Source organism: Mesoplodon bidens, assembly GCF_964165515.1.
Source record: "Mesoplodon bidens genome assembly, chromosome: 19".
NCBI lineage: Eukaryota > Metazoa > Chordata > Mammalia > Artiodactyla > Ziphiidae > Mesoplodon > Mesoplodon bidens.
The window spans coordinates 49,489,415-49,631,182 of NC_138179.1; the positions used below are offsets into that span (position 1 = coordinate 49,489,415).

At 48.4% G+C, this 141,768-nt stretch overlaps 5 protein-coding genes across 7 annotated transcripts; 1 reads left to right on the plus strand and 4 right to left on the minus strand.

Annotated features, from left to right (window-relative positions):
* Window positions 1-1,963: 1,963 nt before the first annotated feature.
* Window positions 1,964-21,653, minus strand: ADAM11 (ADAM metallopeptidase domain 11; the record flags this gene model as incomplete). The annotated part of the gene is given in 33 exon segments (XM_081218349.1): window positions 1,964-3,725; window positions 3,727-3,888; window positions 3,891-3,976; window positions 3,979-4,023; window positions 4,026-4,097; window positions 4,622-4,675; window positions 4,678-4,761; window position 5,289; window positions 5,291-5,379; window positions 5,467-5,581; window positions 5,671-5,839; window positions 5,931-6,050; window positions 6,249-6,348; window positions 6,575-6,638; window positions 6,737-6,787; window positions 7,332-7,412; window positions 7,785-7,877; window positions 7,987-8,058; window positions 8,141-8,240; window positions 8,747-8,798; window positions 8,915-9,005; window positions 9,129-9,213; window positions 9,730-9,896; window positions 10,097-10,168; window positions 10,247-10,321; window positions 10,665-10,732; window positions 10,801-10,867; window positions 11,254-11,329; window positions 11,411-11,496; window positions 12,496-12,562; window positions 12,732-12,808; window positions 20,956-21,131; window positions 21,587-21,653. Coding segments are annotated over 33 exon segments (2,841 nt in total). The 3' UTR covers window positions 1,964-3,668.
* Window positions 21,654-27,712: 6,059 nt separating this feature from the next.
* DBF4B (DBF4B-CDC7 kinase regulatory subunit) lies at window positions 27,713-53,154 on the minus strand. Of its 2 annotated transcripts, none has more exons than XM_081218048.1 (14): window positions 52,858-53,154; window positions 52,094-52,281; window positions 51,541-51,603; window positions 47,151-47,305; window positions 43,558-43,743; window positions 42,664-42,714; window positions 41,790-41,877; window positions 40,559-40,632; window positions 38,528-38,561; window positions 36,996-37,041; window positions 34,187-34,303; window positions 30,865-30,973; window positions 30,602-30,726; window positions 27,713-29,746 (listed from the first exon to the last, which is right to left on the minus strand). In XM_081218048.1, exons 3-14 carry the CDS (start codon window positions 51,572-51,574, stop codon window positions 28,807-28,809), a joined length of 1,959 nt encoding a protein of 652 aa, XP_081074174.1. In that variant the 5' UTR covers window positions 51,575-51,603; window positions 52,094-52,281; window positions 52,858-53,154; the 3' UTR covers window positions 27,713-28,806. The 2 variants fall into 2 exon arrangements, with proteins under 2 accessions (XP_081074174.1, XP_081074173.1); XM_081218047.1 differs by having other exon boundaries at window positions 36,996-37,098.
* Window positions 53,155-55,537: 2,383 nt separating this feature from the next.
* Window positions 55,538-56,203, minus strand: LOC308607538 (protein tyrosine phosphatase type IVA 1-like). The gene has a single exon (XM_081219551.1). It carries the CDS (start codon window positions 56,084-56,086, stop codon window positions 55,574-55,576), a length of 513 nt encoding a protein of 170 aa, XP_081075677.1. The 5' UTR covers window positions 56,087-56,203; the 3' UTR covers window positions 55,538-55,573.
* Window positions 56,204-68,464: 12,261 nt separating this feature from the next.
* On the plus strand, window positions 68,465-77,691 carry CCDC43 (coiled-coil domain containing 43). The gene is made up of 5 exons (XM_081218051.1): window positions 68,465-68,748; window positions 73,033-73,120; window positions 74,658-74,793; window positions 76,124-76,182; window positions 77,334-77,691. The coding sequence occupies exons 1-5, from the start codon at window positions 68,467-68,469 to the stop codon at window positions 77,519-77,521; spliced, it is 753 nt and encodes a 250-aa protein (XP_081074177.1). The 5' UTR covers window positions 68,465-68,466; the 3' UTR covers window positions 77,522-77,691.
* Window positions 77,692-81,202: 3,511 nt separating this feature from the next.
* On the minus strand, window positions 81,203-97,128 carry MEIOC (meiosis specific with coiled-coil domain; the record flags this gene model as incomplete). Of its 2 annotated transcripts, none has more annotated exons than XM_081218050.1 (8): window positions 81,203-82,662; window positions 83,098-83,278; window positions 86,254-86,388; window positions 86,891-88,757; window positions 90,925-91,029; window positions 93,053-93,210; window positions 96,314-96,427; window positions 97,038-97,128. In XM_081218050.1, the coding sequence occupies 8 exons, from the start codon at window positions 97,041-97,043 to the stop codon at window positions 82,433-82,435; spliced, it is 2,796 nt and encodes a 931-aa protein (XP_081074176.1). In that variant the 3' UTR covers window positions 81,203-82,432. The 2 variants fall into 2 exon arrangements, with proteins under 2 accessions (XP_081074176.1, XP_081074175.1); XM_081218049.1 differs by having other exon boundaries at window positions 96,978-97,043.
* Between the last annotated feature and the right edge of the window lie 44,640 nt (window positions 97,129-141,768).

Genomic DNA, 141,768 nt, shown 5'->3' on the forward strand with positions numbered 1-141,768 from the left:
CTTGGGGTGCTCGAGGCCTCTGTAAGGGCTGTTACAAACAAGCTGAACGCTATTTTCGCCTTTCATCTTTTTTTTTTTTTTTTAATTTATTTTTGGCTGCGTTGGGTCTTCGTTGCTGCGCGCGGGCTTTCTCTAGTTGCGGCCATTGGGGGCTACTCTTCCTTGAGGTGCGCGGGCTTCTCATTATGGTGGCTTCTCTTGCAGCAGAGCACGGGCTCCAGAGCGCGCGGGCTTCAGTAGTTGTGGTGCGCGGGCTCAGTAGTTGTGGCTCGTGGGCTCTAGAGCGCAGGCTCAGTAGTTGTGGTGCATGGGCTTAGTTGCTCCGTGGCATGTGGGATCTTCCCAGACCAGGGATCAAACCTGTGTCCCCTGCACTGGCAGGCAGACTGCTATCCACTGTGCCACCAGGGAAGCCCTTTCATCTTTTTTAATAGAAGTAAAAATCTTTTTGGAATTTCTTTCAGTTAAGAAAACAGGTACTAATGTAGGTCTCTTGTAAAAGCAAAGGGGCATAAAGTGAACTTTCAGAAAACAGGGGGTGTCTGTACTTTTCAGATTATCTGTTTGGACCAGATCTAATTGTTCCATTCCAGCCTACAGAGCCTGGCACCCGGGCAGATGGGAAGTACACTGGCATCAGAGGCGCTACCTCCCCGGCATTCCCGCTGCCCACCCCCCTCCCCTGCGCCTGCTCCGTGGCCTCCTGCACCTCTGTGCACCCACGCAGGTAACATGTGGGGCTCCGGGTTGGGCCTGAGGCTGAGCGCTGACCTACAGGAGCCGAGTGCTGAGCCTCCCAAGTCGTCCGCCAGTGCCTGTCGGCAGCCACACTTTTCACTACCTGAAGCATCAGCTGTATCTACACATCAGACCGAGTTGGAAGGTCACCACGGACCCAGAACTGAGAAGCGGTATGCACGGGGATTGGCAGAGTTGAGACGCAGAGCCATGAAGTTAAAAGCAGGGTTTCCAGCCCAGAACAGAGAAGAGAGGGCAAACCTAGACTTCCGGTCATGACAGGTTTGAGAGCGATTGTTGCTGGGCTGCCTCACCCGTGAACCCAAGGGGAAAAAGCTGACCTTCTGCAGTGGGGGAGTCTGGGGGTAGAGGTTCCAGATGTGCTAGGGGACTGAGATGCCGGAACAGGGTGGGGACCAGGAATTTAGGCCAGCACTGCCCCGAGTCCTACTCTCTCTGCACGTGGAGGTGGTCCTAGGAATCCTGCCCTTCCGGCGGCGGCTTCTAGCTGTGCGCTCTCCCCAGGCCCTTGCCCACTGCAGCTATTTCTTGCTCCCCTTATCTCTTGTCTACCCTTCCCTTCCTTCATCCCTGCCCCAACCTCTCTCATCTTATCTTTCCCCTGAACAGGCAGGACTTTCAGAGCAAGGTATCTGCAGGCCCACAATGCTCTGGAGGGGAGGATGGGAGGAAGAGGTTCTTGGCTCACATTGGGCCCCCAGTGGGGGAGGGGCTCTCAGCCTTGGCCTTGCTGAGCCCCTTCCTGCCCCAGGCACAGTGAGGAAAGAGAAAATTCTCTGCGGGCTCAAGAGCACAGTTCCCTTGGGACCAGATAGCGGGTTTTATCCAGCTTTCTGGACTCTCTTGGGAGGTGGGGACGGGCTGCTCTGGCTTCAACCATAAAAGGGAAGTTGGGTCTTCTGCCTGTTGGTAAGATGCTTTCCTAACTCAACTCCCATCTGCTTTGCTGAAGCCAGAGAGGGCAGTTATCTTTGTCAGGAGAGCAAGGAAGCGGAAGCGCCAGGCCCTCCACCCAGTCGATGCCTATTTCCTGTCTGGGACTGGAAAACTACGCCCATTCCTCCCAGCCTCCCAGAGCCCAGTCCTGGGTGCTCCCTTCCCACCTTCAGTGCCCAGTCATCACACTCCCTCCTGGGCCAGAGAGGACAGGGAAGGGTCCTGGGCCACCGTGCGGTCATTTACAGAAAGGAGAGACACAAGTCGGTGTGAGCTCCGTGGAAGCCCCCGGACATGATCTTTAATTGATGTTCCTGTCCCTGCCTCCCCACCCCGAGCCCCAGATGACATATTTACAGGATGCTGTACGGGGCCAGTTCCAGGCCCAGGTCAGTGCAGCCTCCACTCCTCCCTGGGCGCTGCCAGGGTGGGCGCTGCCAGGGTGGGGCAGGAGGATGCAGCCAGGTGGACTGGTCACAGGAAGTCTTGTGTTCTCCACATGCCCACCCCCACCCCCATGTGCACGCACACACAGGCATGCCTGTGCGTGCAGAGGTATTCAGACTTGTGCGGAGATGTGGATCCAAATGCTTGTGCCAGATGCGTCACCAGCTGTGCACGTGTGTACCACCAGAGGATGCCTTAAGGTACCGCAGCGATAGTGCAAAGCCCGGCCCTTAGCCTCCTGCCCCTGCCTCAGTTTGTATGGCTGGTGGGGCAGTACTGGCCAGAGGGGTACCCCATCCACCCCCCTCACTTGGGCAGTACCAGCTGGAGCTCAGTATCAAGGACCCCACTGCAGCTGCGTCCGGCCACCTTAAAGGGTGTCAGTGGGCCTCAGTCCCCCGTTTGCCCTGAGGGGTGGTGCAAATAAACAGGGAGCCATTTCTTCCATGATTCCTCCTCAAAGATGCCCCAGGGGGAGGCAGCTCAAAGGCCCTGGGGTGTTCAGAAACCCCTGCTGGTCTGGGTGGGGGTATCCCTGGGAAGAGGGGCTCTGTTCCTTTGTGGCCTTCATCCAGAAGGGAGCTTGACCCCCGGCTTGCCCCTGCCGGCTGGTTTTCAGCAGTTAAGGAGCCAGCCCCTGTCCCGAGCGAGGGTCATGAGGAAAGGCCCTGGGCAGGACTGTGTTTGTGGGGGGACTGAGGAATTCTGCCAGCCTCGGTCTCGGGCTCAGCTGCAGCGGGGATCAGAGGACTAATGGGGAAAACGACTGTAAACTTACTACTCTGCCCTGGAGTGGGGTTAAGGAGCAGAATGGGTTTGACAGGGACTTGAGGACTTTTCTAGAAGCTGAGGATCAAACATGAGACTTGCCTCTTCCTACTTCCTCTTGCACACCACAGGCAGAGCCCCTAACCCTCCAGGCACTGGGCCACCCCTGGCCTTCCCTCCTTGGGAGAGTGCTCCCTGGGAAGATGGCCCAGCCTGGAACCTCCAGGCCACGCCAGGGGGCACCTAAACCCTGAGTCAGAATCACCCTTCTTGAAAGGGGGAAGGTGCCATGTTATTTTAGGGACTGTATTTTCTAGGACCGTCCCCCCAATACGTGTGTCCTGGCAGGGACAGCAGGACGGTTGTTTTGGAATTGAAGACAACCTGGGACATGTGGTTGCCGTACCCATAACCTAGGCCTTGGGCACGGAACAGGCAGCTTTGGTTTGAATCAGCACTCATACTTCTCTCCAGGCGCAGCAGGGCTGGGCGGAGGGGGCAAGCAGGGATGCCAGGCCCCTGCCTGGCTTGGGGACGTCTGTGTTCAGTGAGAAGATTCCAGGTGTGACCATCCCGGGGGAGGGACGGGGGGGATGGTCAGACCTCAGCTCCTCCAGTCCTTCCTGCAAACGTCAAAACATCCCCACAGCTGCCCTGGCCCCAGCACCCCCGAAGTTACATTCATCAGTTGAGATTCAGTTAAAAAAAAAAAAGAAAAAATGTAGATGTCAGCCCTCTCCCCCTAGGTCCCAGAGAGCTTAAACCCTGCCTGGTCCCAGCTGCCTGGTTTTGAGGAGGGGCCATCCCAGGCCATGCCCACTGGTGGCTGCCTGCCCCACTGGGGCACCCCTCTAGCCCTCCCCCCGCCCAACTTGAGCTGTGGCAGTCTGTGATGATGGAAGGTACATTCACACAGGGAGAGTTGGTGTGCAAGGCCAAAGCTGCATGAGGTGGGGTGGGGGACCATGGGGGAAATGCCCTCCAGGCCTGGTCCACCCTGGTGGTGTGAGGGTAGGGCCACAACCCGGCCCCAAGCCCCTGTAGGGCCAGGGGTTGACGGGCTGAGCCCGGAAGACATTTGCATGATGCCTCCCTCCGTGGCTGGGCGGGGCAGACTCCTGGTTCAGGGCCGAGATGGTGGACGCCAGGCTCGGAGGGAGGAGGAGGGCACTTAGGCTCCTCCAGACCTGGAATGGAGAGGGGGCATCAGGAGAGGATATAAGGCAGGGCCCAGAAGGAGAGCCCTCGAGCCGGGCCCCGGGAGGTCAGTGCTGGGCCCTGGAGATGGCAAGTCACAGGCTGGCCAGGGAGGGGATCTGGCGGGAGGTCAGACAGTGGTGACATGAAAGACAAAACAGATGGGACGCAGAGGTAGGCTCCCTTCCCAGGGGTTGGGGCCTGTGTGGGCGGGGGCACAGCTCCAGGGTCCACGGGGCCAGAGGTGGTCTGGCCATAGGAGGGGCAGGAGTTAAACGACCAAGGCCTGAGGGGGTGGGTGGACTGGAGGAAGGGGCAAGGGGCAGGTTGAGGACTCTTCCTGGAGTGGGCTTCTCCCACCCCTGTAGTGAGAGCAGTGACAGCAAGGGTGGAGGAACCAGCCCCAGCTCCCCATCCACAGAATGCGAGGTGACGAATGAGATGGAGGAGACAGGGACAGCGGGAGGGATGGCGTGGCCAGCGTCACACTGCCCCCTGCTGGGTCGGGTCATACCTTCCTCGGCGGATGTTTCTTCAGGATCCAAGGAGAGGACAGGCAGAGAAAGGAAAAGGAGCCATCTGTGACCTTCTTTTCCCAGGGAGGGGCCTTCTGGCTCCCGGGAGACCCTTTGCCCCAGAGATGGGCCAGGGGTCCTGGGACCTAGATGCTAATGACAGGCCCAGGGAGAGCTACCAGGAATACCTACTGAACTTGGGTCCTGGGTTTGAGTCCTGACTGCAACTAACTCACCGCATGACCCTGGGCCTCAGGTCCTCCTCTGTACACTCAGGGGTTAGACCAGCTCGAGGGCCTCAGACACGGTGCCCCACAGAGCACCGTAGGCTGGGTGGGGCCTGGGGCCTGAGGCCTCGGGCAGCCCCCTGCTTAGCTCCACTCTGTGGCCAGGCTGGGATGCACTGAAGCACAGGGTGCCCCCATCTTCTCACGTTTCAAGAGAAGCTGGAAATCAGGATTCTTAATGTAAAATCTCCTGGTTTTTTAAATGTGAGCAACCAATTTTTAAAAATGTTAAGACAAGACGCTGTGGGCTGGCTTGGATTGTGATAGGCGAGCTCCGGTTTGGCTAACCTCTCAGGGAGGCCCCCTCAACTCCAACAGCCTGGGGTTCTGACAACCCCAGAGGATGCCAGGGGGTGCAGGGGCCGTGTGTGTGTCTTACTTAAATCCCCAGCCCGTGCCGCCCAGGACGATGGCTGCAACCAGGACAGCCCCGGCGATGGAGCCGATGATGATGTTGGTGCCGCTGGGACCTAGGGAGGAGGGCAGGGCTCAGTTGGCAGGGACAGTCATGGAGGCCAGGACAGATGGAGCCCCACCCTGGCCAGCTCCAGCCTCACCCTTGTATCTCTCCGTCTCCCCTGTGGGCAGAGACGTGGGCAGGGGGTTGTGGATACTGCAGTCCTTGCCCGTCCAGTCTGGCTGACAGATGCATTTCCCTTCATTGCTGCAGACCTAGAGGTGGGGTGGGGCCAGTAGAGGTGAGCAGGGCCCTGTCCCCACTTGTAAGCCCTTCCCCTGACCCCTGACCTCCAGGCACCCACCCCGTGGTGGGAGCAGATCCGGTGCTCCCCGCTGCCAGGGCAGGTGCTGAAGTTGAAGGCAGAGGCTGGCAGGCAGCGATGGTCCAGGCACAGCATGTTGGGCCCGCAGGCTGTGCCGTCCTCTACGTAGCTCAGGTCTGAACCATCGGACAGCTGCACATGGCCACCCCTGGGGAAACAGCACAGCCGACCTCTGCCCTTGCCCCCGACCCCATCACGGCTGCAACCTCCCCTTCCCCAGCCATGGTCCCAGCCCACACCTGCAGTCCAGCTCCTTGCCCTGGTGGTAGAAAGTGACGCTGCTGATGTCTCCCCCTAAGTCCCCCAGCCGAGGAGCTCCAGAAATGTTGACACAGAGGAGGAAGCCACAGAGCACGTCCCTGTTGGGGTAGTGTGGAGACAGTGGACCCCAAGTCTGACCTCAGACCCAACAACTGACTTCGTATCTGCCCTCTCCCCATCCCCTGATTTTTCACATCGTCTCCCACTGGGACTCATAGCCCGCCCCATCTCTGAAAAAACCCCAGAGCCCCAGCCCCAAAACTGGGGAAGCCCAACCAGGAGCTCTGACTACTCACTGTTTATTGCACTGTACCCAGCCTGACCCCTTGCGCCCACAGTTCCCACGTTCTGTTCCCTCCACGTTCAGCTTCTCGTAACAGAAGCGATCAGCAGCCACTGTAGGGAGATGATGCCAGGCATCACCCCACCCACTCCAGAGCCCACCTGGGACCTCAGGCCTGCAACTCCAACACTGGCCTGACCTCAAGTCCAGCTGGGTCCCTGAGATCCTGGGGAGCCACACATCTGGTGCAAGGCATTTCAGCCAGAGCCTGCCCCCGCTCCAGCCTCTCAATTCCAGGTATTCCACAGTCCCCTCTCCCATCTCCAGCCAAAGACTCACCATGGCCCCAAAGGGCCTGGCACTGCCGGTCCCGGGTTTTGCAGCGACCTCCGTAGCAGCGGCCCTGAGGGACAGACAGGAGACAAGGGACACAGACACTGAGGACAAGAGACTGCACTGAGCCAGAGACCCAGAGTGGGTGGAACCTCCACCCCATCATACCTGTTCGTGATCACAGTAGTAACCATCCAGCTTGTGCAGGTTGGGGGGACACTGCGGAGAAAGGGGCTGGACTGAGTAGAGCTGACCCAGGACTGGGAGCTGAGGTCAGCCCCAGGGAAGAATAAAGGGGTGCCAAAGGCCCACCAGGTGGGGGCTCAGGTCACAGGGCTCCTCCAGGTCAAGGACAAGAGGAGGGAACTCAGACCACATGGACTGGCAGGTCCCATAGCTTCTCCAGTCTCCCTCAGTTTCCTGCACCTCCTTCACAGGGCTGGGAGGACTGAATGCCTGGTATGTAATAAGGACTTAGAGGTTAAATAATATTATTATCCACTGTGATCCCTAGTAGACACTAGGTACTGCGCCAGGCCCTGGGAACACCAGCTAGACTATAAATACTGGTTTAACGATTGGAGGAGCAAAGCCAGAAGGCATGAAGAACTCCTTTCTCAGATGAGAAACTGAGGCTGATCAGTGGCGTCGACTACAGCAGCGGAGAGGAGGGGCGCGCAGAACAGTCACCCAGCAGAGCCAAACGGATAGGGATAGTGGTTGCCTCTCTCGGGACTCCGCAGGGCGGCCGGGACGGACGGACCTGGCTCGAGTCCCCGGTGCAGGTCTCCGCGATGTCGCATTCGTTCACGGCCTCTCGACAGGACACACCCCGCGGCTCGTACTAGGGAAGGGATGCATTGAGGGGCTCAAACAAGAACCACCGACCCCTCGTCTTCCCTCCTCCTCGGCCCGGCCCCTGCCCGCTCCCTGCCCACTAAGCACCGCCCCCAGGTCCGTTCACGGCTCCGCCCACCCCGCTACTTCTCAGCAGGTGCTTCGCCCCACTCCCCGTAGCTCCGCCTTCAACAGAACGGAGAGGGCAGCACGCCCAGCTCCTCCCTCTCCATTGGCGCTTTCTTCGCGTCAAGCCCCGCCCCTACAGGTTTGCCTCCAGCGGCTCCTCCTCCTTAAGTCCCGCCCCCTATCTGGACGTCCGCAGCCCAGTCCCTCCCGGTCCCCGCTCCTTCCCGTCCCAGTGGCGGGTCCCCCTCACCTTGCAGCGGCGACAGCACAGCCCGTCGCTGCACATGGCGTCGTGAGTCAGGGTGCATTTCTTGCAACAGTTCCCGCCCGCGCGGCTGCACTCCTGAGGGACGCAGGGAGAGGGCGAGCCCTGACCCTCCCCACCCGGACCCTCCCTCGCACTCACCCCTGCGTTCCCCGCCCTCCACCTGGCACCAGCACCAGTCTCGCACCTGCACCGAGCCGCAGTCGCACTCCTCCCCGGCCTCCACGAAGCCGTTCCCGCACTCAGGCGGGTCCAGGAGCTGGACGGGGAAGGGGTGTCGGGAGTCTGGCCGGGACCCTGCCCAAGCCCCGCTCCCACGTTCCCAGCCCTGGGGCTGGTACCTTGAGGGGCTTGTTGAAGAGGCAGCTCCCGCCGCCCTCCTGCAGAAACTGGTTATACTCGTCGATGCTGCAGCGCGAGAACTTGCGGGGTAGGTAGAACCTAGGTAGGGATGAGGGGACCGTGCCGCTAAGTCCCCGCCAGCCCACTGTCTCGCCCCTTCTCAAGACAGGTATGGGGTGCACCGGCGGACTCGGTCACCATCTCGAGAAGGATGAAGATCTATGTGCCTGGACACTGCATGAGAATCCTCCCGCCTGCCCATCAAGGGGGAGTGGGCAGGGGACGCCGCTCCGGGCTTCTCCCCGAAACCTCAGGACTCCGGGAGTCGGAGGTTTGTGCGCCAAGGAGGGAAGGTGCCTCCAAATGAGGCTTTGGCGGCGCCCAGTGGCAACAGTGCGCACTACAAGCCTGAACAATTTGGGCGTCCGGCTGGGGAATGTGCGTCTCCCTATAGTGTCCACAGACAGCTGCGCTTCCTGGAATTCTGAGTGGTCCCGAGAGAGAGCTGGGTCTCTTGAAGCCACCGGGTCCAGAATGTCACCCAGTGCTCGCTCTAGGACTCCCTTTGCCCAAGATCCTCCCCCGTTTTGTCCCCAAGAACTCACCCAGTGTCCTCCATGATGCAACCCAGCCAGTTGTCCGGACATTTGCAGTCCCCTGAGAGGTGAGCCAGGTGAATATAAGGGAGGGTGAAGAACCGCCCCCCTCCCGTGGACACCCTCTTCATCTCTCGAGTATGGGTCTGGGCGGGGTGCGAGGGTCTTCACTGATACCTGCCGAGCTCCGATGTTTATTCCACATCATGCCCAGGTTCTGCCCCAGCGTCTGGGCCAAGGTCACCGCCATGGCCCCCATGTTGTCATACTTGGGGTGAGGAAGATGGAGCACAAAGACGTCTTCATCCCTCCCAAAGGCACGGGGCTCATGCCCTTCGCAGCCCCTCTCCTTCCCACCCCGCACCCCAGCCATGCCCCCCACAGTGCTCACCTCGTTCACACCCCCACCCCTGGACAGCGAGCAGATGCCTCCCACGTAGGCAGCGCCACTGCTGGTGCTCTGGAAAGTTCTGCCCCTGGAAGGGAGAGGCTTGTCAGGAGAACCCACTGCCTTCCCCGTGGTGGCTCCCCTGGGCTCCGATGGGGAGACAGGTGAGCCCCCCCCTCCATGTCAGTCTGTGTGACCTGAGGCAATCCCCTAACCTTCTTTGGATTCATCTGCCCTTAAGCCAAATGAGGGATTCCTAATAGATCATCTCTAACTGCAAGGACGTTTTATCAGACTTTTTTTTCCCTACCAGGGCACTGGAAGGGATGCCCTGAGGAAGGGATGCTGGGACCATTAGAAAGGGGAAGAGGGGACGAAGGGGAGGTTATGGGCAGAGGAAGACCACCGGTGGTGGGGAAAGGGGGCCTGAGCCTAAGATGCAGGGGAAGACGCCCAGCCACTGCTGCAAACGGCTGGGAGTAGGTACAAGGGGAGCCCAGTCCTCACACCCTGCAAGCGTGCCTGGCCCAGAGCCCTGTTCAGTAACCCTGTGCACCGCAGCCCCCAGCAGAGGCTGGCAGGGTTCATGGGGTGGGGGACTCACGAGAAAAGGTGGGTGGCATCACTGGGCTCAGGCAGGCCCTCCCGCCGGTAGACCATGAGCCGGGCCAGGGTCTCCAGGAGGTCATCCTGCACCTGGATCTTGTCCCCATCTGCCCACGTTTCCATGGCAACCAGCACGATGCGGGTATTGAGCTGTTCCTTGTACATCTGGGCCAGGAGGGGGGAAGATGAGGAGGGGGCTGGAGGGTGGGAGTGGGTGTGGGGGAACAGGGCTGGAGGAAGGTCTCAATGCGTCCCTCCAGGAAGTGGGGGTCAGAGGCTGACGGTGCCCTTGAGAGCCCACCCTGAGGATGCGTGCGGTGGCGTGGGGGGTGGGAGGAGAGGGACGGGACGGGGGGGCTGCTCACCGCGTCTGCCAGGTTCACCACGGACTTGGCGAAGTTGCTGGTGAGCACCACCGACTGTCGCATCTGCGCAAACTGGGAGAGACGACAGTGGGCGGAGCCAGTCTGCCTCCAGCCCCTCCTCCCAACGTCGCTCCCAGCCTGGGACTGTACCAGCTGCTGGTCGTTGATCACAATCAGCTCCACATACTTGGTCTCACGGTGCACTGTAGGGTGGCCCCGGCGGACCTGGCGAGGAGGTGGGCACTTGGAATCAGTCCCCTCCATGCCTGGCATCGTAGCCAAGCCACGGACAGACTCAAGGGGGGGGCTGGACTCCAGCCAGAGACAGTGGCAGCTCCCCACTGGTGTGGGTCCCATCCAGCCTTGGTACCAGGGCAGGCAGCCTCGGTTTGCCTACAGACACTAGGGGTAGGGCCTAGGGTGGGCGCTTCCTGCCAGAGGTGGTTCCCTGGCTTCCAGCCACATCAGTCTGAGCCCTCCTTTGCCCCGGCTATGGATGGGGGCGTCCTCCTGCTCCGGGCCACAGCCCGAGGTCTCTGCAGCAGGAGGTCTGGGCGGGCCCCCGTACCTGCCTTTTCTTTCTCAGCCTTGGTCGGTTCGGAGAAGCAGAATGGGCAGGAGCAGCAAACAGGCAGCCTGGGGGGAGGGTGCCGGTGAGGGGGGCACAGTCGGCCCCCTCCCCAGCCCCATTGTCCCTCCCTTACCTGGTTCCCCGCATCCGAGGGGGGCTGGGAGGAGGGGGGTCCGGTAAATGAGGTGGGGAAGGGGTCCCTGCAATGAGGGGAAATTCGTTCTTGGGGAGGCCGACCAGATCTGCGCTGAGCCAGATTGCGGGGGAACATCTCCAGCCCTTCCCCCCACCCCACCCCAGGGTGACCCAGAACTGGCCAGAGCTCCCATGTCGGATCTGATCTCCCAGATGCTCAGATTCCGGGGTCAAGACCTGGGGGCACCCTGAGAGACAGGGGCAAAGGACACTGGAGCCCGATGGGAGGTTACTTGGGGGACAGAGGGGACATTGGAGCTGGGGGCACAGGGGAGGGCAGTGAGGCTGAGGTTACCAAGGCAGGAGGAGGAAGAGGCAGCAACAGCCACTGCAGTGACAGCCATTGGGACAAGCGTGGCAGGGCTGTCAGAGGGGCCAGGGAGGGCCTCACCTGGAGAGTTTCCCGAGGCCTGGCCACCTCGTGGGGCTCCATGATGTAGGTGAAGTTCCCGTCAGAGAAGACCCCGCTGCAGCGAGAGAGACGCAGCTCCCCACCGTCCCCAGGGCTGGAGGCTCATCCCGGCCGCCCAGCCCCTCCCCATACTCACTGCAGCCCCTGGCAGGTGGAGAGGGCAGCAAAGGAGTGCGGGTTCCCTCGGAGCCTCCCCTGGTAGTAGCAGTGGTCTCCAGCCCCCTGGGGGAGCAGAGAGCGTGAGTGGACATGCTCCCTTCCCCGCATGAAGGCAGGAGGACGGGTGAGGGCCCCTGAAGCTGCCCCGTGTGCAGGGCTGCGGTCCCTGGATACACCTGGGGATCTGGAGCCGGGCTCTGCTCTGGCTATGCTCCTAATTTGCTGTTTCACCTTGGTCAAGTTCCTAGCCCTCTCTGGGCCTGCTTTACCTCACCTACAACGTGAGGACTTTGGGGCACATCAGTGGCTCTTAACCATGAGTTGGGGCTGGTACAGGGATCACAGACTCATTTGAGAAGAATAGCTGATGTTCATATAGCACCTACTGGGTGCCAGGCACCATTCTAAGCACTTACCATGGATCAGCTCACTTAATCAGATGAAAGCTATGGACTCACCCCCAACACACACACACCATTTCACACAACGTGTGTTCACAGACGCCACAGCCTCTGTGGACCACCCCTGGACGCATGGTCTGTGGCGGAGGAAATGTGAGCAGCGTGTGTCCTCCTGGCCAGGCTCACAGGTCAGAGGGGACAAGCACCCCCTCCCCTCGGCTTCCTGCAGAATTACTTGTGCTCCAGTTACTGAACAGTCTGGAGGGGGAGGGCCGAGGCTATTTACAGACACCCATTCATCTTTGCTTGCACCCCTGGGCCTTCAGGGCTGGGACCCTGGGGTCCCAGGCAGCCCGGAATTCCCAGGGCCTTGGTGCTGAGCAAGAGGGGCATTCCCCCAACCGCCCCCTGCCAGAAGATTCTGGGCATGGAGCAGTGGGGGTCCTGGAACGTCTCCATGCTGGCAGACAGGCTGGCTGGGGGTCAGCCCTCTGGAGCTGGGCGAGGGGAGCTGAGGGCTCCATGCCATTCGACAGGCCACCCCGACTCCAATCCTGGAGGGGCCAGGCCCAACCCGAGCGTAGAATATACCCCAGACCCCATCTCCACCGGCCACCTGTGCCCTCATCCCGCCTCCCCATCCCCTTCCAAAGGCACTCACGGTGCTGTGCTGGGTCGGCCCCTCCCGGCTGAAGTGGCGCTCCACATATTGCGAAGAGAGAAGGTGACTGGAACAGACAGAGTGGGCAGGAGGAAGGAGCGGGTCACAGTGGGGCTGGGTCCTGTTTGGGCCCCACCACAGCTCAGATCCAGGTGCCCTGCCCCAGCCAGCCAAGCCCAGGCCATGCCTTGCCCGCCCGCCTGCGGCCCTGCCCCCAGACTCAAGGCCACACTCACTGGTTCAGCTCCAGGTCCAGAGTGAAGTTTGAGTTGAAGGCTGGGATGACGAAACTCACCTGGGCCAGGTGGACAGGCTGGGAGAAAGGGGGGGAAGGCAGAAGGGGAGTCAACCTGGGGAGGCCTGAAGGTGGGAACTGGGGGGACGGGCGAAACCCCAGTAAGGGGAGTAGCCCTGGGGAGGGGAGGGCCCAGGCCCAGCAGCTGTGGGTACCATTGATCTAGGGGGAAGATGCTTTCCTCCAAGCTCATCTTCCTCCAAGACCCTGTTCCTTTCCTGGGGGGAGGGGCAGGAGCACGCATCCCGGGGCACAGGCCTCCCGGCTCTCTGGGTGCCAGCCCACCCTCTCTGGTACTGTAGGTGCCTCCCTGGGGCCAGGCTACGGTAGGGATGGGTAGGGGCAGCTCAGCCTGCCCACTGCCTCACGCCAGGCCCTCCCTGCTGCTGGCAGGGCCACGCTCACCCACAGGCGAACTAAAGGGAGGCCCCGAGAAGTATTACGGCAAAGAGGCAAACAGGAGATGGGGTGCAGTGTGACCCCAGGGCCCTGCTGAAGCAGGCCCCTCCCTTCCTGTCCCCCTACCTTGGCCCTAGCCTCAACTTATGGAGGAGGCCTCGTACGCTGCAGACAGGGGTGGAATGGGTTAGAACTGATCGCAGGGCCCCTGGAAGCTGGGATGATGGGCAAATGCCATCCTGTCGGGGGGAGAGCACGTGGCTCCTCCACCCGCAAGTCCACTGCCCTCTGCCTCGCCCAAAGCAGCTCATCTTTGATATTTCAATCCCATGGTTAATTTTTAAACACGGAAGTTTTCCTGATAAATTTTTCAGAGGGGCCTTTGCAGTGGGGCTGGGAGGCTCCAGGTTGTCATGGCAACGTACCAGGCCTGAGCAAGATGGCTGCCCTCCCAGGCCTGGGTGCCCAGCTACTGTAGCGGGTGCGGATTCCAGACCTGGTGCTAGTGTGCCTGGAGGGAAAGCGACCCCAAGAGAAGAAGGGGCAGGAGAGTCTGGGCTGAGGAGACGTCAGCCTTCTCGGCTCCCACGTCCCCAGCCCAAGCCTCAGGTCTTACAAAAGATCTCAAAGCACAGGAAGGGCCCGAGAGGGGCTGGAGCCCTCTGCTCACCCCCGTCCGTTTAAGAAGACTGAACTCCAGATCCCCAGATGAGGGGCTCACCACTGGGCTGTACAGATGTGAGGAAGTTTGTTGGCTGCCGTTCTTTCGGTGGGGGGCAGGTTACAAGACGGAGGGGAGCCCCGATGTCACAAAATTCCATAGCCTGGTGCTAGTCGGCTTCCTGATCAGCCACCTAGATTTCTAATCTTCATGAGCGCTTGTATGTGCCAGGCACTGTTCTAAATACTTTACAAGTATCGTCGTATTTGATCTTCACTACAGCCCAATGGGATAGATACTAATGTTACCCTCATCTAACATATGGGGAAACTGAGGCACAGAGAGGCTAACTAACATGCCCATGGTCGTAAGACTAAGAAGTGGGAGAGCAGGGATTCAAGCCTAGGGAATCAGCTTCTAGGGCCTTCTCCCCTCAAAGGTGAGGTAAGATGGAAACGGCCCAGTGTCCATGAGAGGCCCTGGGAGTCAGGGTGAGGTAGGCAGCCCTCTGAGCCCCAAGGACACTGACTCACCCCACCCCAGGCTGACCGAGGCTCCAAGCTCCATCCTGAGCCCCTAGAGCGTCGACCAGATTTGAAATAGAAAGTCAAGGACAAGGAGTCACTGCTTCCCTCTCCCCACCTTGGTCTGGACCATCCCTGCCCTCCCCCTGCCCCTGGGCCTCGACCAGCTCTGTCCCCAGTACCCCAACTCCTTGGTCTGGACCATCCCTGCCCTCCCTCTCCCCTCCTGGACTTGGACTATCTCTGCCTTCCCCACCCATCCCTGTCTGGACCACCTCTGCCCTCTCTTGCCCTCAGGTCTGTTCCTGCTTGTTCTTTCTGGCCCCCACTGACAAGCCTCTATCCCGGCCCCTATGCTGGCCACCCAGGAGAGCAGCCTGTCCAGGCCCCTTGCCTTGATTCCACTCTCTAAAGTTGGTAGCCTCAGGGATAATCCAGCAACTTCTCTGAGCCTCAGATTTTCCCACTGAAAATGGTAAGATGAGCCCAGATGCAAGGCTGCAAGGTTGCCTCGTGTGGTAGAGGTTGCCCTGGGCCTGGAGGATTCTGGAAGAGCCGACCCTGGTGCTTGCAGAATCTCCCCCACTCAGAAGGTCAGCGAGCTAACCCATCTGGCCTCCCCATTCTCTGCAGACCAAGCTGACCCCAACTCAGGGTAAAGCCCGGGCCGATGCGGGAGCAGACACCAGGTGGCTTTTGTCCCCACCACTTCCTGCAGCCTGCCGAGGCCTCATCCCTCTCCTTACCTGGCAAGGCCTAACTGTGGGGCTGGGAGGCCCTCTTCCCCAGCAGGACACAGGGTTCAGGCCAGGTAGGATCCTGGGGCAGTGCAAGGGCAGCTGCTGGGACTGGGAGGCAAGCCCAGGAGGGGTTGGGGGAGCCACCAAAGGCTATGGGAAGAGGAGGAGGGAAAGTAGATAATGGGGCACCTTTGCCTAACCTGGCCCGATGCAGGGGGGCTGGGGGGGACACCCCCTGTCTGCAGGAAGAGAAAGATCAGGCAAAGCCACCTCAGTCCCCAGGACCTCTGTACCCCAGGCGCCTGGGTAGGGGGTTCCTGCTGGCACCAGAGTCTTAACCTCCCCCCACTAACCCACACACTCCCAGCCAAGCTTTCAGCCCATGTTCTATCAAAGCCAAACTGCTCCTGGCCTGCTTCCTGCCGGACCTGTCCCTGACCTCTCTCGTTATCCCTCGGCCCCTCCCTCGGGAGCCCCTTCTGTCCCCGACTGCTGCCCTCCTTTGCGCCCAGCTCAGCGCTGCTGGGGACCGGCCGACCGGGCCTCCACCCTGAGCCCCGTGCTCGCCTCTTGCTCCCCGGCCACTGGCTCTCAGGTGCTCAGGCTCATTCGATCTCAACCTGCCCGGGCAGGCTGGTGCTCATTTTATAAATGCCAGGGAGGGACACTTGGAGGTGACTGGCCCAGGGCCACGCTGGGGAGGAGCTGGGTCAAGGCTCACCCTCAGGCCGGAGTTCCTGTCTCTCATGGCCGCTGTGACCACCTGGCTGCAGTGACCTCACCCTCCCCTGTCGCCAGCTGGTCCACTCTCCAGGCACCTGCTTGCCCCCCACCAGATACGAGTGAAGTCCCAGAATCACAAATACAGATGCCAGGCCTCCACCTCAGACCTACAGAATCCCGGTCTCGGGAAGGGGAAGCCTAAAGATCTTCCGGTTTCCCAAACACCCCAGAAAGTTCGAACATGCAGGCGCTACCCCTCAAACAGTTACCCTGAATCCCTCCTCCCAAGCCTCCATCTCCTCACCCTCGTCTGCGACCACAGGGCATGCACCCACCCACCCCACCTGATAGGGCTTTGGTCCCTCTCTATCCCTGGGACCTCGGGCACATCGATTTCTTTGGTCACTGATTCAATTTTTCACAGGGGTGGCCTTTAGTCCCCTGGGGTTCGGGCTACCCCCACCTTTTTCCTTGCCCAGGGGCTCAACACTTCTGTTGAAGGAAAGGCATCAGAAGGCACGAGTGAGCTGCTTACCCTCTCTGAGCCTCAGTTTCCCCACTGATAAAACGATGTTGTCATGAGGACTAAATGAAAGCCCTTTTTAATGTGTTATTCTCACAAGGATTAGTAATAATAATAATATATGAAAAAGGAAGTGTAAATGTTCCAGCTGAACAGGGCTCTGAGGCACTGGAGAAACCGCCTGGGCTGGTGGTGGCAGAGGGGGAGGAGCCAGAGAGGCAGGAGCCCCACCTGGGAGAAATCCTCGCCTTCCCAGCCCTGGTCCCCCAAGGTGCGCCGAGCCTCCACTTTCGAGCCTCCACTTTTCGGCAGGACAGCGGGAGTCCCAGATAGTGAGAACAGTTGGACCAGCTTCCGATGATGGGATTTGACCTAAATGCTTGAGGACAGAGTGACTCCTTACAGGGTCATTAGTCTCTCTGGGGACAGACTCTGGGCAGCTGGGTCCCTCCAGGCAGCCAGGAGGGGTGCTTGGGTGAGGCCAAGCCCACAGGCTGGAGTCTGGCTGGGGAGGACTCAAGACTCCCCAGGACTCAAGACTCCTGCCGCGTTGCCCCTCCCCCAACCCTGCACAGAGTCTGACAGGTAACCCCAAATGCCCTGGCTCCTGTTCCTGACACCCAGCCCTCATGCCACACCCGGCCCGGGACACTCAGGAGGCTGGATGCTGAACATCTGTTCTTGCTGGATCCCAGGCAGGACACCTGACACCCATCATCTCTAATCCTCGCAGCAGCCTGGGCAAAGTAGAGACTACTGTTACCCCCATCTCACGGATGGGGAAGGTGGGGTTCAGAAGGCTTGCCCAGGTCACTCAGTCAGAAGCAGGGGAGCCAGGACCCACGGAGGCTGTCCCACGCCAAAGCCACAGGTACAGCCTTTCAAATGGAAGCTGAGCTTCCTGCATGAACTCTCCCTCTGCCCAACCTCATGGCAGGGCTGGTTCAGGGCCCACCCTGGAGCAAGCTGGGCCCAGCACAAATCCTTCCAGCCACCGGCCCCCTCCCAGGAACCCCCTCCTGCCTCTGATCCCAGGGCAGAGCTGTGACCTTGGCCCAGGTCGGGTACTAGGGCTCCAGGCACAGACCCTGTGGCTTCCTGCCCGTGACTGCCATCTTGCAAGGGGCTGGGGACTGAGCCTTGCCTAACTGCCCCCCACTCCTCCTCAGCAAGAAAACGCAAACACCACAGCACACGCCCTCGGTTAAGGGCTTTCAGGTGGCACATGCTGGTCTGGGCAGCTCTCACGGGAGCTCAACCCAGTGACTGAGGCCCCCTCTGCCAGCTGACTCCTGGGCCTGGGACCCTCCACGCCCCCGTTCACTAACTCACATCCTGCCCTCTCCTTGGTTCCGAAGGAGGCTGGGTTTTTCAGGGGGAGGCACAACCTGCACAGCCGCTTTGTGTGGATTAGAAAAAGGGTCCCTTCAGAACACATGCAGCCTGAGTCCTCCGATTCATTCAGCCCACTGGCCCGGGCACCCTTGTGCAGTGAACAACCAGCCCAACTGTACACTGTGGGCCTGCTTGTTCCCCCGCCTCACACCCAGCTGCAGGCTCCCTGTGATCCCGGGTTTCTACACTTCCAGAAGCTCCCCGACCTCTCGGCCTCAGGCCTAGCCTGTTTCCAAACTGGACAGAAGTGAGATGTTGAGAGCCATGGCAAAGAGGGCAGAGTCCCCTGAGCCTCTCTTTGCTGTACCCTTGAGCGAGGGGCCGGCATGCACTGGCTAAGAGGGCTGCCCTGAAAATCAATCTTGACCATGCTGCTTAAGTGCTGAGTGACCTGGGGTAGCTACTTCACCTCTCTGTGCCTGTTTCCCCATCTGTGAAATGGGAATAATAATAGCCCCACCTCCTGGAATTGTGATGTGGACGAAATAAATTAATAACAGAGAGGTAGAACAGTGCCTGTCCCATTGAGGGCCCAGCAAATTGTAATTTCTCTAACTTCGAACTCCTTCCTGGACAGCTTCGCTCTCCCTGGTTCCCCCTCACAAAAGCCAGGAGGAGTCTTTCCCCATCACTACCTCCTGGCAGTGGGTGGGTCTGAGATCAATGTTCTCATCATCCTGATTTGAGGGATCCGGGCTCAGAAAGGTGCCAGCCCAAGGCCAGAGCAGGTGAGCACCCTGGTTCCCACCATCCCAGCCCTGCCGGCCAGCATGTGCCCCCAAACTTGTCACATGACCCACAGCAGATGGAGATCTTGCTGCTGACCCAAGACCTTGTTTGGCTTGAGATCCCAAACGCGTGCAAGAACTTCAGACAAAACCACACAGCGGCAGGGTGGGACACTTCCTGTTGGGACACTGGGCTCAACGCCACACGGGCTCCACCATCGGCCCCTGAGGTTCTGAGGCCAGAAGTGCTCCAGGGAGAAGTGCCAAGTGGGAGCTAGAGGGACCTCCTTCCGGTCAGGTGGGAATATTCTGGACATGTCTTTCTGTCTCCCTTGGTCTTCCTCCACCTTGTGCTGGGGTGGGGGAGGGGGGTTGGGAAATGCCCCCCCTCACCCCGTGCCAAAACATAGAGAGTGCCTGGAGGCAGAACGGCACTGTGGGAAGAGCCCTGCTCTTGCAGAAAATCACCCCACTGATTAAGATCTCATTGACTTTGGGCAAGTTACTTAACCTCTCTGAGCCGCAGTTTGCTCATCTGCAAAATGGGCAGACAAAAGTTACCTGCCTTACGGAGTTGTAAGAATTCCACCCCAGGGGAAACTGGGGTACAGACAAGTCAGGACAATGAGTGAGCCTCACTGGGAGGCTGCAGGGAGGTCCCAAGGAAGGCTCAGTCCCAGAGAGGTCCCCACTGGGAGCGACCGTGACCACTGCCCCACGGCTCCACAGGAGCTCCACTCCCACCCTCCAGACACCCGGTTGGGCTTATTCAGACTTGGTCAGTCACACATGTAACACATGCACACATGCCACCCACTCACCCAGCAGAGCGACACCCAGAGAGACTCCCCCATCCTCTGCATACTCAACCCATCCAGTCCAAGCGCACCCATCCCCATCTCCCCACCGTCACAGGCACCACCATACCTCAGACTCCTGCCCCCACTCTCTCTCTACAGGAAGGACTAAGCTGAAGGAGCACCCACTCTTCATCCTTCCCTGGGCCCCCGGCTTTCCCTCATCCCTGTCCTCTGACCCCACTGTGGCACCACCCCATCCTCCAATCTGCACATCCCCTAAAACACCAGTCAGAGTCCCAGCAGCCAAGAATGGCAGTCAACTCCCAGCCAACACAGGCTTGGGGTGCACAGTTCACAGGTAGGGGGCCACCAAGGAAGAAAGTCAGACTAAGGGCTAAACCCAGCCGGGACACCCTATCCCTGGCCCTGGGACCATCCCTACTGCCCATCTACCACCTGCCAGGGAGCCTGGGCAGGCCCCAAAGGCAGCCTCCACCGCCTTCCCCTCCTCCCAGCCCACCTCCCCCAGCCCCTCCCCATCTTCACCAGGCCTGCCCGCTCAGGACCATTAACCACCCCCTCCCCCGCTCCGCACTGCCTGAGTGATGGTCCATCTATTATGCATGCCGCCTTCCTGCTCCATTCCATTTCCCCGAGTACCCCCGCCCCCCCCACCCCCCACAACGCCAGAGCCCCCTCCACCCCCCCTAAGGGCTTTTAACCAAGTACATTAGTCAGGGCCAGATGCCAGTCTGACAGATGTCCGCAATGTTAGCCTCCGTTTCCCTGCTTCCTCCCTCTGCCCAGCCCAATTTACCTCCCACCACTCCCAGCTGCCAAAACTTCCCAGACCTTGCTTGTACCCCTCCTCTGAGTCTCTCTCCTCCTCCTATTTCTGCCAGGCCTTTGCCGTCCCGCCCTCGCCGACCCCTTAGCCTGGCTAACTTTCAGCTTCGAGCTCCTGGAGAGCCTAGGCATGCTGAATGAATATTCTATCTGGGTGATTATTATTCACATGATATTAATTAATTATTAATTGCAATTAATCTCCTTCATTCCCAACCTTCCTCAGGGAGGCAGGAGGGGCCTGGCAGCTGAAAGGGGCAGCAGGTGAGTGGAGTGGGCATTTGTGAGTGAGCCTGGGGCCTCAAACATTTTCCCGAGGCCCCACCCACAGCAAGACCGGAAAGGAGAACAACAATTCGATCAGGGCACAGGGGGAAACTGAGGCAGAAGCAAGCACTAAGCTGGTCCCCAAAAAAGCCCACTGAGGGTGGCTGTGGCGGGCACCCAGCAGCCCTAACCCCTGACTGGCCTCTTAGCTGCTTCTTCCTGCCTCTCACTGCCCTCCCCAAGCCCCATCTGGTGTAGGACGGCTTGCTTTGGCAGGAGAGGGGGCTGGCGGAAAGCTGAAGGCTGGACTGAGCCCTGGACCTTCTGGGTCCGCTGAGGACAGAGGACCCCCACTCTGATGGGAGGGGGCCTGGAGAGGGGCAGGTGGGTGCTCCCACTAGTGGGCTCCAGCACCCCCTTGGTAGCCCATTGTACAGAAGGGGAAGCTGCAGGAGTCGGCTGCTGGGGAGGCAGGCGCCCAAGCCCTGGCTGTCCCGTGGTCTCCCCTGGGCTCTAAGGCCTGCTCCAGCCCCCTGGCTTCACTGCCGGCCCCACTCACCGGGCCACCAGGAGGCTCCTGGCGGACCCTGGTGTCCAACTGCTGCCTTCGGACCTCTCCCCCGGAGCTCTCCCCCACCAGACGGCTGGGCTCTGTGACCTGCGGGGCTTCCGGGCCCCGCAACGGGGGAGAGACCCTCCAGCGCAGAGCTCTGGCGGGATCCCGGGTCCCCACACCTGGGGAGAAAAGGGCATAGCTGAAGACAGATGCCCACCGTGGGGCAAGAGACGGGAATGGGGTGGGTACGGCACGCCCATCCCCCACTCTGATGTGGCCCCTGGAACCCTGGGGGGATCTGGGTGGGAGGATCTGCTGCCCTGCAGAGGGAAGAACCCGATGGGGAGGGGGCCAGGAGCTGCACTCCAGCCCGACCGTCACGACTGCCCCCCCACCAAAGCCTCAGAGACCTGCAGAGTCCGCCGGCCGGCGGCAGGGGGCTGGCCGCGGTGGGGGGCAGATGTGGACAGGTGGGTGCACGCACCCTCCCTTCCCCCCACACGCCCTCCCGCGCTCTGGACCCGCTGTCACCCCGAGCACTGCAGGAAAATGTGGCTGCAGCAGAAACCGCCGCAAAACCCGGGGCGGGGGCAGGGAGGGGGCGCCGAGGCCGGGCCGGGCGGGGGTCACTCACCGGGCGAGGGGAGCAGCGGCAGCAGCAGCAGCAGCGCCACGAACGCCCAGCGCCGCAGACGCCTCATGGCTCGCTCATAATCCTCCGGGTCCGGGGGCTGCGGCGGCGAGCTGCGCGGCGCGGGCGGGAGGAAGGGAGGGCGGGGAGCCGCGGAATGCGGGAGCCGCGGGCGGGGGCGCCGGGCAGTCGGGAGGGGGGCGGGAGCGGGGCGCGGGCCGGCGGCGGCGGCGGCGGCGGCGGCGGCAGGGAGGACGCCCGGCTCAGTGCGCTCCGGCCGCGGCCATCCCGGCGGGGCTGCGGGCCGGGTTAAGAGCCGAGCGGCGAGCACGTGAGCCGAGGGCCCGCCCCCGCCCCCGCCCCCGCCCCACGCGGCCTCCCACCCCCACCGCCAGCCAGGCTGGGCCGGGGCCACCGCGACGGGAGGACAAAAGAGCCGCCGCCCGGGACCAGCCTTCCCGGCCCTCCTCGGCCCCCTCGGCAGGTGCAGGGCTGGGCGCCCGCGGTGTCCACCTCGAGATCCCCTCCTCGGCTGCACTTGCTTGGGGAGCTCTGAGGACCCGTCGATTCACAGCGGGAGGGAGGCAGGGTACTGAGGGACCCCCGGGCTCTGATCTGGTGACGGCTCTTCTGGGGACCCGCGCAATCGAGGTGCGGGGGCGTGGCTGCCCCGCCTGGGGTCACCCCTCTGGCTTCGTACCCGGGAGAGGGCTTCCCTGGACCCAGCCCCCAGAGCCCTGCTCCACTGAAGGCTATTGGAGCTGGGAAGGCTGAGGCCCCAGGGATGGAAGCGAGAGGCAGGGGCTCTTGCGGCCAACCCGACTCAGTGCCTCTGGGATCTCTCCCGGTGGAGCAGGGCACTGCTGGGTCCTCTCAAACGCTTGGCCCAGACCCCTTTCCATCCAGCAGCCTCCTTCTCTGGGCGAATGATGCCCTTGCCTCCAGGAGGGCTTCAGGCATTGCTGTCACGGGGGCGTGGCTCCCCTCACTGGGCTGAGTCCCTCACACAGGACACCCCAATTCTTTCCCCTTTCCCTAAATATATAAACTAGCCAGGTAATTTACACGAGGTTAGCATGTCCAGTTTCTGTCCCTCCCTTGCCAGCCCACATCTTTGAGCAGAAGATACCTCTGCAGCCCCAGCCTCCCCTCTCGCCAAACTAGGTTGCCCTGTCTGTAGACCATCTGGCCTCCCAACCTACCTCCCCAGCTGTGCCCTCAGCTCAGCTCCCAGGTTCCTGGGCAAGGTGGGTGCCCACACTGGGGACTTGGGATCTCTGATCCCTGCTAGGGATCCTAAGAGTCAGTGATGGGTTAAGGTGTGGTAAGACGTGAGCACCGCTGGTGAGGCCTCACCCTGACTTTGTGCCCCAAGCCAGAGCATCCTCGCACCCACACTGGGAGACCACAGATCACTGAGGAGCAGGAGTGGAGGCAGGGATCCCCTTGCTGGGCCCTCTGCTTCCCCAGGGACCCAGGGCCTCTGCCAGGGAGGGAGCTGCCTCTGGCTCGTGACAGGCCCCCCCCAGCTCTATTTTAGGCCCAGGAGAGGTGAGAAGGCGATTTCCCAGGAGGCCCTGACATCAATGCTGGGAACAGGGTGACTCCCCCTCCCCCCCATCCAACCACCTGCCATTCCAGACCCAGATACTCAGCAAGTCTGAGTCAATGGTTCCTTCATCCTGGAGACATCTTGGAAACCTCCTCCAGGGTGTAGGGGCTCTGAGGAATTAGGACCTACTGTGTGATATTCCCTGGAAGCCCACAATTATCCAGGAGGGGGAGACTGTGTTTCTCATTTTACAGGTGGGGAAACTAAGGCTCCGAGAGGCTACGTGAGCCTCCCAAAGTCAAACAGCTAGTCGGTGAGAGGTACATCCCATATTCCAGGGTCCCCCTCCTCCCTGGCCACCCCTATCCCCACCTTTGCCTTCTATCTGGGACCTGGAAGGGACGGGCCCATCTGGACCTCTACCCCTTTGGTTGGCACCCCAGACATCACCAGGGTGAGCCTGTCCTACCTTACCCTCACCATGTTACAGGGCCTCTCAGGATAAGTGGGGTTTCATTTCACCATGGAGGGCTTTGGGCCTGTGGGAGTCTGGATCCCCACCTGCAACATGCCCAAGACCACACAGAGACCCCAATCTGTGGCCCGGACCTCCTAGGCTGAAGCACATTCCTACAACTTCTGTGGCCCTGGTTCCTTGGTCTTCCTGGTGGGGAGATCTTGCTGGCCCTGAGTGACATGTCTCCCGTGGCTTTCTTGGCCGGCTCCCCTGGAGCTCAATTGTAGGGCCCACTGGCCTCCAACAGCCCCTTATCTCCCTGGGTTCCCAGCTTTGAGCGGACCCAGCTGGACAGCTTGGCCTTCCCTCGGCCATACTCCACTCCCCGCCCAAGGCCCCTCCTCCCCATCTTGTCCTCAGTGGCAGCTCTGCTACAAGCGGCACATGACTCCCAAGCAGGAGGCTTGCTTCAGTTCCCTCACACAACCTCCCGCCTGACGTCGGGGGGCGGCTGTAGACAGCCTCTCCTCAGACTGGGACTTCACAAGAGTAGGGATTGCCGCCCCATCCTACTTGGCCCGATAGCAAGGATGGTTTTCTCCTTAGATGGGGGCCCCTGAGGGCAGGGCCTGTGTCTCCCCCTCAAACAGGGGTTGGTTTCCCTGGGGGAATGCCCACCCTAACCCCACGGCTATGGTGGGCTCCTTTGGACCCTCTGCCCATCACTTGTTTCCCCACGTGGAAGAAATCAGAGGTTGGTGGCCACTGCTGTCTTGATGCCATCCTCGGGCCACCCTCTGGGGAGCTGCTAGGCTCTGGTCCCCACCCCCAGGCCTCTCTCAGGAGCCCCCCTACCATCAGGAGGCTGGGGCCGCCTTCCCTGTACATTCTTCCTGCCCTTCAGCCAATTTTCCCCTCAAATTTTCCTGCACAGGGGCGAAGCTGGGCTTATGTGGGACCAAGACCTAGTCCCAGCAGCAGGTGCAGGTAAGGGAGGGGTGTCTGCTGCCCATGCCCAGGGGCGGCATGGTGGGCAGGGATTCCTGCCAACAGAGGCAGTCTAGGCCCCCTGCCTAGTCTTCGAGGCCTGCAGCAGAGACCACGCCAGGCAAGGGGGCAGGGTGGTGAGGTGGGTAAGAGTAGGACTCAGGGCTCCAGGTAACCCACTGGGGTCCCAATCCTGGTTAACCGTTGTGTGACCTTGAGCAAGTCCCGCAACCTCTCTGAGCCTCGGTTTCCTCATCTGTGAAATGGGGGGTAAAAAGTCTTCCCCACGGTGTTGCAGGGGAGATAAATGAGTGGATGAGCCTCAGGTGCTCAGAGCAGTGCCTGGTGACAGAAGGGCTCACTCACCCTGGGCTCACACTGTTCATGTTGCCCTTGCGGTGCCAAGGAGGAAACCAGGTCCTGGCCGTTGTCCAGGACCCAAGGGACTCCTTTATGGCTTGGGGGGTGGAATAAGAAGTTCATTCTGCTTCCTCCCAGGTCCCACCCAGTGCCCTGTCCTTTCCACCAGGAGAGGACAGTTCTTGTCACCTGAATATCCCTCCGAGGGAAGCCTCATGCTCCTCCCTCTTGGTTGTCTGGGTGGCCCCCTCCTTTAATCTCTGAAGCTCTGAGGCCTCGCCTCAGGGAGGAGTTGGAGGTGCCTGAGGTGCCAGAATCCTGGGGACACCCATCCTTTGAGAGGTTCACAGTGCACAAATGCAGTCGTGCCCCCAGGGGGCCAACAGTACACCCACCCCACTGCCCCTCCTGTCCCATGCAAGGGATCCTCCTGGAGTTCTGGGGAACCGGCTGTTGGAAAGTGGGGCGCCCAGGGATGGGGTGTCTCACAGAGCCCCTTAGCAGCTTCTTCCACAAATTTACACTGGAGATGGGGCTGTGGGTCAGAGAGCCATCATGAGGTGGGAGAGGAGTGAAATTCATCTCTGGTGAAATGTCTAGAAGGGAGGCCTCGCAGGTGTGTGTGTTGGTGGGGGGATGGAATAATAAGTTAGTTTGCTGAGTGTTTACAATGTGCCAAGCACCTCGCTGACCTAAGATTTAATTCTTACTTCCTGGTGACGTGGCAATGACAATGACTTCCATTTTTCAGATTAAGAAAACTGACTTTCAGGAGTTTGCCCAAGGTCACAAAGTGGCAGGACCTGGATTTAAACTCAGGCCTGCGCGGCCTGAAGGCTGCAGGGTTCGTGGAAAGTATGGAAGCTGTGCCTTGAAGAGTGGGCATTCCGGCTGTTGTGAAGGGTCATTCTAGGTCAGGGCCCAAGAGTGAGGACGCGGGGCTGGATTGCCCGCGACGGTCTGGCTGGACGGGGTCCGAGCAGGAGGGGGCGGAGAGGACAGGGAGGCAGGGTGGGTTAAGGGGAGCACTGTCAGCAGGGAGAGCACACAGGAGGGCCTTGGGGCTGGCAGAGGAAAGAGGAGAGACGTATGATGAAGTGGGCAGGGGACCCAGGCTCGGACCAGAGTCCCTCTGTGGTGCAGCAGGACAGGAGGGACGCAGGGATTCCTAGGAGGTTATGGTATTTTATTATCGGAGGAAGGACCCTTGAAATCATCTCAAACAAGCCCCCTCACTTAAAGATGAGGAAACCGAGGCCCAGAGTAGTAAAGGGACTTGTGTTGAATGCGGCTAAATCTCCTGCCTTCCCACTCGGCACAGGTGAAGACTGGAACTCAGAAGCGAGTCAGGGGTGGACCTACCAATTCGCCCGAAAGAACCCGAGCTCGGAGGCGAGGACAAGGTCCCAGGCTCACATCTGGGGAGGCAGTGAGGGCTGGAGGCTTCTGCCGCTCAGGGAACCAGTGCACATGGTAGAGAGGGCAGAGGCTGGGGAGGGAGGGGATCCAGGCTAAAGCGCAGTCAGCAGAGGTGGGGGAGCCCGGTTTCAACAAGGTGGAAAAAGAGAGAAGGAACATGACTTTGGTCATTATCAGGTTATCCGGTGACCTTGGAATGGAAGATCCCAGTGGAGTGCATCAGGCAGAGCCAACACAGAGCTTGGCTAGGGAAGGAGGTTCGGGCGTGGCTGTAGACCGCAGGAAGTAGCCGGAGAACAGGAGGGAGCTTTCTTTCAGCGGCTGAATCAATGCAAGTGTTTTCCAGGCTGGAATGTTTGGGCAGAGAGGAGAGGTGGCGAGCTGGAGGAGGAAACTGCCAAGGCTGGCGAGGTGGGCTGGAGAGCGCGGGGAGGAAGGACACTGCATCCTTCAAGAGTCAGATGTTGAAGGGGGAGGCCGAGCAGGACGAGGCAGTGGCTGCTGAGTCTGGGCCAAGGTCATCTGCTGAGAGGGAGGGAGTGGAAGGAGGTTTGAACAGTCCCAGTGAGGAGCCACCAAGGGGCCTAATTTATGTCAAGCAGCACCTACCTGTCTTGGCTCGGATCTCAGACGTCCTGGGTTCCTCTCAACTTATATCCTGGAGGCCAGAACAGAGACATGGCTGTGGAGAGATGTTACCTTGGGGCTTGACCTGGCAGAGATGTGATGTCCAAGGTCATGTGAAGTTGTTGAAATGGGAGGGAATTCCATACAGTTGGATGTGAGGTCCTGGGCAGATGGTGATGAGGGCATTAGGACCTGGAGCATTGGTCTTCGAGTGAGTAGCATGTGAGGCTATCAGAGGTCTCAGAAAGGGGTGGGGGAGCTCCCCACCCAGAGTGGCAGTGTCATGGGAAGAGCAGTGGGGGATGAGGCATGCCCATGTGTCACAAAAGGAAAGGGATGCACCCATCAGGGAGATCAGAAGGAAGCTACTGTCTGGGCCCCAGGGAAGGGGAGAGGGCCTGGAGCAGAACGCTCATCAGGGCAAAGGGAGTGGGCGGCGAGCATGCCCTCGGCAGGTGACCACTCAGTGGGCAGCAGGGCCAGTGAGTGACCCGAGGAGACTGGACAGGCACGGCCCTACCTCCCCGCAGCCCTCAGGAGGGTGGTGGCACCCACACATGCTCTCCCACTTGCAGGAGGCACCCGTCCTTTTTACCAGTTGTTCTGTCTGTATCTGCTGGGCTGTCAGCCTGCTCAGGTCCCTGGAGGAGAGATCAAGGCCCGACACACATTCTCCAGCCCCCCCTCTTTGCTATTTGTTATTAACAAATTTATTTTACATCTCCTGAACCAAGATTAATTGTGAAATTTAACAGGATGGCATAAAAGGGACAAACATGACCTCTATGAGGGTTGTACACATAGTTGTTCTATTTCCAAACTAACAACTCAGGTCCTCACCCGCAGGTAGGCACCCCTTTCTTCCTCCAAAATGAGATACAGAATAGCACCAGCCTTCTGGTAGCTTCCACATTTAAAGAGACAAACACACAGAGGCAGAGAAGGGTGAGAACCACAGTACAAAATGTAAAAAAAAAAAAAAGTGGCCAAAGAATCCATAGCAAACTCATCTCTGTCTCCAGATTAATGGCTTGACTGAAAGAAATGGGGGGGGTCCTTGGGGAAGGAGGGAGGGAGGAGGGTGATTGCAGAAGTTGGCAGGTGAGCCACTGACACCGGAACCGAACTCCGGGTGGGCAGCCAGAGCTGAGCAGGCTCCCCAGAGGGGGCTCTGGCTACACCCTGGGCTCAGGGGAGAGGTCCGTGCCGGGCCCCCACGAAGTGCAGCAGGGAGGGGGCTCTGGAAGTGGCACAGCCGCGCCCCTCCTCTGCTTCATATGCTCCCGAGGATCTGTGTGCACCAGCGTGGGGGGCTGGGGGAGGGGACAACACGCAGGCATCTCAGAGAGCAGGAGAGCCACATGCTTGTGGGAAAGGAGGCTGGGGGGTGTGAACACCGACAACTAACCCTCTCAGCTCTGCAGAGCAAGTGCCTGCAGAGGGACGGTGAGCCAGGCCAGGGGGCCTGCTGCTCTAGCTTCTCTGTGGGCCCTCCCTACGCCAACTGTGCCTCTGCCTCCTGCCCTGGGCAGCTGGCCATGGCTGCACAAGCCATGGCTGGAGGAAGGGGAGAGGGCAGCCCCCAGCCCAGACCCTCTTGGTCCCACCTGAACACCTGGCGGGTGGGAGGACTGGCCCCGTCAACCCCCCAGAGCTTGGCCATGACCACAGCTGTTCACGTGGACTTCAAGGGCCAGGCCCCAGGCGCAGCTCCTCCTCGTGTGCTTGGTCAGCCTGGGCTGGGTGTGCAGCACTCAGCAGACGTGGAATTTGCCCTGAGTCGGGAGCTGTCTGGCCCCAGAGCTGCGTGCCCGGGGGGACTCACAGGAGTAGTTCTCTGTTGGCACTGGGCTGGGGTTGGGACTGGGAGACAGGGAGAGGCTGGGGGGTCCAGAACCATCGGGAGTGGCTGGCCCCCCCGCTGGCTGGACGGGGTGGGGGCAGAGAGGTAGCCTGGCTCTCTGCAGGTCCTCCTGGGGTTTGTGTGCCCGCAGCTGAGTGCAGGTGGGCTGGCAGCTGGCCTGGAGCTGCGGGGCTGCTGGGGAGCTGCTCAGCCTGCTGGGAGACAGGGCCAGAGGCTGCGCACTCAGAATCCTTAGATCCTGGGGGCCATCCTCCCCCAGGCCAGGGGGCCTGTGTGGCCCAGAACTCTGCTGGCCTGTCTGTGGGCTGCCCGGGAAAGGGGCCCGGGAGGGAGAGGCAGGTCTCCTGGTGGCACACGGGCTGGAGGGAGGCCAGAGGCCTGGGCTCATGGCCTGGAAGGGGAAGGGAGAGAAGATGCTTGCCACTGGTTGCCCGGGTGCCACAGGGGCTGGGGACTCTCGGGACGAAGCATGAGGCCTGTGGCCAGGACACCCCTGGCCTCTTCTCGGCATTGCCACTGGGGAACTGAACCTTCCGCTTGTGGCCAACAAGTGCCAGGTCTGGGCCAGAGGAGAGTTCAGCAAAGCCAGAGCTGGTCAGCAGGCACTGGTAGGCAGGGCTCCTGGACACTGGTGTCTCTCGGGGGTCCACAAAGACATCAGCCGACCCTCCCGGCTCCTGGTGGCTTGCTATTGGTCCAGGTATCTTGCCAGCCTCCACAGGTTCAGCTGGTGCTTTCATGCCGCCCACTGTCCTGTCGTGCTCTGAGGCACCTGGGGCCTGGTGATCGTCTTCTTTCCTCCTCCTGGGAGATGCTGCCCTGAGACAGGAGGGCTGGCTGGGAGGCGGAATCTCAGGACACAGAGGGTCACAATCGGAAGCCAAGGAGCCTGGCTGCCTGTGGGGATAAAAGAACCCAGCGGGCCATAGCGTTCAACTCCAGAGCAAGTGGCAAGCTGGGGTCCTCCCTGGCTGAGGCTGGGGCTGAGGGCAGAGTGGAGGCCTTCTGTGTTTTGCTTGTGCTGAAGACAGCTGGCCATTCTGGGTCCCTGTGAGAGGCCTGTTCTTGGCTCTGTGGCCTGTGCTCGGGGCTGGCCAGAGGAACAGGTTAGAGGCTGTTCCATTTATTAACTTCACACAGGAGGCTGTGCCCTTTGGTGGTTGGGAGAAAGCAGCACAGGTCCTGGCTGTCCAACCTGAGCACAGGGAGGCTGCCCGGGGTGGAGACTTGGGGTGGGAGGTGAAGCCACAGCTCCTTGGTGGGCAGCAGGGGGAAGCTGGGGCTCAGAGGGCCCTGGGATCCTGCTGAAGCCCCTGCAGTCCTTCCTGGGGGTAAACGTCTAGAGCAGCAGAAAGATCCGCTGCTTCACCCACCTGGGAAGGACCCAGGAATCCCCCTCCCCACTTCTAGAAGGCCAGAAAGGCACAGGACCAGGCACATGCCAGGAAACAGCAGCTGAACTGCTCCTCCTGTGCCCCCAACTGTGGCGATGTCCGGGCGTTAAAAAGGGAGCCACACTCTGATCAGGGCCCATCCTGACCTGATCAGCTGGAGGTCACAAATGGAGGTCTTCCCCCATCCCAACCCCCCTGAACAAACAGGACAGAAGATGGTGGGAAAGAGAGGGAAGGAAGGAGTAAGAAAGGGAAGGGACGCCATAGCCTGGTCCCTGCTGCCGCCAACCTGAGGGTCCTTTCCACCTCAGGGCGGTCGTGCCCGCCACCCGTGGCAGGGCGGCACGGTGGCGCTCACCAGGGGAGGCTGGCCTGGAAGGGGATGTCCGCAAAGCTGTGGCTCAGCTGGGCGATGATCTGATCCACTTCGGCGTACGGGTGGGCTTCCAGGGCAAAGCCCCGGTGCTGGGGGCTCTGAAGATGCTGCCCAGGGTGAGAGGAGGCAGGGGCATTAGACCAGACCAGGGCAGGAGACAAGCGGACCAGGCGGGAGAGACCGGGTGGGGCGGGCGGCCTCAGGACAGGCTGGGAGCTGCTGCGTGTGGTGGGGAAGGAGCTCACCCCGCGCAGCTCCTCGAAGGCCTCTTGGCAGCACTCGCAGTACCCCTTCCTCCTCCTGGGCACCGTGCAGGCGGCCGATCGCCGGCTTGGCTCCTGGTCCCTGGCTTCTCTGGGGAGGGGACAGGGTGGGGGAAAGCGGTCACTGCTGGGGCCCCCAGAGCGGGAACTGCTGCTCCGGGGCCTGGAGCCCAGACCAGGGCGGGGATGGACCAAAATGGCCAGAGCCGGGCAGGCACGGGCTGGCCTAGCCTACACTTGGCATCAGGAGAGGCAGCAAGGAAGGCGAGGCCCCCCTGTGAGTACCCGTTCTGAGCTCTGTCCTGTCCCTGCCCACACATCTCAAACCACACGTGAGGACGGCTGACGAGTGGCAGCAAGGACCCCTGAGGACGTTCCAGCTCTGCGCGCACAGCCAAACCCACGCTCGTTTGACCCGCACGGCTGCACCTTCGCTGAGGACTTCCACATCTTTCTCGAACCTGACCTCTCCTCTGAATTTCAGTCCTCTATTTTTTTTGAGTTTTTTTTTTAATTGAAGTATAGTTCATTTGCAATGTTGTGTTAGTTTCTGCTGTATAGCAAAGTGATTCAGTTTATATATATATGTGTATTTTTTCTTTTTCATACTCTTTTCCATTATGGTTTATTATAGGATAGTGAATATAGTTGCCTGTGCTATACAGTAGGACCTTCTTGTTTATCTATTTTATACACAGTAGTTTGTATCTGTTAATCCCAAACTCCTAAATTATCCCTCCTCCACCCCCTTCCCCCTTTGGTAACCGTAAGTTTGTTTTCTATGTCTGTGAGTCTGTTTCTATTTTGTAAATAAATTCATTTGTATTATCTTTTAGACTCAGTATATAAGTGTTATCATATGGTATTTGTCTTTCTCTACCTGATTTACTTCACTTGTATGATAATCTCTAGGTCCGCCTATGTTGCTGCAAATGGCATTATTTCAGTGTCTTTTATGGCTGAGCAGTATTCCTGTGTGTGTGTGTGTGTGTGTGTGTGTGTGTGTGCGCACCACATCTTTAGCCATTCATCTGTCGATGGCCATTTAGGTTGCTTCCATGTCTTGGGACTGATGGATCATATGGCATCAAAACTAAAACTCTATTTTTAGTTTTTAAGGAACCTCCATACTGTTTTCCATAGTGGCTGCACCAATTTACATTCCCACCAACAGTGTAGGAGGGTTCCCTTCCCTCCACACCCTCTCCAGCATTTACTATTTGTAGTCAGTCCTGCATTTTTAACAGCCTGTAGGGTATTGGTATTTGGCTGTCTCAGCAAACTCAACGGGTCCAAAATATTCCCCTAAGGACTTTCTAAGTATGACACAAAACCCAGGAAACAGAAAAAAAGCTGAAAAACTACATGCAATTTAAAAAAAGATATGCATGGCAGAAAACATAAGAAATGTTAAAACACAAACCATAAACTGGGGAGGATATTTATAACTAATAACATAGCAAGGGGCTCAATTCCCTGAAACACAAAGGGCTCCTTACAAATCAGTAAGTGATCAATAACTGAATAGAAAAATGGACAAAGGATATGAAAAAGGTTTACACAAAAAGAAATTCAAATGATCAAACATAGGAAAACATACTTAAGCTCATTCATAAAAAGAAAAAAAATTACAATTACAATTACACTGAGATACGGTTTTTAATCTATAAGATTGGCCGAAGTCAACAGGTCTGACAGCTCACAGTATTAGCCAAGGGGATGGGGAAACGGGCTCTGGTCCAGTGCGGGTGACAGCGTACCCTGGCATCACCTTCACGAAAAGCAATTTGGCCGCATTTCTCAAAATTACAAATGTAAGCACCCTTTGACCTGGCATTTCCACTTTTAGGAATTTATCCTGCAAATATACTTGAACAGTCATAAATTTACTCTGAACAAGACTACTCACCGCAGCACTGTTTATGATAGCCAAAGACTGGAAATCATCTACGTGTCTGTTAAATAAAATACGGTAAATCCATACCATGGGATACCCTGCAGCCATTAAAGGGAATGAAGATGCTTTTTAGGTACTAATAGAAATTAATCTAAGATATATTAAGTGGAGAAGCAAGATCCAGCACAGGGAAGAATACTGTGACAAGAGGGAACAAAGGGTCACAATGTGCTTCTTCCCATAAACTCTCTCTGGAGAGAGACTCACAGTCTGGAGATTGGTGTAGAATATAGGTTTTTCACTTTAAACCCTTTGTAACTCTTGAATTTTGAACCAAAATATAACAATTTTAAAATTTTAAAAAAATTTCACATTTCCTCCCACAGATTTTCTATGCTCACCCCCAGAACGCTGGGCTACCCCCTCTCCGTTCCTCACATCTGGTCACCAAAGCTTCACTGCTTCACTGTCTTCCCTTTACAACCTGTCGGCTCCTCTGCCATCCCCAGGCCGTCCCAGGCCGAGCACCCCGCCCAGGCCCAGCCCGGGCGGCCTCATGACTTCCTCTCTGCTGTCCCCTGCACCTTCTGTGAAAGGGATGAAAGGCACCTGGACTTCACCCCAGCCTGTTCCTGCCTTCCTCTGCTTTCCACCTACTGCCACGTTCCCTTTCTGTTTTTCTTACCATTAGCACTGTTTCCTGACCACGTGGCCCTTGTCTGCTGGTGGAAGCCACGGGTCCTCCTTGGCCCTGGGGACCCTCGGGCTGAACATCTGCCTTCTATTCTCCTGGTCTGTAAACTAACCCTGTGGCCCACAGGTTAGAAAGGGGCTGAGAAGGTGTCCAGGCCATCACCCGAACCGCCTTCCTTCTGTGATTTGGTCAGTGAAGGGTCAAACTCTCACCCATCTGCAGAGTAGGAATACCGACCAGCCTACAAGCCACCCTGGACCACATGGTGAGGCAGGTCCCCCAGATCCCCTGCCCCCATGTTTAGCCCAAAAGGCCTCGAACTTTGATGTGCACTAAAATCACATGGGGAGCCCGTGAACATGCAGGTTTGGAGGCTCCATCACCAGAGACTGTGATTCTATGAGTGTAGAGTCCAGGACCCTGCATTTTTAAAGGGATCCCAGGGGACTCTGATGAAGGTGGTCTATAATCCGAGTTTCAGAAACCGGCCTCTTGCCCTCTGGACACAAGTCAAATTCTTCAGTATGGATGGAGAGCACCAAATAAAACGGATGAACACTCCTGGTGTCTCTCTTCTCTGGGCTAAGTTCCCGGAATAGACCTCGCCTAAGGAGCTAACACATGGCCATTCCCAAACCTGACCAGCAGGCCCCTGACAGGGAGGACTTTGGCCTGGAACCAGCTCTTGGTACTCAGGAACCAGAAAGACCCACCTGGTATGGTGCGAGCTGCCCGGAGTCGTCGGGGCCTCAAAGGGACTTGCGTCTTTGGGTCCCAGAAAAGAAATTTCAGGAAAGGATTTAAACTGATGGTGGAAAGGACGAAACTTCCTGAAACACAGAAAACTTCCACTTTGACTACAGTGGGCAAGTGGAAAGGGTGGGGAAGGGGGGCTGGGCCCAGCTCCCAAGAATTCCACTCTCACCTGCCCAACTTTTAAATTCTAGAACAACGCTCTCATCTGCCTTACTAGGTTAGATTCATATTTTAAAGTAACACTCTTCCTGTCGACTTTCCAAGACTGTTTACACGTACTGCCTCCCGAATCCTGTAACCTCTGAGCTGAGTGGGACAATGGTGTTACCCTGTTTTACACAAGAGGAAACGAAGCCCAAAAGGTTTTGTGACTTGCCCAAGGGCTCACGACCTGTAAGTGGCCAAGTCCAGACGGGAAGCCACGTCTCCCAACTCCTGATCTAGTTCCTCCCATCTTTCCATTTTGTTTCTCGATCTTCAAGTGACCTCTGAGGACTCTAGCCTGGCAGAATCTAAATGCAAGGATGTTTAAACCAGAACAGTTATCTTCCTGTTCCACGAAGAGCAATATCTTTGCTCTGGGCTGGTCCTTTGTACTATCTGAGGGGTGGCGCTCTGAAAGGAAAAGACAGGCACAGTGAAGGTTCTGGATAGTCAGACCTATACTGAGTGGTTTGGGGGGTTGGCTTCAAGTTGCTCAGATTCAGGAGACTTTCAGAGCCAGATGTGGCGATCTGTGGATACTCAGCAAACCCTGGGCTCACCGTGTTGGGTTGCAGTGGCCAGTGCTCCAGAGGAGAGCAGGCCCTGGGTTGCTGGGTGGCACAGTAAGAGCCCCATGGCCTCAGGAGTGAATTAACAAATGAGTCTTCTCGGGGACTTCCCTGGTGGTCCAGTGGTTAAGACCCAGTGCTTCCACTGCAGGGGGCTCGGGTTCGATCCCTGGTCGGGGAACTAAGATCCCACAAGCCATGCGGCACAGCCAAAAAAAAAAGTCTTCTTGGACCCTGAAGGAGAAGGAGGCGCCCTTCACAGCCCTGGTACCCGCCTTTCGCCTCCTCCATGTTTCTTTGTTCCTGCTTAGGAGCCTGGAAAGTTGAGTTTGGTGTGGCTACGTTGGGCTTTGAAGACCGCCTGCTTTAGAACCACACGTAAAAAAGGATTGTGAGAAAGCTCAGCTCCACTTGGATCTTGCCTATGATGCCAGAGGCACACAAACCCATGTACCCTGCTCCGGTTAACAGTGACACGGCCTGTGCATGCCATGTGCAGAGATACTGAGGCCCTGGCGGTGTCTCAGCCACTGCGTTGGAGTCATGACTACTTGACTTAGCTGGTTCTGAAGGGGCTGAGTGTGAAGGACGTGCCTCCTGGCCCACTGGAACAGCAGACGAGAGGGCCTCCTTCCATCCCTGTGTTCTTTCTACTGGCTTTCGAGCTGCCAGAGCCAACTCTGTACTGTGTGCCAGTGCCATCTGGAGGAAGGGCAGGCAGGCCAGGCTCCTGGGGCTGGGTCTTTTTTTTTTTAAAGGTAATTATTATTATTATTATTATTTTTAAAGAAGATGTTGGGGGTAGGAGTTTATTAATTAATTTATTTATTTTTGCTGTGTTGGGTCTTCGTTTCTGTGCGAGGGCTATCTCTAGTTGTGGCAAGCGGGGGCCACTCTTCATCGCAGTGCGCGGGCCTCTCACTGTCGCGGCCTCTCTTATCGCGGAGCACAGGCTCCAGACGCGCAGGCTCAGTAGTTGTGGCTCATGGGCCTAGTTGCTCCGCAGCATGTGGGATCCTCCCAGACCAGGGCTCGAACCCATGTCCCCTGCACTGTCAGGTAGATTCTCAACCACTGCGCCACCGGGGAAGCCCTGGGGCTGGGTCTTTAGCTGGCCCACCTGAGCTGAGGGACACAGAGAATTCTGGTGCAGGAGTTGCTGCTGGGTACATGTGGGCTTTTTCTCTTTTAAGAAACTTCTTGGGTTAATTCTAGATTCTCACAGACTCTGATCTAGTTTCTACGGAAGAGTCAGTGGTAACCCAGGTGGCTAACAGCTCATCAGGTTATCATCGATGTGACCTTCCTGCTCTAGGTAAGAAGGGGCCCTCATCGGGGACAAACAGGGCAGAGTGGAGAGGGCGCCAGGCTGGATGTGGATTCTAGCTTTGGGCTAAGATTCATTAGGAAAGTGGCCGTGTTCACGTCCCTTAATTTCTCTGACCTCAGTTTCCCCACTGGGAAGAGGATGGACTCTCCTCATGCCAGTTTTACCCAGGGCTGTCACAAGATAACATGTACCAGGAAAGGGTTTTACACAGCCAAACAGAAAGGCTTCATCAAGTACAAGGTGGTCTGACAAGGGAACCCCAATATCACCCCAGAGATCTTCACTTCATCCAAGACTGTACGAGCACTAATACCAGCAACGATTCGGTGTTAAGTGTCAGTGTACATGTGGGGGGAAACAAGGAGCAAAACTGAGCCTGGATGGGACACCATGGACTCATAAAAGCAGAGCATTAAAAGGAGGGAATTCACACACAGGATCATTAACCTCTGACTCATGACCAAGAGGAGTGCCTGAGAGGCATGGTGCCTCCTGAGAGGCATGGTGCCTCCTGAGAGGCACGGTGTGAGACTTTTCCATGACAGAGGGGACAAAGGGGCTTCCGGGGAAGACAAAAGTTCAGGGCTGAGGGGCTCCATGTCCCCATGGCAGCTTGGGGCCCCCGAGTACCTCTCCTCCATATGCGTCTGGTAGCCCACTCACCTGCTCTCATCTTCGACTTTGAGGAACGGTGCCTTCAGTCTGGCCACTGGAAGGAAGAGTGCGCCCGTTAGCCATCTGTCTGCTCCGGTGCGGGGCCTGAGCTCTACATGCAGGAAATGTTCAGGGAGGTAAGGCTCTGCCAAAGCCTAAAAGGCTCTTGGAGCTGGAACACTCGCCGCCCCGAGGTGCACCTTTCCATTTGCAGAGCGAGGCACCCACTCCTAATTCCTCCAGCCTCTACCTGGGAGAGAGCCAGCAACTCGTGGGGGGAGAGGCTGCGGGGTGCCTGGGGTCCTAGGTGTGCCCGCCCTCAGCCTCCTGCGTGCGGGGGCTGCAGGCTGTCAACCTCGACCATCAGAAACTTGGCTGCGTGGGAGAAACCTAGCCCCTGTTGGTTTCTGCTAAAAGCCTCAGCTCCTTCAGCTCCTTTACTCCTGGTGTCTCAGAATCCCAGGGGGCCTGAGAACAGCTCCTAGACAGAATTCTCCATGAGGATCCTGGTTTTTTTTTAAGGGGAGGAGCAGTGAGGAAGGGAGCTGAAGAGTGTTTCGAGGTCTTGGCAGAAGGACAGTAAAAAAATATCAAAAGTGAAATCTGGTTCCTGAAAAAACAGGGCAAAGGGGTGCTGAGAAGACAAATTTGGAGTCAATTAATCAAGAGGTTCATCCCCTACTAGCTGCCTATCTGCACAGTTTACAGACTCTCTTAGGCATTATAAACCACTTCCACGCTCCCACAATGACCAGAAGTCCTGTCAAAGGGGCAGTCAAGGCACTGGAAGCCTGGGAAGAACTAGCAGCCACCAAATCCCCAAAGAGGCTGGCCCCTCTCAGCTCCCAGACCCGCTCTAGGCCACCAGTGCCCAAACAGATGCAGCCTTTCTCCTTGTGCAGCAGCAGCTCCCATTAATTACTTTTTGGGGCAACTTCTCGTCTTTCTAATTAACTGAGACAGTAATTAAAATCAATTCCCCTATAGATTTCCTTGAATTTCAAACGTGAGAGGTGCCAAGTGACTTTTCTTAGCTCCTGTTTGTGCACGAATAAATGCCACTTAAAGAGCATCTTTGGGAGAAACATCCAGGGGGAGAAACTCTCCTGCTGTCCAAGAGGAGCTGGGAGCCAGGCCTATCAATCTGCCTGTTTGTCAATTTCAGGAAGTCTGGCATTTCTGAAAGTGGTAGGCAGCTGCCAAAGTGCCCACCCCAAACCACTCCTGAATCAGAAGGAAAAGGATGCTGAACTTCGATCAATGACCAGCAACAGCCAGAGGATTCAGGAGCCAGAGCGACCGCCTGAGGTCTTGGCTCTAAAGAGAAGGCCCGGTCCAGCAGCCCGGGACTTGCTCGTGGAGGCCTCTCTCCCACCACTCTCCTCTCCAAAGCTCAGGCCCCGGAAACATGATGGGGCAATACAATCTGGACTTGCTTCCTGCCGCAGAAAAGTGAGCAGATGCTGCCACGGAGGGAGTCGTGGGGAAGCATTTAGGGAGGGAGGGATGGCAATTAAACGAGGAAGAACTATCACACTGACCTTTCCGCGTTCTTGACTCTGCTGGACACGTTCCCTAAATGGAAAGGGAAAATAGGTTAAGGATGTGAGGCAGCCGGGGGTGGGGGGGGAGCTGGGTCGAGGAACTGGGCCCAGTGAGCCGAGTTGCCACCAGTCTGCCCCACTTAGCTTCCTGCCCACGGCTGGACTGTGAGCTGGAGCAGACCTGAGCACCACGGCTCCCTCCACCTCCCCGGGGACTTGAAGTGTGGTGAACACTGTGCGTTGAATCTCAACGGCAGCTGACTTTGTACAGGGAATGCAAGGCAGAGCAAAGAGCAAGGGCTAGGGGGCCGACGTGCGGAGTTCCCACTTAACTCTCTGGATGTGGCACAGATGAAATTCCAGCAGGTAACAGTCCTGATGCAGAGTAGGTGCTTGCTAACGGCAGCCTGTATTTTCTAGGCATGGCTGCCATTTCAGGGAAGCTGATAGGAAAAGGGTGAAGACAGCGCCTCTTGCTTACGGTGCCCTATCTTGCATACCCTGACTGTGTTTGTCAAAACCAACTTTTAGGGGACTTCCGTGGTGGCACAGTGGTTAAGAATCTGCCTGCCGATGCAGGGGACACAGGTTTGAGCCCTGGTCCGGGAAGATCCCACATGCTGAAGAGCAACTAAAGCCGTGCGCCACAACTACTGAGCCTGTGCTCTAGAGCCCTCAAGTCACAACTACTGAGCCCATGTGCCACAACTACTGAAGACCGTGAGCCTAGAGTCCGTGCTCCACAACAAGAGAAGCCACTGCGATGAGAAGTCTGTGCACCACTATGAAGAATAGCCCCCGCTTGCTGCAACTAGAGAAAACCTGCATGCAGCAACGAAGGCCCACGCAGCCAAAAATAAATAAATAAACTAAACTAAAAAAAAAGAAAAAAAAACAACTTTTAGGCCAAGGTCAAACAAAGCTAATATTAAAAACCAAATGGAACAAATTTTTAAAAATCAGTTAAAGAGTTGGGAGGGTGCAGATAGGATGAGAGATCCAACGGCTCCATGACTGTCTGCGCCTCTGGGCCTGAGGAGGTTCCAGATTCTCCTCCAGGCCACACTGCCGGGGCAAACACAGCCCGAAGAAGCCTGCCACCTGCCCTCACCTATTAGCAGATTGCACCCAGAACTTGCTCCGAAAGGATCCCAAGTAACTACAAAAGAGATTATTAAGTGAACAAAGCAAAGTAAAAATACTGTGTATTCGCATAAAAGGGGGGAATTTTGACGTATCTGCTTGTAGATGCTTGGAGTCCTGGAAGGACACTTGGGAAACTGTGCACATTGTGGACCTCGGGCAGGGAGCTCGGTGGCTGGGGAGAGGGGTTGGAGGGGAACGAGACTTTCGTTGTATACTTTTCCCAAATGCGAGCAATGTAAATCTATTTAGCAGCGGCAGCAAGACCCTAAAGATGCCCAAACCAGAGGGGGTGGGGCGAGGGGTGTCGAGGCTGAGCGTGCCATCTGGTTTGGATGTGGTTCTGCTCCTGGGTATCGGGCCCTGGATGGACCTGTAGGGCTTAATTTTTCCTCGGATTCAGGCTGGGTGAATACACCGTGGCTTTAAATCAGCCCGGCTCTCTTGATGTGGTACACATCAATTTCTAACTCCAGCAAAGGAAGGAAAAGCCAAACAAGAATTTGGAATATGGCAGCTACTTCCAACACCATCACCCCGCTGCCGCCACCCGTGCAATCTGTAGGCTCATCCCCCGGCCAAGAGCCATCCCCAGAAGGGCAGCCTGGCCAGCAGGCCACGAGTGTTTGTTTTATCCAGGCCAGGAATACCCGCAGGCAGCCCACAGCCCAGGCCGCAATGAATGCCTCAGTGTAGCACGGGGGATGCGCAGGTGGCACAGGGAGGAGAGAAGACAGGGCAACGCAGGGCTGTGAGCACCGGGGACGAGCTGACCGAGGCCGAGCTCCTCTTGGTCAAGGCCAGAAGGTGGCTGGAGTGGGTCATGGGTTTACCAGCGTTGTCACAGACTTTACTGTTGCCCTTCAGTTCAGGGGAATGACCTACCTCTGGCTTCTTTGGCCCTTGTTTCTTCACACATGGCGCATCAAGAGACAGCTGCTGCACATGCATCATCATTTCTGTGGAGGAAACAGAGGGCTGCGGCCAAAGGCTTCCTCTCCTCGTTTCCCCAGCACAGCCCCATCTTGGGGCTGGGGGACTAAACTTCTCACCCGGCCTGGCTCACTGGATCACACCAGCCTTGCCTGCCACCTTCTGGCTACGTGTCATCTCTGCACCTGCTGATAATAAAAGAGAGGACTGGGTCCTCTATCCCTGGAAAAGTACCTAAGCTGGCTTCACGCTCCTTTGGAGCACTGAATACAAGTCTTGAACAGGAGGTGCCTTATGACCCATAAAGAGCTTTAAGGTACTACTGAAGAGCGGCTTCTGTGGGGGAGACCAAGCCATGGCAGTTACTCAGATGCACCCTTAGGTGGCAGACCCAGCACGGGCTACACGTGCTGCAGCTTCTCTAATACACGGAAGGCAAGAAATTAGATCAGGTCAGAAATGACTGGTTTTCCAGTGGCGATGGAACCCCCCAGCATCCCAGACCAGGATCTTCCCCAGCACAGTTCCCTACCACCCGCACCCCCCCCCACTGACCACAGATCTAGGGCTGGATCTGGACCATCCCCCTTCAGTGGGTCAGAGAAAAAACCCCAGACTCAAAGTGCAGCTGCCGATTCAAGACAGCTGTTCTCATGTAAATTTATTATAACCTGCAAACAGGGGGTTATAGTGTGAGGCAACCGTAGAGGAAAGAAAGAACATGAAATTTAGTTGAGCCAAAATAGGTGGGAATGTGAGCCACACTATTCACTCCTGGTGAGACTATGGATAATTTACTTAATCCATTCTCTGAGGCTCAATTTCTTCACCTGTACAATGGGCAGAAGACTGCGGTGAGGATTAAATAAGGCGATTCCTAGCACAGCGTAAATACCTGATAAGGGGTCATGGATATTAGGATTTGTTTCTTATTTGTAAAACAGGATCGTCCCTCCAGCTGAGGAGAGCTGTCGCGTGGGTTAAACAAAGCAGCATCTCCCAGCACCCGCGCTCTGCTATTGCTAGTGCTGCTCTCCACGCCCCCCACCTTCGCAGAGCAACACAGTAAGTAACTGAGTACATTTGGCTTCAACTAGTACACGACTCCGGTCCCTATCACAGCCGAGGTTCCCAGACAAAGTCGGCAACCCTCCCCTCCGCAGGCCCCGGGCAGGAAAGGTACCATCCACGTGGAGAATCCGCACCCCCCAGGAGCGGGCGTTGCTCAGGAGGCTGCTGCCGCGCCCGCCACCGCCTCCGCCGCTGCTGCCCTAGAAAGACAAGCCAGGTCAGGCAGGAGCATGCAACCCCCCAAGGCCTGACCATCAGGGGACAGGCTAGCCTGGCTTCTGGGAGCTCCGGGTCATCCATGTGCAGGGTTGTTGCTGGGGGGGCGGACAGGGGCGAGAGCACAGAGCCTGGACAATTGACCCCAACCCCTGGGAAGACCCTGTCCTCCGCACGGGCTGGCGACATCGGGAGGGCACGGACTGCTGAGCTGCCTATAGACTCTGCTCCGGCCACCTTGGGACCAGAAGGACACAATAAACACCGGTGACAGTCACCATCATCGAGCAGGAAACTACGCTGGCTGCCCGAGTCCGGCGACACCACCCTTCCGCGTCGCAGCCACAGCCAAGGCGCCCATTGATGGCACCTGAACTACTCCATTGCAAGGTCACCTTAACTCCTCCTCCTGCCACTTCACTGTAATGGCCCTGGATTCCCACAAAAAGGATAAACAGCTACTTGTGAAAGCCGTACAAAGTCTGACACGTGCCACAGCGTTTCTCCCAAGTTCTCTTGGGAGGCCCTGGAGTTGGAAAGACCATGGAGTCAAATCCTGGCTCCACCACCTCCACCCTGGGTGACTCTGGGCAGATTACTGAACTTCTCTGAGCCCCACTTCCTCGTTTGTAAGGAGAAAATCTCGACAATTCTACACATCTGCCCGGGTGTGCCTTTTGTGTTAGTGCTTCAGAAGAGCCTCCGGAGGCAAGGCTAACTCTGTCCCTGTGCCAGAGACACCGGCCTCCAGCCCGTCCCCCTCAGCTCACCTGGTTTCTGATGGCCTTCTGCAGGAGCTCCTTCCCTCTGCTCAGAGGCACCTGGCGGAAGAGAAGAGCAATGGGGGCAGCTGTGGAGACCACCTGTGCACAAACAGATGTTTCCACGGGAGCTGGCAAGGACGTCTGGGAGTCACATCCCTCGGATAGGTGAGAGCAGTGACAGCTGAGGAGTGGCAGAAGTGAGAGCCCGGAGAACCTTTCAGAGGTAAAGGTAAAGCCACACTCAAGTTCAGGTCACCCACAGGGAGCTGCAGCCCAGGCAGCTTGGAGCCTGGTGAAGGGCATTCTGAATTCACCCAAGATCAAGCGTTACAAATGTCCTGAGACCTCGCCTGAAGAGCCCGTGCTCCCCAGCAGACAAGCTTCGGCCAACCCAACAAGCCCTCTCTGGTTTACAGAGGACTCTCTTACTGTTTCTAAACCTCAGACTCTGAAGTCCCAGAAAAAGTGAACGTTTATCACAGAAGGGAGGGCGTGGGGAGAGCATGCCGCTGAGGTGTGTGGATCCAGAGCTATGATAAGATAGTTTCAGCCCCCGAATTCAAATATGAGATTAAAATAAACCAGATGAGGGGCTTCCCTGGTGGCGCAGTGGTTGAGAGTCCGCCTGCCGATGCAGGGGACATGGGTTCGTGCCCCGGTCCGGGAAGATCCCACGTGCCGCGGAGCGGCTGGGCCCGTGAGCCATGGCTGCTGAGCCTGCACGTCCGGAGCCTGTGCTCCGCAACGGGAGAGGCCACAACAGTGGGAGGCCCACGTACCGCCAAAAAAAAAAAAAAAAAAAACCAGATGAAACTAAAACCAGAAACTGCCAAAGCGGGCTCGCCGAGGCCTACTTCCTTCGTTTATCGGACACACACTTCCTGCCCCATGGGTTCTTACCGAGTCCACAGCTTTCTGTGCGGGGCTGGCACGGCTGCCTTTTGGGTTGGCTACGGACAGTGTTTCCACTGTGACCTCGCTGGGGCTGGGGCAGCCTCTGTGACTTGTCCTGCTGCTCTCGGCCTTCGCCTCCCTGCGGCTGGACACGATGTAACTTACTTCTTTGCTCAGAAACCCCTCAATTACCTGAAACCAGATCACAGAGGTGGCTAAAACCCAAAAGGCAGAAGTAGAATCATCAATATCGAGAGGTAGGGGAAGGAAATCTTGGCTGCCAGAAGTTCTAGAATCAATGTCTTTAAATAGACCAAATGTAGTTCAGTGCCAGGCCCCCAAGAAGCATCATCCTGAAATACAACAGGGTTTATAACACAGGTTCTTGTCTCCAGAACTGCAGCTCCTCCTGACCCAGCAGCAGAAGCCCGGAGGCTCTGAGTATCTGACTAGTTTGAGTTTGCATGGAGTGAGAGCACACCGAAGTGATCGGAGAAGATTAGAGCTTGGCTAAGCCATGATTTTGCTGTGAAGATACACTGGGACATCCAGACGCTGCATCGGTAATTTTGACCACCCTACCAAAAGGAGCCTGAAACAAAAATGGGTTTTGGCTATGACTCAGCTGCCTAAATATCTGCTCATCCTACCTGTGAGCCCACCATGGCACTAAGAGGGTCTGACTCATCTTGCATCCCAAGAACCCAACACAGTGCCAGAAACACAATGACAAAACTCATGTCTGTGGGAAGAAGAAAAGATGGAAATAAGCAGTAGTGAGCTGGCAAATGCTTACTGACTAACCCTCTGGGTGAAAAAACCTGCTTTGTAGCATTTGCCGATTTCTGTGGGGTAAAATACTACTGTGGCTGATTTCAAGTTAGCCAGATGACATCAATGAATGTGGAATTGGAAAGAGATGGTAACAATTGGTTCTCGTGAGCCAGTAGCTGCCAGCTCCAGCACACCTGCGAAAGTAAGGATGGATGGTCTCTCTGAAGTGTGACCGAATGAGAAAACTGACACTTAGGTTTAAAAAAAAAAGTTTATGCTCCTCAAAAAGCTAAACATGGATTACCACATGACCCGGCAATTCCGCTCCGATTCCAATTCCAATTCCAATTTCAACAGAATTGAAAACAGGGACTCGAATGGATGCTTGTTCACCAATGTTCACTGCAGCATTATTCATAATAGCTAAAAAGCAGAAACAACCCGAGTGTCCATCAATGGATGAATGGATAAGCAAAATGTGGTCTATCCATACAATGAGCATTATTCAGCCATGAGAAAGAAATGAAGCTCTGATCTATTCTACAACATGGGTGAACCTTGAAAACTTTATGCTAAAGTGTAATAAGCCAGACACAAAAGGACAAACATCAGTCATTCCACTGATATGAGGTATCTAGAATGGGCAAATGCAGAAACATAATGTAGATTTGCATTACGGGGGCTAGGGGGAGGTGCAATGGGAAGTTACTGCTTAAAGGTTACAGAGTTTCTGTTTGGGGTGAAAAAAGTTTTGGAAACAGATAGTGATGGTTATACAACAGGATGAATGTAATTAATGCCAATGAACCTAAAAGAATGAATTTATAAATGGTTAAAAAGGCATATTTTATGTCATATACATTTTATCACAATTTAAAAAAATCTTTAAAGCTATGGCTTAAAGGAGTGTGTCTATCTTCTGTAATATGGCAAAAAGATAGATGATTTCAGGGCCACACATTCCTCCCATCCCAACAAACCCACTCCTTTGACTTTGCTGTTCCTCCCATCAGGAGATGGAGCCTATTTGTCCACTCCCTTGAATTGGACTCCTTTTGACCAACAGAATGTGATGAAAGTAATACGTGTGAGTTCTACAGCCTAGGCCTCAAGAGACCTTATAGCTTCTCCCTTCATCTTCTGGGAAAGTTGCCCTAAGACCACCTTGTAAATTAGCTGGTCTAGCTCACTGTATGTACATATGATGGTGTATATACATATGATGTATGTAAGACACTTCTCATACAATATATGAGAAGTCACATAGAGGCAGCCAGCACCAACTGCCAGCTGTGTGAGTGAGGTCATCTTTGGTCCTTCCAGCCCAGCTGACCCTGCAGCCGAATGCAGCTGCAGGTGTGAGCCCTTATGAAAGCAGCAGAGAAACCGCCAGTACACAGAACAGAGAGAAACAATAAATTGTTTTAAGCCCAAGTTCTGGGGTAGTTTCTTACACAGCAAAGCCTAAATGAAAGAACAGACTGAAAGTTCAACATGTAATTTTGGGCCGGTTTGGGTGTATAATCCTCATCCTGTCCATCCCCATTGCTGAGTTTCTACATCCCTGAGTTTCCATTCGTTTGATGGCAAAGAGCCTCTGCATTCTGTTCCTATTCATGCAATTTCCCCAGTTACCTGCCTCTTTTGGGCCAAGTGTTACCATCCTATTTTCTAAACACAGAAATAGCCCTGTCAACCCCTTACGAAAAGTACTGTATGATGTGCTCTAGAAAATATTGTAATGGACTCAGATACAGCAAATGCTTTTTTCCCAAAGTTGTTCATCACAGTACTATTTATAAGAGCTAAAGTTTAGAAATAATCTAAATGCCCATAGGTTAACTGTTAAATAAATTAATAATCCACTCAAAAGGATATTATATACTCATTACAAATGTCCATGAGGGGTAAGAATGATAGGAAAGTGCTAATGCTTTAAGGTTATGGGTAAAAAGTTGGCAATCAAAAATGTATTCATGATCATAGCTACACAGAAAATAAGCATTAAATAAAATAAAGTAGATGAGTGGTTATACAGGGCTGGGAGTGTTGAGGGAAATGGGGAGTGACTGATGATAGGCGTGGGTTTTTTGGGGGGGCTGATGAAAATGTTCTAGAATTGACTGTGTAATCACACAATTTGCACATCTCTGTGAATATACTAAGAACTATTGAACTGTATATTTTAAATGGGTGAATTGTATGGTATGTGAATTATATCTCAATAAAGCCACGAGAAAGAGATAAAGAAAGGGGAAGGGGAGGGGAGGGGAGGGGAGGGGAAGGGAGGGGAGGGGAGGGAAGGGAAGGGGAGGGAAGGGAAAGAAGAAAAGAATCCACAAGAAAATAAATCTATCACAGTGATGGTTGTTACTTGAACAGTTCCATGTTCTCCAAAGTCTCTAGAATGAACAGATATTACTTTTCCAATTAGGGAACAAATTTAACTTTTTTTTTTTTTTTTTTTTTTTTTTGCGGTATGTGGGCCTCACGCTGTTGTGGCCTCTCCCGTTGCGGAGCACAGGCTCTGGACGTGAAGGCTCAATGGCCATGGCTCACGGGCCCAGCTGCTCCGCGGCATGTGGGATCTTCCCGGACTGGGGCACGAACCCGTGTCCCCTGCATCGGCAGGCGGGCTCTCAACCACTGCGCCACCAGGGAAGCCCTAACTTTATTTTTAAAAAATGGTTTATATTTAAATTGCTTTGGAAAATGTAGTGATACCCCTGAAAATACCTGGAGGTCACAGATATAATCCCTCTCCAGCTCTTGCCCTACAACGCGCAAAGGCACATGGTACCACAGGAGAGAAGCAGGTTACATACCCCACCCAGCTGCTGGATGGCCCCCGTCAAAAACTGGAGGTTCTTGCCAGAGGGCAGATCCAAGTAAAAGGACTTTCCAGAAAAGGGCTGCCTCCCAGCATCTGGTGAGCTCTTCTGGCATTTTCCCAGACAACTGGAAACTCCTAGCTGAACCCCTAGAAAACAACAACAAAGGGGAGCAAAGTGAGAAGTCTGAGGTAAGAGAGAGTCCTGCAGGTCAACCAGCCCTCACAAACAGCCCCTGCATGGCACCTGGCCAGGCCTCGGGCAACCGTCCACCAAGGTGGACGCGAGATTTGTGTTCCTGTCCTCGGGAAGCCCAGATGCGGAGAAACCCAACCCTCATACATGGATGGTGGGAATGTAAAATGGTGCAGCCACTTTAGAAAACAGTGTGGCAGTTTCTCAAAAGGTTAAGTATAGAGTTAACACGAAACCCAGCAATTCCACTCCTAGGCATACCCCCAGGAGAAATGAAAACATACTTCCAAATAAAACTTGCGCAAGAATGTTCACAGCAGCATTATTCATTTTGGCCCCAAAGTGGAAACAATTCAAATGTAAATAAAATGGTAAGCAAAATGTGTTCTATCCATACAATGGAATATTATTTGGCAATAAAAACGAATGAACTATGGACACAGGCTACAGCAACAGGCTACAGTTCTGAACCTCAGAAATACGCTGAGTGAGAAAAGCCTGACACAAAAGACCACATACTGTAAATTACATTTTTATGAAATGTTCAGAAAAGGAAAATATATAGAGACAGAAGTTAGATTAGTGGCTGCTTAGGGCTGGGGGTGGGGATGAGGAGTGTTTGCAAACTGGCATGAGGTTCTTTCTGGGGTGATGGAAATGTTCTGCAATTAGATTGTTGTGTTCATTGCACAACTCTGTAAATTACCTAAAAAGCATTGCAAGTGTACATTTACAACAAATGAATTTTACAGTATGTAAATTATAACTCAATAAAGCTAAAAAAAACCCCACCTCAATGAACATACCTTTGAGAATTGTGCATTTCATTGTATACACATTTTACATTAAAAGGAAAAAAAATACAAACAAATATGGAATTCTGGTCAATGAAATGCATGCTGAGTTATTATAATGTCTACAAATTATTTGAAGTGTATCAAAATAAGATGGATAGATATGTGATAAAACAAATGTATTAAAATGTCAGTCATAGGGAATTCCCAGTGGTTAGGACTCAGTGCTTTCACTGCCAGGACCCAGGTTCATTCCCTGGTCAGGGAACTAAGATCCCAAGACCCGCGTGCTGTGGCCAAAAAAACAACAAGACAAAACAAACAAACAAAAACCCAAAACACATACACACACACACAACAAATAAAATGTCAATGGTGGGCCTCCCTGGTGGCGCGCAGTGCTTGAGAGTCCGCCTGTCGATGCAGGGGACACGGGTTCGTGCCCCGGTCCGGGAAGATCCCACACGCCGTGGAGCGGCTGGGCCCGTGAGCCATGGCCGCTGAGCCTGCGCGTCCGGAGGCTGTGCTCCACAACGGCAGGGGCCACAACAGTGAGAGGCCCGCGTACCGCAAAAAAAAAAAAAAAAAAAAGCATCATCAAACATTAGCTCACACTCCAACATTAAAAAACACACAAAGAAAACAAACCATCATGGATAAGAATCAGCAGAAATTAAAGACAGCAAGATTGGATCCCCAAGAGCTTCAAACAGAATGATCACACATAGACTATAAAATAAGTATTTAAATTATTAAATACTTTAATTTTATTAAAATAAGTATTTACAATGCTGGGGGAAAATAAACGTCAACTTTGAATTTTACATCTGATTAAATAAAGAATGAGGGTAAACTAAACACATTTTTTAAACAAAAGCCCAAACAGTTTATCATCAACCAATTATTACTAAAGGACTTCTAAAAGGTATACTTTGGAAAGGAGGAAACTGAACCCAGAAGGAAGGACTGAAATGTCCCCAAACTGGTAAAAATATGTATAAATCTAAACAATCACTGACTGTGTAAAACAATCATGACGACTAATTCGGAGGTAAAAAGGAGAGACAATAATAACAACAGTATTGTTGCTGGACAGCAATCATGCTGGATGGGGTAGGGGTGGTTCAGAGCACATGGGGTCTAGGCCCTTGCAGTCAAGTGTTCAGGAGGAGGGTGGAAATACTGACAACATCAGACTTTGCCACAGCACAGTGGAAGCTAAAAGATGAAATGTCTTCAAAACTCTGAGAGAAAACTATTTCCAGCCTAGACCTTTATGTGGCATAAAGAATTGTCATACCTACAAGGTCTCAAAAAATTTATTTGTCACATACCCTTTCTCAGGAAGCTATACTAGAAGATGTACTCGACCAAAATGAGGACGTAAACAAACAGAGAGGAAAACACGGAATTTAGAACACAGGGAACCCTACAGAGGAAAGCGGCAAAGGGAATTCCACAGAATGATGAAGGGAGATCCTAGGATGGAATCAGTGCAACAGGCCTAGTGCACAGCTGGACCAGACTGTAGTACTAAGACAAATGGTCTCAGGAGGTATGTCCCCCAGACAAAGAAGAAACTGATTCTCTGATGAGCTTGAAAGTATTGAGAGGTTTATAGTTTTGGCAAAGAGTTTAGACATGAATTAGTGATCCATACACAGAAAACAAAGCTTATTTCAGTTTGCTACATGGCTCAGCTAATATCATCATAATGTAAATACAAAAATGACAACAAAAATTGCTACATATATATTGGGGGAATGGGAGGAGGGAAATGTGTATGTGTTTATGTGTGGTGTAGAGGAGAGGGGCCCAGAAAAACCTCTTTATCCTCTATGTCAGAAAGTCAATAGATATAATTTAAAATTGAAAACAACAAAAGCAGTATGAGCATGCTATTTAGAAATAAGAAAGTAAATACTAGAAGAAATAGCTAAAAGAGCATAAATGGTTGTACCCTAGGGAGTGGGAATCAGGAGTTATGAAAGGAGGAGCAACTCCCATTCGTGTGTGTGTGTGTGTGTGTGTGTGTGTGTGTGTGTGAGAGAGAGAGAGAGAGAGAGAGAGAGAGAGAGAGAGAGAGAGGGAGAGAGAGAGAGATATACCTTGGCCTTTTAAACTGTGCAAGCATAGGGACTTCCCTGGTGGTGCGGTGCTTACGAGTCTGCCTGCCAATGCAGGGGACATGGGTTCGAGCCCTGGTCTGGGAAGATCCCACATGCCGCGGAGCAACTAAGCCCGCATGCCACAACTATTGAGCCTGCGCTCCAGAGCCCACGAGCCACAACTACTGAAGCCTGTGCACCTAGTGCCTGTGATCCGCAACAAGAGAAGCCACTGCAGTGAGAAGCCCTCGCACCGCAATGAAGAGTAGCCCCTGCTCCTCCCAACTAGAGAAAGCCTGCGTGCAGCAACAAAGACCCAAGGCAGCCAAATATAAATAATAACTAAATAAATTTAAAAAAATAAAAATAAAAAATAAACTGTGTAAGCATAAAACTGTAATTTTTGCTTTCATTTCTCAGCATTTTATTTTTATGAAAACTAAAACCCTCCAAAATTCACACATGGTTATGGTATAGTGAATTTTAAGAACAAATATAAAGAGAATAATCTAAAATCTTCTACAGAAAAAAGCAGGTCACAACTAAGGAACAAGAATCGGATTGATATCAATTTTCAACAGCACCTACTTCTTGCAAGAAGAAACCACTGTCATTTTTCAATGTGTTAAAGGAAAAAAAACTTTGACTCAAGAATTTTAATACAAGGGTGAAATAAACATGTTCTCAGGCATACAAGCCTCAGAAAGTTTATCACATAAAGCCCCCTTTTGAAAACACTCTTGGAGAAAGTTCATCAGCAAAAAGAGAAATGGATCCAGAAGAAAGCAACAAGACATGGGAAGGGAGAGTAAATAATTTAGTGAGGTGTATCACTGTTTAAAAGGCAACAAACAAATGGCATATCTGTAACAATCCAGAACTCAAACTAGGTGATGCTAAGAGGGGAGAAGGCAGTGCTGAGGGAAGTGACTACATGCTAAAATGTATCTAATTGGGTGGGGCCGTTTACGTTTATCTATAACTTTAAGAATTTTATGGTAAAAATAACCATGAATACGGGTTTTATAAGTTAATAATTAGCAAGTCTTCTAATCTTATTCATAATATCTGACTGAAAGCTCTTGTTTGACCTTTATCATGAATTCCTAAATGATCCATGACATCTCTCAACACATACTCCACTCCCCCACTCCCCCTCCACCACATAAAGTAGTTAGAAAACCCTAAGAGAGCTAACATTTCTCGGCCTTTTCTTCCCAAGACACTCTGGGGCAGGAGTTGCAACTGTGACCTCGCATCCCTAGGTTTGACCTGTTTGTTACCCACCTAGGTCCGGAGCCCGGAGCCTACTCTCAGCCATTGAACTCTCCAGTTCAAGGCAATCGTTGCCTGAAAAAGAAGGACAAAACAGCAGCTGAACCACCTTCACTAGCCTTCGACCTTCCATCATCCCCTCCTCCCGCCTCCCAAACCCCGCACAATTCCCACCGAGGGTCCAGGGAACCCCAAGACTCAACTCCATCCCAACCCATGTCCCCTCTCCACTCCCGCGCCTCCTTCTAGGCTCTTATCCCTCAGTCCCTCCGCCCCCTTTCACACTCTGCTCCCTCAACTCCCGTGGCCTCTTGGCTACCCCTTGCCTTACATTTCAATTCCCGTGCCTCCCTCCAGGCTCTTGTCCCCCCAGTCCCTCTGCCCCCTCTAGACCTCTATCCCCTCTATTCCTGTGACCCCTTCCCGGTCCCTCTACTCTCCCCAGCTCCCGGACCTATCTGCTCCCCAATTCCTGTGCCCACTTCCCAACCCCGTACCCTTCTTTAACTCTTAGGACCCTTTCCGCTTGCTTCTCACCCCTGCTTCCCCTTCCCGGCATCCGTACCCTTTCCCGGCTCCCTCTTCAAATTCTCGGCTCTTTCTCGGCCTCCGTACTCCGCCGCCGTATCACATTCGCGGGTTCCATGAGCTCTTTCAGCTTCCCGTGCACCGGCTGTTCCTCTGCAACTATAACATCATTCTCTACGCGCCCTGGGCCGCGGCTTCGGTTTAAATTTCCTGTCGTCTCCGCCTCTAAAATTACGTAAGAGCTGCGAGACTGCCCTACGGGGGCCCTGAGAGGACAATATTAACTCAGCAAACCTTCCCCCCCCCACCATTTCCCCTTCGTTTTCCGCTCTGTTCTCTATTTCTGTCTCTTCATGCCTCGGCTTTTCATAGGCTGGAGATATTTTGAGTCTTAATAGCCGGCAAGCTGGAGACTAGCAGTAGCATCTTAGTGATTCTTCACACTAAGCTAGTTTGAAATTCCTAGGAGTTCAATAATAAATAACAAAATAAGCCTAACGCTTATAGTTTACATAAGGATTTCACGTACACACAATTTCATCTTCACATCTTTTGTCTCCCTTTTTCCACTTATCCACCCCCACCCAAAAAAAAATTCTCAAAAGTGGTGTCTCCATTCCTCACTTTCCATCTTTTCTTCAACTCACCCAATTAGAGTTTGATCCTCACCCCTCCACTTACCAACTGTGACTTGCATTTTCCCCAATCCTATCTGACTTATAGAACATTGAAACAGACTACTCCCTCCTGCTTGAAACACTTTCTTCCTTTTGCTTCCATTTCTACCCATTTTCATCTTACCTCAATGGCTCCTCCTCAACCTCCTTTGCTGGATCCAAAGCCACTTCCATTTAAAAATGTGGGCGTAGGCCAAGGCTTTAGCCCTTAACCCTCAGCCCTCTTCTCTTCCCTGTTAACACTTTCTCCCAAGGAGATCTCTTCCAACTCCATGGCCTTACAATTCAGCTCTATGCTAACGCCCAAGTTCTGACATCTCCCCAGATCTCCAGACATATATTCAAGTACCTACTAGACATTTCCATTTAGGTGTAAAATAGGCATCTCAGGCTTAACATGTTTAACACTTGTTCCAGCCCCCAAAAAAACTCACCTATCCTTTTCTCAGCCTATCCCATCTCAGTAAATGTCACACCATCCACTCAGTTGTTCAAACCTAGAAGTTATCTTTCAGTACTTTCCCTTATCCCCACCCACTCCCAGCACAAATTCTACCAATTCCAAAGTACATCTTGAATCAGACCACTGCCACCACTGTAGTCCAACCCACTGTTATTTCTTGCCTGAAGTACAATTCCTAAGATACTTCTACTCTTGAATAGCTTCCTACCTCTTCCCAGTATAATCCATTCTCCATGAGCAACCAGTGATATTCTTTAAGCACCATGGTAGAAGTCTATATACCACATATACTTGGTATCCCTTCCCATGGGGCCTCTCCCTGCAGAAGAGTATACATCTCAGCTCTGAAGAATCCAGCTTGGCCATGTGACTTGCTTTGGCTATGAAAAAAGGAAAAAAGTGACACATCATTTCCAAGGATAAGTTTTAAAAGGCAGGCTGGTTTACCAAGTTCTCTCTTCCCCTATCTAGCGATGTCCAGCCAAAGGGTGCCCTGTCAACGTGGGTTCTTTGGTGAAGAGTACCTGGAACAGAACCATGGGCAAGCCATAATGGATGTGTAGCATGAGCAAGAAATAGGGCTTCCCTGGTGGCACAGTGGTTAAGAATCCACCTGCCAACGCAGGGGACACGAGTTCCAGCCCTGGTCCGGGAAGACCCCACATGCCGCGGAGCAATTAAGCCCGTGCACCACAACTACTGAGCCTGCGCTCTAGAGCCGCAAGCCACAACTACTGAGCCTATGAACCAAAACTACTGAAGCCCTTGCTCCTAGAGCCTGTGCTCCACAACAAGAGAAGCCACCGCAATGAGAAGCCTGCACATCACAAGTAAGAGTAGCCCCCGCTCGCCGCAGCTAGAGAAAAGCCTGCACGCAGCAACGAAGACTCAACGCAGCCAGAAATAAAATAAATTAAAAAAAAAAGCCATTCACCTTAAAAAAAAAAAGAAAAAAAGAAATAAACCTTTGTTGTTGTAACCTACTGAGATTTGGGCATCATTTGTTACCATATCAGAATCTAGCTCAAGATTGTCAAAGTGTGGTTCAGCCCTTTCAGAAGGTTCCATGAGGTCGAAACTTTTTACAGTGATATTAACATCATTACCCATTTTTTTCAATGACGATAAATGCATTTCATCATTTATTTAAGGTTTAAGCCCTCGCACTAGATTTTTACAAGCTGGTGAACACTGACAAATTATTTCTCCCACAGAACTATAACCACATGTTCCCGGACAGTATAAATATATGGTTGAGCTAATATTAATACACATCACCATTTTATCAATTACATAATAAAACAAATTGTCAAGTATCCAAATATTAAGCTACACAGCTCAAAAGGCATATAAAGTATTAAATGTAAACCCACTTCTTTTTTTTTTTTTTTTTGCAAGAGAGGTTGGGAATCACACTTCAAACAAAATTAAGTTGGTAAACAACTTCAGATAAGTTTGAAGAATAATTACAAGAATTTCAGAAATTTTATGATTAAGAATTGTTTTAGCTACAATAACAAAGTATTTCTACCTTTTAAAAAATATTTACTAAGTTAAAGGGCATGTTCTATATGTCCTGCACAAGACAAAGGCAACACTTTACTAAAAGTACTTAATAGCCCCCTCCCATTCTTTCATCAGGCCCCCCCTGTAAGTTGCACCCCAAAGTGCAAACATTAAAACTAACTGTAAGGCTTTTTTGTCTGGAGACATTAAAAACATGTGCTTCTGTACAATGTAGATTTTCAAAATGGAGGTCTCCTATAACAGCACAAAATGAGATTTACAGAAAGACATTAGATAATCACTGTAAGACTTGGTTAATTAAAAAAAGAACAAAAGGAGCAAATCTGATGTATACTGGTATGAATGTGGGAATTGTGAGCAAAGAGCCTTACAGGCCCTACTTTTCTATGTTTGAAATGATGGAAGGAATAAACCACACAAGGTCCAGAGTGTTCATAGTTCCTGGGATTTTAGTCCTATATGATATGAAAAATATACAAGTATTGTCCTGGGTATTTTGGCACCTAGTCTTTCTAAATTTCTTATATATTGATAAGATTCTGGCATGGAAACAGATTTAAAGACATGACTCAATATTGCATGATTTCAGGAAAGGTCAATTGGTACAAATGATAAGCACATTTTAAATGCTGAACAGCAAGAATCCTTTGCTAAGTGTCCAAGTAGGTTGATCATAACCCAAACACAGAGGTTGCAATTCTGCCAGGTTTCTGGCCTGGTAAAACTGCTTTTCAACACTCCTATGGAAGCTTCATCGGACTTCACCAAGACAACGTGCTGGCTAACACGTATGACAAATTCCATCCCATCTAGTTTCCACTTCCAAGCAATGGCATCAGGCACCCCAGTTTTACTGAAGGCAACAGTTGTTTCTATGACCATTGGAGTCTTTGAAGCACAGCCACATTTTAGGACAATGCTTCTCCAAATACAAAAGTTGCTTGCTGTTAAAAGCTCCAAGCCGCTTTTGTCTTATAAACTGTACTGCATCTTCATATTTCATTCCACCTTCAATTAATGCTAGGGCGACAAGCACTGGAGCTCTCCCAAGGCCTGCAACACAATGAACGGCAATACAACAACCAGGGTCTTCACGGAACTTAATTTTCACAAGACTTAACCAATCATCAACAATCTGGTTAGATGGTGGTATGCCATCATCAAAAGGCCAGTCGAGAACATGGAGGCCTTCTTTCTCCACGAGAGTGGTGTCATAAGTTGCTTCACATAGTCTTACTATTGTGGTAACTCCATACTTCTTAAGGTCCTCTATAAATTTGTTTAAGGTCACATTTGTTGGATTGTGTGTAATAAGAAATCTCATGTTCTTGTAAGTGACTTCCACAGGAGCTGTGTGGATCATTTGAGCCTTGTTAATTTAGTTAAAAAACACTCAATAGGGTTATGAAAGAATTTTAAAAATTGAGTACAGAAAGGATGCAAAGAAACTGAGTCTACTTCAATATACTCCACTTGAAATTCTCAGTGCTTCTGAGTATGAAATTGGGAGTAATGGGAAATGAAATGAACCTCCTAACAAAAAGCAGCAATTCTTCAATCCAGTAATACTCAGGCAGTAGAAAGGAAGTACAATGCTCTGAGGATTTCAGTTCCACACTTCTGTGCCCAGGTTAACCACTTTTATGGGGGCTTCTTGGTGGAGTAGTAATGAATTTCTACAGTTCACTTGTCTGCACAGAGGTCATGCTGTGCCTGGCAGTAATCTCCACTGCCCTTCTGAAATTCCATAAATGGGTGACCAAGAACACCACAGAACCTGTCTCCAGCCTGTTCTCTTGGTGTAGGTTTGGTTATCCCAAGAAAGGTCCACTCCTGCAGCTTCACTCTTAGGGCACCAAATGCTCATTATCCATTTTTGCTCTCTTTCTCTCATGAATGTTCAGTGGAGTATGCAGAGGCAAACATGAGAATCCAACACTCTTCTGTTAAGTCAGGTATGAAAGAGATTTGCAGAAATGTACAATAATGCCATTCTTCTATTTCCATTAAAAATGCATCATTTATGTTAACACACAGAGGGCTTATTTTTATTTATTTATTTTTAATTAATTAATTTATTTATTTATGGCTGCGTTGGGTCTTCGTTGCTGTGCGTTGGCTTCTCATTGCGGTGGCTTCTCTTGTTGTGGCGCACGGGCTCTAGGCGCACGGGCTTCAGTAGCTGTGGCGCATGGGCTTAGCTGCTCTGTGGCATGTGGGATCTTCCCAGACCAGGGATTGAACCCGTGTCCCCTGCACTGGCAGGCAGATTCTTAACCACTGTGCTACCAGGGAAGTCCCTCAGAGGGCTTATTTTTATTTTTTTAAAAATTATTTATTTATTTATATTTTTGGCTGCATTGGGTCTTGGTTGCTGTGCGTGGGTTTTCTCTAGTTGCAGCGAGCGGGGGCTACTCTTCGTTGTGGTGCGCGGGCTTCTCATTGCAGTGGCTTCTCTTGTTGCGGAGCATGGGCTCTAGGCATGCGGGCTTCAGTAGCTGTGGCACACAGGCTCAGTAGTTGTGGCTCGAGGGCTCTGGAGCGCAGGCTCAGTAGTTGTGGCACATGGGCTTAGTAGCTTCGCGGCATGTGGGATCTTCCTGGACCAGGGCTCCAACCCGTGTCCCCTGCATTGGCAGGCAGATTCTTAACCACTGCGCCACCAGGTAAGTACCTTTTTTTTTTTTTTTTTCCAGTACGCGGGCCTCTCACTGTTGTGGCCTCTCCTGTTGTGGAGCACAGGCTCTGGACGCGCAGGCTCAGCGGCCATGGCTCACGGGCCCAGCCGCTCTGCGGCATGTGGGATCTTCCTGAACCAGGGCACGAACCCATGTCCCCTGCATCGGCAGGCAGACTCTCAACCACTGTGCCGCCAGGGAAGCCCCCCTTATTATTATTTTTTTTTGCAGTACGCTGGCCTCTCACTGCTGTGGCCTCTCCCGCTGCGGAGCACAGGCTCCGGACGCGCAGGCTCAGCAGCCATGGCCCACGGGCCCAGCCACTCCGCGGCACGTGGGATCCTCCCGGAGCGGGGCATGAACCCGCGTCCCCTGCATCGGCAGGCGCACTCCCAACCACTGCGCCACCAGGGAAGCCCCCCACCTTATTTTTTATTTTTATTTTTTTTCACATCTTTATTGGAGTATAATTACTTTACAATGTTGTGTTAGTTTCTGCTGTACAACAAAGTGAATCAGCTATATGTATATCCCCTCCCTCTTGAGCCTCCCTCCCACCCTCCCTAACCCATCTCAGAGCACTTATTTATAGTTATATTTATTTATTTATTTATTTATTTGCGGTACGCGGGCCTCTCACTGCTGTGGCCTCTCCCGTTGCAGAGCACAGGCTCCGGACGCGCAGGCCCAGCGGCCATGGCTCACGGGCCCAGCTGCTATGCGGCATGTGGGATCCTCCCGGACCGGGGCACAAACCCGCATCCCCTGCATCAGCAGGCGGACTCTCAAGCACTGCGCCACCAGGGGAGACCAAGAGGGTTATTTTTTTATTTTTATTTTTTTTGTGGTACGCGGGCCTCTCACTGTTGTGGCCTCTCCCGCTGCGGAGCACAGGCTCTGGACACGCAGGCTCAGCAGCCATGGCTCACGGGCCCAGCCGCTCCGCGGCATGTGGGATCCTCCCGGACCGGGGCACGAACCCGTGTCCCCTGCATCGGCAGGTGGACTTTCAACCACTGCACCACCAGGGAAGCCCCAAGAGGGTTATTTTTATTTATTTTTTTTTACCTTTTTAAATTTTATTTATTTATTTATGGCTGTGTTGGGTCTTCATTTCTGTGCGAGGGCTTTCTCTAGTTGCAGCAAGTGGGGGCCACTCCTCATCGCGGTGCACGGGCCTCTCACTATCAAATCCTCTCTTGTTGCGGAGCACAGGCTCCAGACGCGCAGGCTCAGTAATTGTGGCTCACGGGGCCAGCCGCTCCGCGGCATGTGGGATCTTCCCAGACCGGGGCTCGAACCCGTGTCCCCTGCATTGGCAGGCAGATTCTCAACCACTGCGCCAACAGGGAAGCCCGAGGGTTATTTTTAAATGAACAAACTAGTATTTTAAAATTTTGGTTTAATTCCTAAGATGGTAAATGTGAAATATGATTTTATAAGAATATATATACACACAAATACATAAAATATATTTATTAGTATAAATTTAAAGATACCCACATTGTGGTAGCTGGTCTCCAAGATGGCCTGCGTTGACTATCCTCGACTCCTGATAGCATGCCCACATCCAACAGGGCTAGGTACCAAGAGAGTATTGAGGAAATAATAATGTGTGGCTTCTGAGGCTAGGTCATAAAAGATATTTCAATATCTGTAGTGCTGTTTCTTAGATCACCTGACATGGGGGAAGCCAGCAGCCATGACATGAGGATGTTCAAGTATGCCTGTGGAGAGGCTCGCGTGGAGAGGAATGGAGGCTTCCTGCTAATAGCCGGCCCCAACTTACCCATCCTGTGACTGAGCCATCTGGCAAGCAGATCCTTCATCCTTAGTCTAGCGTTCAGATGACTGCGACCTCCCAAGAGATCCCAAGTCATAAAATCCCAGCCAAGCTGCTCCCAAATTGCAGGCCCACAGAAACCCAGAGAAAATAAATGATTAGTGTTGTTTTAAGTCATTAAATTTTGGTGTGATTTGTTACACAGCAATAGATAACAAATACACACATAAGCAAAAAAGCTGTTTGGCATTCTCCATTTTAAAAAATGGAAAAGGGCCTAAAACCAGAACCTACCTTATCCTCACTGACAAAATCACATCATATTACCCTCCTTTTCAAAAACTCTGAGCGGCTTTCCCCGTTTGCTCCTCAGACCAAACCTCTCTGAGTCTTGAACAAGCCTAGCTCGTTCCTGCCTTAGGGCCTTTGCACTAACAGTTCCATTTCCCAGATCTTCTCTTTCCTTTTAGGCATCAGATCAAATCTCATTTTTTTTCCAGCTAGGACTTCTGAGACCACCCAACCTAACAGTAGCGCCCCCATTCCTTGCCAGTTACACCATTTCGGTTTATTTTCTTCACAGCACTTACCACTATCAGAAAGTATGTAATTTGTTTTCTTGTTTGTGGTCTATATTTCCGCCCTAGAATGTAAGTCCATAGAACAAGGACCTTTTCTGTTTTACTCACTGCTATATCCCCTAAGTAAAGAATTTAGTATGTTCTTTTTTTTTAATTTTTAAAAAAATTTATTTATTTTCTTTTTGGCTGCATTGGGTCTTCTTTGCTGCGCGTGGGATATCTCTAGCTGCAGCGAGCAGGGGCTACTCTTTGCTGCAGTGCACAGGCTTCTCATTGCAGTGGCTTCTCTTGTTATGGAGCACGGGCTTTTCATGCGTGGGCTTCGGTAGTTGTGGCACACGGACTCAGTAGTTGTGGCTCACGGGCTCTATAGCACAGGTTCAGTAGTCGTGGCGCACGGGCTTAGTTGCTCCGCGGCATGTGGGATCTTCCCAGACCAGGGCTCAAACCTGTACCCCCTGCATTGGCAGGCAGATTCTTAACCACTGTGCCACCAGGGAAGCCCCAAGAATTTAGTAGGTTCTTAATGAATATTTGTTGAATGAGTGAAAAAAAAAAAGAATCTCTCTGATCTTCAGTTTTTTCATTTGTAAAGTGAAGATAATATTATCTACCAGGAAGTGAGGTTTTAAAGATTAAAGATGTGTTTAGCACAAAGTCTGTGAACAGACATTTTGCCACTCGGCAAAAATATTTTGAGATAATAATTCAAGTTGTTCTCTCTCATTGTTTTTCTTGATTCCTGAGAGGAAGTGCTTAGGAAAAAAAATCAGTTTATCATGGAACAAGGACTGATTTCCCAATATGTAAAAAACTTTAACAAATAGATCCAGAAAAGATCAACCACCGAATTGAAAATGGGTAAAGGAACATTCACAGAAAAGGAAATACAAAGAGCATTCAAATATGCTCAACCTCACTTAAAATAAGAGAAATGCAAATTATATCTATACTAAATACCATTTTTCACTTAACAGCCTGGCAAAGATCAATTTTGCTAGATAGTGCCAAATTGCCTTACATTGGGGTTGCACCAGACTCCTATGTAAGGCAATTTGGCACTATCTAGGAAAATTACAAATGCACATATCTTTCCACCCAGCAATCCCATTTCTAGGAGTTATTCTACAGATACACTCAGACATATGGGATATGACTTATGTAATAAAGGTATCTACTGCAGCATTACAGTATCTAGCAGCTATATGGTGTTTGTCAGACAAATACCTATAAAATAGTGACACAGAAAAGGGCTGCACAGGTATATATTTAATTATTTAATTTTACAAATACATATGGAGTGCTTACTATGATGTTCAAAGTGCTTTAAAAATAGTAATTAGTTTAATCCTCATAATAATCCTTTGAGGTAGGTAGTAACTGCACCCATTTTATACATGGGAACACTGAGGTTAAAAACCTGCTTGAGGTCACACAGCTAGAAGGTGTCAGTGCTGGGATTTGAACCCCAGCAGCCTGACTTCAGAGTCCATGCTCTTCACGTTGCTCTCTGCTGCCTCTCAGTGTAGGGCAAAATGGAAAACTGATACGGTGATATTAAAATCTGACAGGATAGATTTCAAGAGATAAAGGATTATTAGGAATACAGGTGTCATTCCTTGATGATAAACAATTTGCCAGGGACGAAGTAACCTAATAGTTATATGACTCTAACAACATCAAAATATTTAAGTCAGAAATACAAGGGCAGACTGTAAAATCTACAAATATACTGGACATTTTAATATACTTTTCTCCAAAAAACAGATGACAGATGAAACAAAAATAAAATGACATTAGCAACATATAAAAGATTCAACGATATAACTAACAAACATTAATATATAAATATTAGAAAATATGTTCAAGTACACATGGAACATTATAAAAATTGACATACTATGCCACTAAAGTATCAACCAATACCAAAAAATCGACATCATACAGAACACATCCTATGACCACAGTATGATGAAGTTAGAAATCAAAAACAAAAAGGTAAGTTTTTTTTTTTTGTTTGTTAAAGATAAAACAAAATGCACTACTCTGGAATTAAAAAAAACACATTTCTAAATAATTCATGATAGGAGAATAAAACAATTACAATGGAAATTGTAATATATCTAGAACTGCAACAATGAAAAACGATATATCAAAAGCTGTGAGATTCCTTTTAAAAAGTTGTAAAATTCAGCTAAGTAACAGAGAGAAATGTATGACCTTAAATGTATATGCTATATTAGAAAATAAGACAGACTGAAAATGAATCAGCTAAGTGTTCACCTTGAGAGGTCAGAAAATGAAGAGTACACCCAAAGATTACAGATGGTCAGAAATAATAAAGGATAGAAATTAATGAAATTAAGAAAAATTAATGAAATTAATGAAAAAATTAAGAGAAAAGAAAAAGTAGACTCCTACAAATTAGCATGGCAAAGACAAACAAATGATCCAATAGAAAAACCCACAAGGGATATAAACAGGCAATTCAAAGATGAGGAAATTTTTTTTTGACTTTTTTCACTCAGAGTGGTTTTTATTTGCATTTCTTTTATGGCTAATGATGTTGAACACCTTGTTATGTGCTTACTTGCCACTTGTATATCTTATTTGGTATAATATCTTCATGTCTTTTGCTCATTTTCTTTTTTTTTTTGGTATCTTTATTGGAGTATAACTGCTTTACAATGTTGTGTTAGTTTCTGCTGTACAACAATGTAAATCAGCTGCGACCTCCCTGGTGGTGCAGTGGTTAAGAATACGCCTGCCAATGCGGGGGACACGAGTTTGATCCCTGGTCCGGGAAGACCCCACATGCCGCGGAGCAACTAAGCCCGTGTGCCAAAACTACTGAGCCTGTGGGCCACAACTACTGAAGCCCGTGTGCCTAAAGCCCGTGCTCCACAACAAGAGAAGCCACCGCAGTGAGAAGCCCGTGCACCGCAAGGAAGAGTAGCCCCCGCCCGCTGCAACTAGAGAAAACCTGTGCGCAGCAATGAAGACCCAACACAGGCATAAATAAATAAATAAAAATTAAGAAATAAACAAAAAAACAAAGTAAATCAGCTATATGTATATATACATCCCTATATCCCCTCTCTCTTGAGCCTCCCTCCCACCTTCCCTATTCCACCCCTCTAGATTGTCACAAAGCATCAAGCTGATCAAAGATGAGGAATTTTTTTTTTTTTTTTACGGTACGCAGGCTTCTCACTGTTGTGGCCTCTCCCGTTGAGGAGCACAGGCTCCGGACGTGCAGGCTCAGCGGCCATTGCTCACGGGCCAAGCCGCTCCGCGGCATGTGGGATCTTCCCGGACCGGGGCACGAACCTGTGTCCCCTGCATCGGCAGGCGGACTCTCAACCACTGCACCACCAGGGAAGCCCAAAGATGAGGAAATTTTAATGGCAGATAAATGTATTAAAAGTGCTCAGACTCACTAGTAGTTAAATGCAAATTAAACGAGTAATGCAAATTAAATTAGATGCTCTTTCACACCCCTTTGACTGGCAAAAAGTAAAGTATATTAAAAGCAAGTTTTAGCAAAAATGTGAAGGCAAGGGTGGGAATGCAAACTGGGACAAGCCCTTGGGAGAGCAATATGGTGACATCCACAAGGTTTATGCCCTTGAACTCAGCAATTCTGTTTCTAGGTATGTCCTGGTCTCCAAAGAGAGGTGGGCACCCCTCAGACACAAGATAATCACAGAGGTGCCAAAAGGAAGCATTAGTATTTAAATATATTTTTTTATCCAAAAGAAAAACAAGTAAGTTTTACTAATCTTTAGGAAACAGACTGATGCTGGTGCCCTCCCTGTGCTCGTCAGAGATCCTGAGTCATGAAGTAAAGCAAGTGAGTTATCTGGGTAAAGGGTAAGGGAGCTTTATATTTGGAGGGGCTGTCTGTGTTCTCTTTTCAGGGTTTGGTGGCGTGTTTTTCACTGTTCTCCACAGTTTACATATCCTCAGATAAATGGAATTACAGATTATGCTATTTGGATTTTCCTAGCCCCCAAAAGTGAACAAGAGGCTTAACAAGATTCCTCCAAAGAAGCAAGATTAAGATTACAAAAAATCCTAATGACTCACACACAAGTGTGAGTACAAACTCTCAGGTTCAATGAGAGAGTCAGCTGGTCAATGGGTGAGAATATCACTGAAGTTCAAGAGAAACTCTTGCCAGTAATGAATCCTTAACACTACTGAACTGTACATTTAAAAGTGGTTCAGATGGTAAATTTTATATTATGGGCATTTTGCCACAATTAAAAAATTTTAAAAATAATAAATAATAAGGTGGGAAAGTAATGAAGCATATTCAGTCACATTATTTTCACTAAAGATTTTTTAAAAAGAATATTTACTCGGCTTCCCTGGTGGTGCAGTGGTTGAGAGTCCGCCTGCCGATGCAGGGGACATGGGTTCGTGCCCCGGTCCGGGAAGATCCCACATGCCGCGGAGCAGCTGGGCCCAGAAGCCATGGCTGCTGAGCCTGCGTGTCTGGAGCCTGTGCTCTGCAACGGGAGAGGCCACAACAGTGAGAGGCCTGCGTACTGCAAAAAAAAAAAAAAAAAAAAAAAAAAGAATATTTACTTATTTATTTGGCTGCACCGGGTCTTAGTTGTGGCATGTGGGACCTAGTTCCCTGACCAGGGATCAAACCTGGGCCCCCTGTATTGGGAGCGTGGAGCCTTAGCCACTGGACCACCAGGGAAGTCCCTCACTAATGATTTTTGTACTACAAATAAATAAATATTTGTAGTATATTATTTCCTTCTCTTTTCAATTGCCCTTTTTACAGTAATCTTTTTGTATATCTTATGATGGACACACTAATTTGGAATAGTGGTTCACATATGTAATTCATAAATAAATACATATTCATATTTTAGGGGTGCATAGCAAAAATATTTTTCCTGCTAAGAGGATGTGGCAAAAATATGTTTGATGCTCGCTGGCCTAGAGAAACCTTTCCACGATAAGAGCTACATGTATCAACATGGGTAAATATTTTCAAGATCTTAAGTGAAAAAAGCATACTGCAGAATGAAAAGTCTAACGTGCAAAACAATGTGATATATTGTTTATGGATACATACACACATATGTTATAATATGTATTACATATGTAGTAATATGTACTATGTTTAAAAACATTCAAGAGGAGGACAAATACCAAATTCAGGAATAGAGGTTACCTCTTGGTAGGGTAGGAAGCAAAGGAGATTGGAGGCATTATTTCTTTAAAACAAAAAGATGGGGCTTCCCTGGTGGCGCAGTGGTTAAGAATCCGCCTGCCAATGCAGGGGACACAGGTTCAATCTCTGGTCCGGAAAGATCCCACATGCCGCAGAGCAGGTAAGCCCGTGCGCCACAACTACTAAGCTTGCCTTCTAGAACTCGCGAGCCACGACTACTGAAGCCCTCACGCCTGGAGCCCGTGCTCCGCAACAAGAGGAGCCACCGCAATGCGAAGCCCACGCACCACAATGAAGAGTAGTCCTCACTCGCCGCAACTAGAGAAAGCCCACACGCAGCAACAAAGACCCAATGCAGCCAAAAATATTTTAGAAAGATGCAAGGTAAATTAATATAACAAATAGCTCATACTTTTAAAACAAGATGTTTTAAAATTAGTCTCCCTGAGTTCTCCTCCTCAGCGACGACCATCTTCACATTCCCTTGTGTATCTTTCCAGAGATATTTTATGCACATGCCAGGTCAGATATGTGGTGTATTTCTCCCCATCCCTCCAACTTTTTAAACACAAATGGTAGCAAACATTATATACTGTTCTGAGCCTCACTTTTTTCTTTAACAATGTATCTTGAATTTTCTAACATGTCACTACATAAAGAGCTTCTTCCACTTTTATGGCTGCACAATACTTCCTTCTGTGGCTTTTTTGAGTCAGTCTCCTACAGATAGAATGTAGACTACTCCTGTCTTTTCACTACAATTAGCGTCACTGCAACGAATATCCTTATAAATATGTCATTCTGCACACATGCATGTATTATAATAAATTCCCAGAAGGATAAATGCTGGGTCTTTTCAAATTGCCCCCCAACAAGATTGTACTGATTTACTTTCTGCAGAAACATTTTCCAGTGCCTGTTACCCAATGTCAGATCAACAGTATTATCAGACTTTTAAATTTGAGAAGAAAACATGTTATCTGATTGCAAGTTTAATTTGCATATTTTAAAAGTTATAAATGACACTATTTTTTTTACAGTGTAAAAAGCCATCTTGATTTTTTCTGTAAGCTTTCTGTCATTTGTCCAGTGGTATGAATTGGTTTTTTGAACTATGAGCTATAACTTTTGTAATAAAATAGCCAATGAGGATTTTTTAAAATGCAGGGTCTGTAGAGCCTTCACTCAGTTTTGTAAGAAGTTTCTAGGATGTCTTCAAAAAGCCTTTGTGCACTGTACCAATATCGATTTCCTGATTTTGATATTATACTATAGCTATGTAAGATGTTACCATTGGGGGAAACTGAGTGAAGGTGCACAGGTCTCTATGTACTACTTTTGCAACTCCCTGTGAGTCTGTAATTATTGCAAAGTAAAAACTTAAAAAGGAACAAAATGTTGTGCTCCTTTTTCTTTTTTTAATATTTATTTATTTATTTATTTGGTTGCACCTGGTCTTAGTTGCAGCACGTGGGCTCCTTAGTTGCGGCGTGCATGTGGGATCTAGTTCCCTGACCAGGGATCAAACCCTGGCCCCCTGCATTGGGAGCTTAGAGTCTTATCCACCGTGCCACCAGGGAAGTCCCCTGTGCTCCTTTTCTGATCGTTGGGGCTCTGACCTCAAACTATGATCCTTGAATCATGATGGCTTCAAGTCTGTTAACCAACAAACCCCACCTGCAAGACAGCCACTGGGTTAGAAAGTACATCTGAGGCTCTGAAATAGGGGCAAGTCTTTGGGGGCTGACTCTGGCCTCTGACTCCATTATTGTCACATTCTAACTCAGGGAGCACACAGAAGCCATGGTCACAGTATCCTGTATTTCTACTGAGCTTTACAATGTTCCATGTTCATTCATTTACATTATCCCAACGACAATAAGGGTAGAGAATTCTCTCAGGAGGCGCTCTGCCAGGTATATAAGACCCTTCCTTTCCTTTTGTTGTCATCCCTTGAAAATCTTCTATCTGAACTCTGCTGCTCAAGCCATCCATAATTCTCTGGAGGGCCCACACAGTGCCATGCATCTGGGTCTGCTCCCTTTCTCTTCTAGTCTTCTCTTTTTTTTGCGGTATGCGTGCCTCTCACTGCTGTGGCCTCTCCCGTTGCGGAGCACAGGCTCCGGACGCGCAGGCTCAGCGGCCATGGTTCATGGGCCCAGCCGCTCCGCGGCATGTGGGATCTTCCTGGACCGGGGCACAAGCCCGAGTCCCCTGCATCGGCAGGCGGACTCTCATCCACTGCGCCACCAGGGAAGCCCATCTTCTAGTCTTTCTGCCTAAAGAACTCTCACTTGTTCTTCAAAAAAAAAAATGAAAGTATCACCTCCACCAGAAGCCTTCCTTGATCTCCCATCTCCAGTTTCCAACTCCAATCCAACAGGCAATGTTAACCTGATCTTCTTCCAGGCAACCTACTGCAATCTCCATTAGACACTGAAACACTTATCTCACTGTATTGTCATGATTAAACATGTCTGTTTCCACTGAAGACCCTTTGAAGGGAGAGCTTTTGTGACATTTATCTTTATATTTCAGTGCCTAGCAGCAATGCCAATAAATATTTAGTGAATGAAAAAGTCAGGCCAGTGACCTGCCAGCCTCCTCTGCAGTTCAGGGAAAGCCAACCCGGGTTCTTGGGTAATTCATTTCAGCCCAGAGCCAGGTGTTTTGAGAGCCATCTGAGGCTCCGCCTGCTGTGCAGGAGCACTTGCCTCTGGTTGGGCTCCCTGTAACTGTGTGACTCTGTGTTTCATTTTCCTTATCTTTACTATGTGGACAATAAAAGCATCTCCTCACACGGTTGTTGGGAGGATTAAAGAGATAATGTATCAAAAGCTCTTAGATAATGCTTGACAATGGGTAAAGAAGGCTCCTCGGAGTTATTTCTGTGTAAGTGTTGAGTGAGTGAAGGAAAGAAATGACTCGAGGTTGCCTGTTCATTTACTGAGCACCCACTATGTGTCCGGTGGAGCGTTAAGCACAGCATGGTAAATGCAGAGAAGTAACCGCAGCACACTGGAGTGGTCTTAACACAGATTGCAGGGAATCAGGGAAGGTTTTCTGGAGCTTGAGTTTTCATACGGGAGGAGCATGGAAAGGCGCAGGTGGTAGCAGCTGATAGAGACAGTGGGCATTCCGGACAGAGCCAGCTGTTTCCTCCTTGAAAGCTGTATGGGAGTGGGTGGCTTAGCTTCCCACGAGTGGCGTGAAAGGGAGGCTTGGTGAGGCAGGTCGAGGCGCTAGAATCGAAGGTGAGTTCCAGTCCCGTTTAGTCATTAGCCGCGTGACTTTGGTCAGGTCACTGAACCCCTCCGAACTTCCCCAACTGTAAAAAAAAGAGTCGGTGAAGACTACTCACCAGCCAGGATTCCTGAGAGACCACACGACCGTGTGTAAACCAAGATGCGCTCTACTTAGAAGGTACGAACCGCCCCGGCAGGTCCCGACGGGTCGACTAGGTTCTACGCCCCGCGCGCCGGGGCGTGGATTTAGCTTCTGAGCATGCGCAGTGAGCCCGTGGCGCGGCCCGTCAGGCGCTGCGGTAGGCGCCCTGGGGGCTGGCAGGACCCTGGCCCCAAGATGGCGGCGCCCAGCGCAGTGGCCGTTGCCCCCTCCGGCGAGAGCGATGGAGGGGGCAGCGGCTTTGAATCGTGGCTAGACGGAAGGTTGGAGGTGCTGGGAGTGGACCGAGCCGTTTACGGTGCCTACATCCTGGGTGTCCTTCAGGAGGAGGAGGAAGAGGAGAAGCTGGACGCTCTGCAGGGTATCCTCTCTGCTTTCCTGGTGAGAAGCCCGGACACATTCCTTTAGCCTCTCTGCCGGCCCCTGTCAGTTCTTCGTATCCGCTTTCCCCTACTTGGTGTCCCAAAGGATTAGTGGTCTCACCTGGGAGAGGAATACTCTTCTGAGCCCTGGGCCTTGTGGGAAGGGGGTTGCTCCCCACCCAGGGTTTTGGGAGCCGGAAGGTTGCAGGTGCATAGAGAGGAAAGGCTTTACCTTATTCTTGAGGACAAGGCCCTCTCAGATGCCTGTGGATGAGCTGGGTGAGTATTCTTCCAAAGGCGTTGAAATGTCTAAATGAGTTTTATCATAAACGTCTAACAACCAGTTTCATTCCCACCCGCTGACAGTGTTCAGAGGGGGGAATTAAGTGCTCTGAGATGTCTGTGCCCTTTTAGAGGCAGTGCCCCTGACAAAAGCCTGCAGGAGGTACCCTCTCGGTTTCCTATTTTGAAGGTAGGAGTCCAAAAAAGGTCAGTTTAGGCGGTAGAGGTCTTTTCACGCCTAGGCAGAACGGAAACAAATTTTGTGCTTGATCCTTTACTGTATTTAGAAATAAAGTAATCATTGGGGGGAGTAGGTTGGGGAGTAAGAGAGATCAGAGTTTTAAAGAAGAGAGATAAACTTGATACTTAGCCTTTTAGAAGCAAATTCAAGAATTCAGAAATTGTGCTTTAAACTGTATTTAAGTAGTAAGCCACCAAGATGTCCACTTTTCCAACCTGATCATTTCTCCTGCCCTCATCTCTACCTACACTTACTTGCTGAAAGTGCAGTTCATTGACTGGTCACGTGGTTAAAACATAACACTAGTGCAGCTGTCCCAGGGCCTCCTGGCAAGGGCCCTCTTTTAGTTCCAGAGCCTGCTCTGGTGAGATTGACCTATAAATGGGAAAGCCTTAACATAGCTTGTGTTGCAACTCATAAGTTCAGTGGAAATACAACACAGTGGAGTAACTTCTTTTCTTGAACCATTACATTGCAGGTCATAGAGGGAAAGAGTAGGAGGCAAGCAATTTAAGTTACTTTTTTTTTTTTTTTTTTTTTTTTTTTTTTTTGCAGTACGCGGGCCTCTCCCGTTGTGGAGCACAGGCTCCGGATGCGCAGGCTCAGCGGCCATGGCTCACGGGCCTGGCCTAGCTGCTCCACGGCATGTGGGATCTTCCCGGACCGGGGCACGAGCCCGTGTCCCCTGCATTGGCAGGCGGACTCTCAACCACTGCGCCACCAGGGAAGCCCTAAGTTACTTTTTAAAAAATCTCCCACTGGGAAGTTTCTAAAGACTCCATGAAAAAGAAGTTGAAGTAATTTGGGTACTCATTGGTACCAGCTCCGTGACCTGTTCTTTACATTGTATCATTACTTAGAACTGTATGTCTGCTGATAAAGGCAGGCATGAATTTGCCTTAGACTCTTAACAGTCTCTTGGTAGAAGGGTTATCTAGACCAGATTTGGTTCTTTGTATTTCCCTCTTGTTTGCATAAACTGCAGAAGACAAACTCATTTTTAAGGTAGCTTCCCTCCCTCTGCCCAATTCACACACCATGCTTAATTTTCTCACAGTTTTCCCAACCCCTTCTATGTAGAAAATGACTTTGGGAAGAATTGGCCAGGAATGATATGGGGAGGCAGGGGTCCTGTCCATGAAAACTGAGGAGCAACTTTACAGGGCAGCAAGGCCAATGAATATGGTATAGACCAAACACATCACTCATAGCACTGCTTATTGTCTGTCAGTCAGTTGGGCTGCATATAAAAGCTCCTGACTAGGGCTTCCCTGGTGGCGCACTGGTTGAGAGTCCGCCTGCCGATGCAGGGGACACGGGTTCGTGCCCCGGTCCGGGAAGATCCCACATGCTGCGGAGCGGCTTGGCCCGTGAGCCATGGCCGCTGAGCCTGCGCGTCCGGAGCCTGTGCTCCGCAACGGGAGAGGCCACAGCAGGGAGAGGCCCGCGTACCGCCAAAAAAAAAAAAAAACCCTCCCGACTATTGTACCAAATCCCATTCTAGGAAAAACAAAAGGCATAGCCAAATCAATCGCCATATTGGGCTAAATTCAATATTAGGAATTTAGAAGTTTGTCAGCAACAATTTGAGGTAAGATTCAAAATAGTATATATAATTGGGAGCAAATGACAGTAAACAAAAACTTCTGTCATCCTTCCCTTTATTCCTTCTGATTGCACTTGGGCTGATTGATTTTTTTTTGTCTTTTACTGAATTTGTTACAATATTGCTTCTGTTTTATGTTTTGGTTTCTTGGCCGTGAGGCATGTGGGATCTCAGCTGCCCCACCAGGGATCTAACCCGCACCTCCTGCATTGGAAGACGAAGTCTTAACCACTGGACTGCCAGGGAAGTCCCACGCTGATTGATTAATCAAATTTTTATTGATGGATTACTCTCTGCCAGGCACTGCCCTAAGTGCTTGGGGTACTTTAGGGAACAACATAGACAGAAATCCCTGCCCTCAAAGGGTTATATTCCGGTAAGGAAAGACATAATCAGTAAATTATGTAGTATGTTAGAAAATGATTAGTGCTAGGAAAAAAGGAGCATTGTAAGAGGGTCAGGAGTGGAATGGAGGGGTGAGCAATTTTAAGTAGGGTCATAGCATTAAGTAGGACGTTACATTTTTTTCTTCCAGTTGTATTGAGATATAATTGACATACAGCACTACATAAGTTTAAGGTGTACAGTATAACAATTTGACTTACATACATCATGAAATGATTATCACAGTGATTTAGTAGACAGGATATTATATTTCGTCGCAGCTGTTTCTATACCAGCCTTCTAAGTTGTAAGTGTTATGAGGCTAGTGACTGTTTCTCATTCATCTCTTAGCACTCATCTTGGTGCCTTGAATATGGCAGGAACCATCCGGATGAATAAATGAACGGAGGAATGAACTTCTTTGGTTTGGATGAGGGCCCCTTCCCTTTTGCCTCTCCATTCCTTTTCCTACCCTTTTTTCTTTTCCTCTCCCTTCGCTTTTCCTGCTGGGGATCCTTGCAAGACTGGAACTCTGGACCAAAGAAGTTCAATATGTCTGGCATGCATGCTAAAAGTATGCAGGGTAGAGGATGGAATCCTTTGTTGGGTACAAAATAAGGATATCCACAGTAAGTCTGTGTTCTGCCTCTCCTTACTTTTCTCTGAGAGATGGTGTAATATAACGGTTGAGAACGTGGGCTCAAAGCCAGACTGCTTGGGTTCAAATCCTGTTTAATCCACTTATTACTTGTATCACCTTGGGCAAGTTACTTAATCTCTGTGCCTTGGTTTCCTCATCTCTAAATTGAGAGTGCTTCTTGAGATTGTTTTCAGAACTCTGAGAATTCTTATGTATTTGAACAGTGCCTGACACATTAGGAAATGTGAACACTGACAGCTCATCCTGAGGGGTAGAAGATGAAGATGGTGAAGGCAGCCAAAAAGAAGATGGAGGGAAATACCCATATTTGTTGAAATGCCTATTCTTTGCCCAGTGGTGTAGGCCTTTTTTTTTCTTTTTTTTTTGGCGGTGCACAACATGTGGGATCTTAGTTCCCTGACCAGGGATTGAACCCTGGCCCACGGCAGTGAAAGCATGGAGTCCTAACTGCTGGACCACCGGTGGTTAGGCCTGTAGGCCCTTTATACACATTCATCCTCTCTCAAATCCTGGGAAGATGTGAAGCTTGGAAAAGTTAAGAAACTTGCTCATAGATCTGGGATTTGAATTTAAGTAAGTCTGACACGAAAGCCAGCATCCTTTCTGTCATACCATGCTAAGGAGGAAGATTGGTTGGTGTGCAGAATATGTGTGCTTATGAAAAATGGACAGAGGAATGGTTGTATAGGAGACCATCTACTCACTTAACTTCTCTTTATTATGGATCAGCAAGCTCGTGGATATGTTCCAGCAAGAAAGTTGATAAACTTTGGAGAGTGTTCTGAGTTGAGTAAATTGGCCAAGGAAGATTTCATAGAGTTTTGACTCGAGCAACAGGTTTTTGCCCCAAAAGGAGAAGGACTGCCCTGAGTTGGTGAGAATCCTTTCCTTTGGAGCTTGGCAGGATGGGGTGGGTGCTCTTGTCCTAGCAGATGTGGCTTCTGGGACTCACACACAGGATTACCTCTGTGTTTGGAGCCTCAGAAGAGAAACATAATCTCTATTCTGTGGCTCCCAAACCCTCCCTGTGATTTCTTCTCATCACCAGCAGGGGGAGCTCTGCCCTCTGCTTAGACTTTGTTCAGGTTGAGGGCTCTCAGGAAATTAATCGGTCTACTTTTCCAACCAGGAAGAAGATTCCCTTCTTAACATCTGCAAGGAGATTGTGGAGCGATGGTCGGAAACTCAGAATGTTGTCACCAAAGTGAAAAAAGAAGGTAGAGTTGGAGTTTTTACGTCTCATCTCCAACAGCCTTTACTCTACAGCTGTTAGAGAAAGAGATTTTAGTTTTCTCCAGTGGATGCTCATTTGCCCTAAAATAAGTTAAACTGGCAAACACAGAGCAGCTTACTTTAACTTTTTAACTGAGCATTGGTTTTCTTTTTTCCTTTTACATTTTTCTGCTTCAGCTGACCATGGCTCTCTTCATTGTGGTTTTTTCTTTTTTCGTTTTCATTCCTCTTCCCACTCCCCCTTGTGGATTTGCTCTGCAGGTATAGGGTCAACTATATTTTCCCATCTTTTTCATATTCTCATTTCATAACACAAATTATGATTGGTCTTTTGCTTTATTCAGCTAAACCCTCCACCCTTTAAAATGAAAGAGATGTTACCATTAGGATGACAAATTAACTGCAGAAAGCTCAAATCATAAATCCAAACTTGAATAAAATCTATTCTAAGCTATCTACATGTTGGTTCTCAGTCGTGGCTGTACACTAGAATTGCTTGCTGTACGTTTAAAAGTGCCAGTGCCAAGACTTCCCTGGTGGCACAGTAGTTAAGAATCCGCCTGCCAATGCAAGGGACACGGGTTCAATCCCTGGTCCGGGAAGATCCCACATGCCGCAGAGCAACTAAGCCCATGCGCCACAACTACTGAGCTTGCACTCTAGAGCCCGCAAGCCACAGCTACTGAGCCTGCATGCCACAGCTACTGAGCCCATGTGCCTAGAGTCCGTGCTCTGCAACAAGAGGAGCCACCGCAATGAGAAGCCCACGCACCACAGTGAAGAGTAGCCCCCGCTCACCGCAACTAGAGAAAGCCCACGTGCAGCAATGAAGCCCCAACACAGCCAAAAATAAAATAAAATTAATTAATTTTTTAAATAAAAATAAAAGTGCCTGGGCCTGGGCCGCACCATGGACCAATTATATAAACATCTTTGGGATGGGGACCCAGGCATTGCTGTCTTTTTTAAAGCTCCCCCAGATGATTCTAATATGCAGCCAGGCATGAGAATCACTGCTTGACACCATTGTCTCCTTTCTTTGAGAATGGAGAAGTTAACAGATGATTTTATTTTAAAATAATATAAGAATTTCACCTAGCATAATTATCCACATGAAATAGACCAGCTTAAGTTGGTGCTAGATTCCTTCTTTGGTTTCTGAGTTGAGAGGAGAGAAAGTTTCATGTTTGGAGGCTTGATTATCTATGGTTCTAATGCAGTGCTTTTTAACCTTTTTTTTTTTTTTTTTTAAAGCAGCAGAACTTCAATATATAAAACAAGTAAAAGCAGGGCTGCTCTGATTGAAGACGGATACGAGACCTAAAGCCTGGCCTGCATGGCCTTTCCTTGCCTTTCTCATTGGCCCCCGAGGCACCTCCTTTGCACCCCAGAGCTCTAAGGAGTCAGCAGATGCCCTTGCCTTTACTGCAAGCACTGCCAGGGTGGACTAGTGGTTCGGTGAGCGTGTTTCCTCTCACATACAACCTTGTTGTCCCTCCCTTCCCTCTCACCACCTCCCAGATGAGGTCCAGGCCATTGCCACCCTCATTGAGAAGCAGGCGCAGATTGTGGTGAAGCCCAGGATGGTGTCAGAAGAGGAGAAGCAGCGGAAAGCTGCGCTCCTGGCGCAGTATGCCGACGTGACAGACGAAGAGGAATATCCTTTCTGGAGTCTCAGCGCCGTTCTCTGAGGCTTGAGCCAGAAGCCTTTGCTGGTTTACAGTGAGTTCTGGGAAGCTGCCAATCCCCCTCTATAGCTTAATTTTCTCCTCTGAAATGGCAGTGATCTATAGCCCTTGGTGGGCGTGAGGAATGACGCTGGAATGGTTGATACTGGACTTACATTTTTTAAGACACATCTATATGTTCCTGAAAACTTCAGTGTGAAACAAATAATGCCTGAATGGAACACTGTTATTGTATTTTCAGAAAATATGCTCTAGCTCTGATTCTTCATAGTTGATTTACACTTATGATTCTTTATATTTGTATAATACCTTTCTATGAAGCACAGTGTTACATGTATAATCCATCTTTATATTTTTTCACAGTTGATAAGGAAACTGAGGCACTAAGAGATGCATGGTTGATCAGAGACATTCAAAGAATTAATAGCAAAACCAGGACTAGAACCTGGATTTGAATTTGGATTCCCAAATTTGGAGCAGTTTCATTTGAATCTTTTTTTTTTTTTTAATATTCCAGTGACCACATAATTAATAAAAGTGAGACTGAACCCCCCAAAGCAACACCAGAATAAACCTGGAATTTGAGTGGGGACTGTGTAAAAAGAAGGTGTTGCTGGTAGGGGCAGACTTGGTTCCCTGTGAATTTGAAATTTGTTTAGGGAATGCTTCGCTTACTGAGCCTGCTTGAATGGAGTGGACATCATACCAGAAACGTCACTAGGTTAGGAAAGAATTCTTAGGCTCTTTGGGGCCAACTCCTCTTCTAGTTTTCCCTCATGATTTTTCTTGCCAGGTTTGGCAGAGCTGAGGTTCCAACTACAAAATCTCATTTCTTGGGCTCGAAAAGAATGTTTTAAGCAGTGGTTCTCCTGGAGGACTTGTTAAAACAGATTGCTGGGCCTTATGCCCCCCAGTTTTGGATTTAGTAGATCCAGAGTGGGGCCCAAGAATGTGTATTTCTCACAAGTTCTCGGGGAGTTCTGGGAACCACACTTTGAGAACCACTGTTTTTGAGGTTCTCTTGCCATCCCCTGGCTCCCAGATAATGTGGCAGTCCACCTAGACCAGCTTCAGTTTCTTTTCAGCCTCTGACGGGTAAGGGTTTTACAGAAGCTCGGAGCAGTCTTCCCCAAGCTGAGACTTCCAAAGATGACTCTCCTGGGGCTACCGTCATACCCCTGGCAGAGTCCTTCCATTCAGCGTGCTTCCCCTACCCATCACCTTAGTCACTGTCTTCTGATGTTGGGTTGGGATGTGCTAACCTTTGTTTCCCATCCGACTTTCCTTAACGTCACTCACTGAAGCAGATGAGAAGGATGATTCAGGTGCCACCATGATGAGCATTGGTTCTGAGAAATGTATCCTTCTCTGTGTCCATCCCCGTGTGTTTCTCCATAGAATATTCTTGTGGGTCAGTTTTTATTTTACTGTCCTTGCTGGGGGCTCCATTTACCTCCAAGGACACAGGTCAGGCCAGCATTGTGAGCCCCAGTCCTAGGACAGTACTAAATAGTCAATTTAGCAAGAATTTTCCCCGAAGAAATTATGTTAACACGAACTGTGAAGGGGTTAGTTTAGAGAAAGGATTTCTAAGGGAAAATGAGAATCTATGTTCCTTGCGTAAAGTGCTGGGTTTCCGAGCAATGTGGAAGCAAATAGAACAATATTGCAGTTTTGGTCTTTGTCCTCAAAGACCTTATAATTCAGTGGAAAGAGACTACAAACACTGAAGACTTTAAGTTAAAATACAGACAGATTGAAACATACGTGCTGAGGAAAATCCCTACCAACAGAATCACTTATGAGCAGCTTCCTAGAGAACGTGGATTTAGAAATCCACCTTAAAGGTGAGGAGTATGGTGGATTATCTGAGAAGCGGGGGTTATTTCAGGGAGACTTACTCATTTTAAAGCACTAAAACAGAAAAAAAATTATGTTTTAAGAGTAAAGAGGAGCTTGTCTGGTAGTAACAGGTTATGTTTTAAAGTTGTAAGAAATGAAGAGTAAAGTTTTTGGCTAGGTATTTTCTAACTGGTTAAACTTATTTCCTTAGAACATGATTTTCACATAAGCTTTAGTGGTCTAGGGAAAAAAGCAACCTAATAAAGTTTAGTAAGGTTAAACAACTTAACTCTTTTCAAGCATTTTAATACCAAGTACATAAAAATTTTGCCAGTTACTTTAATATAGTTACTAAAACTAGCCTGGATACTATGCAATATTGTGTCAGTGAATGATATAAGTACTTACTGTAGAATGAAATTTCATTTTCATGAAATATTTAACACTCGAGATAAGTCTGAATGAGATTTTTATTCTAATTTTTTACTAATGGTAGTTTTAGGATTTCCCATTAGACCAAAGATAAACGTAAGGTTTTTTTTTTAAGACTAGGGATAGGTAGAGAGTATTGAAGACTTGGCATGTAGAGAGACGACAGCAAGGATGAGGAGAGAGCAGGAGCTGAGACCTGTGTGACCTGGACCCTCATCCCTTAACTCACCGGTAGCTCTGTTTCGAAACACCAACTTGGAAGATGTCCTTAATGCCCGAAAACTGGAGCGAGACTCTCTTCGGGATGAGTCCCAAAGGAAGAAGGAACAGGACAAGCTGCAGAGGGAGAGGGACAAGCTAGCCAAGCAGGAGCGCAAGGAAAAGGAAAAGAAAAGGACTCAAAGAGGAGAGCGAAAGCGATAACCTTGGTCCACTCTATTCTTTCTCCTCGTGAACTTGGTCAAAGGGAGAACTGGTTGTGCACTTGTGTATTTAAGAGAAATGAGAAAACATTGCAAAAGTAGTTTCCCAAGGCATTTCCCCTTTTGTTTACATGGTCAAAAGGAAAATCACAAACATTTCTAATTACAAAATGTGCCATGTCTCTGTGATGTGGGTAAGCAGATTATTGTAGTTGATGTCTGTACCAAAGATCTGGAATGGGGGCAACCTTTACATTTTAATACTGAAGTCCTGTACTCCTTTTGGCCACTTTAAAAAGTCTTCCCTCACCTGGGATAAAGAGCAGGAATATTCAGAAAGCTGACAGTTTTTCTCCTGAAGGAGCAGAATCATGATTACTCCTTCCCTGAGATGAAATGTAGGAGTGTCAATTGCTTCAGAAGTAGTATTCACCCCTAAATGTATTGTTTTATGGCTGAAATAGGAAGCTGATGAAGAGCCCTACCTGGATCCAGACTTTATGTTACATGGCAACGAACTAGGAAAATGAGAAGTTATTTGGTGGATGTTCTACATTTGAGATTTTTTAAAAGTTTCAGCCTATGGTAGGAAACAAAGTGTCTTTTAATAAGAGATAGTTATATATTTTTCCTCATCTGGGCTGTGCTTTTTTTTTTTTTTTTTGCGATACACGGGCCTCTCAGTGTTGTAGCCTCTCCCGTTGCGGAGCACAGGCTCCAGACGCGCAGGCTCAGCGACCATGGCTCACGGGCCCAGCTGCTCTGCAGCACATGGGATCTTCCCAGACCGGGGCACGAACCCATGTCCCCTGCATCGGCAGGCGGACTCTCAAACCACTGCGCCACCAGGGAAGCCCTGAGCTCTGACTTTAAGAAGGATGTGTCAGTATTGAGTGCAAGGATATCATTGTTAGCTAGATTCATTTTTTATAATCATGAATCCTCTTGAGTGCTAGTAGAGATTTTAATCCTGATCTGCCCTAAAACATATAAGGACCTGATAATTACAAGTTTAAAGAAACCCCTTTAAGGAAGAAACACTGGAAATCTCTGCTAACACAAAGATATTTAAGAGTGTACATAGTAGGTGCAACAAATTTACTGAATGAGTGAGTGAATGGAGAAACTGCTTGGGAGAGTCAAAAGTGGGTAGGCACTCTCCTCCATGTCTACTTTTGTCACAAGCCACATTCGGTTGTAAATAGGCCTTTCCCTACTTCAGGCAGTAGACTGTCAAGAAGCCTGAAGACAGCAATTCCTCTGTCAAGACAGAAAGTAGATATTTTATACCAGGGGTGGGCAAACAACTGCCAGCAACCAAATTTTGCCCAGTCTGTTTTTGTATGGTGCAAGCTAACAATGGATTTTACATCTTTAAAGGGTTGTAAAAGAATATGTGACAGAGACCTTATGTGACCTTTAAAGCCTAAAATATTTACTACCTGGCCCTTCAGAGAAAATGTTTGCTGACCTCTGTTTTATACCATTAACTATGAGATTAACAAATTTTTTTACCTTTCTGCAGAAGGTAAAACGCATGGTTAAGGAAACGATGTGTCACCTCTATACACTCCTATAACCGTGGCATTGCAAAATTTTTTTTACATAACCACCTTTTAAAAAAATAAACTATTTAAATCAGTCTTCTGATTTATTTTGATCCCTTCCACCTGGAAGTGAGTTCTGTGTGGATAGTCACTTAGGAATGGGTTTGAGTTTTACTTATGTTTTGAGTAGCCCAGTTATCTCTTCTGCTAGTAGAACCTCTTCCTGGAATCCATAAACTCTCTGCCTCAGTTTCCCTTTCTATGAGTTGGATATTAGGAGATCAGAAAGATTACCTTCTTTTTTGGACAGTCAGTAGATTGGCTTTGAAGTCTCTGAAGTACAGCTGGAGTCTTAGTTTCGTATGTGGCTGTGGCTACAGATAGCATATGAGAGAGACTATTTTATTTTATTTTATTTTTATTTTATTTTATTTTTTTGGCGGTACGCGGGCCTCTCCCTGCTGTGGCCTCTCCCGTTGCGGAGCACAGGCTCCGGACGCGCAGGCTCAGCGGCCATGGCTCACGGGCCCAGCCGTTCCGCGGCATATGGGATCTTCCCGGACCGGGGCACGAACCTGCGTCCCCTGCATCGGCAGGCGGACTCTCAACCACTGCGCCACCAGGGAAGCCCGAGAGAGCCTATTTTAATTTAATAACCCATATTTTGGATTTTTGGTTGGTTCTCACCTTGATTTTGGTCTCTGAAGCAGCGTCAGTTTATATCCATAGACCCCTGAAGGGTTCTAGTTTCAATCTGTTATAACAGTAGGCAGTTCTTTCTTCTGGGACTCTATTATATAGGTTATAACTAGTGTACACTTGAACTAATGCTTAAACAGACAAAAAGGATCAGCTCATTAGGCTCTGAGTAAGGTTATCCACTTAACTCAGGTGCCAATAAATCCTTTATGTCTAAAATATTCAATACTGCAAAAGGCAAACTTGAAACAACCATATTTTCTGTGGTATGATTGACATTTTAGGCCAAATTTGGAATTTCAGTCATAACATTAATTCCCAACCCTATAAAACGTTATAGTACCAGATTATTCATAGGTTGTAATTCAGAAGTACAGTGCTTAAGAACCATCAGAGGGTATACAATAGAAAGGAACAACCTACTAACTTGAGTTATCCAAAGCATGACTTGATTAACAGAATTTCAAAGAATTTTTGTATTTGTTTTTTGTTAATGGACTAGTGTTTAATTTCTGACCACTGTCATGTAAAAGTTTCCCCAGAATTTTTATTCTGGTTTGCCAGGATTAGCACAAAGGCAGAACAAATTTGAAGGAGGTCAGATTAGATCTAAGGATATCTGAATGGCATTGGTTTATTATCTACCAACTCTATTTTATGTGTTAATAATGAAATTAAAAACTTACCACAAGTTCTTATCAGTTAAATGAAATTTAATTGGTTTTCTGGCATGAGTGACTCTTAATGTTAGAAACTAATACAGGGACTTCCTTGGTGGTCGAGTGGTAAAGAATCCAACTTGCAATGATGGGGATGCCGGTTCGATCCCTGGTCGGGGAACTAAGACCCCACATGCTGCAGGGCAACTAAGCCAGCTCCCACAACTACTGAGCTCACGCGCCTCAACGAGAGAGCCCGTGTGCTGCAAACTACAGAGCCCACGTGCCCTGGACAGCCTGTGTGCCACAACTAGAGAGTAAAACTCGCAAGCCACAACTAGAGAGAAGCCCACATGCCGCAACAAAGAGCCGGTGAGCTACAAGGAAAGATCCTGCATGCTGCAACTAAGACCCAATGCAGCCAAAAAAGAAGAAAAGAAAATAAATAAATATTTTTTAAAAACTAATACAAACGTAAAAAAAAATGAAACTAAATATTTTCAACAAAGTAATTTATTTATTTTTCCTGAGGAACTAAATTCAGTTCAATATTTGTTTTCATAACACCCAACATGTCTTACATCAAACTTAACCACTTTCTATGCGGTGACTGTGGTGGGATGATCTATTTTATTTGACTACCCTGAATGTAATTCATTTGGGTAGTTCTAAGGCATTTCAGTGATCAAAGTGTTTCTCCCTACAGTTACTCCTGCATTCTCAATCAGTTTCTTCTGAATATCATCTAAAGAAAATTTATGTGGTGTGATTATACTCTTCTTTTTTTTTTTTTAATACTAGGATTTCTAAAACTAGGAAAAACACCAACATTTGAAACATTAGTGTTTCTAGTCAAGGATAGTTCAATTAAATTTCATCAGTACATTATATTATAGTTTAACTCCTGCTAGAACTGTTAAAACCCAAGATCTTCTGAATTACATAATACCAACATTTCATATTAATGAATAAATTACTCAGGTTCCACACAAAGATATTAATTGATGAGAAACAGAAAAAGCCAAGCTTTCAAGAACGTTTTTAAAAAAATACAGAAGCAAACTAATGAACAGAGCTACACAAAATATACACTAACCAATTGCAAACTAAACTAGTTAAAGATTAACCTTAAAAAAATACATTTTAGAACTTCATGATACCCTCATAAAAGGCAGCAAACTAAGGGTATTAAAACAATAATCATTATTTTAGTTACTGTGCATCAAGTCTAAAAGATCCACATAAAGGAAATGTCTTGTTTTTGATTCAATTAAAATACTTTAAAACTGGAAATATTTAATAATTGATAGTATAATTAAATTTTAGAGAATATACACAAATGAGGACAGGTTTTATATTCAGTAACTTGCATGTTTTATCCCTACTTTAGGAGAATCAGATGCATTTTCCTCCATATACTTAGGTACTAAGATTTCAAATTTATAAATATGGTAGTATTTTAAATATTAAATTTTTACATGAATATTGGGTTCATCCTTGTTTTCCTTTGTTCCCTAGGTATTATCCAGTTTTGTAAGGAAAACACTTTTATATCACAATCAAAACTATGTCTTGGTTACTAAACTGTAGCCATAATTGGATTACAGTCACTTAGATTCATTATTTGGAATTATACTTACTAAGGCAGACGTAAATGAAACTTATCTTTTAGAAGAATTTCACATCTGCATTTACCTGCACTGCAGAATGGGTTTCAGCAATATTTTAGCTGTTAGGAAATATTTAATTTACTTAAACTTGTTATCTTTGACTACCCAGGAACCCCTAGAGTAGTCAACTTTACCTTTGAATTCACTTTAAACTACATCTGATTCATTCCAAATAGAAGATTTTAAAATAGACGTTAGACTTCATTAAGGTATTACCTTTAAATCTGAAAGAAAATTAATGTAATGAAATTTTCAAGTTTGACAAGTTCATTAACATTTTTTGGCATGTCTTGATACATTTACTTATCAGCTTTTTATTCTTTCTGCTGGCATTTCCTTAATGTTTGTTTGCTTCACCTCTCTGGTTCATTGGATTGCTACTATTTACGCTTTCATGGACTTTATCTTCACAGTTTACTATATCTTGTAAAGCCTTTTCCACATCTCTTTGGCCAGCTGTACTGGCTGTTTTGGGCAAGGTCATCTGCAGTGCACACCACAGGGTAGTGCGTGCTTTCCGAGTAGCCACACACATCTCTTTAATTGCTGAAGCAAGGGCAAAAACATCTGTAAAAGAAATATTTGGGATCAGTTCATATCAGATGCCATTTAAGTACCCCTTAACTCATAAAACCCCGTGCTGTGCTACTAAATGATCAAACATTATTTTTATAAAAGAAGGATGGCTATTGACTGAGCTAACCAAAGTATTTGACTTAATATTTAAAAGTGTTGATACTTGTATTTATTTCTGACTTGTATAACCATGACTATGCTTTAGGTAGAACACAGACTTTAACAGAGTTATTATAATTAAATGGGTAATATTAGCAAAATAGATCAAAGTACTTCTGGAGTAAATTATGTGGGCACCATTTAACAATTTATTCTTTACATAAGTATAAATGTTAGAAATTCAACCTTTTAACTTCAGAGTCTGATTTTATTAACATTCAAATTATCTCAGTGCCTTATCAAAAGAATATGCATTAATGTTTGTACCTCTGTCATCTTGGCATCTAGGAACACCTTGCTTTTGCCGATTTGAAGCATTAACAATTTCGTCCTTTCTACGTGACTGTACAATGTGAACGGACTCCAAGTGTCTATCAAGAGCTGTAGAGATACTGGCATGAAGGGGAGAGCTTCGAAGCCTTTCCATTTTGCCCAGTAAAGTCACAACCTGAGGGAAACATTTTAAATTTTGATGAGGCATGTAACCACACTGCCCTGCCATTAACTTAAGACAAATCTTCAATGAAGCAGAGTAGAGATGAGAGCAGTAATATTCAATCAATAAATAAGTGAATGCTTACTATGTCCTGACACCACGCTGGGGGAAACAAAGATGGAAAGTCAGTCTTTTGTACCTATTTGTGTATGTTAATTCTAAAAGGTTTAAGGGTAGTCAGTTACTGGGAATAAGCAACAATGAAAAAGTCAAACATTCAAATATTTCCATCTTATTAACAGTAAGTGCAAATATAAGATATGACATTCTTTTTGGCAAATAAGAGAATAGCCTGCAAATAGAGCATTATTAGTAGTTACTGTAATTAAAAGGGAAAAAAATTGAGCTAAAAAGGAGAAATCCTAGATTGAGTAATCTTTTTTTTTTTTTTTTTTTTTTGCGGTACGTGGGCCTCTCACTGTTGTAGCCTCTCCCGTTGCGGAGCACAGGCTCCGGACACGCAGGCCCAGCGGCCATGGCTCATGGGCCCAGCCGCTCCGCGGCATGTGGGATCTTCCCGGACCGGGGCACGAACCCGTGTACCCTGCATCGGCAGGCGGACTCTCAACCACTGCGCCACCAGGGAAGCCTTAGATTGATTAATCTTGACTTCAGCAATTCCTTTCTGGGCCTCCAAAGTTCTCCTTTTGGAAATCAGAAATAATACTGGCTAGCGGTAGTTTTAAGGAATCCATAATCCAGAAAATACCAATTTAAATGTATGCTGAACTAATACAAAATAAATCCTATAACTGTCAAAACTGCTAAGGAAAATCAGGAAGTCTCAATCTTCTGGTTAATTAAGCTTAAAGAAGAGCACTGTATATCAGTAAGCGTAGTACATTTCATAGTTGTATATGCCTAACTTGTTTCAGAGTCTAAACTTGGAAGGTGTAAGGAAAGAGCAGGTTTTTTTTGTTGTTTTTTTTTTTGCGGTACGCGGGCCTCTCCCTGCTGTGGCCTCTCCCGTTGCAGAGCACAGGCTCCGGACGCGCAGGCTCAGTGGCCATGGCTCACGGGCCCAGCCGCTCCGCGGCATGTAGGATCTTCCCGGACTGGGGCACGAACCCGCGTCCCCTGCATCGGCAGGCGGACTCTCAACCACTGCGCCACCAGGGAAGCCCAAGAGCAGTTTTTGAGTAAGTAGGATTTGGACATCAAATAAATACAATAATTGCCTTAACCTCACACTCCTATCAAGTTTCTTTGGAATAAGTCTATCCCAGTTTAAGCCCATGGAGAAAACACAAGTGTACAGGTATAAAATATTTTCTTCCCAACTATACAACCAGCCAGATTCTTGAGGGGAAAATAAGACAACAAAAGAAAATACCATAGAAAAAACTCCAGTGAATTACAAATTATGTATTTTTAAAATAAGACAATCATTTTGAATAAATGATAAGTGTAAAGAAAGAAATTTACACAGGTGATTTTTAATAAACTTTTTTTTTTTTTTTTTGGCGGTACATGGGCCTCTCACTGCTGTGGCCTCTCCCGTTGCGGAGTACAGGCTCCGGACGCACAGGCTCAGCGGCCATGGCTCACGGGCCCAGCCGCTCCACGGCATGTGGGATCTTCCTGGACTGGGGCACGAACCCGTGTCCCCTGCATCGGCAGGCGGACTCAACCACTGCGCCACCAGGGAAGCCCTTAATAAACTTTTAAAAGATTTTTTTCAGAATTCCACAAAACCAGCCAACTAGAAAGTAGTACACATAAAAATATTTTTGCCCTTTGTGTATTACTGATCTAATGTTGTTAAATATAGATAAACAAAATTACTATAACAGCTATAAACATAACCTTCTAAATTAGGGTGAAGCCTAAGTAAGGCTGGAAAAAGTATATTTCTTAATATCCACAGTTAGCAATCCTTTGATTTATTGCCTAGAAATGTATTACTGAGAAAAATGAATTTTAACTTGGAACAGTTTTAAGAAAAAAACAGAAGACCTAAGTTTTTATAATGTTTGGCTATAACCCATGTCAGTATCTGACTATACCACTGATAAATTCCATTGTACAAATTTACAAATTTGATTAAAAATTACAACTGAATGAGGCTGAAAGCTAGGTAAAATCAATCTTTTTCCATTGAAGTAGTTCATATCTGTATTTTAAAGACAGCATGGTACAAGTAAGAAACTAATGTTCAATAAAATAAGACTCTGTGGGCTTCCCTGGTGGTGCAGTGGTTAAGAATCCACCTGCCAATTCAGGGGACATGGGTTCAAGCCCTGGCCTGGGAAGATCCCACATGCTGCGGAGCAACTAAGCCCATCTGCCACAACTACTGAGCCTGCACTCTATAGAGTCTGTAGGCCACAACTACTGAAGCCCATGCTCTAGAGCCTGTGCTCCACAACAAGAGAAGCCACCACAACGGGAAGCCCGTGCACTGCAACAAAGAGTAGCCCCCCACTGGCCACAACTGGAGAAAGCCCATGCATAGCAATGAAGACCCAACGCAGCCAAAAATAAATAAAATAAGAGTACAGGGTTAAGAAAATGAAATATGGTAATTTCCTGTTAATTTACTGTCTTGTATAATGCAAGCAGAGTTTGCTCATGAAGCTAGGAGACAAATGTTTGTGACTAAGAAATGGGACTTTCCCTGTAAATAATATGCAAAATGATTTTTGCTTAAAAAAATTTTCTTTCTGTTGAGGATTAGTTCCATTGCTAATTTGGGTTTCTTGAAGAGGAACCACTTAGACTATTAAATCTACTGTTTCAATGACTGAATGGGGCTATTTTCCCTTTCCTAAATAACTAATAGTTCTAGGTCCAAACATGGAAAAGAATACATTTCAGAGAGTTACACATAAATGTGATTTTTAAATCCTTCAGAATTCTAACTTGCTGAAGCATTTTAAAATTTTATCAGTTTAAAAAATCTGCTATTGGATATTTTCACAGCTTACTCTGGCTTGTTCTCGAAGTTCATCCACAATTAAGCGATCAACTCTAGATGGGTTGGAGGTCAGCCTTGGAATTGGAGTATTATTAGTACTCGATACCTTTTTCCCTGGATAATTTTTGGCAAGGTCCAATTCAGTCTGTAAAAAAATTATATAACTTTTAGATGCTAAATTTTCTAAATATGATTCAATCATGAATAATATTTCTCATAGGCCTAAGAAGTATATTGAAAATTACTCCTTTAGATAAAAATTGTTTCAGTATCAAAAGGCAACAAATACAAACCACAGTACCACAGTACTTTTCTGTCTCACTTAATGCATAAAATACCTAAACACTCCAATAGTTTAATACTTAGAAAATTCAAAGAAATAAACTTTTAACCCATTAAGGAAAAAGTCTACCTAATAGGCAAAATAAACTTTAAAATAACAAATTTTTTTAAACCCCAAGCATTTTGTCTCTAAATTACCTAATTAATTCTCTATAGTCATGAACTTAACAAATACTACACATTATAGAAAAATGCAACTTAAAAATAAGGCAAGTACTCTTTCTTAAACTACACTAAGGTAAATAAAATGAAGATAGGCAAAGGGGATATACTAAGTTACACCTAAATGGATAGTTTTGTGTTACCTTTTTTCTCTCCTTTTCTAATGCTCTCCATTGTTCATAGCACTCTTCTAGACGAATATGAAGTTCACTGGCTGGTCCACTACGGGTTTTAACTGGTCTTTGAAATCCAAAAGTTGGCACGAAACCAGAAAAGGAATTATCACCATACATCGTATCATTAAAATATAGGTATAAATGGCTTAAGTCATCATAAGACCAATCATAGGAATCCAACAGTGGAACAACTGAATGGCCAAGTGGGTGTGTGGATCTTAGGGGAAACCCATTTGAACCAAGTTGTTGAAAACTCTGATTATGCCTTAAATCTCCCATCATATAATTATTAGAAAAGCATGACACCTGTGTGCGATTCACACGGCTGTTAATATTGTTGTCTCCACTTCCCTGTCTGTGGCTATTAAAATGACCCTGTGACTCCAACAGATCTTGATATGTATTTTGAGATGAGCTATCTAAATGCTTTGGCCCTTCCTCAGGGTCATAATGGCCACTCTGGGGCATAGCCTGAAAATTATGTTTGTTTACATTTTCAATGGTCCCATACTGCTGAGCTGAATAGTAACCACAAAATCCATTTGGCTGCTTTATTTTTTTATCAGTAACAGATTCAAAGAGATTTTCTTCTCCAGTCTTTGTCAGTCCTTCCATGTGACTGACAGATTGAATTCTTTCTGCACCATTATAACCAAAATCACAACTAGAAAATGCTGAAGGGTTTTCTTGGCAATACTTCTGAAATAAATTGCTATTTGCTGTTAAATTTGTAGATGATAGTTGCAGGAAATCTGAAGAATGGTTAGAACCTTTTGAAGCTGCACTTAAATGAGTATTTAATTTCATCAAGTTACCTTGATTTTGATAAGGAATAAGAGTGTTATTTTTTGTTTGGATATTCATCCAAGTTGGTCTGTTTAAGTTGATACCACCTGAAGATGCTGCTGAGTTTGCTAGTAAATTCACTGACCTAAAATACTCAGAATTTGGGGGGTCAGGTTTAGTAAACTGTTGCTTTTCTGTGACATTAACAAAATCATCATTAGCTGGACAAGCTGTGTGAGGTTTTAGTCCATATTCTGATTTTAAGGCAAAATCAGCAGTAAATGCTTCCTTTGCAAACTGTTTTTCTGGCAGATATGGTATAGTTTTTGGAAATGTGAAATTCTGCTGGTCAGGTATTGTTGCCTCCATTTTTTTCTGATTTGCTGGTTTAACCTGAAATAACTTTGTGTAGGTGTCTGCTTCTACAGTTGGTGTTTCAGGTGTGCCACTGGCTAATTTTTTACTATCTTGGACACTAAAATTTGAACACTTATTCAGCTTAGCCTTATTAGGATAAGCATATTCTGGGTATCTACAATAATCTGCATTTTCATTGTATCTATTAAATTGGGAAAGAAACATCTCTGCCCTCTTTTGCTGTAATGGTGCTTCAAGACCTTTAGCACATATTTTTTCTCTTCCATAAGAGTAGGTATCAACTCCTGATTCTTTCATGATGTCAGACAGACCAATGTGTGGTGTAAAACAGTTTTTGATAGACAGATGTTCTTGAAATGTCGTCTTAGCTGTATCATTTGTCTGAATACTGTAACAGTTAGAATGATCACTTCGTGAGGGGTACATCCATTGTTCTTCAAGGTCTAAACCAGTAAATCCATGAGAAAGTTCATCTATCTTTTGTTGTGGTATCAGATTACTATTATGCAGGTACTGCTTCTCCACTGTTGACACAGATTCACTAGTATAAAAAGCTTGCTGAGAGATGGCTGTATCTATTGGCCTTTTGGTTTCTGTTAAGAGGTCATGGTGATCTGCAAATCTGCTTGTGTTCACTGGCCAAACTGACTTTAAATTGGAGGAGCAGGTCCTAGAACAAGTAAATATATTTAATTACAATTTAGGTTTTAAAAGTCTTTATTTCCTTAGTGGAGAAGGTAGGAAAGGCTTTCAAAAACATTTATAATGCCCCACCTCACCATTCTCTAATTCTTTCCAACTTTGCCTTATAAGCTGCCATTACATCCAAATAACTATCACTTGAAATGTGCTATATGCTACAGAAATATGGATTCTAATCTTAATATGTCTTCACTATACTTTCCCAAGAGACATATACTAAGGCCTGAGGCTGGTGACAATATGGTCTTACATGAACTGTTTTGTTTTGTTTTTTAATTTAGTTTTCTTTCTTTCTTTTTTATCTGTGTCGGGTCTTAGTTGTGGCACATGGGATCTTTGTGGAGGCATGCGGGCTCTTTTATGTTGTGGCCCGCGGGCTTCTCTCTAGTTGTGGCGTGTGGGTTTTCTCTCTCTAGTTGTGGTGCGCACGGGCTCCAGAGAGCATGGGCTCTGTAGTTTGCGGCACGCGGGCTCTCTCATTGAGGTGCATAAGCTCAGCTGCCCGCAGCATGTGGGATTTTAGTTCCCGACCAGGGATCGAACCTGTGTCCCCTGCATTGGAAGGCAGATTCTTTACCACTGGACCACCAGGGAAGTCCCCACATGAATTGTTTATATATAGTAAGTAAAAACCAAAATAAGTTTTTCTTTTAATTAAGTTATTATATAATACAAAAGTGTTGTTGACCTCAATTTTTTTTAAATAAAAAAGATGTGCTGGGATTTCCCTGGTGGTCCAGCGGCTAAGACTCTGTGCTCCCAATGCAGAGGGCCCGGGTTCGATCCCTGGTCAGGGAACTAGATCCCACATGCCACAACTAAGAGTTCACAGGCTGCAACCAAAGATCCCGCATGCTGCAACTAAAGATCCCACATGCCGCATAACATGGCTTCCACACCCAAATAAAACGATTCAAGCATATTTTAAAAATTTTTACCGTATGAATAAAATCCATACATATTTCCGCACAGCAGTAATGATAGTTTTATTTTTGGAGGTATAAGTATAAAAGTCCTTGGAATTTATATTCTTTACGCCAAATTTTAGCTCATGAACTCAAGGGAAATAGCTCTGAATTATGCAAGAATAATTATGCAAGTTTCCAAATGAAAGTTCTTTTTTTTTTAAGATTAATTTGTCTTTTATTTGCCAGTATAACTACAGTAGCCTGCAAACTTTTTTAATCTAAAAAGCACATTTTACATCACAATCCAACAAACACACACATATACATTGTGTATACATATATAAAAGTGAAACAAAAGTTTTGCCAAAAACGTCTACCCCAAGTGTTAATTCTTTTTAAGACTTTTTTTTTTAACCAAGGCTGACCTGCATTGACACATCATAATCACCATTATCCCTAGTTCATCTTAGGGTTCACTTTACGAAGTGAATAGTGTTTCTTGTTCTATGGGTTTGGACAAAAGTATGATGACATAAAATCATTATCATGTCATACAAAGTATTTTCACCCTCATAAAAACTTCTGTACTCCATGTATTCATCTCCCCTCTCCCCCCAAACTCCTGACAACCATTGATCGTTTTATTGTCTCCATTGTTTTGCCTTTTCCAGAATGGCATATAGTCGGAATCTATTTTTCTGTTTTCCTTGAAGAGAGGGGTTCAAAGCCTTTATGCCTATAAAGACCACTCATGGCCCACCCACATGTGGACCGGACAGGCTCCAGGTGGCAAACTCCCCCACTAAATACTGTAGCTTTCCTTCCAGTACTGAGCTCTGTCCCACTGGTCCTGCCCAGCAGCCACATGGAGGTGCAGGGGGATACGTGTTGGGTATTTGTTCATAGGAAGGCCACAAGTTTTGTGCCCCTTGTCACGATGAACCCAGATTCCTGTCGGGTTTGTTGTAAACAGACGAGCCATTTCTTCAGACCCCGTGCTCTAAGCACACCCCAACAAATGAAAGTTTTTAATAGCAAATTAAACTTTCAATTGTATGGCAAGCACCAAAGCAAAATCAAGGCTTCTCAAAACAAATATCTGAATTAAGATGTCTACTGTCAGATGATCCTCTATTAACTAAAAATAAAAGTTAATAAATAGGGTAATCTAGTACCTGGGAATTTAAAAGTTTACTACACACTATATGGCTTATATAATATACTAACCCCTCAGTGAAACATGGCTGTGATTTATCTTGCTCTTCCAAAATGTTAGACACAAGTCCATATAAGTCTGTTTCACTACCATAGTCATTTCTTTCTGTTTGAATCCTAAAGATAAATGAATATCACATGTAAATATTTTTGCTCATATTGAAATACAATATATTGATTTCTATTTCCAGACTTATTCTGCCATTATTTTTCGATAAAATATTTGGATTGACTCTATACCATCATTTCAAATAAAAAGGGAACAGGAACTCAAAATATTTTCCACTTTAGCATAATGTTTATGTTACATAAGTATTTCTCCTTCATTCCAAATCCTATGTCTAGTTCACAATGTATGCTTACCTCTTATTTCTCCAAAACACATGCTATTCGTTTTAGGTGACCAAGATACAAATCTCTGATCCATGATGTTGCAGACATGGTTGGTACCATGGCTGCCCCTGAAATCATGTCTAGTCCTAGTTTACATCATTACATCAACAACACTTGCTCAGTTTTTCCATTTGTGATTTGAAAACCATATGAACCTGTTGCTCTATTTTGTGACTCTTTATACTAAACGTTGGATTAAAAAGTGAAATGTGATATGGTCATCCTAGATATCACAGCAACATTGCAGTTGTCCCTTAAATGTAAAAGATTTGGAGGCTACCCCTAAATCTTTGCCGAAGAAGTGACTGGTACTCCATGTACCTGAAATCCTACCTAGTTACTAAAACTATCTAAATAATACAAAATGTAAAAACCACAAGGAGATGGAAAATTGGTGCCTTTTTACCGCTTATGGATTTTGGGTAATTTGTTCCTAGAAGTAATATGTTGTTTTAAATGGTAACTTCTTGTTTTTTCATATTTTATGTCTATCATTTCATAGTGTTAGGACATTTTAGAAATAAATAAAAATACCTTATATTTGCATAACATTCAAAATTTCATTGATCTTCATAACGTAGGAAGGGAAGATATTAGTAATCGTTAAGCTGTTGAATGATCATGTGTGATATTAAGAAACTTGAATTTTGCAAGGGCATGTGATTTGCCATGCTTTACTATACACTTGCTGAATAAATGGTCTGCCTACAAGTCTAATGCTTTTTCCACTACATCTTGTTATTTCAAAAAGATTCAATATAAAGTTTTTTTGTTTAATAATGTGTTAGTATATATCTAGAAAAATATTCTATGTAATATATACCAAACTGTTAATAGTTGTTACTGGGAGGTGGAGAGGCAAGGTTATGGTAAAATTATGCTTGCCTTTATATATTTCTGTAAAGTGTGAAGTTTTTCAATGAACATGTATCAACTTAAAAAATAGTTTTGTTTTTTTGTGGAATTATATGTTATATAGTCCTTCTAATAAAATCATTATTTTAGAGAACTTACCAAATTAAAAAAATGTTTTAACAATTATTTAATTAATTAGTAGATTTTAAAAATAATTATGTCCTGGTTAAACTAAAGATGCATCGGCCTCTATTAACTGCTCCCTTATTATAATTAACATAAAGGTAGTGTCACTCCCTTAAGTTTCTCTTGGCAGTAAGCTCCCATAATATTCTATACTACTTCTTTTAAACCTCACTATACTTGCAGTGCCTGACAAGTTATCATCGTCATCATCATCATTACTGTAAGATCTATAATAAAGGCAGGGATAATTTTTGCCATGTTAATTCTAATATCCCCAGTAGGAGAGAATCTGACATAGAGCAGGCCCTTATTATTACTGGAATTGAACAGAAAAATAATTAAAGTATCTTATGTTTGATAAAATCCTGTTTGTTGTATACTTGTGAAGGAAAAACTACCGAAAATTTAGAATTGTATTAAAAAAATAGATTGAAAAACTGTAACTCATTTATATAAGTTATCTTTAGAAAGAAGAACTTAAGATTTACTCAGGATTGCCTCTAATGAATGAAAAAAAAGTATAAGAAAAAATTATACACACGTAACTATCCCGTTTAAGATTTCCTAGAAGTTTGATAAACAAAATTATAATGCCATAACATAAAAATGCTGATATAGGGAACAGAGAGCTAATACAACTAGGTTCCCATGTAATCAAACTTTAAAACACTTCATTTAGCCTGAGAAATCTAATTTATTAATTTACCTGTTCTTTACATTGATCTGAGAATTAGAGGGCTGTTTAATATCATCTCCATACACAGACCATGGTGCATAGAAAAGTGAAGAATCTACAGAACTTGCATATTCTGTTGATGAAGAAAGTGGAGCATAGGTCTGCCTTAGGTCAACACTGTCTTCACTCTGAAATTTTAAAGACATATTTGTATACCAGACACAATCAAAACTGCATTTATTACAGAATATTAGCCAAAGAATAGGAAATTTGAGGAGTTGGGAGACAAATCTAGACTTAGCCACTTAAGCTTACATTACAGTAGGGGTTGGCGATTTTTTTCTGTAAAGGGCCAGATAATTAATATTTTAGGGTTTGCTGTGTTAAGGTCTCTATTGAAACTCCTCAACTCTGCTGTCCTAGCACCAAAGCAACTATAGACAGTATGTAAACAAGTGGGCGTGGTTATTCCAAGAAAATTTTGGCCCCTGTTCAGTACCTGTTGCTTATCACTGGTATAAAACACCTACAGTTATTGCAGTTTTAATTTTTTGAACAGATGAGCATTATGTGGACTATAGCAGTATTATTTTTAATAAATCATTTACAAAACTCAGTCTTACTGCCCCCAATCTGTGAAAAAAAGTGAATGTACATTTACATAGAATTTTCAAAGAAATTCCACAAACATTATTGTATTCAGTCAACCTTGTGACATGGATATTCTCTATATTTTAAAAATGAGGAAATGGCCCTACACTAGGGCCTTTTAAAACAGTACCTTTAATTTTCAGCCTAGTTTCTACTTCCAAGAGAAAGTGTAAAAATGAGACGAGACATAAAATGTTATATCTTAAGAAATTTTAAAGATATTATAATTAGAAGAAAAAACAAGCTCATTTTCTTTTTTCTTAACACTTCTATAAGGAATTTTGAGTAAATAAGATAAAAAGTTTGAGTTTTAAGATTTTAATGAATTATTTAAAGTCCTGCCTCCTTCCCAAAGGGATTGAGGTACAGTGAAAACACTGCCCCTCAAATTTTAAATACTTAAAATAGTCTGAAAGTATAGATTCACAATTTTTAACTCTCCAAATAAGGAGCTAGTAAAACGTGAGATGTAATAACTATAAATATCCAGGCATAAACACAGTAGAAATAGTATTTTCTTATAAGTATAGAAGGTATATAATCCTGGTTAAAAATATTTTCTAATTGCTTTCATTCTCTTAATCGAAATTTATGTAAAAAGAGATAAAACATGTTTAGATCAAAACATTCCTAAATTTTTGTTCTTCATAGACATGATAATTGGAAAACAACACTTTAAACATTCACTGAGTTTATACCAATAATATATGAAAATTAATACCTTCTAATCACTCACCTTCAAGAATCTCAAATATTTTACAGCCATTTGTTTAAATTCCAGTTATGATTACTATTTGAAACCTACACATTATAATTTTCTCGTTTATAGCTTATATTTTGTTGACTATTCTGAAGCTGGAGAAACTGAGGCACAGAAGGGATTTTGCTAAGAGTGCTACTAAAAACTGCCTTTCCAAAATTTCTGTTCGTTAGCAGTAACTTTTTAAAGGATTTTATTGTTAGAACCTTTCATAATTTTATTCCTTTAGTTCTGCAGTTTTTATCACAGACCCCCTTAACTCTCTTTTAGGTTTGAAGTATCCAAAGTGACATAAATAATTGTTCATTTTTTGAAAGAGTTACTTAAACAAAATAAGCATTTTCAGATTATATAATATCAAATGAAGTAAACAGTATTTGAAACTAAATGTATTTGGGGAGTATTATTTCAAGTATATTTTATATTTTAAAGTAAGATTTGAGTATTAGAAAAATTAAGTCTTTTAAAAGATTGATTTAAATGTAATATGCTAGGATAAAACAAGCAACTAAAGTAATGTGGAGGAGCTTCCCTGGTGGCGCAGTGGTTGAGAGTCCGCCTGCTGATGCAGGGGACACGGGTTCGTGCCCCGGTCTGGGAAGATCCCACATGCCGCGGAGCGGCTGGGCCCGTGAGCCACGGCTGCTGACCCTGCGCGTCCAGAGCCTGTGCTCCGTGACGGGAGAGGCCACAACAGTGAGAGGCCCGCGTACCGCAAAAAAAAAAAAAAAAGTAATGTGGTGGATTCAAACAATCATACTTTAAATATCTGGATCCTTCCCAGTCAAAATATTTCTGGAAATTAAATATGCAAATGCTTAGGGTTGGCATATTAATTAGTCTAGATAACTGCAAAATGTATCACTTTACCCTTGCTATGATTAATCAACTGAAATTAAATCCAAGTAAATTTTAGTAGTCATGTAAACATTACAGATAGCAGTGGAATGCTGGTCTTGGCAGTGAAAAAGAGCTGGGTTCCACTTGGGCTTTGTAACTTAGGGCACAAGTCAAACTCTCTGAGCCTCAGTTTCTCTACCTGTACAGTGGGTATAATACTATACGAGGTTGTAGTGTGAATTAAATAAAATTATTTATTTCAGGATATTGTTATAATTCAAAGTATAACAATATCAGCAGTGATGTCCTGGGTAAATAATTTCAAATGAAAATGACTTACATTAACCTAAGCCTAATTTAACACGATTAACAACAAAACTAAATGTTTTACGTGAGGTAAAAGGCAGCATGTCATCAAAGACATTGTTAGAGCCAGAGAATAAAAGAGTAAAGAAAAATTTAAATTATAAAACGTATGTTTGCACCAACTTGCAATAAACGCCGGAAGGAAGAAATATTTTATGGTCTTAGTAAATACAGATTTTTCTTACATTTCTGGCATCACGTCATGCTGAGGACAAGTCAAAAATAAGAATCAACGAAAAATCTTATTCCTTAACTTTTTTTCGAAACCAGTGTGTATTCTGCAGACTCTGTATTTAAAATGCTGTTACCGGGGACTTCCCTGGTGGCGCAGTGGTTAAGAATCCACCTGCCAATGCAGAGGACACCGGTTCGAGCCCTCCTTCCGGGAAGAGCCCACATGCCGCGGGGCAACTAAGCCCGTGCACCACAACTACTGAGCCTGTGTGCCACAACTACTGAAGCCCGCGGGTCTAGAGCCCGTGCTCGGCAACGAGAGAAGCCACTGCAACGAGAAGCCCCCGCACCGCAACGAAGACCCAACGCAGCCAAAAATAAATAAATAAATAAATTCATTAAAAACGAGTATTCCGGGTGTCTGGCCGGTGGGGGTGGGGGTGGTGCTAGATTTGATGGAGAAAAAAATCCTCTAATACAGGCAAAGCCGAGTAACTGACCTGCGACTTGTAGCAATCATAGAAGGAAGGGGAGCCAGTCAACATCACGCGACTGCTGGCCTCGGCACTGAGGTTCCTGCAGCGATTCGCACCTCCACGTAACGCGACTTTCGGCTGCACGAAACGGGGATAGGAAACGGGAGAGAGACATCACAGGTTACAGCCAGGACCGAAAGGGCCGGACGACGGCTCCACGTCGGCTGTGCGCCCAGCTCCACCCGGAATCAGTTCCCAGGATACTTATTTGGGGGCCCCGGCTTCCCTCTCCACCTTCCGGCCCGACCCCGAGGCGCGGCCCTCGCCCGTCCGACGGGCCCTCGCCTCCGGCCTCCGCCTCAGCGCCGCCGCGGCCCAACGTGGAGGAGGTGGCGGCAGCCCAGGCGTCGCGGGCCGTCACCTCCCGCCCCAGCCCGGCCGCCCGTCCTGTCAGCCCGCACCGCGCCCCCAGGCCCCGGCCCGACCGACCGCCGCGCCCCCCGCTCACCCCCGCGGCGCAGCCCGGGCGCCCCGTCGGGGCTCCTAGCTGGTGACCGGGTCTCTCCCTCCCGGCCCGGCCGCCTCAGAGACCCGCGTCCAGGGACGCGCCCGCTCCTCAGTCTCTCCTCACCGTCGCCGTCCTCCAAGCCCGGCCAACACCCGGACCCGGACCGTCCCCGCCGTTTACCTCAGGTCCCTTCCTCAGGCCTGGGGGGTAAGAGGGCGGACGGGCGTCTCCGCCGCTCACCTCCATGGTGCCCCCCAGCCCCTCCTGGACTAGGCACAGCTCCTGGGGTACAGGGGTGAGGGGGGGCGTCGAGGCCCGGCTCCCTCAGCCCGCACCCCGCCGCCGCCACCGCCGCCCCCAGCGCTGCCTGGAGCCGGTCTGTGGGTGCGGGAACTGGAGCAGGGAGGGAGGAGCGGGGTGGAAAGGTCGTTACATTGTCTACACCGGCTCGCGACCGGCACGCGACCCGCCTCGCCCTGCCCCCTATGGCAGGGCCGCCTCCCTCTTCGCATCCCTCATTGGCCTCCTGCCCGGCCAATGGGCGGCTGCCTCCGGGGCCTGTTACCACTCTCCCACCCAGAGACAAGGCCAAGAACCGGCCGTTAGGCGACCTCGCTCTCCCGGAGCTTCTGAGACTTTCCCGCTCAAAGTAAACGTGTTCGGGATTGGCCCGGCCCGTCAAGCACCCGCCCGATGATTGGCTAACAGGGCAGCCGAGGAGGCGGAGCGTGGAAGGAGGAGAAGGAGCGCGGGCCTACCCGGTGGGAGAAGTGATGGAGGTGGTCGGAAGATTTGAGAAATCGCTCAGCAACCAGCCGATAATCCTAAACCTATCGGCTGCTCACCTTGGGCCAACATTTCTTTTTTTGCCCCTGGTCCCGCCCCTAACTCCCAGAATCCTTTGGAGCCACCCGGAGAGTGATAGACTTGGGCCTGCTTAACAGAGCCTGAGGAAGGAGTTATGGAGTTGGGTGTTATTGGGAAAGCCCCTTTTGAGGGGGAAGAGAGCTTTTCTCTGTCTTAGGCCCCACACTTCGGTGGGGGTGAAGGCATCTTGGTGCTAATGGAACTCCTGAACAAAGTTTACTCTGACTTGTATCAGACAGGCCGTTCACATCGGTGGTCCCATTTGGGGATGTGATATCTCAAGGTTTTGTCCCCAGACAATGCTAAACAATTTCGTGTGCGTTGAAATACTGAAGACGATCAGAGTAAACACAGTAGCCACCTTTGGGGCACGTATGTTAAAATAAAAATTTGAGAAGTGCTCAATTAAGTGGAAGATGTTCTTTTTTTTTTTTTTTTTTCCTGTACGCGGGCCTCTCACTGTTGTGGCCTCTCCCATTGCGGAGCACAGGCTCCGGATGCGCAGGCCCAGCGGCCATGGCTCACGGGCCCAGCCGCTCCGCGGCACGTGGGATCCTCCCGAACCGGGGCACGAACCCGTGTCCCCTGCATCGGCAGGCGGACTCTCAACCACTGCGCCACCAGGGAAGCCCAGAAGATGTTCTTTTTAACTCCGGCACAAATGGAAATAGGATGGGGGACACATTTTATTGGTCCATATTATTCTGAGAGTTATTTCGGATTGTCTACTCAGCTTTGAGTTAAGAAAGCTGTTTAGATGACATGGCTGTACCAATTACATTTCTTTCCCTACCTCACCCTTAAAGTTACTGACGTGGAGCATATTCCACCCTGCCATTCACAGAGCGTACTGTCTTTTCTCTCTCTCCCATAACACCCAGAATGATTTTGAAAAGCTGTGAATCCTCTTATGTATCTTTTTTTATTGTAGTAAGATATACATAAGATTTAGCATTTTAACCACCTTCCAGTGTAAAATTCAGTGGCATTAAGTACACTCACAATGTTGTACAACCATCATCACTATCCATTTCCAGAAATTTTTCATTATCCCAAACAGAAACTTTGTACCCAATAAAAAAATAACTCCTATTTCCCCTTCCCTCCACTCTCTGGGAACCTTTATTCTACTTTCCATCATTATGAACTTGCCTATTCTAGGTACCTCATATAAGTGGAATCATACAATATTTGTCCCTTTGTGACTGTCTTATTAACATAATGTAAAGGTTCATCCATGTTGTTGTACGTGTCAGAACTTCACTCCATTTTATGGCTGAATAGTATTCCATTTTATGTGTATACCACATTTTGTCCATTCATCAGCTGATGGACACTTGGATTGTTTTCACCTTTTCATTGTTATGAACATTAGTGTACAAATATCTATTTGATTCCCTTTTTCAATTCTTTTGGGTATACATATACCTAAGAGTGGAATTGTTGGGTCATATGGTAATTCTGTTTACCACTTTCCACAGGAAACTTTCCCACATGAAACTTTCCCACACCAGCTGCACCATTTTACATTCCCACAACAATGCACCAGGATCCCAATTTATCCACATTCTCACCAACACTTGTTATTTTCCTTTTTTTTTTAAATAATAGCCATTCTAGAAGGTGTAACGAATCTTATTGTGGTTTTGATTTGCATTTCCCTTATGACTAATGATGTTAAGCATCTTTTCACGTGCTTCTTGACCATTTGTGTACATTCTTTGGAAAAATATCTGTTTAAGTCCTTTGCTCACTTTTGAGGTTGTACTGTCTTGTTTAGTATTGATATGGTTTGTTTTGGAAATGAATATTACAGGAAAATGTAACACTCCATTGAACTCAAGTGAATACATTAGTGAAGGGAACATTGGTTATGGAGCCGAACAAGTATTCAGTGTGTAGTTAGTTCTTTCTTTCAGCTCTTGTATTTGTTTTTTGGAAGATCTCATTCTGAATGGGTATGTTGAGAGGTAGATGGGATTGGTTTCACAATATTACCTAAAGATATATACAAACCTTAGACTAAAATGAGAAGGGGTTACAAATACTCAAATAATTGTTTTATGTGTTCTCTGCCTTCATCTGAATTTAAAGTTTTGGGGGAAATGGTGACCTGTCTCCATTTATTGAATGTTCCTATATAGGAGCAACCAGGGAAGATCTTTACATAAGATGACCACATTTCAGTAACTTTGATCCAGCTCAGAATTATGGTGCCCTCAAGTAATAAATTCATTTTTTCTTGCTATTTTTGGGATAAGTAAGTGAATCTGAATTTATGATTGTTTTTTTTAAAAAAGATATTTAAGAACATTCTTTAAGAACAATTTAAACGTATTCCATCCTGAAAACTTATTGCAGGATGCAGACTTTCTCCTCCAAAATATATTTAAAGGTTAATTTCTTCTTCTCCTTCTCCTTCTTCTTCTTCTTGCAACACTGGAAGACAATGGACAATGTGGTACTCTTCAGTTACATTAGTGAAGCCCTTTTTATACTTTTACAAATATTTAAACCTTCTGTTTTGTAACAAAAATAAATTGTTGGTTTCATTAAAAAAAAATCAGCCTGCCCTGTAGAAATGTTTTGAGTAATAAATAGTATTTCATTATTCTCCTGAGAAAAACTTTCAGTTCAAATCAAGCACTTATTTTCACAATATTTATTTAGTTAGTTAGTTTTGGCTGCACCAGGTCTTAGTTGTGCTGGTACAGGATCTTTCCTTGGGGCGCGTGGGCTTAGTTACCCCACGGCATGTGGGATCTTAGTTCCCCGCTCAAACCCTCATCCCCTGCATTGGAAGGCAGATTCTTAACCACTGGACCACCAGCGAAGTCCCCAAGTGCTTTTCTTTTTCTTTTTTTTTCTTTTTTTTTTTTGCGGTACGCGGGCCTCTCACTGTTGTGGCCTCTCCCATTGCGGAGCACAGGCTCCGGACGCGCAGGCTCAGCGGCCATGGCTCACGGGCCCAGCCGCTTCGCGGTATGTGGGATCTTCCCGGACCGGGGCACGAACCCGCGTCCCCTGCATCGGCAGGCGGACTCTCAACCACTGAGCCACCAGGGAAGCCCCCAAGTGCTTATTTTTGAAAATTCAAGGTGTAATATTAGTGGCACAACCTCAATGTCAAAGAGAGAACTCTGAATTAATCCTCCATAGAAAGCCGTCATATAATTTCAAGTCAGTATATAATTAAATCGCTGCAAAATTGTTATATATGCTCACATCTGTATTAAATGAATTTTCCAGCCTCTCAATGGACTCTTTGTCCAACAATTCAAATGGGCTGCAAACCTGCTGTGATTTCAACCATGCAATTCTTCACAGGCTTCTCTGATTTGAAGGACTCAACTCCTTAAATTATAACTTTTGAAATTAACTGGGCTGCCAGATACTGTTTCTCAACCTCTAATAGCTTGTTGGGAGGCTTACAAAATGCTCTTTATTAGAGCTACTTAAAACTACATTTCCTTTTTTGTATACTCAAATTAGTGTTTTTCTGGATCTCTAGCATTAGTTTTAGAGCTTCTTCCTTGGTAGGTAGTAAGCTTGTTTCTGCTTTTCCCCTTCTGGTTAGATGGGGTTCTAGGTCATTCTCTCTTAATCTGTGCTCCAGGAAACTTGTAGGTTTCTACTTAGTTTGAGATGAGACCCTGAAAAATTCATGCATTTACCTTTGCTGAGTAAATGTTTCTACTAGGAGTGGGGGGAGGTACTTGAGTTGATATTTATGAAATATAACATTAATGTGCATTTGATATAGCAAATACTTCTCTTATCCCTTCAAAGGTCAGGATTAACGTTCTCTTTCATCTTTTAATATTCTGATCTTTTTCTAAGCATCGCATTTATTTCTTGGATGGATTCTAATGGGGGTATATTTGATATTTAAGCTATGAATTAGGCATGGAACTAGGGTTTTCATTGTAAATTGAAATTTTCTGAATACCTCTGTTACATGGCTCTCCAAAACTGAGTTGCTATTTCTCAGTGTTTGATTGGAACCAGAGGTTAGAAAAGATTCATAAATGAGTGCCACCAGAAAAAGACATTTTTAAAAAGATGTCTTTATAAATTTCCTTTAGGTCTTTAAAATTCTCTTGAATTTGAGGGATCCCCTGGCTATCGAATGTGTCTTTTGACACCAAGGGACTGGAAAACAGCTTCTTCTTCTTTTTTTTCTTTTTGATTAATATCCAGAGTTTTAATTTGGACCACAGAGTTTGAGAACTTACTAGAGGTCCATGTTTAAAGTTCCATTAAAGCTTTGTGTTTTGATATACTGCTGCAAGCAAGCTTCCTTCTAAAAGGTAAAAAATTAAAGGACATTCCTCAAAAGATGTGGTTTTCAAATTGAATGATTTTGTACCCTTAAGGTGGGAAGTAGATTCTGGATTTATAGAATCTTCCTGAAAACACACAGCCCACCTCCATTTTGCAATCTTTCAGCAGCCGAATTTCTGTTAGAGCCTGGAAATAGTTGTTCCATTGCAAAAGCTTTAAAACCTGCTCAGATTCTGAGCTGACCCCTAATTAGGCAGAGTTCTCCAGCCTGCCCTTTCCTAGGACACCTACAAAATTAAATACCAAGGAGCATGACTGCTGGATTGCATAGCAAAAGTATGTTTAGTTTTGTAAGAAACTGCCAAACTGTCTTCCAAAATGGCTGTATCATTTTGCATTCCCAATAGCAATGAATGTAAGTTCCTGTTGCTCCACATCCTTGCCAGCATTTGGTGATGTCAGTGTTTTGAATTCTGGCCATTTTAGTGTGTAGTGGTACCTCACTGTTGTTTAGTGTTCATTTTTTACCTCTTGCTTTTACATATACCTGGCTCCTAATGCTTCTCTACTATCTCCTACTGCTCAGCTTCTAGATAATTTGTTCTCAAAGTGTGGTCCCCAGACCAACAACATCAACACCACCTAGCAACTTGTTAGAAATTCAAGTTTTGGGGCCTTCCCCAAATCTACTAAATGAGAAGCTCTGGGGATGGGGCCCAGAAATTTGTATTTTAAAGCTCTCCAGGTGATTCTGATGCAAGCTAAAGTTTGAAAACACTGTTCAAGGCATGCACTGTCCAACATGGTATCTTCCAGCCATATGTAGCTATTGAGCTCTTAGAATATGGCTAGAATGAATAGAGACGTGCTATAAGTGTAGAATACATCCCAGATTTTGGAAACTTAGTATGAAAAAAGGGGAAGTAAAATATCTCATTGGTAATGTTTATATTGATAACATTGAAATGATAACATTTTGGATATATTGGGTTAAATAAAACATATTATTAAAATTAATTTCACCTGTTTCTTTCTAGTTTTGGCATGGGGTTACTAGAAAATTTTAAGTTACATACATGGCTCTCATCACACATCTATCGGACCACATTAGATGAGTTTGCAACTATAACCTGTGGGCCAAATCTGTTGTCTATTTTTGTATGGCACACGAGCTAAGAATGTTTTGTTTTTTTTGCAGTACATGGTTATTTGCTCTAATTTAGGAGAAAGAAGGACTCCATGTGATTAGCCCTGGTGGGAAGCTATTTTCTGTACTAGTGAGAGCTGCTAAATGATCTTCAAAGGGAGTTAAGGGGATTGTGGTGATGTTGTTTGCAGGTCACCCCACTGGGTATTAAGATCAAACCTCACCTGGAGAGTTCAACTGCTTTTGTTTACCCAGTACTCCCAGTCTCACACACACCCCATCTTGATTATTTATTTTTGTTGTTTGAGCTTTCTTTTTGGCTCTAGGAAAATGTCAAACCTTGGGTGGGGAAGAGGGGGTTGCATGGATCATGACCTTGATATATTCTTTGATCAGTGCTCTATTAGAAAGCATTTTCAGGAATTGCCCACGCTGGGAGCAGTTACTAAAAATCTGAAAGATATATATACATTTTACTTTAATTTTCACTTCTTTCTTAAAAATGTTTATTTTCAGTTTACAAAGGTAACACTGCTTGTTGTAGAGAGGTTAGACAAATAGGTTAAAGAAAAAAGAAAAATATCCCCAGAAATCCCACCATACTGTCAAAGCCTTCAATCCCTCTCTTCCATGTATATGTGTACACACACACACACACACACACACACACACAAACACACACACACATGCATAATAGATAAATAGTACATGTCATGTCATACTAATTTTCCTCCACATATCACAAACAGGAATACTGGGCATAATTGAACATGGTAGTGGTAAATATCTCCATGAGATGGTACTCAAAGATTACTTTTATTTTTAGTTTCTGTTCTGACAATTGTGAAATTACAATTTACAATTAATGTAGGTGAGTTCATATGCGGTCACACTCATGTACATCTTTGTGCATGTGTGTTTCATTAGATTTAGAATTTTAAAAAATTCCCTCTCCCTTTGGGGCTTTTAGTTACTACATTGTTTCTTTGGAAAATGTTATAAAGTGATGGGGACACACTGTGATGTGTACCCCATTTTCACCAGACAATATTTTATGGAGATCTTTCTATCTATAGACTTAGAAGGATACCTATCTGTCTGTCTATCTATCTATCTATCTATCTATCTATCTATAGTCCTTTGAAGTATTCCCTTATACAAATGTTCTATAATTTATAATTAATCCTCACAGTTGTATTATTTGATTATAATAGTAATACATGCTTTCCTTAAAACATTTTGAGACACTACAGAAATACACAAGGTAAAATATAAGTTTCTTCCCCCCATCTTCCCCACTCCCTTCTAAGAGAATTTACTGTTAATAATTTGGTATGTATCCTTCCAGATATTTTTACTTTTGATTCAAACAGAAGTAAGCAATATACAGTTTTTAATTTTATTTTTACAAAAATGAGGTCACAGTGTAAGGTCATGGTGTAAGATGATTCTGCAACTTACTTTTTTCAACCAATATCATGGTGCTTATATCAAATTATATAGTTTTTTTAATGACTGCATAGTATCCCAGTAATGTGGGTCAGCCCTCGACTGATTGACTGATTGATTTTTAAAAATAAGTTTTATTTATTTTTGGCTGGGTTGGGCCTTCATTGCTGGGTGCGGGCTTTCTCTAGTTGTGATGAGCAGGGCTACTCTTCCTTGTGGTGCGAGTGCTTCTCATTGCGGTGGCTTCTCTTGTTGCGGAGCAGGGCTCTAGGCACGTGGGCTTCCGTAACTGTGGCACACGGGCTCAATAGTTGTGGCTCGCAGGCTCTAGAGCGCAGGCTCAGTAATTGTGGGGCACGGGCTTAGTTGCTCTGCAGCATGTGGGATCTTCCCGGACCAGGGCTCGAACCAGTGTCCCCTGCATTGACAGGCAGATTCTTAACCACTGCGCCACCAGGGAAGCCCTGATTTAACATTTAGGTTTTTTTCCCCCCAGTTTTCACCTTTTATTTTTGTTCACTTGTCTTATTAACTCTTAGTGATAAAGTCATAATAGTGGAATTTCTGAGTTGAAGAGTAAGTTCATTTAATATGTTGATACACAAGCCAAAATGCCCTCCAGGAAAGTTCTATGTACTATTACATACCTTTACCAAAAGTTCAGAAAGGATCTATTGTCTGGGAATAAATTTTTTTTCTTCATCAATTTGGTAAGGAATAAATACACTTTCCTTTTTGATTTTATTTATAATTCTTTGATTACTAATAAGGTTAAACATATTCTCAATATCTAGTGACCTTTCAGGTTTTCTTTTAAAAATTATCCATTCTTTTGCTCATTTCAATAGAAATGATTGGCTTTCTCTTATTAACTTGTAAAAGTCTTTGTATGTTGGAGAAATTAGTTATCTATCATAAGAGTTGCAAATGTTCTCCCAATTTGTCATTTGTCTTTCCAACTTATTTATATTAATTTTTGCCATACAGAATGTGCTTTCATTTCTGTGTTTTGTGTGTGTGGTCAAATTGATCAATTTTTTTTTTTGGTTCCAGGGCTTCATGTTAAGCCTATTTAAAAAAAAAAAAAAACCCTCACCCCAGGATTATACAAAGTGCTACCATATTTTCCTTCTAGAACTCTCATGCTTCCATTCTCCTGCATTTAATCCTTTAATCCATCTGGAATTCATTTTGGTATAAACTGTGAGGTCTAGCTTTAAGTTTTTCCCAAATAGTTAGCACTTGTTTCAACAGCATTTATTGAACAGTTGAACAGTCTCTTCTGCACTAATTTTAACTGTTTAATTTAGTGAATACTAATTTCCCAAGTACATTTGAGTCTACTTTTGAACTCTACCCTGTTCCCTTGATCTATCTAGTGTCTATTCCTGTGTCAATAACACATTGTTTTAATTTCTGTAGCTTAAAAATATTTTCTAGGGAACTCTCTGGTGGTCCAGTGATTAGGACTCTGTGCTTCCACTGCGGGGGCCTAGGTTGGATCCCTGGTAGGAGAACTAAGATCCTGCAAGCCGCGTGGTGTGGCCAATAAATAAATAAATAAAATTCTAATATCTGGTACGGCTACTCCTTTAAAAATATTAGTTTTTATTTTCACAAGTTTAAAAAAGAAATTTTATTTTATATTGGAGTATAGTTGATTAACAATTTTGTGTTAGTTTCAGGTGTACAGCAGAGTGATTCAGTTATACATATACATATATCTGTTCTATTTCAAATTATTTTCTCATTTAGGTTATTACTCCACAAGTTTTTAAATTGAAGTGAAATTCATGTAACTTAAAGTTAACCAATTTAGAGTGAAAAATCAGTGGCACTTAGTACATTCACGTTGTTGAGTAACCACCACTTCTATCTGGTTCCCAAACATTTTCATCACCCTAAAAGGAAACCCTATCCCACTAAATAGCTTTTTCTCCTTCCCCCATCCATAAATTTTTAACACAAAAAATTGAGCTTTTATTATAAAACCTCAGGTTTCATGTCTACCGTGTATTAAGGAAGCTTAAAATTCAAGCCCAAGTTCAGAATCACGGAGAAGACTTTCCTGATTAAGGCCTTACTCCAGCATGCCTCTGCATCCTCCAAGCTTGCTTCCGTATCCCCAGTAGCCCAAACTCAACTTGGATTCTGTTAATCTGCTAAATTGCTTTGTGATTTTTCTCAAGCATCTGCGACTTGTGTTATGTCTCCTCAACAGCCTTGTAGTCCTGCTACTGTTTTTTCTCTTCTCCAGTCCACCCTCAGAGCATCTGGCTCTGGATTTACACTGTCACGTTCTCATTAAATTATTGTTGATGGATGGTTATCAAAATTTCCGTATTGGACTCAGCAGGGTGTCTTAGAGACTGCCTGTAGCATGATTTAAATGAGAATTAAGAGGGAATTCAACACACAGTCTTTTAATTTCAGATAATATGAAACCATTAGCTGTCATTTATTAAGTGTCTATTAACTGTCTTGTCATACCATTTAATTCTTACAACAGTCTGGAGTGGTGGTTTACTGATGCTATATATTCACAGAGGTAAAGCAACTTACCTAAAGTGCCTGGGCTTAATGTCAGATCCAAGCGTTGAAGTCAAGTTTGCCTGACTACACAGCACTTTCTAGAGTGCTGTGTTGTCTCCATATATTCCCTCCATCAAGGGCTACCTGTCATGTTATCCCAGTTCACTTCTATTGTTATAGTCAGGTTTGCTTAGAGGAAACATCTAAGCCCTCCTGCTGAAGTATATGATTAGGATAGCCAATAAGCACCAAAGAGTCACCTCTTCTCTCACACAGGACCTTATTTCATGCCCTGACCAAGCTATCAAGGACCAACGTCATTCCTTGCTCCATTATAATCTATATTCTGGATGGAGTCCCATGCTGGCTGGCCCAGCTGTTTTAACTGTCTCCTTGGCTAGAGCTGGAGCTGGTATCTGGAGTTGAAGACAGGTGCAGTCTCAACTGTAAGAAAGGGAGACATAATTCTCCTAAGGGGGTGTTTGGGAGTGCCATCTCTTCTGGATCTGCTCACACAGCATCTCCCAATGTCCTGTCTTCTAGAAACTGTGTGAAGCTCAGGGACATCAGAGAATGCTATTTGAAGAAATTAAGTGTAAACAATTCAGAAACACGTGGATTGGCTTTCCCTCAGAAGAGACTCACACTTTAAAGTGGAAAGGAAAATAACTGGGACACAGATCAGATGGGCTTCAGAGTATGGCATGGCAGGGTTGGGGTACATCAGCAAATCCTAACCACACAGCCTCGCCTCTCCCTCACAGGTGCAGAAAGACAGGCCACCTCTGGGATGGTGTGGTCCAGGATCTGTGTTCTCAGGGACAGAGGCCTCAGATGTGGAAGCAGAAGGCATGGGTTCATAATGCAGCAACGCCACTTAGCAGCTCGTGTGACCTTTGTGACCAGACAAGACACTTGATCCTAGTACGTTTCCTCATCTGTTAAAAACGGGGGGGGGGGGCTATAATGATAGCATCTTTCTTACCTGCTTGTAAGTTTTTTGTAACATCATGGTTACAGTTTGCTGTAAATTATCAAGCCCTTATCATCATTTAACTGCATGATAAAGACTTCGGAGAGGTAATAAGTAATGATAAGGACCAAATTTGGGCAAATGCACTGACAATTTGTGAAATGGCTATAAGACTTTTCCTCCAAGTGGATGTTAGATGAGCACTAACTTCAATAACTATTTTTATTAGATGACACTTTATCGGACTGGCCTCCTAGGTGACATATTCATTCCATCAATGATAACACGAGCCCAATCTTGGGGGCTATGTTTGAGTGTATGTGGGGGGTGAGGGCATGTGTGGAGCACTGGGGATACTGATGAGCTAAAAGACCTTAATGCTGGAAGGAAGTTAAGGAATCATTAAGTCTAATTTCCTCATTTTCCAGATAAGAAAAATGAAGCCCAGAGAGACAAAGTAATTTGCCTGAGGCCACACAGCTAATGGCTGAAGTGGGGCTCAAACCCAGCTTTTTGTTCTTATACCTTTTCACACGCTTGTGAACAGTTTCTCAAAGTGCAAGTTACAATACATTAGTGAGTTGTAAAATCAATTAGTGAGATGTAACCGGCATTTAAAAAGAAAATAGAGAATCAAATAGGAAAGATCAGAGTGCATGGCTGGTAGGAAGAGTAAATATTGTCTTCTTTTTTTAATTTATTTTTGGCTGCATTGGGTCTTCGTTGCTGCGTGTGGGCTTTCTCTAGTTGTGGCCAGCGGGGGCTACTCTTCGTTGCAGTGTGTGGGCTTCTCATTGCGGTGGCTTCTCTTGTTGTGGAGCATGGGCTGTAGGCGTGCAGGTTTCAGTAGTTGTGGCTCGCTGGCTCTAGAGCTCAGGTTCAGTAGCTGTGGCGCATGGGCTTAGCTGCTCCACAACATGTGGGATCTTCCTGGACGAGGGGTCGAACCCGTGTCCCCTGCATTGGCAGGCGGATTCTTAGCCGCTGCACCACCAGGGAAGCCCGTAAGTATTGTCTTGAGAAACTTTTGTTTCACTTATATATTTTTATAAGTATATGTGATCTGGGACATATGTAAAATGTATTTCTTGCTATGGGTTATGATTTTTAAAAGTCTAAAAACTGCTACTATAGAGGGACATTGATTCTGCCCTCAGATTCTTATAGTCTAGTGATTCAGTAAAAGAATAACTGAACACGGGGACTTCCTTGGTGGCACAGTGGTTAAGAATCCGCCTGCCAATGCAGGGGACACGGGTTCGATCCCTGGTCCAGGAAGATCCCACATGCCAAGGAGCAGCTAAGCCTGCGTGCCACAAGTACTGAAGCCCATGCACCTGAGCCCATGCTCTGCAACAAGAGAAGCCACTGCAGGGCTTCTCTGGTGGCGCAGTGGTTAAGAATACGCCTGCCAATGCAGGGGACACAGGTTTGAGCCGTGGCCGGGGAAGATCCCACATGCCGTGGAGCAGCTAAGCCCATGTGCCACAACTACTGAGCCTGTGAGCCACAACTACTGAGCCCACGTACAACAACTACTGAAGCCCATGCGCCTAGAGCCCCTGCTCCGCAACTATAGAAGCCACTGCAATGAGAAGCCCGCACACTGCACCGAAGAGTGGTCCCCACTCGCTGCAACTAGAGAAAGCCACGCACAGCAAGGAAGAGCCAAAAAGCAGCCAAAAATAAATAAAATAAATAAATTTTAAAAAAAAAGAGAGAAGCCACTGCAATGAGAAGCCCGCGCACCGCAACGAAGAGGAGCCCCCACTCACCACAACTGCAGAAAGCCTGTGCACAACAACAAAGACCCAACACAGGGCTTCCCTGGTGGTGCAGTGGTTGAGAGTCCGCCTGCCGATGCAGGGGACATGGGTTCGTGCCCCGGTCCAGGAAGATCCCACATGCCTCGGAGCGGCTGGGCCCGTGAGCCATGGCCGCTGAGCCTGTGCGTCCGGAGCCTGTGCTCCGCAACGGGAGAGGCCACAACAGTGAGAGGCCCGCGAACCGCAAAAAAAAAAAAAAAAAAAAAAAAACTAATGCAGACAAAAATAAATTAAAAAAAAAAGATTAAACGAACATGAACTGATTCCTATCTACATATGACACACACATACACACGCTCTACTTGCTATTTAACTATGTGCTAACAATGACTTCTGCATACATCTAACATTTTGCTTGCTAGCTACTTATCCCTACTTAAAACATCTTAAAATATTTCACTCATGTTTTACAAACTACACACTTACTTATCTTTTGTAACAGGATTGAATAGTCTCAAAGTAAATGTTCTCTTGGCCCACATTGCTGTAAACCCCTGATCTACCCCTTGTTGGCCCTAATCTGCTCTCCTTCCAGTCTTTCCCTTCCCAGAAATGGCATTTCCTGTCAACCTTGACAACACACTCTCCTTACCCTTCTCATAGCCAATTCGTCATCAAGACCTACCTCACACTGCTACTCCTAAGCTCTTCGTCCACCCCAGTCCAAGGCACCAGCCTTCTAAGACAACTGCAATTCGCTGCCACCTCCATCCTCAGCCACTTCAACCCTCTTCCCTATAGCATGCCAGAATGAGCCTTCTCAGACATCAGCTGGATCACGTCACTCCCCTGCTTAAAACCCTTCATTGGTTTCTCCTTGAGTTAGGATCAAGCGCAAAGTTCTGAACGTGTGTGGTGTACGAGGGTGTGCGTGGCAGGGCTGTGCCGCTTCTCCAGCCTCACCTCGGCACCCTCTTGCCAGTCCCAAGGCTCCCTCACGTGACCTTTAGTTTCTTCCTTAGGTCCTGCGTTATTCTTTTGCATAGCACCCTCTCTCTCTCTCTCTTTTTTAAAAAAATTATTTACTTAATATATTTTATTGAAATTAATTCACTTTTTAAATGTTAACATAGTTCTTTAAAGAGGAAAACTTATGTCACTAGCCATGAATGGAAGATAACAAAAATTACAATCTGTTATTATCTTATAGACTTATTCATTTGTTTGTTGTCTGCGTCCTTTACAACTCACAGTTCATGAGGTCAAGGCTTGATCTATGTTATTCATGGCCATAGCCCCAGCACTAGTAGGACATAAGGAGAACGTTCCACATACACTTGTTAAAAGAATGTAAATGCCTACCTTTCATATCATTCCCTTACATCGAAATTTCAAAGGAGCCATTCAGGAAAGATATTCCATTTCCATTTAAACCATTCCAAGGCCCAGGACACAGAAAACTAGCATTTATTTGGCTGTGGGTTTATTTAAAATCTGCCCTATCTTCCAAGCCATAAAGCCCCATTAAGGTGGGGATCTGTTTTGTTCACGGTAGCCCAGCCAGCACGCAGCACGATGCCTAGAGCATAGTAAACACTCAATAAATATTAATTGATGAACGAATGAGTGTGAGTACAACACAGATTCCCTTAGCCTGATATTTCTAACTTTTATCCCTGTATGTGGATTTTGTGTTCAGAATTCTGGCTTTGAGTTTTGGCTCTTCCATTTATTAAAGGTGACCATTAGCAAGTGATGTTACTGTTGATTCTCAGCATTTCTCGTTTATGAAATGAGGAGAGAGATGAGTACCTTACATGTTGCTGTGAGGATCCAGCAAGATTAGATCTGGGAAAGCCCCTGGTGTGGTGACTGACACAGAGCAGATGCTCAGGAAACACTTGTTCCTGCTCACTGATCGACCGTCCCGCACCTTCCCTCTGCTCTCCTCCACCTGGGCTGTACCACCTTCTCCACCTGACTAGGTCCCTCAAGGTTTCCCTTACACGTCTTCGGGGAGCCCCCTTCAGTGGCCCCGCCCTTGGTAGATGCTGCTCATTTCCAGTCCTTGAAATATACGACAGTGACTGTTTTTATGTGTTGTGTTGAAATATTTTATGCATCTGTCCTGTTTCTCCAACTGGACTCTAAGCCCTTCCTGTATCCCTCATGGCACCTGGCTCAGTCCCCTACATATAGATGCTCAACTCAAATTCAGCTAACACCTGTGAGCCCCACAGGCTACCAGGCACTGTGCGTGGCTTTCACGTTCATTACCGCCTAATTTCATTTTTCATGAGAATCCTGCCAGGTAAGTATCACGATGCCTGTTGTGAAAACAGAGGCTCAGAAGGTTTAGTAATCTGCCTGAGGGCACCCAGTTAGCAAATAGCAGTCTCTTAACTCTCTGGTTGACAGCCTGGCACAGAGTAGATGATGAACAAAATACTTGTTTGTGTTTTTTCCACTACACCATATTGCCTTTCTCAGGAAATATTTATTCGTAGTGAGGATGATAATTATCATCATGTTCTCTGTTCCTAACCACACCCCACCAGGAAATTGGCTGAAAATCCCCCTTCCTTGATCCTCTCCCCTAAAGTCCTTCCAGTGTCCTGGACTCCTAATTCCCACTCAGCTGCCTATTAGTGCTACATCTCTTTGCTAAATTCTCACAGACCCTGCCACAGCGTGCCCCTGGGTCTCCCCACAAGCCCTCTTCCTCTTCACATCTTCCTTCCAGACCATCTTCCTCATGGTCCCCCCTTTCTCCATCCCCCATCCAGTCCAGCTCTAATTCAGGTTGCCAGGATTAAGCACAGCCCCACCTGGAAATGCCCTCTAAACTAGAGCACTCATGTCTAGAAGGTTCTGGAATTATTATATTTCATTAGTTGGGTGGCTTGGGCAAGTCACATCCCCTCTCCAAGCCTCAATTTCTTCACATATAAAATGGTAAGACTAGCTAACATTTATCAAGCACCTACAGAAAGCACATAAGCACTGCATACATTATAAGAAATCAGTAATAGCAGATGCTTACCTAGAACTTAATGTGTTAACTTAACTCAACATATTCGTATTCATTTAATCCTCACAACAATCCTTTGGAAATGTTGTTAACCCGATTTCACAGATGGAAAAACGGAGGTCTTCAAAGCAAGTAATTTACCGTAGATGGTTCCAGCCAGTGGACGGTGGAGCTGGGCTTACAACTCAGGCAGTTCTGGCTCCAGAGTCCTCGTCTTAACCACTGTCCTATACTACCTCTTATTTTCTCATAAAATGAGGGGGGCTAATTTAAAATAATCCCTTAACATTTTTATAGCACTTTTGCAATTCTAAACCACGGTTCACATTCTGTACCCTATTTGATCTTCACAACAACCCTCGGGGTAGAAATTATTAGCCTTATTTACGGGGCAAGAGCTGAGACTTATTAAGAGGGTCGTGTGTCTGAGGGCACACAGCCAGCGAGGGCAGAATCAGGACTTGAACCCAGGACTGCTCATTTCCGGTGCCCCTCCTGCTATACCTCAGATGCCAAAGGGCACACCCTGCCCTTCCTTTCTCACCTCCCGCAGCTCCAACAGCGTACACTATTCTTTCTTCTTTGTTTTTCCCCCAAGAGGCCTCCCGTTCCCTCGAATCCCCTGCGGGTCACCCCCTACGCCCACTTTTCAGTACTTACTCACAAACAGCAGCAGGGGGCGCTGTAGACCAGCTCGCAGGGACCGTGCTGCCCCGGGAACCCTGTTGGAGGAAACAGCCATAAGTCTCTCTCTCTTCTTTTTAATTTGTTTATATTAAAAGCGTTTTCGTGGGCTTCCCTGGTGGCGCAGTGGTTGAGAGTCCGCCTGCCGATGCAGGGCACACGGGTTCGTGCCCCGGTCCGGGAAGATCCCACATGCCGCGGAGCGGCTGGGCCCGTGAGCCATGGCCGCTGAGCCTGCGCGTCCGGAGCCTGTGCTCCGCAACGGGAGAGGCCACAACAGTGAGAGTCCCGCGTACCGCACAAAAAAAAAAAAAAAAAAAGTTTTCGTAAGTACTACTTGTACATAGTGTAAAATTTTAAAGGTACAAATGAGCATGTATACAATGTACCTGCTCCACAGCTACCCAGATCGCCCTCCTGGAGGCAAACCGGGGAAGTTTTCTCCTGTTTCCTTCTCCTGATATTCTGTTATGTAAGCAAATATGTATTTTTCTTCCCACACAAATGATAGCATACAAACATGCACACACTGTTTTTTATTGTTCACACAAATGGTACCATACTACACCAGCTATTCTTCCTCTAGTCTTTTGAAGTAATTTATCTTGCAGATCAGTCCATACTATAATTCATGATATTTAATTGGATGGATAAACCATCATCAATTTTGCCAGCTCCTTGTTATTTTTTATCTTCTACAACCATAAGCAACTGTACACAGGCCACTTTGCACACATGTGTACCTGCAGGATAAATCCCCAGAAGTGAAATTGCTTGCCTGCAAATTACACACATTTATAATGTTGATCGATATTGCTAGATCGCCTTGCACAGAAGCTACCCATTTATTGCTGCCTCAGCAGAGCATGCAAAGGTCTATTTCCTACACCCTCACTAACATAAAATCTCAAGCTTTCTGATCTTTGCCTATCCCGTAGGTGAAAGATGGTTTATCACTGCAGTTTTAATTGCATTTCTCTGAAAATGGGTCCCCCCCCAACCTCTGAAATTCATTCATGCAATCCGTAAATAATTAGCAGGTGCCTCCTATGTGCCAGGCACCGTTTGGGGGCATCCTCCTCCAGCTGTCCCAGATCTGACTTCTGTTGTCTTTTCCTGTCTGCCCTGTACTGGCCTGCCCTATCATAGCCTCCAAGAAGCTATTTTCCTTGCTTGGCTATCCTCACCAGGTCAAGCAGGGGCGACCTCGCTTGACCTCTTCTTTAGAGGCTTAGGAGTGAGGAGAATGTAGTTTCTCTGTTTCTTGAGACTAATTCCTGTAACCCAATTAAGCAAAGCTGAGAGGTGGGGGACATGTGTCTTGAGGTCAGAGTTAGCCCTGAGTCCTTGGGCTTCTCAGACCCACCCAGTCCAATGGGCCAGTCAGTGCCTAACACTCTGGGGTGTTAGAAAGGAAAACAAAGAGCAGGTACCTGGACACCTGTCTGTATTCAGTGGATATTATTTGCTTCATGACTGGCTGGTTGAAATTCCTCAGATTAGGCGCCTCCTAAATGTAAAATATGGTTAAGAGCAGGACTATTTAGATTAAAGCGAGGAAGACAAGATGTTAGGATCATTGTTCTCTTCTTGGAGAGAAACCTCTGAACTGTTTCTCAAATGCTCCTTTTGTTGGGGTCCCAGCACACTTGACCTCATCGTAGGGTAACCGTTCCTTTGCCGGCCTTCTCCGCAAGGCTAGAAATCAACTAGTGTCTGTGTCTTTGTTCATCTTTGTATCTCTCCTCAGAATAAAGGCAGAATCAACACATGGGAATTTTGAATGAATGTCTTCCTGCCTTCCAGTTCTGAAGGATAGCATCCTCGCGAAGGCCTGCACCATTCTCTAGTTAATAGCTTAACTAGAGGGACCTCCAATTCATCCCATGTTTGGCTGCCAAAGAGTTTTCTTCCCAAAACACACGCTAAGCCAGTCACTTGTGGGGGTTCCCTGTGGCCTACTAAATGAAACACATATTCCTTAGCCTGGAATTTAAGGGCCTCTGTGGTGATATGGCTCCAGTCTACCTTTCCAGTCCTTTTTTCCACTACCTCATGCTCCAATCAAGAGGAATTACTCAATGCTTCTTAAGTGTGCCCACATTCCACCCCCTTGCCTGTGCCCTTGCCAGCCCTCCTCTGCCTGGAATGCTTTCCTCTTTGTTTGCCTCCCATCACTGATGCCCTCTTCTGTCTCTCTCCCCATCCCACCCTTTGTTTAAAAAGTAAGAGTAATCACTATCAAAATTCCAACGGCATTTTTCACAGAAGTAGGACAAATAATTCTCAAATTTGTATGGAACCATGAAGGATCCAAAATAGCCAAAGCAATCTTGAGAAAGAAGAACAAAACTGGAGGTATCACACTCCCTTATTTCAAACTATACTACAAAGCCACAGTCATCAAAATGTTATGGTGCTGGCATTAAAAACAGACACACAGATCAATGGAAGAGAATAGAGAGCCCCAAAAGAAACCCATGCATATGTGATCAATGAATTTATAACAAAGGAGCCAAGAACATACAATGGAGAAAGGACAGCCTCTTCAATAAATGCTGTTGGGAAAACTGGACAGACATATGCAAAAGAATGAAACTAGACCACTGTCTTATACCATACACAAAAATCAACTCAAAATGGATTAAAGACTTGAATGTAAGACCTGAAACCACAAAGTTGCTAGAAGAAAACATAGGTGGGGACTTCCCTGGTGGCTCAGTGGTTACGAATCCACCTGCCAATGCAGGGGACACAGGTTTGAGCCCTGGTCAGGGAAGATCCCACATGCCATGGAGCAACTAAGCCCGTGTGCCACAACTACTGAGCCTGAGCTCTAGAGCCCATGAGCCACAACTACTGAACCCTGTGCACCTAGAGCCCATGCTCCACAACAAGAGAAGCCACTGCAATGAGAAGCCTGCACACCACAACTAAGAGTAGCCCCTGCTCGCTGCAACTAGAGGAAGCCTGTGCGCAGCAACAAAGACCCAACACAGCCAAAATAAATAAATAAATAAATAAATAGAACTACTGAATGATCCAGTATTCCACTTCTGGGTATTTATCCAAAGAACACAAAAACACCAATTTGAAAAGACATGTGCACCCCTATGTTCATTACAGCACTATTTGCAACAGCCAAGGTATGGAAACAACCTAAGTGTCCATGGATGGATGAATAGATAAAGAAGTTGTGACATACATGCAATGGAATACTACTCAGCCATAAAAAATAATGAAATCTTGCCACTTGTGACAACATGGATGGACCTTGAGGGTATTATGTTAAGTGAGGTAAGTCAGACCAAGAAAGACAAACACTATGATTTCACTCCTATGTGGAATCTGAAAAAACAAAACAGAACAAATGAACAGGGAGTTCTCTGGTGATCCAGTGGTTAGGACTCCGAGATTCCACTGCAGGGGGCACAGGTTCAGGGAACCAAGATCCCACCTGTCGGGGAACTAAGATCCCACATGCTTCGGTGCGGTCAAAACAAAAAAAACAAAAACCAAAGAAACCCCACAAGTGAACAAAAAACAAAAAAACAAACTCGTAGATACAGAAAATAGATTGGTGGTTTCCAGAGGGAAAAGGAGTTGGGGGTGGGTGAAGTGGGTGAAGGGGATCAACTGTATGTCAATAGAGGGTAACTAGACCTTTAGTGTTGATTGCTTTCTAGTGTATATAGATGTCAAATTATAATGTGGTACATATGAAATTTATGTAATGTTGTATATCAATTTTACCTCAATAAAAGAAAAAGGAAGAACATTTTAAAACTTAAATGAACAAACAAACAAAAAGTAAGTGTCATCGGTTTTTAAAAAGATGAAAGAAAATAAATTTTACATAACCATCCAGGTCCTCTTTTTTCTTTTTTCTGTTTTTTTTTCTTTGGCCACCCTGTGTGGCATGCAGGATCTTATTTCCCCAATCAGGGATCGAACCCCTGCCCCCTGCAGTGGACTCATGGAGTGAAAACCACTGGACCTCCAGGGAGTTCTCCAGGTCTTTCTCAAATGTAATTGCCCCCAAAGACTCCTGTTCAGATCGATCCACCAGCAGGATATCATCTACCCCCAGCCCTTAGCTCCCCAGTCAGACTGCTGTCTATGCGTCTCTCATGAGGCTCTATCTTGCCCCATCTGTGTACATTTGTTCCTTTTTTTTTTTTTTTGGCAGAGCTGTGTGGCATGTGGGATCTTAGTTCCCTGACCAGGGATCGAACCCCCGCACACACACCCCACAGTGGAACCACAGAGTCCTAACCACTGAACCGCCAGGGAATTCCCTCTTTCCCACTTTGAGTATGAGAAATGGGAAGAGTTTGGGACCTGTCACCATGACCTTCGCAACCATCCCTTCAGACCCTCCTCTAAGAGGGGTTTCCTCTTGGCTCAGAGCTGCCCCACTAGTGTCAGGAGATAATGTCACCCCATTATCTCCTGACACAAGCCCTACAGAGAACAGTGGGTGCCTGTGCCTGGGACTTGGGAGAAAACTGTCCTGTCTGCCCTTTTCCTGAGGGAAGTTATCGTGGTTACATGTCTAACTGACTGGAAGGAGGAGCGTTTTTCGCTTCCAGTCTGTGGAAGGGACGAGGCCAGGAAAAGGAAATGGAAAGTCATCTCCCCTTCCCCTGCGTCCCTGGTCTCCCCAACTAAGCAGATGGGCTGGGGCACTTGTCTGTTAAAAAAGTCCCATCTGCATCCTTGGGAGGTGGTGTGTGCCCTGGCCAGGCTGGAGGAAGACAACCTGGGCCTTCCCCAGGGTTTTCTTCTGGTGCCTTCCACAAAGGAAAGAGTGGTATCTTGGAGTTCCAAGACCCCAGTTTTAATTCTTGCTCCACATCCAATAGCCAGATAACCTTGACCAAGTGCCTTCATCTCTCTTAGCCTAAAAATAGAAAAAGCTTCACCTTCTCTACCTTCCACATAGGCTATTCTCAGCACCAAAAGAGAAAATGTACCCGAGTGTTTTGCAAGTTGTATTTTTTAAAATGTTATTTATGCCCTGCCTTATTTTGGGCAATGGATTTCCAAGAGGCTTGAAAGATACAGAAGACATAAACTAGCATAAATTAAAAGTGTGATTAGCAGAGGTAAAAAAGAGTGAGAACATAATGAACCCAAAATGAGGTTAAATGCATCCCTTGTTTGCTACAGGTGGATCTCAAGGTTGCTGAATCTTGTGGAAGTGTTATCTGAATCTGTGAAAGGGGTTGCTTGGGTGGTGGTGTTTCAGGGTGTCCAGCATGGAGACTGAACGCTCACAGCAGGGCTGACACATTCTGGATGGGCCCCGGATCTCCATGGACAGGGACTGGTCCCCACTTCACCCTCTGCATAGATGCTACTGCTTTAGTCCAGCCCAGATCCACCTGAACCTGGAGGCAGCCAGGTCCTTCTAACCATCTATCCACCCCCACCACCCTGCGCAACTAGCATTACCCCCCTCTGGGGACAGACCCACCTGCCTCCCACTTAGACACTCATTTAAAACAACAACAACAGGGCTTCCCTGGTGGCGCAGTGGTTGAGAGTCCACTTGCTGATGCAGGGGGCACGGGTTCGTGCCCGGGTCCGGGAAGATCCCACATGCCGCGGAGCGGCTGGGCCCGTGAGCCATGGCCGCTGAGCCTGCGCGTCTGGAGCCTGTGCTCCGCAGCGGGAGAGGCCACAACAGTGAGAGGCCTGCGTACCACAAAAACAACAACAACAACAACAAACAACAAACCAACTCTACTGACATATGTAAGTAATATACATACCATAAGTTCACGCTTTTCAAGTGTACCCTTCAGTGGGCTTTAGTATACAGACCCTCTTAACCTCTTGTAATGAGCAACAGACTAATCAGAACGTCTTTGCCACCCAGACCAACTCGCTTCCTTTTCCTTTGCTCTCCCCCCACCCTAATACTTCTGAAGGAGCCAGTCATAAGAGTCTGGACTCAAATTCGGAAAAGTGGCCCTGTATTTCCAGGATTTTCCACCTATGACCCATCTCTTTGGCTGGGTGTCCATGTTAGATGGGCTCTCCCGAAAGTAATAACTGGACCTGGGGGTGGTGCAGAGGGCACAGAAAAGCCAGGGCATGATCTCGGAGTTTTGTGAGACTGAGAAACGCCCAGTGAGGATCCAGGCGGTGGGAGGCTGAGGGTACGAGTGGCCCAGAGAGCTGCAGCACTTGACAGATCACATTGTTAGACCGTGACTCACTCCCGCCGCTGCTGCCGCTGCACCGCAGTCTGGAAAGCGGAACCTCTCAGCCTGGCCTTCAAAGGAGGGCCGCTCGGACCGTGGGTGGACCCCCTGAGTCAGCCTTTGAGGGCCAGGTTGGGCTGGCAGAGTTGGGATCTCTTTATTACCGAGCTGGACTATTTCACACCCCTTGACCCCACATGTTCAAAGGTCATGTGCTGGGAGCCTGAAAGGTGCGAGGAAAGGTGTCCTCTTTGTGCTTTTCAACAGAGGAGGGGGACCTGTCTGAGCTCCTGACCTTCCTCCCCAAAAGATTTGGGCTCTGCTGACTGGCTGTGAGGACCCAAACTCCAGCTCTGGAGTTAGTGAGAATCAAGCAGACCGTCTCCCGCGCCCTGTGGCACTCACATGCCTTTCTTCTCCTCTCTCCTCCTCCCCATCATCCTACTGTTTCCCACCCACTACATCAGCCCATCAGATCTTTCACAATATAAAGAAGAGAGGGGGTGGGGTTTCCCTGGTGGCGCAGTGGTTGAGAGTCTGCCTGCCAATGAAAGGGGCACGGGTTCGAGCCCTGGTCTGGGAGGATCCCACGGGCCGCGGAGCAACTGGGCCAGTGAGCCACGGCTGCTGAGCCTGCACGTCTGGAGCTTGTGCTCCACAACAAGAGAGGCCACGACGGTGGGAGGCCCGCGCACTGCGATGAAGAGTGATCCCCACTCGCCGCAGCTGGGGAGGGCCCTCGCACGGAGGCGAGGACCCAACACAGCCAGGAAGAAAGAAAGAAAGAAAGAAAGAAAGAAGAGAAAGGGAAAACAACTACACCCCAATAAAAAAAGTGGAAAACAATAAATCATAATTCGCATGTGTTTGCAGTTGCATTTAATGGAGAAAAAAATAATAATAAGGAGTGGGGGAATGCCTTCCGTGTCTATCTTACTCTTGGTTTAAGATTCCCTCTGTTTTGAGCATCCATTGACGTCTGGATCTCCAAAAAGATGGTCCCACCTCAGGGGCCTGGGGACGGGCTGCTGAATCGTTTCCCTCTGCAATTCTAGCATATCACAAGTCCACTCTCCCTGCGTGCTTGGGCTAGGAGTGGACTGGAGTGTTGAAAGGGTGACCCAGAAGTCCCTGTCTGGTGGAGGAACTTAGATGAAAACAGTGAAATACTATTTCCCAGAGCAGTATGTTCCCAGCTGCAAAGCCTACAAAGCACTGAAGCTCCAGAGAGTGGTTGGGATGGTGGCAAGAGTCCTTCAAAAGGCTTCCTTAAAGCCCTCGTGGGAACCATCACATGTATGTGGTCACAATTTCTAACCCTCGCTAAGCAAAGCCAGGTAGAGTGTCCGTTATCCAGGGAAATTAACTCTGGGCTGCACTGGGGAAGCTGTCCCTGGGTTAGGTGTCTTTAAGAACAAGATCCCCGGGGACTTCCCTGGTGGCACAGTGGTTAAGAATCCGCCTGCCAACGCAGGGGACACGGGTTCGAGCCCTGGTCCAGGAAAATCCCACATGTCACGGAGCAACTAAGCCCATGAGCTACAACTATTGAGCCTGCGCTCTAGAGCCCGTGAGCCAAACTACTGAGCCTGCGCACCTAGAGCCTGTGCTCCACAAGAGGAGTCACCGCAATGAGAAGCCCGCACACCACAACGAAGAGCAGCCACTCGCCACGACTAGAGAAAGCCCGCGCGCAGCAACGAAGACCCAACGCATCCAAAGATAAATCAATAAATAAATGTATAAAGAACAAGACCCCCGAATCCAGTGGTCTTTCCCTGCCCCAAGCCACTTCCGTTGCCTACAGATCACGTGCGGAAACCTGGGAGTGGACGTGGAGGGAGACGGGCTGTGCGGTCAACTAGGAAAGCCGCAAGATGGGAAGACTTGCTCCACCTAATAAGGGGAGAGGGAGGAAGAAGCCGATTCAGGGTTCTTGAAACAGTATTTTCTCTTCTATGGGAATAGCCAAGTGTATCTGGGGAAGACAAAGAGGAGCTTCCTATCTGGGGAGGAGGTCGGCCGCTTAACACGTTTTGGGACACCGTCTCATAGCAAGAGCTACACAGGCACTTGGACCAGCTCGCTGCCTGCTCACAGCCACCCCGTAAGGCATGTTCTTACCCCCATTTTCCCAGTGAGGCTCTGAGAAGTGAAGTCACTGGCAGCTGACTCACTGCAGATTTGGGACACGAGCCCAGGCCTTCTGATTGGAAGTCTGGTGGTTGTGGCACTACTGTACCTTGTCACCCCACAAGGCTGGTGCCTAGGGTCATTGCTGATTCTGAGGTGCCCACCATAGGCCCCTATCCTTGACCCAAACAACTGCCCTGTTCAGTGTTTGGGAGGAAGCTGGAATGGCTCATATTCAGGGCTCAGAGACCCCTGGCCGCTTTCCCAGGCTGTTCTTTCCCGAGAGGTTCTTAGACTCGGTTTTACACTTCCCTCCACCCCACACCCTCCTAGCCCCAGCTGCCTTGGAAGCAGGGAGAAGGAGGCAAGACCAGAAGGCTTTTGTTTTCCAAAGATGGAGAAATGGCTGAAATCCCGGCATCTGCCCCAGAAGACAGAGGCAGCTCTGGATTTCCTGCTGCTCCCAACACGGGCCAGATAATTGGAGACAGATTTTTGGGCTTGGGTTGGGGAGGTGAAGCTTGAAGTACAGTCATCCGGTCTCCTGTAAGTCTGCGTGTGCGTGCGCGTGCGCTGCTTTGTTGGAGTTTCTTTGTTAGTAGTGAATGTATGTGTGTGTGTAGACATCTGTGTTTGAGACAGCATGTGTATGCGTCTAAGTGCACGTGTCTGAGTGTTTGTGTGGCACGCCCATGTTCCTTGTACTTCTTTGTTCATGTATAGGAGTCTGTGCGTGCGTGTGTGTGTGTGTAAGAAAGTGTGTAAGCACGTGTCTAGCTCTCTGTGAGTGGCTCCCTTGTTTTGTTTTGTTCCTTTGTGAGAGTCAGTTCAGCCTGGGGAGATCTCACTAGCTCTTTAGGATCCTATTACTCAAGACTTGGTGATTAAATGTAAAACAATAATTAAGATAAAACAATAAAAGGCAGGAAGGCAGATGGCCTTCAGGGAGAGGGGATGAGGGATAGAAACAGCCAGAGTAGAGTCAGAAGGGAGAGCAGAGGTTCTCTTGTAAGGGCTCCAGATAAAACCCCAGCCCCTCCCCCAACCTCTCTCATAGAGAAAGGCACCGTGCACTTCCAGAAAGGTCCAGCTTTCTCCACACTTCCACGGTCCGGCAGGGAAGGGAGCTGTTAGTGCCTTCCTGCCCGACTCGCCACCCTGGAAGTATTATCAGCCACTTCCTGCTAAGCCCTTCTGTGCACAGTCACCAATGCAAGTTCTTTGGGCTACAGATGAGATACAGACCAGTTGGGAAGTAGCCTAAATCATAACACTTACACCCAGTCATTGTGTACCTGCTGCATGTTGGACCCTGGGCTGCACACTGGACATACTTTCTGTATCAACAGTATGTATCTATGTGTGTATGTATATGTATGTGTGTGTATGCGTGTGTGATTTCATAAAACCACTTATGAGCTGGGTCATACCTCTTGGCAGAGGAAACTGAGGCTTATGATAGAACCAGGACTTTTTTCTTCTTTAACCTTCCATGATTCCCCCCAAGTGATAATCCATTTGTTCATTCAACAAACAGGTATCGAACACCTGTCTTCCTTAGGCATGACGCTAGGTATCATGGTGGGGGACACAGATGAACCAGATGCAGTTTCTGCCTTCCTGGAGGCCACCCTCTAGGGAGGGAGTCAGTGACGCTCCAAGGATTGAACTCATCACTCTCTATTTGGGACTGATCCCACTCAGCGCCAGAGCAACGTGGCTGTTACAGAGTCAGGGATTTTTTGGACTGGGGCAAGATTTGCTCCTAGAATTAGTTGTTCCTTATAAGGACATTTGAGATAAGGACTGGCTGGGGAAGAGAAGACGTGGGGGAAGTGGAGGGCAGTGGCTGTGTGCGCTGGGGCTGGAGGGGGAGGAGGGGGAGACTTCCAACTGGTCCGCTTCACAGCCCAGCATTCGCTGGGTGGATATGTTGTCCTTAGATGGTCCAGCCCCTCTGGAAGGAGGAAGGAGGGAAGCAGGGGAAATGCACACACCCTCGCCTCTCGGGACTGGTCTCTGAGGTCCCAGGGTGGCTGATTGGGGGTGGGGAGGCTAGAGGCCCCTACTAGCTCCTGGCGACCTGACTCAATTCTCTAGTACAGCGGCTTCAGGGCTTCAGAGCCGCCGCCAGCATTCTCTGGCCTAAATCGCTTCCAGTTTGTTTAGTCAAAACCCTTGGCCCCAACATCAAAGCCCCTTTGGAGTTTCTGGGGGCTGTTGTTCTTACATGGTGTTTATTTCAGAGATGGTTCTGCTGTCACTGGCTGTGCGACGTGGGACAGGAGGGGCTGCTGGGGTCCTTGATTTCAGAGACATCGGGTTGGCCTGGGTGGAGGGCTACCAGACAGTGTCTAGGGCAACTGTCCCCGGGACACTGTGTCCCCCACACCTGCCTCTGCCTGGGGAGAGCACAAGGGGTAGCTGCCTTCTCACCTGCCCAGGGCCCCGCAGAGGAGCCTCCATTCCGTTCAAATTTATGCCAGACATTTCAGTCTGGGCTTCCAGGGGTCAAGTCTACACCACCTCCGCACAACCCCCATACCAACCCTCACCTCAAAATCCACGGGCTCACTCCAGGCAAACAGCACTCCACTCTACACCTCACCATCTCAGCCCCTCCGCACCTGGGCCTGGACCCCAGCTCCTTCAACACCTCCTCCCCTTCTTTAAGTCTTTACCACTTTTCTTTTAATCTGATTGGCTGAATGTGTACTCAGCTATTTGACAAACGCTTGGCTCCGTTAGGCTCTGGAATCCACACCTTTCTTACTTCTGAGTTCCTGCAGGTTTGAGCAGGACCCCTCCCTCCTATGGCCCATTCTCCAGCACTTGGCAGGGTGTGTGCACACGGAGAAGAGGGATGCTCCGTCCAGACAGCGGATGGAGGCGCTGTTTTTTTTTTTAATTAGTTCATTTTTATTTTTGGCTGTGTTGCGTCTTCGTTGCTGTGCGTGGGCTTTCTCTAGTTGCGGTGTGCAGGCTTCTCATGGCAGTGGCTTCTCTTGCTGCACAGCACGGGCTCTAGGCACGTGGGCTTCAGTAGTTGTGGCACGTGGGCTCAGCAGTTGTGGCTTGTGTGCTCTAGAGCACAGGCTCGGTAGCTGTGGCGCACAGGCATAGCTGCTCCGCGGCATGTGGGATCTTCCCCGACCAGGGCTCCAACCCATGTCCCCTACACTGGCAGGCGGACTCTTAACCACTGCACCACCAGGGAAGCCCAGAGGCGCTGCTTTCAGGGAAGCTGATAGCAAAGGATGCAGGGCTGGTGGCCTGGGTGGAGGTAAGCTCCTAGGACTGGCCCTGGGAAAAAATCTGCACTGAGTGAAGAGGAAGCCAACTCCAGGCCTTAGCCATTCGCCAGAGCATGAACAAAAGGTGAGAGAGAGAGAGGGAGAGGGAGAGAGAGAGAGAAGAGGACAGTAACAGGGCCAGGTCTTTGGTAACCAGTTGTTGAACAGAAAAGTTTCCAACCAGGGGAATTCCCTGGCAGCCCAGTGGTTTGGGCTCAGTGCTCTCACTGCCATGGTCCGGATTCAGTCCCTGTTCGGGGAACTAATATCCCACATCCCACAAGCCGTGCAGTGTGGGAAAAAAAAGAGAGAGAGAGAAGTAAGATGTTTTCATAGGCAAAAATGTAATTAAAAGAAACTATCGCTATTAAAAAATAAATTCCAACCATGAGCTACAAGGACAAAGTCCTCTCTGGGTCAACTACCTTCTTCCTAGGGTATTCCTAAGAGCCAGAGGGGTCTCCAGACCCTCCTTAACCTATCTACTCTCCCTCCACCTCCACCGCCTCATCTACCTCTGTTTCCTTCTCCTGTCATCATCCTGGGCTATGCCCTCCCTGCCTTCTGAACTTCCCATCTGCTCACTCAAAGGGAACTAACTGGAGTGCACCAATGGCCATCTTTAGTGCCCCCACCCCCACTGGACACATTCTTTTTTTTTTTTTTTAATAAATTTATTTATTTATTTATGGCTGCGTTAGGTCTTCGTTGCTGCACAGGGCTTTCTCTAGTTGTGGCGAGCGGGGGCTACCCTTCTTTGCAGTGCACGGGCTTCTCATTGCGGTGGCCCCTCCCGTTGCGGAGCGTGGGCTGTAGAGCACAGGCTCGGCAGTTGTGGCACACGGGCTCCGTTGCTCCGCGGCATGTGGGATCTTCCCGGACCAGGGCCCGAACCCATGTCCCCTGCATTGGCAGGTGGATTCCCAACCACTGTGCCACCAGGGAAGCCCTGGACACATTCTTTACCATCACAATCACATGCTAAAAATGGGATCCCAGCTGGGACGAGTGGAGGTAAGACTAGGAGTGGACTTAGCCATCATCCCTGCCATGGGACAATGGCAAAGTCTCTGAGTCTGAATCTCCTGCATTTTACACATGCTCGTGAGCCAAGAGCTAGGTCTTTACAGGGGCTCCAGTCTAAGAACTTGGCTGAGCGCAGGTGACCTCCTTGCTTTGTGGACTCTCCCACAGGGAGCCTAACTGGTGGTTCCCCCAAGATGTGGTAATTCAGAAAGCCTAGACACAGGCTCCCCATCCCTAAACCAGTGTCTTCAATGCTCTAAGGAGCTGGTCTTCTGATTGGGGGGAATGCAGGGTTTTTTTGTTTTTTTGTTTTTTTGCGGTACGCAGGCCTCTCACTGTTGTGGCCTCTCCCGTTGCGGAGCACAGGCTCCGGACACGCAGACTCAGCGGCCGTGGCTCACGGGCCCAGCCGCTCCGTGGCATGTGGGATCTTCCCGGACCGGGGCACGAACCCGTGTCCCCTGCATCGGCAGGCGGACTCTCAACCACTGCGCCACCAGGGAAGCCCGGGGAATGCAGTTTTGAGCCACTGTGTCCCAGGGTGGCCCCTTGGCTCCATCGTGTAGCAGGTGCCTCCTCCCCACCCCGCCTTGCAGACTCTCATTAGTTAGTAATGTTAATGTGGCGGCAGCTAGTGATTAAAACTGTTGGTTGGACTGAGGGTTAGCGATCAACATCCCTGGCATAGTGGCTAATCCTTTGGAAATATATTTTTAATAATCATAGGGGAAGAGGTCAGGGTGGGTGGTCCTGGGAGCTAGGATCCAATGTCTCCTGCTCCCCCAGCCCTCGCTTCCCATGGTTTCTCCTAGGCAGGCACTCTAGGGTGTATTGGGGCAGGGGACTCACTTGGTAAGACTGGCCAACTCCGCAGCAGATGGAGGTGGTGCCTGGTACACAGCTGCCTCTGCTAACAGGGCAGGGACAGGATTGTGCCAAGGGTGTGGCTGGTGTAGCTGAATGAAGTGCCCCGGGGTCAAGAGGCTTTAGCCACGTGGAAGGATTAATTCTGAGCCCTGTATTGCTCACTCCTATGCCTGATGCCCAGAGAGGAACCATGGGTTCCAAGGATCCCCTTACCAAAGCAGCCCAGTTCCGGAGATGTCCTCAGTCTCTCCCAGTCAGGAAAGCCTCAAGTCAAAACGGCTCTATTTCCGTTCCTTTAGGTTTCTTGGGCCTGCTGATCGTCCCATTCAATCATCTAGTTTATGTAATGCCTTTAATAATACACAATTATAATTGTCCTATGAACAGTATAATAGCAGGCACATAATAAATATAAACTATATAGTAATATATTACGTGTAATAATACAATCATTATGGTTAACACTTTATTGACTGCCTACTTTGTCAGGCCCTTTATATAGATTTTACCTCTTGTGATCATAACACCCTGCCAAGCAAGCCTTATTATCCTGTTTTATATGGAGAAATCTGAGACTCAGGGAGGTTAACTTGCTCAAGGTCATACAGCTAATAAGGGGTAGGGCCAGCATCAACCCTAGGTCTCTGGTTAATTTCAAACCCATTCTTTCCAAAGTCTGACACTGTAGGGAACTTAAAGAATAAAATAATATAGCGTCAAAATAAAAAAATATAATAGTAATAATATAGCGTCAGCGCCATTAAAACACTGTTAACCCTGGACACCACACACACACACACACACACACACACACACTAAAAGTTAGGTGACAGCACAAAATAGCTTTTGGAGGGCTGCTGAGGCCAGGCACCACATGCAAGGACGGCTCAGGGTGTGGTACTGGCAGTAAATGTCACAGTTTGGAGGAGGGAGAAGCCACCAAGGACAGCAGGGATGGCTGAAGACTTTGCAGAGGGAGGAGAGGGATTTAACGGGTGGGTAAGAGTTGTGGTGGGAAGGACAGGAGCAAAGGTACACAGGTGGGGATTCAGTGGCCGTGAGGAGATCAGACTGGTCTACTCCATCCTGATAACTTCTGTCCGCCCACTCATCATCCCTGTAAACAGGCCTGCCCTTAACTTCTGCGGATCTTGGGGCAAGAGTACCAATAAAAAGCTGCAAACAAAATTTCTAAATATTTAACAGTTATGGGACTTCCCTGGTGGCGCAGTGGTTAAGAATTCTCCTGCCAATGCAGGGGACCCGGGTTCGATCCCTGATCTGGGAAGATCCCACATGCCGTGGAGCAACTAAGCCCGTGTGCCACAACTACTGAGCCCGTGTGCTGCAACTATTGCGCAGCACGCGGGCTCAGTAGTTGCGCGCCTAGAGCCCATGCTCCGCAACAAGAGAAGCCACTGCAATGAGAAGCCTGCGCACTGCAACGAAGAGTAGCCCCCGCTCGCCGCAACTAGAGAGAAAGCCCGCGCGCAGCAACGAAGACCCAATGCAGCCAAAAAATAAACAAATAAATAAAAAGAAAACAAAATAAAAGTTATAACAAGGACCTACTGCATAGCACAGGGAACTCTGCTCAATATTCTGTAATAACCTAAATGGGAAAAGAATTTGAAAAAGAATAGATACATGTATAGGTATAACTGAATCACTTTGCTGTACACCTGAAACTAATACAACATTGTTAATCCACTATAATCCAATATAAAATAAAAATTAAAAAAAATACAAGTTATAAATCAAATGTTAAATAAGACCTATCTCTTACCTTGACAAATCTACTTTCAAAATCACTTTGGAGTTTAGTGCTGGAATGTGGCGGCGCTGCCCCACCTACCTACTTTCTCTTCCCACCAGCAGTTCCTTTCTGCTCTGCTCAGGTGAGGACACCTCCCCAGCCCACGTGTGCAAGCTCCACCCACCCCCGTAGCCAACCCGCCCTTGACCACCATCAACCCTGAGGGTATCCACACTTGGATTTGGCCTGCCCTTGGTGGGAAGGATGGATGGGGAAGGAGCTCTGCAGGCCTTGGAAACAGTCTGGGGGTCACTTAGGAAATTCTGGGGATCAGTGAGGCCCTCAGCTCAGGTACAAAATTTAAGGCTGTCAAGAAACTCAGTAATAACGATAAATAATACTTTAATGCGATATTTTAAAAATCAAAATTAATGTAAAAGACCCATAATAAACAAAATATCAAAATTTTTAATAAAGATGGGATCGGTATTACTGATTTTTTTTTTTTTTTGATTCAGACTTTAATATAGTTCCACACAGGGCTTGGCCAGGAACCCAGAGCATGATCTAGAAGGGATCGTAGAGGGGGCCCTGTAGGCTCTGGGTAGGCGCATCCCATGGACTATTTGTTCTGTGGGGTAGAGAGCAATGGGAGGCTCCCAGAACAGAGGACCCTCTTTTTTAGAGCCTAAGGGTGATGCATACTGAGCTCCATGAGGCATCCAGCATCTAGCAGAAGATCTGGCATGTAGTAGACGCTCAATAAATACGTCTTTTTTTTTTTTTTTCGCCGTACGAGGGCCTCTCACTGTTGTGGCCTCTCCCGTTGCGGGACACAGGCTCCGGACGCGCAGGTTCAGTAGCCATGGCTCAGGGGCCCAGCCGCTCCGCGGCATGTGGGATCCTCCCGGACTGGGGCACGAACCCGTGTCCCCTGCATCCGCAGGCGGACTCTCAACCACTGCGCCACCAGGGAAGCCCAATAAATATTTCTTGAATAAGCAAATGGATAGCACTAACTTCCAAAATCAATCACAGTCATATCCATTACAAGGTTCCTGGGACAGTGACTCACAGCGCAGCCCCAGCACCCCTGTTATCATCACGTTGTTGTCACCTGGGTCAAGGCCATGAGTCAGAGCACAGAGGCAGAGAATGTGTCAAGACTTAGAGAAGAGACTGAGAGAGGATCCTGGACCGGTGGGGGGCAGGAGGAGGCAAGGCTGTGGTTGAAGAGAGTGTGAGGTCCAGGAGGAGATACAGGTGAGATGGAGGCCAGGGGTCTCAGAGGCTCAACCAGAGCTGGGTTTGGAAGACGGAGGAAGAGGGAGGGGACCCAGGCTTAGGGTGGCAGATGGGGAGGGGAGGAAAGAGCTAGTTCTGGGAGGACCAAGGGGCAGCCCAGGGAGTTAGCCAGAGTAAGACGCAGGGGAGGAAGCTACGGAGGCTGGCAGGAAGAGCACAGGACCTGGAAGGAGTGACCGGTGTGTGTGTTTCTGCACAGTGATTAGAGGCCTGGAGAAAGGGAATGAAAGCCTCGAATGGGGATCCCAGGAGCCAAGAACAGGTCCTTTCCTCAAGAAATGTTCTAGGCGGACCCCTCTCCCCCGACTCGGGTTACACACTGGTGTTTCCTATTTCAGGCCCTAAGCCCTAGTCCGATCGCCTGGCCTCCACTCCCTCCTCCCTCCCTCTTGCCTCTACCTTCCCCAGGGAGGGACAAACACTCTTGATATATGAAGTGTTTCCACCTCTATGCTTGGGAATCCCACAAAGGCTTCAGTGTGTGGTGGCCCCTCCTCCCCTCCCCTGCAGTCCCTCCCCTTCATCCTTCTGTCTGGGAGTCTGGGAATGCCTCCTTTTCCCTGGGGGTGTCAGAGAGAAGGTGGACAAGCTGTGGGTTGGGAGGTTCCCTGTCCTCTCCAGCCATGTCCCTTCCATGGCGGGTGGTCGGGCACGGAATGATGACCACTGGTTTCTTTGGCTTCCCACAAGGGCCCGGGTTCTGGAGGTCAGAGGGTGGGTGGGAGGGCTTTGCTTCTAATTTGCCTCTTTGCTTACCCTTCCCACCTCACTCCTTGCTGCCAAAGCCCCCTCCCACAGGTTGGGGGTGTGTTTTCTCCATACAGGAACCCAAAGGAGAAAGAAAACTGAGTTTTCAAATGCACCCTATGTGCCAGGCATTGTGCTAGGCCATTTTACAAAAGTCATCTCAATTCCTTCCTGGAAAGTTTTTTTTTTTTTTTTTTTTAATTTATTTTTGGCTGCATTGGGTCTTCGTTGCTGTGCACGGGCTTTCTCTAGTTGTGGCGAGCAGGGGCCACTCTTCCTTGTGGTGCACAGGCTTCTCATTGCAGTGGCTTCTCTTTGTTGCAGAGCATGTGCTCTAGACTTGTGGGCTTCAGTAGTTGTGGCACATGAGCTTAGCTGCTCCACAGCATGTGGGATCTTTTCAGACCAGGGCTCGAACCTGTGTCCTCTGCATTGGCAGGCGGATTCTTAACCACTGTGCCACCAGGGAAGTCCCCCTGGAAAGTTTTTGAAATAGGTAGGTATTTTTACTGCCGAAGACAAGGCGAGGCAAGCAAAGTTGGACGTAGTATATGGCACAGGGTTCAAGACGATGGACTTAGGCAGCAGACAGACCTGGGACCGAATCCCAGCTCTCGGCTTCATGAGCTCTATGAATGGGGCAAGATTTTTATCCGCCAAAGCTTCAGTTTCCCCATCCCTAAAGGAAGGGTATAAGGCTCTTCACAGGCTTGTTGGAAGTATTAAGTAAGATATGGTTCATGAAATACATGGGAAGAGGTATGTAGTAGATGCTGAGATTATTATTTTTGAAAGTCCCGTAACTGGCAGGGGGCAGAGCGACCCCTCAGCTTTCCACTCCCCGACAAGGCTCTTCTCAAGTGGGCCGGAGCCCTTGGCCCAGTGGAGTGAGGCTAAGCGGAGTCAGCAAGCCAGTGTGTGTGTGTGTGTGTGTCGGAGAGAACTCCCTTCCAATTCCCAGGGACCCTCTGTGGAAGTACAGATGGCGTGAGGACTCTAAAAGAGCCTGAAGTCAGGGAGCCCTGAGGACACAGACATCCCACTTCCCACCCACAGGCAGGGGGAGGACCCACTGCAACACCATGGGTGGTCTCCTGGACCAGCTCCTCCTCTGATTCAGGGAGAAGCTGCAGCTGGCCTTGGGCCACACCAGCCACTCACACCACCAGCCACACCACGTGTCCATCACTGACTCTTCCTGCCCCAGTAGTACAGCAAAGAGTGGAAATGGGCACACTCAGGGTGGCTGGAATAACGTTTTAGGCGTGAACAAGCGAGATGATGTGCTGAGCATACAAACACAGGTCCCAGGCACCCATGCGGGGGATATGATTTGGGTTTATGTGCGTTACAGCTTATATGCGAGGGGGTGCCTGTGTGCATACACATTTGTGGTCACACAACTTCCAGACTTACCCTGGGGTCCCTGGGTGTATGTGGGTGCCATGTGCCAGGATATGTGCGTGTGTCCACGTGTGTGACTGCATGTCAGACAAACTCCCTGGAGCTGGGGCTCTGCAGGAAGGGTCAGATGGCAGTCTGAGACACTTTTCATGTGTCAGGAAAACCAGGCTCCCCTTTCAGGAAGCCTTCCCAAGGAAAATAAACTAGCCCAGCTCCTGGGGCAAAGGGGGAGGGAGCGGGGCATAGGGAAAGAGAGAAGGTGACCGAGCATGGTGGAGGAGGTCACGGAGCAAGGCAGTCAAATGACACCCCTTTGACCCCACCCGATGACCCCATCCTGATCTCTGGAAATTCTCTTCCTTTCACTTTGTCTTAAGAGGGCTTTGTCCTCTTGCTTCTCTTCAGATCTTTTTTCTCCTTTCCATCACTCTTCTCTCCCTTCTCCCTCCAACTTCCTCTCTTCCTCCCCATTCCTACTACTCTGGCTGCCTGCCAATCACCTCTGCTTCTCTCTCACCTCCACTGCAGATGCCAAAGCCATGGTCCACCTATGAGAACAGGTGGTCAGAAAATCCCGATCAGCAGGTACAGGTGTACCAGTTGTTATTAAGAAGCCCCTGACTGGTGCCTCTAGCAATGGAGGGGATTTTTCTCTCTTGATAATTGACTACATCATTTATCAGATGTTTATTAAACACCTGGTTTGTGCCAGGCACTATGGTTGGCTCTAGAACTACAATAAATGGGCTCTGCCTTGTGGAAATTTCAGACCGATAGGGGAGTCAGAAATTAATCAAAGCCACGTACATAATATAAAATTAAAACAATGTTGAGGGAGTTCCCTGGTGGTCCAGTCGTTAGGACACTGCGTTTTCACTGCCAAGGGCCTGGGGTTCAACCCTTGGTAGGGGAACTAAGATTCCATAAGCTGTGTGGCGCAGCTGAAAAAAAAAATGTTGAGGGCTTCAGAGAGAGGAATACATAGTACATATAAGTATTGTGAGAGCCTCTAATGGGGGAATTAACATGGTCAGGGGATGAGCAAGATTCACTAAGGAAGTGATTGGTCTAGGTTGGAGGGAAAAGTAAGAGTTAACCAGGCCAAGGAGTGGGGGGAGTGGGTGTGGAGTGAGACAGATTATTGGATTGTTGTAGGCAGAGGGAACAGCATGTGGAAAGGCCCTGAGGCCAGAGGGAGTGAGGTCCATTTGTGTAACTGAAGAAAGGCTGTGTGGTGAGGAGAGAGAGGGAACTTAGACGGGGCTACAGCAAGCTGTGCATGCTCTCCTAGGCTGTGTTAAGGATCATTTGTCTAGACAAAATGCCAATATGCTTTGTAAGTATGATATCTTTTATAATTTTTTAAGAAAGCATACATTCATTAAGACTTTTACATGATTTTATGTTTTTTTACCACAACAACATCCACACATATTTGAAGAAGAATAGTACACAGATCTGGGGACTTTCCTGGTGGCACAGTGGTTAAGAATATGCCTGCCAACGCAGGGGACACGGGTTCGATCCCTGGCCTGGGAAGATCCCACATGCCGCGGAGCAACTATGCCCGTGCACCACAACTACCGAGCCTGCGCTCTAGAGCCCGCGAGCCACAACTACTGAGCCCGAGTGCCACAGCTACTGAAGCCCGCACGCCTAGAGCCTGTGCTCCGCAGCAAGAGAAGCCACCACAATGAGAAACCCACGTGCAGCAACGAAGACCCAACGCAGACATAAATAAATACATTTATTAAAAAAAAAATAGTACACAGATCTGGGAGACAGTGGGAAATCTGCAATCTACAGATTCTGTTGGGTCCACTTATGAATTCCCAGGGCACCCACAGGTTGAAGGTCACTGTGCTGGGGAAGAGAGGAAAGGACGGGGTAGAGAATCACCTCAGTGTGTTGCCAGCGTCCGGGTCAGACAGAAAAAGCCAAGCTGAGCTGAGCTCCACACACTCTTCTCCCGCAGCGTCTGACCCTGGCCCTCCGCCACCCCAGCCATGTGCTTAGCCCCTAACAGCTGGAGTGGCTTGTGCTGGGGGCGGGGCTGGGACAAGGATGAGACAGCTGAGCAGGGAGGGGAGAAAGAAGGAGTAAGAGCGCTGCTCAAAGCAGGGCCTGCGACCAGGAGCGTCAGCTTCGCCTGGAAAGCTGCTGGGAATTCAAATTCTCCGCCCCACCCTTGACCTACTGAATCAAAATCTTGAAGCGAGGTGGCCTCTGCGGCATTATGTTTTAACAACCCCAGCAGGTGTCACTTAGGCACTGCTGAAGTCTAAGAACCAGCCGTATAGAGGGGTGCGAAGTGCTCTAGGCTGAATCTGTGGAAATAGGAGTTGAATCCTCATTCGTCCAGCCGGTCAGCCATCCAGCCATCCCGTCTTGCTGGATACTCTGTTCATGGAAGCCTTTCTGAGGGAAAGGCACAGAGATGGAAATAACGTGGCTCCCTCAGGCCCAGCACCGCCCCCCCCACCGTAGCCTCTCCACTGCCTCTGTCTGGCCTCTTGTTCTGGGACCCCCCCATCCTAGCCCAGGTGTGTGGGGCGGGGGAGGGGAAGTGTCTCAGGAAGGGTGGCAGGCGAGGCTTCCTGGCAGATCCAGCTGTCCTTTCCAATCCACACCTCACCCCCGCCCCCCATCCCCAGCTCCCTCACAACAAGCACACCCAGCAGCTGCAGGAAGCGCCCAGCCTGGCCCAACTCTAACCCCGATGTCCCCCAGCTCCGGGGAAGTGGAGTTCACCCTGTTCTTCCCTGATGACCCTCCCAGACCTACCACAGCCTGGAGCCTGGACCCATGACGTCTCCCAAACCCTCCTCTCCTTCCCCGCAAACCTCCCCTCTTGAGGGGATTGGGAAAAACTGTCACAAGCCATGTCCCCACCCCAGTGCCCCCAGCCTGAGCCCCAGCCCCAGCTGTCAGCTCCTCAGGCCACAGCCCAGCCCCACTGAACGCCACCCCACACTGTGGGTGGGATCTCATCTCCACACAGGCCAGGCAGCTGGCTGGACCACCTGCCTCAGGAGAGACCAAATGGAAGGCGGAGAGGAAGGGCAGGGGTGGGGTTGCTCTGAGGGGAAGGAAACAGGGGTGAGAGGGCTGAGGTCAGGGAGTCTAGGCTGTTAGAGCTGGAAGGAATCTCAGGGATCAACCAGTTCAGTGTGGACATTTTACACCCCTCCCCCAGAAGGGGGAGAGAGTCAGGGTACCTGTACATCGGGGAGCGCCGTCCCCCAACCGACCCTAGTCCACTTCATCATACAGCGTCTTCCTTGAGTGAACTGTGTATTTCTTCTCCCCTATCACTCATTCTACTACCCCTGCCTGCTCACAACTGATATTAAGTTCGTTAGGTCATCTCGTATTCGCTCCATGTTTATAACTTTTTGTAGCTTAGGAGTGTGTGTGTGTGTGTGTGTGTGTGTGTGTGTGTGTGTGTGTGTACTGCCTCCACCATCAGACTGAGGGTTTCCCAAGGACAAAGGCTATGTCTCTACCATCAGTCTAGGCATTCCTAGAGGACAAACGATGTTTCCCTCCCATCGGGAGTTCCCTGAGGGCAGGGGCCGTCTCCCCTATTAGGATGGGGTTTCCACAAAGCAGGAACTGAGCCTCCAGAATTCTGTGGGCCTCCTTCTCACCTCCATGATTCTCTTCAACACACACAGCCTGGTGTTAGTCCCTTAGCCATGTGGTCTGGGACCACATGAAGAGCAGAGAGGTCCTTGGATAAGGAGCGCTCAGTTCACAGACCATCTCTGCCTGAAATGGCTGGTGGCATCTGGAGCCACTGGGGCCACCGCTTCGGGACTCGGGAATTCTCAGACAGCTGCCCTCACTCCTTGCCCATCCCCAGATTCCAAATTTTTGTCACACTAATTCCCAGCTCTGGTGTTCTGTGGCTCCTGTCCCACCAGCCCTCCCGGGAAATTCTCTACATTTTGAAGGGAGCTCACCCTACCTAAGCTGCAGACCCTGTACACTGAGGGAGTCCGGTGGGGAACGATGGGGAGAGGAGAGGTCTTCCTTTCTCCCCTTGGCCAAGGCCTCGGGATGGCTGAGGCAGATGACCCCTCCCCAAATCTCCCCAGGCCCCTGCCCCTCAGTGACCTTCCCTCTCTCGTTTGCCCCAGACCCTCCCCACCATCTCCCATGACTGGTGAGTTGCAACTATAGTTCAGCAAAGACATCAAAACTAACCCTCTCTAAGGAATCGGTCATAGAGCCTTCCTCCCTGCTCCCTAAAGAGGGTGCTAGGATTTTTGTCACAGCTCCCAACCTACCAAAGCTCTAGCAGAGTTCATTCTGGAACCTTTCTGGAATGATCACCCTGCGCACCTAACAGCCCCAGCCTCAGGCCAGGGATGTGGCAGGGTCTGAGTGAGAGCAGTCAATACGGGGGAGCTCAGTTCCGTCCCAGAGGGTCCTGCCAGAGCCTCTTCCCACACCGTGCTGGGCCTTACAGCAGTATACAGGGCACCTTCACAGATGTCATCCTAAGAATGTATGGGTGACAGGCTGGCTAGTAGTGCTTCCTCCTCCACTCTCTATGGCACAGAGTTAAAGCACTGTCCACATTCACACTGTGCGTGTGGGCACACGTGCGTATGTGCATGCGCGTGCGCGTGTGTGTGTGTATGACTAACCCCACCCCAGCCCATACTATTAAGGCTGAGTTCTTAATGGTCAGGGTCCTTATTCACTTTCGTGGCCTTGGTAACCAGCAGAGTGTACGACATATAGTAGCCATCAAGTCTGTGGGATGGATGGGTAGATGGGTGGATGGATACACAGACAGGCAAAGGAATACAATCTATATATAACCCTACAAGGTGCATAGGACAGACCCTATCCCAGCTTGTGGATAAAGAGATGTACAAACTGTATCCAAGGCCCCACAGCTAGTCAGTGGAGATGGAACACCACGCCAGGCCTTTTTGGGTACCATATCCCAAAGCAGTGCTAGCTTGGAAACAAAACCAGGCCCCAGACTCCCTACACACAGGATCGCCATGCATGGTTGAGCAGGTCACACGCTGCACGATTCCAGAGGTGCTTCTTGGTAAATGGCACCCCCTGGAGTTGTGGCAGGATGTGACTCACGTGGCTGCCTCCACGCTCACGCCTCAGCCCCCTCTGTGCACACATTCAAGCACTTGGGGCATCAGGGATTCATCCCCTCCTTCTCCTCCTCTCTCACTAGTCAGGGTACCAGCCAGCAGGAGTTCCTGCCCCCGCTGGTGAGGACCCCTGAGGAGTACACAGCACCCCCTCCCAGGACCACTGTGTGCTTCTCAGCTCCCCAGGTAGGAGCACTTCTGTCAAACCCCACCATGGCCCCAGGCCCCCCTACATGTGCCCACACCCCATCCGCACACACAGGGAGGTGCAGGGCCCCAGATCTCCAAGCTCCTGTCTGAGACTCAACCAAGCAGGGGGCTGGGGGCTGGCCTCCTCCCCCCACCCCTGCCTGGGGCAGAGTCCCGACCCCCTCCACTCGTGTGCAGGGCCCTGGCCCCTCCCGGGGAACAAGGCTGGGATTAATAAGCGGCCCGGCTCCCTCCTCTAATGGGCTCCAGCTGCACAAACATTCCCAGAATTCAGAGCCGGCTCTGTCTGGGGTGGCCCAGGCCTCAGCCCCAGCATTCCTGGCCCCCTCCCCCACAAGCCTGGGACAGCTGCTCCGGAACTCCGGCAACTGGCTGGGGATCGAATCCCAACTCGGCTTTTCCAGAGGTGGGGGGCATTGGAACGGCTGGGGCCAAGGCTGGGCTGGGCTGGGGAGGAGAGGAGACGGGAAGAGGTGACCAAACTCTGAAGGGACATCTCAGGAGTTCCTGCCCTACCTGTCCTCCCTCTCCCGCTCTGCTGCTCCCCCTCCCCCGCCAACACGGCTCACACTCTGAGCCCTAGGTTCCAGGGCCCCAGCTCCGTCGTACCTAATTTGTCTCACCAGGCAGTGCCCTTGGCTGGCAGTGCCCAGGGGGAGGTGACAGGGCAAGGCTGAGAGGAAAGATAAACATCTCCCCTTGTGTTTTAAGAGATCCAGCTGTGTCCTGGCAGGAGCTTCATTCAAACAGAGTCTTATCAGGAAGGGGGAGGGGGGGCAAAGGGAGCAGGAAGAAGAAGGAAAGTGGGGTCCTCACCCTCTCATTATCCACTCAGGGAGGGACATTCAGGGACCCAGTGGCAGCAGTCCTGGGTGGACACAGCTGTGCCTGTATTGATGACCGCTCTGCACCTGTCTTCTCATTCCCACCTCTGGATCCGGGGCCAGGACCCATCGTTCAGCTGTCCTTGCTCAGGGGCCACCCGTTGGGCCAGTTGGAGGGACATCAAGGGCTGAGGCCAGGCGAGGAGTCCTGTGACTTGTGTTTGTGCCAGGGTCCATGGGCATGGTGGGAGGGGGGACCGTGGAGGGCACAGGTGACTCCAGTAGAGGCGTGTGTATGATCCTCCGGGCGTGCATGTGTCTCTGTGCCCAAGCTCGAGCAGCTGTGTTAAATGGCACTATTTGATGGTGTTTGCAGGTGGACGAGTGTGTGCGCACATGCACACATCCACCTCTTAGTGTGCAGAAGTGGGGTTCGTAAGTTCCACACTGATTAGAAAAGGCTGCCTGCTGGCCTTCCCTCCCCCATGGGAAGTGCCCCTCTCCTGGGCCATGGGCCAGAGAGAAGCAGAGAAGAAAGAACGGTAAAGAGAAAAGGGAACTCAGAGAGAGCAGAGCCCCACTAGAGGCTGGAGGCCACCAAGGGAACCAACTGGGTCCTGGCCTCAGCTCTGCCATGAGCCAGCTGGGGACTTTGGACAGGTGACTTCCCTGACCTGGGCCTTGGTTTCCTTATCTTGAATATGAGAAAGTTGCACTAGTCTCAGCTGAGTCTCTGCTTAGATTCCACTGTGACTAGAGCTGGATTTGAGGACACAAAGAAGATGCTCCATCCCTTCAGAGCTGTGGAGAAGTGGGATCTGGGCAGGCCACGAAGAGCAGTCAACAGGGACTGCCTGGAAGGTCCCCTGGAGGGGCAATTCGGAGAAAGGGGGGTGGTCCCTGCCCTGGGGAACCACTAGACGTGTCTAGTCCACTAGACAGGGAGGCAGATAATGGCAGACTGTCTCCTAGCTGGCTGAGCTCTTGGTGGCAGTCCTGTGTTAGGGGAGAAGAGGGTCACTGAGACAGAGAGCCTGGGGTCAGTCATGTACACACAGCAAACACACATGCTCTCCTCCTCGGGCCCCTGCTGAGGAATGCAGACAGACCTCTCAGGTCTTTGTCCCCATCAATCACCTGCCCACGTCACATCACCTGCTTCCTCGTGGCCCCTGCTATTTCTCCTTGGAGGCACAGAGGGGACAGCTCTCTGACTGTGTCCGAGCTCTTTAACTCATCCTTACTACGCATCTCCTACCCCACTGTCCACCCCCAGCTATGGGACCAGCTCCTGAGTTGGAGAGAGAGGGAGAGGTGAGACCTTCTCCTCGTATAAACAGAGAAACTGAAGAGTTTGGGTTGGGGACAGAAACTCAGGAATTGGACCGTGTTTAGGACGGTCTCCAAGTGAGCCTCATTAGTCATTCATCTAGCATTTAGTGAACAGCCACTTTGTATTCAGTCCTGCATTAGAAAATGAGGAATACAAAGAAATAATATTTCCTCCAGGGGTATGATGTCAGAAAAAAAAATTCCTTCCCCAAAACCAAAGGTGGCGTTGGAACCAACCCTAGGCTGACTTAAGGAAACAGTAATCAACCTGCGATGGATGTCAGAGCTGTTGATGTGAGCACTGGAGAAACAACAGACCAGGACACCTGAATCTCCTAGACAAAGGCTCCAGACTATAAAGCTGCAGGTGTTTAGCAGAGATAGTGGGGATTTTAAAAATGAAAAGAAGAAAACAGCTGACCATGGTTATGGAACTCTAAGGTAGAGACGGGCAAGACACTGAACTCATATTCTCTCTCTCCCACCCCTTCCTACCTCTTTCAGCTGTCTATTGAATAACAATCCACCCGAAACTGAGTGACTTAAAACAAGAGCAATCTTTTATTTGCCCACAGTTCTGCAGTTCAGGCAGGATTTGGTATGTACAGCTCACCACAGCTCCATGGCTGAAGCCTGGGCTGGTGTGTCTGGAAGAGATGGGGGCTGGCTGGACCTCTCTCTTTCTCTTCATCGTCTCTCATCCTCCAGAGGGTATCTCTCTCCCTCTCTTTCTATGTAGCCTCTCTTTCTCCTGCAGGGTATTTGGACTTCTTTTGCCCAGTCACCATTTGGACATGGTGACCGGGCAAAAGAGGAAGCTGTGCCAAGCACCTTAAGACTTAGACCTGAAGTGTCAGGGCATCAATTTTGCTGCATCCTGTTGGTCAAAGAAAGTCACAAGGCCACTTGGATTCAAGGAGAGAGAAAAATAGATGAAAGCACGGGGAAGGCATTGCTGGTGGCCATTTTTGCAGACCATTCACCACATTTCCCCTAACTGTGCCCCGTCTCGTTCCCCCTTGGTTCACTGAAGGGAACTTTCCTCCTTCCTGGTGTGTCATCCTTAATCCTCTCTTAATTCCTCTCTCATACGCCATGTCTAATCAATGCTTACGTTCCATTGTTTCTGCTTCCTCAGTGTCTCTCTAATCATTCCCGTGGTTGCTACCATCCTCTCTTACCTGGAATGCTCAATACCTTCCTAAAAGTTCTCTGGTTTTCACTCTTGTTTCGTTACTGTATTGCTTGGCACACTGCAGCCAAAGCAATCACTCTAAAAGCCACACCTATGGGGAGTCAGGAACAGGAGAGCCAGGGAGAACTATGCTTCATTACATGCCCTTTTGGCATTTCCTCTAAGATCAGGAACAAGACAAGGGCCTACTTTTGCCACTTTTATTCAACATAGTATTGGAAGTCCTAGCCACAGCAATCTGACAAGAAGAAGAAATAAGGAATCCAAATTGGAAAGGAAGAAGTATAACTGTCACTGTTTGCAGATGGCATGGTACTATACATAGAAAATCCTAAAGATGCCACCAAAAAACTACTAGAGCTTATCAGTGAATTGGGTAAAGTGGCAGGATACAAAATTAATATACAGGTGAGTTCCTTGGTGGCTTAGTGGTTAGGATTCCAGGCTTTCACTGCCATGGCTCGACTTCAATCCCTGGTTGGGGAACTGAGATCCTGCAAGCTGCGTGGCATGCCCCCCCCCAAAAAAAACCCCAAAACTAAAACTAAATTAATATAATAGGTATACATTTCTATACATTATATGCCCTTTTGTACCATGTGTGTACCTACCCCAAAACTAAAATGCCGGGCTTCCCTGGTGGCGCAGTGGTTGAGAATCTGCCTGCCAATGCAGGGGACATGGGTTCGAGCCCTGGTCTGGGAAGATCCCACATGCCGCGGAGCAACTAGCCCCGTGAGCCACAATTACTGAGCCTGCGCGTCTGGAGCCTGTGCTCTGCAACAAGAGAGGCCGCGATAGTGAG

What these genes read in the sequence shown, in the direction of transcription:
- LOC308607538 (XM_081219551.1), bottom strand. Translation starts at nt 56,086, where the DNA reads ATGATCCACACAGCTCCTGTGGAAGTCACTTACAAGAACATGAGATTT.
- DBF4B (XM_081218047.1), bottom strand. Translation starts at nt 51,574, where the DNA reads ATGGCTGAGAGTAGGCTCCGGGCTCCGGACCTAG. An exon ending in GCTCCGGGCTCCGGACCTAG is followed by an intron (nt 47,306 to 51,540) that starts GTGGGTAACAAA and finishes GTTGTTTTCTAG; the next exon opens with GGGTTCAGCTAGGAGTTTCC. An exon ending in AAGGGCCAAAGAAGCCAGAG is followed by an intron (nt 38,562 to 40,558) that starts GTAGGTCATTCC and finishes CTTTCCATTTAG; the next exon opens with GGAACGTGTCCAGCAGAGTC.
- CCDC43 (XM_081218051.1), top strand. Translation starts at nt 68,467, where the DNA reads ATGCGCAGTGAGCCCGTGGCGCGGCCCGTCAGGCGCTGCGGTAGGCGC. An exon ending in GTATCCTCTCTGCTTTCCTG is followed by an intron (nt 68,749 to 73,032) that starts GTGAGAAGCCCG and finishes TTTTCCAACCAG; the next exon opens with GAAGAAGATTCCCTTCTTAA. An exon ending in GACGTGACAGACGAAGAGGA is followed by an intron (nt 74,794 to 76,123) that starts ATATCCTTTCTG and finishes AACGTCACTCAC; the next exon opens with TGAAGCAGATGAGAAGGATG.